The sequence below is a fragment of the Sceloporus occidentalis genome, unplaced genomic scaffold (assembly GCF_023333645.1).
Source record: "Sceloporus occidentalis isolate IW3139 unplaced genomic scaffold, rSceOcc1.0.p SCAF_3, whole genome shotgun sequence".
Classification (NCBI taxonomy): domain Eukaryota; kingdom Metazoa; phylum Chordata; class Lepidosauria; order Squamata; family Phrynosomatidae; genus Sceloporus; species Sceloporus occidentalis.
The window spans coordinates 110,286,058-110,407,953 of NW_028316983.1; the positions used below are offsets into that span (position 1 = coordinate 110,286,058).

General features: G+C 40.1%; 1 protein-coding gene across 1 annotated transcript; it reads right to left on the reverse strand.

Annotated features, from left to right (window-relative positions):
• Positions 1-83,229: 83,229 nt before the first annotated feature.
• On the reverse strand, positions 83,230-121,477 carry LOC149316557 (uncharacterized). The gene is made up of 3 exons (XM_089518315.1): positions 121,416-121,477; positions 101,751-102,665; positions 83,230-83,407 (listed from the first exon to the last, which is right to left on the reverse strand). Exons 1-3 carry the CDS (start codon positions 121,475-121,477, stop codon positions 83,230-83,232), a joined length of 1,155 nt encoding a protein of 384 aa, XP_089374441.1.
• Positions 121,478-121,896: the final 419 nt, after the last annotated feature.

The window sequence follows — 121,896 nt, forward strand, 5'->3', positions numbered from 1 at the left end:
GGTTACTAGACATTACGGTTTAGAAAGTGAGGGAGAACTGAAACCTTGTCCTGCACCAAGATATGAATAGAAATATTTGAAAATATTACAAAAATGGTAAAATCCCTTTCAGTACACAAGAAATTCGGATAAGAAGAATTCTGGATGATAGGAATCTTTAAAGTTCAGGACTTATTACACAAAGTTATTTTTCACAGATAAAGGTATTTTCGGTGCAGGAAATGGTTTATCTGAAAATAAAATTATATTTCTTTAGAAAAATATTTGATGTGCAGAAAATCTGTTTCCAGCACATACAATTGCCATGTTCTCTGCAAACCAATGATGTGTACATTTTGCACAAGATACATTTTCCCATTACAGCCTTTTTTTTTACGCAGCAAACAACTGGAAAAAATAATTGTAGGATACGGCTTTTTTGCCCAAGAAAATAATATTTTAGCACAGAAATACAGTGGGCCCCCAAAACCCCCGTGGATACCAAAACCCATGGATGTTGAAGTCCCATTAAATACAATGGATAATAAAATAGTGCCCCTTATAATAAATGGCAAAATCATGGTTTGCTTTTCAGAATTTATACATAATTTTAAAATATTTTCAAGCTGTGGGTGCTTGAATCTGTGGACAAGGAATCTGTGGATATGGAGAGCCAACTGTATTATTTTCTATGCAGAAAAAGCTGTGTCATACACATTTGTTTTATATGAAACAACTACCTGCAAATTTTGTGCAGAATAAGTTCAAAACTGTTATTATTCTTGTCATTCCACAGTTCTTCTTGTCAGGGTTTCATGACAATTTTAAACAACATGTTTTTCAATGATTTAAAGAAAAATTATTTTGAATATTCTTTCCCTTCCTGCTCCTGAGGGCAACACCTTCTGATGCCAGGGTAAACTGACATAAAACCTTACCCCTTCCTATCCCCTTGACAGAGGCATAAGCCTACAATTGTGAAGAACAAGTAATGCAGTGTGGATCAGATGTATTCTGCTAGCCAGGGTGGGGAAGAGAGTGGATAAAGGCTTCAATTGTAAGCCTTTTTGCTGACTCCCTCAAATTCATGTAGCAGCATCCCTAGGGATTGATTGGGTAGTAGCTTTGATAAATGATAGATTTTGACTTTTTAGATACTCTACAGAAACAATGCTGAGAACAGAGGAATATTAATAAATCATCAGTAGGTGAGGATCATTATATACATCCAAAATTAATCTTTATACTAGGCCACCACAGAAACCTCAAGGTAGAAAATTAATTGTAGTTATTCAATCCAATAGTCAGTTCAATATTAGGTGTTCTTTTGACACACTGAAGGAAGTGGGAGAATTAAACTGAACAAACAAAAAGCAAGCTTTAATATTTAATGCTTATTCCTTTTTATTAATAAAACACCAGTATCAATATAGTCCAAATTGGGTGGAGAGGGGAGCAAGTATGTCTTGAACTCATATGAGCAATAGTGACTGTTTTTCCCTCATTGATTAAAATTGAGTTCAGATTAGTCAACTAAAGCTTTAGTTGATTAATCTGCCCATGAAACCTGCAGATCTAATTTAAAATTGGCACAGCTTAGCAAGAATATACTTTGAGAGTGTCTAGTCACATTGAGAAATAGGAAAATGAAAGGCCTCTCAGACTGCATAAATGGAGAGTGCTTTAAATAAGTAGTATATATGGTTGCATATGTTACTTATACTCTTGGAAAGCCAAGCGTTGTGACTAATGTGCTTAAAAAGATGAAGACATTGTGAATCTCCATAATAGCACATCTCACTTCTGTTTAGCTTGTGTAAATGACAAGGCACTTAGACCTAAGACACTGGCTTATTGAAATACGTGTAAGATCATACAGATTAAATTAAAGAAGATGTGTCATATTGGCTAATAGAGTAAGAAAACTGTTAAGCTGCAGACAAAGATATGAAGACATTTTGTGCTGCATGTAAGGCTACTTATCATGCACCAACATGCTATGGGTCTAATTTTTTTCATAAGCTTAATAAGAATATAGTGAATATCTGTGATATTTTTGTTTACAGAAAAGTGTCATCATACAGTTACTGTTGATATCCAAAGATACTGCAAAACATTGCACAGTACTGAGCAGGAAGACCATTTACAGCAGATGGGTACCAGTAATTGCCTTTAGCTCTGAGCAAGCATTTGATCTAACAGCAAACTTTGGTGGTGGTAGAGTGATTCGTGTTTTGCTAGCATAATGAGTTTGTCGAAGAATGAGATGGAGGTTTCTATATTGCTCTGTAGGTAGGTACACTGAGGAATACAAGTTTGAAGAGCAGTTGTCCATTCCTGATATAGAAATAGGAATACAAGGATTGTTCAAACTGCTTAACTTCTTTAAAGGGCTCATGGTGTGATTCATGGAGCAATGGGCAGCACTGAGGGAAAGTCTGGAAATATTGAAAACTTGTTTTTAAAAAGAAGGGGAGGGGGATAAACTGTTTTGCTTTTCCAGTCTCGAGAATATTCACCCTCCAAAACACAGTATAGGATTAGAATCAGCTCTAAGGTTTGATCTCCTAAGGGAGTCAGTAAGCATTGCAACATTTTGTTGCCATTCCTACCTGTACAATATCATGATAGGCTTCAAGATATTGTGAAACAATTTGGAGAAGCCTACCCTTGAAAAACTGTGCAACTATTTTATATCTAAGAATCCCAAAGGGGTAGTTTTGAAAAAAAAGGAGGACAAAAAAAAAAAAAAAACAGCTGAGAGGGAAGAAAGGAGAGGTAGTGACCAAATGGGTAAATACACATGGGATTTGCACAAAAACAGTGATTAAGGGTGAAGAGTAAAGAAGGAGAAACACTTTTGTTCGAAAGTAGAACTGGCTATAATTCCAGGTGTCCCAATGACTCTATTTGATACCAAAAACGGATACAAATCCATGCTATGAAATCATCTTAATTGGTGGTAAATCAATGTTGGCAACAGAAGATCAACAGCAGAAAAAGAATTACACTCCTTTAGCTGAGGTGTTCACCCTCCAAAACACAGTATATCCAATATCCTTTCAGACTAGGAGTACATCTAAACTGTAGAATTAATATAGTTTGACACCACTTTAACTGCCAGGACAGTGACATCATCATCATCATCATCATCATCATTCTTTGCTGTCATGGCTCTTCCTCTAAGGAGGAAGCCAAGGCAGTGGAAGAGAAGGAAGAACAAGCATACCCCTCTTGGCTTTGCTGCAGCCCAGCTCCCTTCTCCCAGAGAAGCCACACAGATGACTTTTTCATATGATGAAATTTGGAAGGTTATCTCAGAGTAAATCTGAGGCCATCCCTGCTGTTTTGCATAATTTCGCATGAGAAAATCAAACGACATCAGAGGCAACATGAGAGGAATCCAAACGGAATCCTAGTACATCCCAGGAATAGTTAAATTAGGTGAAAAAGCAAATTTATAAATCTTTTTGCACTGTGAATTAGCAGTCAATTCGCATTTGGCTTGCTACAGAATGCTTCTCCAGAATCAGCCATGGATTGCCTTCATTACAAACAAACTACAATTCCCATGATCCTTTGTTTCAATTTTCCCCCTTGTATTCCTTCTTCTTCTAAAAGGGGGGTGCACGCGCGCGCGCGCGCGCACACACACACACACCTCCTTCTCTCCTGGTGTTGCTCTCTTTCCTTCTGCTGCTGGGAGAAGACAGAGGGAAAGTACATTTTGGCAGGAAGAAAGGGAGGGCATGTCCTGGAAAAAGAGGGCATCATCACTGAAATCTTTCTCTCTAGTGTTTGTGATTTTACAGAGTTTGCATCAGCCTTCCTTCCTGTGAAACAGATTCTGGGGCGAAGAGGATTTTCTTGCCCGTTTCTCTTCCCTCTGGAGTATTGGAGGGGGGGGGGGACTTGTGACTTGTGAAATGGACAGTTTGGAGCATGCACAAAAAAGGTATTTCTCAAGCTAGCAACAGGAATTTGTCCTCCTCTATTTGATACCCAAATTCTCATTGGATCCACTTTAACGTGCCTTTAATCCCTAGTTGAGCTCTGTGTGTGATAACCATTAGCAAATTGGCTTGCTTTTCCTGGATGCCAGCACTTTAACCATTTTCGGGATGAAACCACATAGGTCCCTGTGTGAAAAAGTCCACAGTCAAAAGAGAGGCAAGCCTGACCTCTTGACTTCACCCAGCTCCATTCTCATGAGGAAGCCACACAGAGACAAAAGAGGGCAATTCCTTGTTAGGAGGGAGCCGCGTGGAGGTGAAGGAAGGGTGAGCCCAGTCCTCCTGATTTATGTATTTTCAGACATAAGTTGGATTCTTTTACATGCTGCAGTTTGATGGGAGAAGGTGAAAAACAAGAATGAGAAGCTGTTGTGAAGAGCTCTTGCTACAATGTTATAGGATGGGTATGAATGGAAGAATTCAAGTCCCTGCCCTATCAGTAGGAGGAATCAATCAAAAATTATTTTCAGATTTGTGCTTTTGTGTTTATGTATGGCGGAGCCACACAGAGGTGAAGGAATGGTGAGCCCAGCCTTCCTGGTTTTGCCTCCATCAAGCTCTAGCCTCCTGAGACAGCTGTGCGGAATGAAGGGGGTCAAGCCTAGCCCTCTTGTTTTCACCACCACTTGGATTCCTCATGAGGAGGGAGCAAGCCTGGCCCTCCTGGCTTTGCTTCTGCTTGGCATCCTTACAAGGAATGAGCCACATGAAGATGAAGGAGGAGTAAGCCTCCCTCCCTTTCTGACTTGCTCCACTGCCCACCCCCCCCATAGAAGCCTTGGGCAGGCAGGCAGTCCAGGGAGTGAGTGGGGGAGGCTGAGACACCCCTGTGACAGTCCCCTCTGCACCAGGTGACAACAAGCCCAGAGAGGCCACTGTGCCAGGGCTCCATCCTACAGAATCCTGGTACTAGGAGTTTTATGAGGCACCATCACTCTTTGGGGAAAAAGGATAAAGAACTTGTAAAACTGAACCCTCCCCTTTTGGATATATAAAATTATTTTAGCTTTCCTCAAAATGTTTGCAGCATATTATCCTTCATTAGCAACTTTTTCAAAGATTCCTTTAGGCAAAATTCAGTATTAATGCTACAAGTTCATAATTTACTCCTTAAAATTCTGAGCAAACATTGTTACCACATTGCACTACAAAGCTATTTCAACCACACACAGAAACTCACTCTCTCACTCTTTTTTTAAAAATGTCATTATTTCCCACTTAGGTTATGATTTTTTTTCTTATCCAAATACCCATAAATCTCCTTGATGAACTTACAGACTTTCATTTCCTCATATGGACTATAAACTCATGCATTTAATATATTACATTATGTGAAAACCAAGTATCTAGCCAGCATGTTCTCTGATAACTGACAGGTAGCAAATGTTTAATGACTTCATTATTTTACTGTTACAGAACACAATATGTCACATCAGCTATAAAATATGCTGTATACATCATTAATGATCATATCCTGATTTGGTTAAGAAGCATGCCGAGGATGTAAGTACCATAAACATGCACAGTCATATAAAACAGAAGAGCTAATGAAATTGCAGTAGACGCACACTTTGCCTCTTGATGCTCTTCCCTTCACAGGCATTCTATGCAGGATGAAAACATCAAATGAGCAACACATTCCACAGATAGAGATCTGGTTTTTGTTTTGTAATTACTGCCCAACTCCACCATTTTTGCATTGGCTGCTTTCTCACTGCAGAATTAAAGTAGTTTGACACTTTAACTATTATTGCTCCATCCTATGGAATCCTGGGATTTGTAGCTTCTTGTGGCACCAGAGCTTTCTGACAGAGAAGGCTAGATACCTCACAAAACTACAAATCCCAGAATTCCCCAGCATTGAGTTAGCATAGCATTCCATAGCAGCCTTGCTCACTGGTGGGAAGGGATTGGGAATGTCATTGTCCTTGCAATGTGAAATTCTACATGACTGCTAGTCCAGAAAATCAGGCTTCAAAGGTTAAACTCGGGGGGGGGGGGACCCAACACTTTATTTGGTAATTATAGATCCATTCTAGTGACATTCATTATCAGCACTGACTAGAGAAAATATTCAAACTGTCTAATTAAACTACACACTGTCTTCAAGTTCAGGTGGGCTTAATTCTTTTTCATTAATATTAATAAAAACACTTATCTCTTTCTCATACTGCCCCCTTCTTTCTTGTTATAACCAGATCCTTTCACAGAAATGACCTTGAACAGGCTTGGCTCATAGCTTCCCTTCGTACTAGCCTTATCTCAGCACCTGTGTCTGAGTTCACTAAGCCTGAACAATGCAATTTCTACTGTACAATCCATCATACCTAATTCCCAACCTGTTATGGCATGCAAGTTGTTTATGCAACTCGTGACATCTCCCTTCATCTGATCCAGCTGCTGGTTGTAAGCCGGTTGCAGTGGGGATTGTGCCAAGAGATATTACTTAGGGTCAAAACAGAACAGCAGTAAGTTCAGATGATGCATGCTCTCATGCTGCCCCAAGCTGGCGTCATACCACCCATCTGCCCAGACAGAAGGCAGCATTGTGGTGCTCTGGTGGCATGGCATTCCGATGCCACATGCCACAGAAGTGCTGAAGAGCCACTGCTGCACTGGAAAGGGTAGCTTTTTTCCACCCTAAAAAGGAGGGGCATTTTGCCATTTCTTTTTGGGCCAGAAAAATGCCAAATCAGGGCTGCAGTGTGCGGTTGCTGCAGTCCTGATCCAGAGCTCAAAGGAGCGGCACCAAGCCATCTTTTTAGAACCACCTGTACTGGCCCTTAGTTATATTTATGTAAATATGAAACCATTGTAGAATATGGGCAATTACGGTTTTTCTCAGATAATGCAGGTAGGTCTGGCTCTACCATTAGATAAAAACAGACAACTGCCACAAGCAGAAAATCCATGAGAATAGCAGTGGGAGACACCCACCCACCCACCCAACTTCTCATTTTGAGCTCTCTTGATTTCTCCTTCTGTTGTTGGACAGACCTGTCTGTCTGACACAGACTGGCCTGATCCCCTAATTTGACTTGCTGCCCTCAGGTATAGTGGAGAACTTTATTCCATAGTGAATGCTGAAGTAAAATCTAGCCATCTTCTATATATGGAATGAAAGATGAGACACCATCTTATTGTTCTTGTAAGACCATCTTAGGCATACCCGTACTGGTGTTGATTTATGGCACCCCATATACCAAATGTTGCAAAACAGAATGACAATAATTCATGCCTTCAGTTGTAACACATTCACCTAAAGAATAGTCTATGCAAGTAGTGGCATGGATTGTTCTCTATTTGTAGGAAAAGACATCCATTTAGCTATACACATATAGTATAGGCTGTGCCTGCTAACCCCAGAAAATTCATAAGATCAGCAGGGGAGGGGGGAAAACTGTGTGTGCATACTCACACGTGAATAAGCTTTTGTTAAGAGCAGTGCACTGGGTTTAATGGGTTGGGAGGGCAGGGAGCAGCTCCATGCTCTAACTCTCTGCAGGACTTTACCAGCTGAAAGTTTTAAAAATGGGCAAGGAAAGAAATTAGCTTGAAGGCAAGATGATTTTCCAGCAGAAGGAAGTATATTAAAAAGTCAGAAAAAGATAACAGAAGAAACCAACAGAATAGTCTACATTAAATGCAAGCAGTGTCTCAAAGTAAAAGAGGAGGAAATGGCATGGAAGGTTAAAAAAAAAAACATACTCCTAATCAATCTAAGTGGGGGGGGGGGAGGCTAGAGGGTTGAAGCAAAGCTTAAGATACTACAGACTAAAACGAACACATGAGTTTTATCATCCTTCTACATGAAGAAGTGTCTAGGATGGCTAGAAATCAGAGCAACAGAAGGCAGGTTTCAGAGAGCGAGAGAGTCTTAGGTCCAAAACACACTGCAGAAATCATCCAGTTTGAGACCTCTTTGACTGCCCTGGCTCAGTGCTAGGGCATCCTGGGAATTGTAGTTTATTGTGGCATCAGAGCTATCTGACAGAGAAGGCTAAATGTCTCACAAAACTACAGTTTCCAGAATTCCCTAGCATTGAGCCAGGACAGTTAAAGTGGTCTCAGTCTGAATTATTTCTGCAGTGTGTTTTAGACCTCTCTATCTGTATCTCTCTGCATTTAACTTCTTCCTAACTTGGGGGATGTCTCCTAAAGTGAATGGAATCCCTTTGCATGGGGCAAAACATGACCTCAATGTTGTTCTGTAGAGGGTTAAAAACAACAACAACGTGCTGAAAGTGATGAGTGCAAAGCTTGTGGCTCTGTACAAAAAGGCAAAGGTGAATATACTCTTCAGGCACTGAAATGACTCTTAGATGGTCTGGGTGGTAGAGAACCATGGAGTTACATACACAAGACAATTAAGTATAGATATTTACTCTTTTTCAGATCCAGATAGGGTTGCCCAACATCTTTGGAAGCTGCACAATAACTCGCAATGGGGGTGTACCAGTCTGCGCCAGTTGGGCAGTTCTCTGTTCATTCAAGATAAGTTAGACAACTGAGCCCTGATTGATCTAATCAATGAAACTACTTTCTTGTTGGTGTGGGGAGGGGGAGAGGGCATGAGGCTTGATATCTCCATGATAGACAGAGATCCAGGCCAGCAGCCCTGCATGTCCATTATACAGTGGTCCCTTGTTAAACGCTGGGGTTTGGTTCCAAGATCCTCCATGGATAACAAAATCCATGGATGCTCAAGTCCCATTAAATATAATGACTTAGCAAAATGGTATTCCTTATAAAAAATGGAAAATCAAGGTTTGATATTTGAAATTTATACTTTTTTTGAACATTTTCAAACTGTGGATGCTTGAATCTGTGTATAAGAAATCCGTGCATAAGAAGGGCCAACTTTACCTTCTTAATATATAGGCAGACTGACAGCTTCCTGCCTTATGCATCAAAGTCAGATTTTGATATTTATTGAGCATAACTCCTAAAACTTTGCACTCACTCAAAAACCAGAATTTGCAAGCTTCCTGCCAGGTGGAGAATCTGTAGCTGGACAGCTGTAGATAACACAGAATTTTTTCTGCTGATCCAAGAAATATGCAAGGAATCCAGGTTTGGTGGGAAAGGAGCAGTGTTGGTGTGTGCAGTCTATGTATATAGTAAGAGTGGAGAAAGGTGCAACTGAACTTACTTTACGTGTGAGATTTTTTGCCAAAAGAAGGGGAAAAGCCCAAGGGAATTTTTATTCTTCAGCGTCTGGCTAAGTTACCAAAATAAAACAAATAAATTACACATAATTGTAGACATAATTCAAAACAACTATGGCCTGGCATATATGGGCGTTTTAGGCACCCTCGTCATGTGTTAGGGATTGGCTGAGGGCAGAGCAGCCACATGCCCCACAACCCTAGAATGTGATGAGGGCGTAACAATGGTGGTGCCCTGTATACATGGGCAGCGCCATTGTTACGTAAGTGCCACGCAGCATCCTCACGGCGCCACACAGCACTTATGTAACGGGTGCGCCAGCGGCGCATTTGTTACACCGCTGCCACGGCTTCAAAAGAACTCACTTTTTGCAGGTTCTTTTTCTGCTGGTGGGAAGCCTCATGGTTTGGCAGCTGAGGCTTCCCTCCAGTGGAAAAACGGGCACCGGCAGGCCACCCTTTCAGGCAGTCTGTACCGCACCATTGATTCTAAAATGTCTGCAATGTTTGAGACCAGAGGGTTAGAGTGCTAAGTGTTACATAGAACTGGCTGGTCAGGAATTCAGATATGCAAAAGAGAGAAACCAGACATGGAAATCAGACATGCACTTGCAGATAAATAAAAATAAACAGAGGTTAAAACCAAATTTTTTTCCTCCTACTTTCAGTTATTAGTCCTAAGATCAGTGATATCTCACTGAGTGGTGTAATAAGATCACAATTCAATCTTCACAATACCAGCAGCAGTAATATGCACTATTTCTGGGTGCAGTAAGATACCCACCTATTCTTTCGGTAATTTCTCTCTTTTCTTTCCTTTTTGTACTTTCTGGACATGTCATGGAATTCAGAGATGAACCCTCAGGGACACTTTAGAGTATTTTACCAATATCATAGCCTAGCTACCTCTGATTGGAAACACAGAATTACATAGAAGATGTTGATGTAAATTTGTATTATAATGCATTTTATGTATCTGAAAAAGCCCTTGGCTGGATTGTCCAGGGTGCTATTCTTGCCAACTTTTATGAGGGTGTGCTGAAAGGTTCTTGGCCCAACCCACTTCCCAAAATCTGAGTATAATTTTGTCCACTCAGATGGTATCTGTACGGTATTTTATTCATACTTTAGATTTATTATATTTAGCTTTTTAAATTTCCATAGACCTTCTATAGAATTTTATAGTGTGTTTTATCTGCTTTGTGTTATTTTGATATGGCCTAATGGCTAATCAATAAACAATATGAGTATAATTTTGTCATTGTAGCTTGAAAGAGTGTTCTTTTGAATTGTAAACTGCCAGTGTTCAGGACTGTAGCTCTAATATCTAAAAAATGTTTTCAGATCTTTGATAGAACCATGTCAGTGAAAAGTGTAGAATTTTCAAGTGCTGAATTCCAGGCTGGAAATCCAGGGGGGGGGGGGGGAACCCAAAGGAAATCCATGAGTGTATGGTGCAAACATTGAGTGACAAGTGCCCATCATATTCAACCATGAAGAAGTGGTGTACCAACTGTCACCATGGAGATTTTGAAACTGAAGATGCAGCAAGGGCTGGGAGGCCTTCAACAGTGTCAACACCTGAAATTATTGAGTGTATTTATGGCCTCATTGTGGCAGATGGCTAGGAAGTTCTTCCTAATGTTGAGGCGGAATCTCTTTTCCTGTAGTTTGCGTCTATTGCTCCATGTTCTAGAGTCTGGAGCAGCAGAAAACAAGCTTGTTCCGTTCTCAATATGAGACCCCTTTGAATACTTAAGCAAGACTATCATATCACCTCTTAATCTTCTCTTCTCTAGGGAAAATGTACCCAGATGCCTATTTTGCTCTTCATAGGTCATAGTTACCAGACCATTCACCATTTCAGTCACCCTTCTTTGGACATGCTCCAGCTTGTCATTTTCCTTTTTGATTGTGATGAACAGAACTGGACACAGGATTCCAGTTGGGGCCTGACCAATGCAGAATAAAGATGTATTATTGCTTCCCTCATTTTAATAACTCATTTTAATATTAGAAAACTACAAAGAGATCAACCTGTTATCACTAAAGCATGTACTGACTTTATATTTGCTATTAGTAATGTTGCCAGTATTAAAACGTACTAGCTCTGCATAAATGTTCACACTAGGTAGAAATGAATATGTGGGATGAAAAGATCAATACAGCATCATTTTGATTTCCTGTGCAAACAGCACTTTGAATGTGAAGAGGTGAGGGGTGAAAAAAGTAGACATGACCTCAGTTCCCTTTCCTCTATAAAATTTGCATAGGCCAGAATCTTTCAGATATGTAAGAAAATGAAATATTCATACATGTGCCATCATAAACTTCATGGTGGAATGACAGAGAGACAGAGACCTTGCCAGAGATACTAAAAGAAGAACAAGGTGTTCTGGCTTTTTAATGAGTTGCTGAAATACAGCAGAAATCTATGAGTCAATGACAGGGAAAGTAAAATGTGTATTAATAGATCATAGGAAAAAAGATAAATTAATAGACTTGTGCACATAATTAAACTGCATGTGAGTTTGAATGCTTCAGTTGCTTTTACTTTTGATATACCTTTATAATGCTTCTCCAAAGATTTTCAAAAATCCTTAGAACTTTTTCCTGTGTCTGTGGGTACACTTTAGATTTGGACATCTGAAATAGGACTCTTCTGAATCAGAGTCAAGGCTGGTTACTCCTTATGTCTTCTTAGGAAATTGGGCTCACAATCAATATGTCTTCAAGAATTCTTCCCAAGATTTCCATTATAATGAAAACACTAGAGTTGAGAGAGGGACAAGTGTGAGAAAGAAATGTAGTTCTGTCACTGGATGCTCTAGCTTCTAATTTCATTAAATTGTTTCACTGGGACTCTCTTATCCAAGTATTTTGAGAAAGCGATGTTAAAGTATATTGCTACACTGAGCTATGTCCCTTTTTTGTACTGCTTTTCCTCAAGAGTATGTACAGTTGGACCTTTATATCCATGGGGATCTGTTCCGGATGCCCATGTGGAAATAAAATATTGGGACCTCAAGTCCCATTATCCCTACTGATGGAGTGATGGGCACAGAGCTTGCCATTCACAGATGCTCAAGTCCTGAGTATTCATTGTCTGAATATTTAATGAATATGATACTACAAGATTAGTGCTTTGTAATTTTTCTTCTCACAATGTTACATTTCTCAGGAGGGATACTCAACGTTGTGACTCCTCCCCCAGAGTGCCATTTTGGCATGCGGCATGATGCAGCACTGAAGGAAGGTCATCATGCTGCTCTGTGGCTGATGTGGCACCCTTTAGAGGACACAAGAAGGAGCTGCATTTTGTCCCTCCTTTTTGCATTCTCCAAAGGCTGGTTTGGGGCCACACTGTATGGTTGCTGCGGCCCTGATCCGGGGTGAAATCTGTATAGTCCCTCAATCCCCCCACCCACCTTTGCCCTAGTGCCATAAATAGTTGAACCTGCAGCATCATTTCAGTTTCCTTTCTTTGCCTTTCTCCATTTTTCCAAATAGAAGATCTCTTAAAAATATTTTTCTTCTACATCTACATTTAAGCACTTGATTTTTTCCAATTTTTGTCCTTGAATTTACCTCTCTTTCTTCCTCTTCCTCTTTTCTCCACAACTTCTGACTGAGCATCTTGACCTTCTCTCTCCCTCCCTCTCCCCACTCTCTCTCTCATATGTTTTATCCCTCCATTTGTCTTAGGCACAGTACAGACTGCCCCAAAGTGGTGGCCTGCAGCTGTCCCTGTTCACACCAGATTGGGGCCAGGGCAACCTCACTGATAGCCCCTTCGCCATTTTTCCAGGCCAAAGAGAAGCAGCAAAATGCCAGAACATCCTTCCCCCACAAGCACAGTTCATCGCTTTTTTAATCAGCTTTAAAACTGAGTTAAAGACAATATTTTTCAGGAAAGTGTCCCCAGACATTACCTGATTGTTATCCTATGTTTATTTTATTTTGTTGTTTGCTATATTTTATCAATTGAATGTTAATATGTATTAAAATAATAATAATAATAATAATAATAATAATAATAATAATAATCTGTTTATTTATAGCCCGCTTTTCCTTGGCAGATCAAAGCGGGTTACACAGAAGTACACAGATGTACACTTTACAAACAGTAATCACATAAAGATCCAAATCAATATATAAACTATTAAAAACAGTGTTAAAAGTACAAGATTAAAACCACACAATAACTAGCTTAAAGTGCTGGTGCAACAGGGAGAGAGCAGATATTACAGCATCTGAGGGAAAGCCTGTTGGAAGAGGAAGGTTTTTAACCTCTTCCTAAATAGGTCAAGGGAGGTAGCCGAGTGGAGCTCACCAGGAAGAGAGTTCCAAAGCTGCGGGGCCGAGATAGAAAACGCCCTCTGTGCAGTCACAGAATATTTCATGTCTGGAACCCTCAACAATTGCTTCCAGGCGGCCCTGAGAGCATGGGGCGGATTATATGGGGAGAGGCGGTCCTCCAAGTACCCTGGGCCCAAGCCATTTAGGGCTTTATAGGTAATAACCAACACCTTGTATTGTGCCCAGAAGCAAATGGGCAGCCAATGTAGATCTTGTAGGACAGGTGTTATATGGCTGGTCCTGGAGCATCCAGTGACCAACATTGCTGCCATGTTCTGCACTAATTGAAGCTTCCGGGTTTGGTACAAGGGTTGCCCCATTTGGGCGCATTACAGAAATCCAACCGAGAGGTCACCAGAGCATGTACCACCGTTTCAAGGTCCCCCCGGCCCAGGTAGAGTCGCAGCTGGCGTATCAGCCAAAGCTGAAAACAAGTGCTCCTGACTGTCGCATCCACCTGAGATGTAAGGTGGAGCAACGAGTCCAGAAGCACCCCCAGACTGCAAACTGAGTCCTTCAGGGGGAGCGTGACCCCATTCAGGACAGGTGGACAAATATCCATCCCCGGGCCCGGGGAACCTATCACGAGTACTTCCGTTTCTCTGGATTCAAGCTGAGTCTGTTTTCCCTCATCCAGCCCATTACTGACTCCAGACTGGTGTCTAGAGGAGAGATGCCATCCCTGGTCACTGCATCAGTCGGAGACATAGAGAAACATATTTGGGTGTCATCAGCATACTGGTAACACCATGCCCCATGTCTCCGGATAATCTCTCCCAGCAGTTTCATGTAAATGTTGAATAGCATGGGGGACAGAATGGCTCCTTGAGGGACACCAGATGTAAGTGCCCTCTTATCGGAGCACACGTCCCCCAGCTGCACCATCTGGAATCTACCCGAGAGGTAGGAACAGAACCACTGGAGCACAGTGCCCCCGATACCTAACTCCCTGAGGCGTTCCAGAAGGATACCATGGTCAATGGTATTGAAAGCCGCTGAGATGTCTAAGAGCACTAACAGGGACACGCTACCCCTGTCCATGCCCAGATGGAGATCATCGACCAGGGCGACCATGGTAGTCTCGACTCCATAGCCCACCCGGAAGCCAGTTTGAAATGGTTCTAGAAAATCAGTATCATCCAAGACCGATTGAAGTTGAATGGCAAGTGCCCTCTCAATCACCTTCCCCAAAAAAGGCAGCAGCGAGACAGGCCAATAATTACTTTGAATCAGGGGGTCTAGGGAGGGCTTTTTAAACAGCGGTTTTACAATGGCCAATTTCAAGCTGGATGGAAATAGCCCTTTCCTGAAAGATGAATTAATTATGCGGCACAACATAGTAGTTACGGCCGCCCCCCCCCCCCCCGAGCCGCTAGCCAAGAGGGACAGGGATCGAGAGACCATGTTGTCTTCCTAACACTTCGAAGGATCTTGTCCACTTCCTCAGTACTCACAGACTCAAAATGATCCAGTACAATTGAGTCCACGGAAGCTCTGGAGACCTCTACTCTGAATCCTGAAAAAATATTGGCGTTGAGATCAGCCCTTATCCGAGAGGTTTTCTCCGCGAAGAAGTTTTTAAACTCGTCACAACAGGCCTTAGATGGTTCCAAAATAGAGTTTAGGGAGGAGGGCAACTGAGTAAGCTCCCTCACTACCCTGAACAGCTCTGCTGGACGTGACTCCGTGGACGCAATACGTGCAGCATAGAACGAATTCTTTGCTGCACTTATTGTCACTCCATAGGCCTTCAAATGAGAGTCCAGGAGTGCCTTGTCGGCTAAGTCCTGGTGTCTTCACCAATCGCGCTCTAGTTGTATTATATGTATTATGTTTAATTGTTTTTCGTAGAATGTACACCAGAATGTAGAATGTACAGGCAGGTTTATTTTATCTATTTTTTAATTGATTGTATGTACTTTGCTGTGTAAATTTAGGGCACTTTATAAATAAAGCTTGATGATGATGATGATGATGATGATGATGATGATGATAATTTGCAATACAAGCATTTGTATGTATTTTACCTGAAAATTTTTTATTTGGAAAGCCCTTTAAGCTAAAATAAAATAAAATAAAATAAAATAGTTCACATTTTTATGTTTTAGTGATAATATGCTTTAGTGATAACAGTATGCTCTCTTTTTTTTTTTTTGAAGAATGAAATTCAAATGAAAATTGTATTTCAATCTACATATTAGTCTGGGAAGTGTGAGTCCAGCTACATAAAAAAAGGAAAAACAAGTTAAATTTTTAACAGTGCCAACTATGGACTGATTTTAAGGGTAAGACCCTTAGGTTTCACACCTGATTTTCCTATTTCTTCATTTAGATTTCAGACATGGCTGTATGACATACAGTCATCATAATTTATATATCTATATATATCTATATCTATATCTATATCTATATCTATATATATATATATATATATATATATATATCTCACATCTAAGGGTAGCCATGTTGGCCATATAGCAACCCCAATAACATCCAAACAATCATACCTTTATTGGGCCAACCAAAATTCACAATTACATGTTGCAATCTTTTGAAGTCACACTTATATATAAGTCACACACACATATATATATTGAATCAGAATAGAGATGGATAAATCTAGCAATTTCATTTTGTCCCATGTTTTACTTGTGTATTGATGTGCATGAAAATGTGTGTGCATCTGTTTAATCTCACATTATTTCTATCAAATATATAAATAAATGTTACGTTTGTGGAGAATTTAGATTAAAAAAGGATAAAACCAAACTCTCAGCTCTGTGCACCAGCCAAATTTGATAAACAGAGATGTTCCTAACACAAAAGACCATGTATTGATTAAAAACATGGAGCTTGTGAAGACAAAAAAAGAGTGGCAACCCTAATTCAGAATAAATGCATGCAAATACACAGCAAGCCCTGAACAGTGTGTCAGATTGGATCTAGTACAGAGTTGACTTAGTTGTTGCTTTTTACAGCAGAATAAAAAGGAGGGGTAACACCAAGAAAGCACCAAGAAAAAGGAGGAAGGTAAAAGCTCTTTTACCATTTGCTCTGGCTAGTTAGGCCCAGTAGGTCTTAGTAGCTCCTTTGCTATGTATTCCCCCTGATATCCATAGAATTGCTTTGTAAATGAATTGTAACATCTCTTTCTCTCTCTTAGGAATGAAAATATTCATAAATGTCTTTCTCATAGCCATCTTGAATTAGAATTCAAATTTTAAAAATACATAAATATATAACATATAATCACACTTTACCCCCATCCTCACTGCAAGGAAGTCCTCAACAACAATACAATTTTGAAGAATACTCAGATTTTGAGACATTTTTTGGCACAAAAATTGATGTTTTGTTGACAGAAATGCCATTTTTTCTGTTCAAGAAATCATGGTTTCTGTTCAGAAAAAAAACCCATTTTCTATGTAGACAGCCCATGTTAATTTTTGGTGAAGTACAAGTCCTGAACTGTGACAATTCTCATCCCATCAATAGTCTGTTTGATGGGGGTTTCTAACACTTGGGAATCCCAGTTTTTCTGTCTGGCTGTAGATGCCATAGATATCAAAGGAAGTAAAAATAAAAAACCCTAAAATAATATTAAAAAGTCACTTTAAAAAATACTATAATAGTCAAGTAGTTTTGTAGTGCTATTCTTTTACCATCTTATATCAAAAGTATGGGTGAGGGAATATACAGAAACTGTTGCAGAAAAGACCCAGTGTGTGCTATTGCATAATTTCATAAATATAGGCAATGCATTTTCAAAATTAAAATAGAAACATTAGTTTCATGTCTCAAGAGACTCTGAATATGGGGGAAGTGGGATCATTACATTTGTGGGGGTATAGGTCCATGTTACCAGTTTATACTGGGATCCTCAAAATGGCATTTGGGTCTTGACCAACAACCTTTATTGATATGTGTGTGTGGCAGGGTATTTTTAGTATAACCTAGCTGCCTTGTATTCATTCATAACCATGTTCACTATGTCTGTAATTAGAGATGCAGTTAGTTTTTTGCTCCAAAGAATTCAAATGCTAATGGATACCTTCACCAACAGATGTTGAACCTATAAACTGTACTGACTTCGGTAAAGTGTGTGTATTATAGGAAACGCTTAAAGAATCTGAAAGTAGCAATACTTTGTCAGCCAACATCTGCAATATTATTTTATTGTTTTTCTTTGAAATGCCAACCTCACAAATGTTTTTAAGACATCCCAAAGCCATATATTTCAGTTCTCTCAAAGGTTTATATATTGCTTATTCTTCCTTGTAGTTGATTCTCAGCTGCAAACAGTCTGACAGTGTCTTGCAGTTGTCAAAATAAAGAAATGTAATTTAAAATGCTGCAGAGAAATAAAGCTTATGCCTTTAAAAGTGCAGTCAGGAAGAATTCAAAGATATGGTCAGCCAAATTATGTGTGTTGTTTGCTAAGACATTCACCCACAATGACTCCAAGTGTGTGTGCTGTTTTATTAAATAAAGCTGCATTAGGCCTAAATCCATTTGCTATTCCCACCTAGACCAGATCTACTGAATCTGTGAGAACTTGTTAAGGGATAGATTCAATGAGTCTGCTCTTGTTGGGACTAATAATTGTATTTAAGGCCTTGAAAGAAACAGCAAGAACATTTGCCAAATTGATATAGGTGTCAGCCAAATATTCTGACATTTGAAAATTGCATATTTATGATGCTACTTTTCCTGGTTTATTCTACTTCTTTCTCAGTTTCTTTTGATGCACCCACACTGTAGAAATAATGCAGTTTGATACCACATTCGGTGCTGTAGCATCATCCTTTGGAACAATAGGATTTGAAATTTTAAAAGGTCTTTAGCCTTCACTGTCAAAAGTGCTTGTGCCTCACAAAACTACAAATCCCAGGATTCTGTAGGATGAAGCCATAACAATTAAAGTGGTGCTAAGCAGCATGATTTCTCCAGTGTAGATGCACTCCTACTCTTCATTGTCATCAGCTTTATTTACCCACACCACCACCATTTTATAAAGTTTGTATGGGTCACCAAAAACAACTAGATGAAAAAATCCAGTTTGATTTTGGTGATGTCAGTGAAAAATTGTATTGATATGTCACTATTGTTTTGTTTCATTATTTGATTTTATCATATATTTTGAGGTTTTAATATTGTAACACTATAAATGGCTTTGGCCCGATACAGATGGGCAGGAAGCGGCATGGTGGCACGGAACCCTAGTACGTACAGACTCTGCCATCATGGCGGCCTCCGATCCACATGGAGGCCGCCATGATCATGCCACTGCTGCGCAGCATCCAAACATCACTAACAGGGAGGGGCATCATGGCAGCATCCCTTCTTGTTTGCAACACCGCAAAAAACATGCAGCTTTAGACATCTTCTTTTTGGTGGCATGTACGTGCTTCAGCGTGTGGATGCTGCAGCACAGACGCGGGGCAAAAACAGGAGGCACAGACCCGCCTGTCTGTACTGCCCCTTTGGCAAGCAATGTTTGTTTCTTGAAAAATGTGGCAGACATGCATGTTTGCAATGGGTGCTAGACATGACTAACACATTAAACTGGTTATCCACAATCATCTCTGAAGAAAAAGTATTTAAAACAACAGCAGCAGCAGCAACGGCAACAACAACAATGAAAAACAAAAGAGTGAAAATGTTGCCTCAAAGTAGTCTTTTGTCTGCAGCCCAAAGCACACAAAAGTGGAAATCTCACTGAACATACATGCAAATTATTTTTACTGATAACGCACGATTTTGCATGATTTTGCATTCCTCAACACTTCAGATCCTTTGATACCAGTTCAGAACAAAGACAATGCAATGAACATAGCATTCGCTCTTATGCATTTCAGTGTTTCCTACAGGCTGCTGGTGGCATTGTATAAAGAATAACGATTGGAAAAACACAATGTCTGAGAGAAACCTTTCTTTAGATTCTATAATTCAAAATATCTAACGATTCTTCTAAAGATTCTTTAGATGTATTCTGAGATTCAGAGTCTTAGAAACAAATAACATAATCAATTTACTCTAGATATTTTCAAGTATCTTCCATCTAGTACAAAAATATATGTAAGTAATAATGAAAAATTTTAATTAAAAAAACTATTATCAGGTAGGGGAGGAGTATAGTCAGGTTATATTATATTATATTAGAGTGATTCTTTAGACTACCATGTTTAAGATCTTTTAAAGTTTTCACATTGTTTGACAGTGCAGGAAGAACCTGTTACAAAGAATAAATGTACATCAAAATTGAGACTTTTACAATGTACTAGAATATTTTGCTGTTTTTAAAATGTTCTTTATTCATCTTCTGGAGCTATTTTATACAGCAAGAAGCATAAGTAGTGTCTCCAAATATTTTTAAATTATTATTATTATTATTATTATTATTATTATTATTTTATTTATTTATATCCCGCCCCTTTGAGGTCAATCAGGGTGGCTAAAAGCAATAAAATACAATACATTATACATTAAAAATCTACTTCCCTCCCCCCCTTAAAATATATTTCCACAAATATGTATCTTTTGTGAGCAGAACAGAAACAGTTTTAAAAACACATATAGGGTTTCAACAGGTGTCTGAACAAAATAGTAATAAAGAATTATGTTATAGACAGAAAAAAGAAAAGAAAATATAAAACAGAAAAAGAAAAGAAGGAATTATACAGAAAGTTTCATTATGAGAAGCAAATTTTGTACTGTAAGAGAAACGTGTACTGTTTCCAAAAATATTTTAAAATATGTTTAAATAAATATGTATCTTTTGTGTGCTTATATTAAAATTATATTAAAACAAAAACAATTGTGTATGTGTGTGTGTGTATAGATGTTAAGCTGGTGGCTGATCAAAATAGTAGCAAAGAATTGTATTATAAAACATATATGGAAAGTTTCATTGTGAAAACCCAATTCCTATCCTTCAAAATAAATGCACCTTCCCAGCCTTTCTCAAATAGTGGGGAGGGCCCCCCGGGGGGGCGCGAGGCTCCGTAAAGGGAGGCGCGAGGCTCTGTTATGCAGAGGTGTACTTATAACAATTTTATAGACAAATGATACTATTTACAGTCGCGCTGGGGGCGCAAAATGTTTTCTTCTTCCTAGGGGGGGCATGACAGAAAATAATTGAGAAGCACTGAGTTAAACTGACATGTATAACCCAATATGCTAAATTTCGTTGTCTCCTTCTACCGGGATACAAGGCAAGAAACAATACATAGGCCCGGTACAAACGAGTGTTTTGTGGCACGATGGGGCCAAAACTAAAATTCGGGAGTGTGCAGCATCCACATATTCCTGAACCCTAGCATGTAACAGCAGCTCTGTCATGGTGGCCTCCTGTTCACATGGGGGCCCCATGATGGTGCACGTGTCATACAGCATCCATACAGGCAGGAAGTAGGGTCATGGCTCTAGGAAGTTTCTCTTTGGCAGCGCGTTGGTGCTCCAGTGTGCAGCTGCTGTAGCACTGACTCAGTGCAAAGACAGGTGGCATGGAGCTGCCCGTCTGTCGAACCCCATAGATTCAAAAAGAGAGTATAACTTGTTTGAATGAACATTTATGGTAAGAAGCCAATCAACTACATACTAACAATATTCACAAAGGTGGATATTGCTCTTCAAGCAATAGATGGGAAATTTATCCAACCACCGTAGACCAGAGTACTATGTAAAGCTGCTGCTTGCTCAGCATTTGTCCTGGACAACTCAAATGTATTGAAGACGCCCTGACACACATATTGTACCACAATTATATAATTTCTAGAGATGATATGAATGCCTTGGGCAAAGGAAGATGCCATTTGAAGCTACCACACTTTAGCTCTCTAGCAAAGTATTCTACATGCTTCACAAAATGACAAATCCCTGGATTCTATAGGATGAACACATGACAGATAAAATGTTACCAAATTGCTATAACTACGTAATGTAGAAACACTCTTACCATACATCTAAACTATAGAAATACTTCAGTTTGATACCACTTTAAGGGCTGCAGTGCCTTCTATGTAAACCTGGGATTTGTAGTTTAACAAGGTATTTAGCTTTCTCTGCTGAAGAACGCTGGTGCCTCACAAAACTACAGATTCCCGGATTTCATAGGAAGGAGCCATGGCAGTTAAAGTGGTGTCAAACAGCATTAGTTTCACAGTGTAGATGCAATGTAGATGTCTTTCTCTAATGTTATGGAAGACCACATATTTATCCCTAAAGAATTCATTGTAATGTTCATGATTGTGACATTAATATACGCATTTGTCTTCATAGCCAGCAGTGGTACTAAGAGGCAGTACAGACTGGCACTTTATGCTGGCATGTAGGCGAACTAGGGCTGAGCGTCCAGATGCTCCTAGCCCTAGTTTTGCCACCCTGCCACCATAATGGCATGTGCCCATCCACATGCACAGAACCCAAACGGAGCTGGATAGAAGGGGCTTCATGAGGCCACTCCACACTGTGATGTTTATGATGCCCCTTCCAGGAAGATGCTGAGAGCAGCTTCTTTTGGGGTGCAGATCGGTGCCGCAGCATGTGGCTGCTGCAACACTGGTGTAGGGCAGGAAGGGGCAGTTCCCAGCTGCCCATCTGTACCACCCCTAAGTGACAGAGATCTGTTTTTTTTTTTTTTTAATAACTGAGGTACTGCAGGATGCCCTCTATTGTCAGTGAGCTGCAATGTGATAATCAAAAGCAAGGGCACCGTTGCATCTCCTTTGTGCAGGTTACTGGGGTCTGGACATATCATTCTGCAGTGTCCCTATTGCTAATAGAAAATACTTTCACCTCTTGGTGTGGCTGCTGGCTGTTAAGGTAGAATTGGGGAGTTGGGTCAGAAGACAATATGTAGTGACACATTCATAACTATCTCTGAAGATGCCAACCACAGATGATGGTGAAATGTCAGAAACAAACTCTTCTGGCCACATAGCCTGAAAAACCCACAAAAAAAACTATTCATAACTATGTTTGTGAAGTAGGATCTCAGCCAACATTGCTGAGGTGTGTCCTGTTGAAGATGGCTTGGGGAAGGAAGAATGAACAGAATTTATTTCCTGTTTGTGGCTTTTATTTTATCCAAGAGAGGGTTCATATTGAAGAAGACGAAATACTCACAAGCTCAGCATCCAAATGGCTGCAGGGAGCTCTTCAGTTTCTCAGGGACTCAATTTCCAAATGCTCCATCAGATAATGGCCTGAATCTCAATCAGAGTAGACCCATTAAATCAATGGATTTACTGCTCTGTTGACTCAAAAGTGAAGAATTGATTCAGTGGAGCCATCCTGGGTGGATTCAGGCAAGTCAATGAGAGGAACAATCAATTTCTCAGGAGAATCACACATGCACAGCAGAAGAGGAGAAAATGTGTTTTATATATTTATATACACATTTCAGCTTGCCATTATTTTTGAATTACATTTCAGGTTATGATTTTACTTTGATATAATGCCATCTCCCCCCCCCCCCCCTTCACTTTTTTTTTAAAGATAACAGTCATTATATATGACTGAAAATTACAGTGTTCGATTTAGAATGTAAACAAGGTACGTTTTCTACTGTTTCGCTTAGAACATCAGTATGGTACACTGTCCTCTAAAAATTGCTCAGTTTCAATGGTTTAATGGCTTTTTTATTTTTCTTAAGATGAAATAGTCCAGTATTGTTTTTAGATCTTCATTGTGAAGACAGCTCCAGCAATATTAAAGACTGTTTAGCATAAGGAATCTTTCAACCAAAAGAAACTGGAGGGTATTAAAGATAAGCATTTTTTTTTTTGTATTCTTCAAGGATTAATTCAGCAAGTAGTACCCAGATGAGATGTTTGACACAAACAAACAAACAAACAAACAAAATGAAGCTTAATTCTGTCTTTAAAATGTCAACAATTTCCTTTTAGCCTTGTCTCTCCCTTCGTTAGATATCTAAAGTGAAACCTGCTTTTTAGGCGTTATTGAAATCATTCATGTGTTAAGCTTCAACACAACAAAGATAGCACTGGAAAACAAAGTGTATTCTTCCTGCCAGCAAAGATAATTGTGTTGAGTCTTATAGAGATATCTTAAAAGAAACAAGAGGGAAAGATACTTGTTTCTTTGGAGATACATGCCTGAGAAAGAAAAGGGAGGATGTGTAAAAGACAAGGAGGGACCTTAATGAAAGAGAGACCCGAGAGGGCAAAATAACTCTGCAGTCAATAAACACAGTATATGGCCTTGCTTCTGTGTAGAGAAGCAGGAGCTAGAAAGGCAGAATGTAAACATCCATGACATTACTGAAGAACATAAAATAAAGCTGAATTGAAAATGCAAACTTGGAGGCAAAATATGCCACTTATACATGTCACTAGTTTTTTGTGGTTTTTTTTTTTTTTGGAGGGGGTCATTTTTTTAAAGATACATTCGAAGAGGCCCCTAGCTTTCATGCCAATGGGGCATGGGGCACTGTGGGAGAAAAGCAAAGGCAAGCACAAGACAGAATAGAAGGAGACTTGTGTTTTCGTCCCCTTCTAGCCCACATAGAATTATGTTGGTTCCCTTTATGTTACTGGATAACTGCTGAAACATAAGGGGAAATATGACAAATGGTTTGCTTTCCTGAGTCTCAAAGTGAAGAAGAGAGTCTTTTGCTATAACTTTTATATGGGAATGACATGTTCTAGGACAGGGTTTTCTGTGGGGGAGGAGGTTGATTTTCTACCTCACAGAACCCATTCCAGGAAGCACTACTGATAAAAATGCAAATAAAATAAAATAAAAACTGAAGAATTTCAAATACAATATGCTCAGTCATCTACTTCTGGTGTTGTTTTGGGGGTGTGGGAAGCTGAGATACCTTCAGAAGAAGGAATTGCAGGTACGGTTGCCATATTACCCATTTGGTAAAATTTTGCCAACATTCTAGGCATGCCTTCTAGTGCTGACCTGGTCTAGATTCCAAGGTTTCAATTTTAAAAAGGCAAATTTTTAGATCAAGATATCAGGTGAAATGTGTAATCACTTTTCTGTCCAATTATTTTGTGACAACAAAACTGCTGCAGCTTTTCAGTGCATTTAGCCAATGAATGAAATCTCACAGCTATGATTTACATTTTCTCAGATTTGTAACAGTAGATTTCCCTTGTCATTTCCCAGTCCCACTTCTTGGTTTCTTGATCAATGGTACAATTGTGGAAGAAAGTCTAGCTTTGCTACCCTACCCCTGTAATAAAGAGACCAGACACAAGATGTATGGGTTAAAAACAGGGCCATTTATTGACCTATTTATTAAGTTCTTAACAGAACTGCAACTAGTATCATAAGCAAAACAAATGTGGGAGACAGACAACCTCTGCAGCTTATCAAGGACAATAACACTTGAGCCCTCAATGATAGTCCGTAAGTTGGGTTGCCATTGGACAGCCCGCATAAGGAAGCCCAGCAAGAAGTCCCCAATCCCAATCTGCGAAGATTAAAGTCGGGGTATACCTTCCAGCCAGACCCAAGGTCCATTCCTTTCATCCACCCCCCAGGTTGCAAGGCCTGTAGAGGTGCTTCCAGAAATTTTCCTAACACCCAGTAGGGTGTCCAAGGTGCTTGCTGAGATCAAATCCAAAGATTTGTGCAAAATGTAAATAAATACGTCCAATTAGAATCAACAAATTTCAAACCAAATCATGTATTATTGTGACACCACCTCAGCCAATCTCCCTTATGCCCTTGGAAACAGTGTGGTGTAGGTGAAAAACACCATGGAAAGGGGGGGGGGGGGAAATTCCTACACGGCCACTAGGCGACCAAGTGAAACTTCACATTATACCAGAGGTGGGTGGGTGGGTCGACGGTTAATCCAGGAATGAGACACCTAGCGGATGACAGGCAAAGCATACCCTTAAGCACACCCCCTAAAGCATCATGCCATGGCAACAAGCCATGGCATGATTTTAACTGCCCTGGTCTCCATCAGTAGGAGGGCAGCAAAAAGCCTATCCCAGCTCCACAGCCTCCGGCGTGGAGGGGGGTGGGATGACCATTTTGGAGAAAGTCTGGCTGAGCCTTGGAGAGCTCTTTTCAAGAGCAAACAGAATGCAAGGATTGCATATAAAGTTAGAATGTGTTGGTGTACTAAATCCAGTTAAAAAGCCAATGAAATAGTTGGAAAAATGCAATGGAACTAGAAACTTTATGTACAGTGGGTAGCATAGAACTGAGGGGAACCCAAGGAAATGGAACAAATTAAGAAGAAACTGAAATGTTTCACTTTTCAATATGCTATTTTAAAAATATCTTCACCCATTCTTTTGCAGGATGTATCTAATACCTTAGTGTAAAAAGAGTGATCCATTTTTCAAACTGAAAATAAGGGCAGCTTCATGCCTGCTCAACACTTTATGACAGTAAGATCAATTGATGACTTACATGGTAAACGAGCCACCAAAGATCTAAAACCCATGGTAGAACTTTCATTTCACCTCATATGTCTTCAAACACAAATGAGTCACTTTGCTCATTCTGCTGCTAAACAGCAGGTGTAAAGGAATAGCAAGTGGGAAAATCAGATGACATGCAGGCCTGCTGTCATCTTTTCTTAATGATATAGTTGAAAGTCTGGATACCTGTCTTTGTTTCCTTGGCCCTACTACTGATATATTTGGTAATGAAAGAATGACAGGGTTCTGCTGCAGGAGAACTATGTCTGTTTCTGTAAATTCAAATCTTATGAAGAGCATCTTAAGGAGAAGGGTATGCTTAGCCTGGAGAAGAGAAAACTGAGAGATGACATTATAGCCACCTTTAAATATTTGAAAATGTCATGCAGGACATGGAGTGAGCTTGTTTTCTGCTGCTCCAGAGACTAGGGGACTGTGCAGACCCAATCTGGCCTCTTTGCAGAGTGCAAAAAGGAGCTGCAAAAAGTGGCTCCTAGTTGTGCCCCGCAAAGGGCACAATAGCTGTGGTACCATGGTTTTATGGTGTTCCTTCAGCATTGCCCTGGGGATGGAGTCAGGCATGCATCATGTGGATGCTACACCTTGACTCTGCCCCCAAGCTGGCCTTTAGGGCTGGTCTGCACAGGGCCTAAAACAAGAACCAATGGATTCAAATTACAAGAAAAGAGATTCTACCTAAACATTACAAAGAGCCTCTTTACCATAATAGTGAGAAGGACTGCCTCAGTGGATGATGGGCTCTTCTTCTTAAGTCATTTTTAAGCAAGGCTTGGATGAACAACTATCTGGAGTGTTTTAGTTGTATATTCCTGCATGTTCAGTATGTGAACTGGATGGTCCTTGTGGCCCCTTGCAACTCTAGGAGTCTATGGCACTTTACAGACCGCCCAAAAGGGCAGTCTGTAAAGCACCCTCATTTGCTGTGTGGAGGAGCCTCAGCGGCCAAACCGCATGGCTCCTTTGTGCAGCAAAAACAAGCTGCAAAATGCAGCTGCTTTTTGTGGCGCATTAATGACGCTGCAAGGTGCCAATGGCACACTTGCACCATCATTAGTGCCATGCAATGTGCGGACGCTAGGCGTCCGTGACATCAAAATGGCGGTGCCCATGTAGAACCGAGTGCGCCAAGTGCGTACTAGGGTTAGGAGCATTCGGAAAGGACGCCCCTTTCTAACCCTAGTACGTGCACGGCACATACTTTTTGCCCATTTGTAACGGGCCAATGATACATCCAGACATCTATACTGTTACTCTCACAGGCCAGAAAGGTATCTAATTAACATTATGTGTAAGCAATAAATGAACCCTTCACTCTAAATTTTGCACTCCAGCTATCAAATCCCTTATTGACATTTTCATCATTTTGCTATGAAACAAAAACAATTATGGAAACAGAAGTTTTTAAATATAGCTATTCAAAAAGGGAACAGTAGTCAAGATGCTTCAATATACCTGACTTCCAGATGGGTAGCAAGTGAACCTGGAAATAGCTATAGTTCCCAACAGCTTCCCAGGCTTAGCTACGTGTCTAATCTTGCAATGAAATAGGATCCCTCAGTTCTGAAGTCTTGGTGCCATTGGTAAGTCGCTGAATTTCATTCAGGAGCCATCACTTTGCCCTTTGTGTTCTAATACAAATCACTTTCTTTGCAATATAGTGAATCACAATTACCTTCCAGTCACAGAAACCTTAAAACGAGTCTTGTTAAAAAGCTTTTCCTTTTTATATTGACGACAGCAAATTAATATTTGGTGAAAAGGGGATATTATAGATTGCTTTCATTTTACAGGTTTTACTTCTAAATAGATTCAATCTGTGGTAATGATGAGGGAAGACAAAAGGGCTGAGCAAGTTAACTTCTGTGACAGAATTTTGAATGACTCTCTTAGGGGGGAGGGATCAGAAGAATTGAACATTGGAATTGGTGAGAGTACTGATATTTCCTATGGATGAAACTTGGGTGACACATCCACACATTTCTAAGTGTCTTGGGATTGTTGAAGCTGATATTCTATTCCAATTCAATGGATGTTAATTTGGAAGTTGAGAAAAATAAGTCACAAGGAACAGATGATATTCCAATTGAACTATTGTACTACAATGCAAACAGACAGAAACAACTCTAGTGCTACATTTTTCACATCATATTATCATGATGTTTTAATGCTGTTTTAAAATTGTGCTGTTTTATTTTTGTTGTTTTTAAGCATCTTTTATGAGCTGGGTCCAAGGTGAGAGAAAGGCAGCATATAAATAAAATAAAATAAAATAAAATAAAATAAAATAATATATTAAAATAATAAATAAATACAGTTTTTTGTTTGTTTTTCTTTTTCTTTTTCTTTTTACTATTTTTGTTGATCATGATCTTTTTGCTCTCCTGCAGAAGTAAAAAGAAAAGCCGTATGGTTGGAAATGTTTTTGACTGTGTGTATATCAAAACCTTTAAAGCCAACTATAAGCAATTGTGCAAATATTCTTTACATCCATACTACATGACCATTGCCCCCAGACCTTTTCCTTCTCTCTATCTTTCCTTATATTTCTCTTCACCACCACCATCATTCTCTTCTTCATCATTGTCAACATTGTCATCATTATCATCATCATCATCATCATCATCATCATCATCATCATCATCATCTTTATTTATAGTTTACCATCTTCTTCAAAACTAGGATTCAGGATGTCTACCCTCTATTTAAGAATGTTGTGGGCCAACTATTCTAAGTCAGTCTAAATTATTGCAAGCCTCTTCTCACCCCACCAGGCCTTGCTTTTCTATATATCTTTTTTTGCAGAGCTGACTTCAAGGGTGATGTCAAGAGGCTGAGCATAGACAGCTTCCCAATATAAACTGTCTGCCTCAAATCAAGCCATCAGTTGTTCATACTGATCTCCAGTTGCATTCCACTGAGCTCCCATACAATCTGCCGCTGGTCAGCCTGGCCAAACTGTTGCCAAATTTGGTTGTCATTGTTCACTTGTTTATGGATAGCATACTTGAATACAACTAGGGCCTAAAACACATGGGCCAAAAGTGCCACCTTCAAGTTGATCTTGGGGTGCAACGAACAGATGGTGCACACCTCCAGGTTGGGCCAAAGCTAAGGTGGCCTGGGGCCACTGGCAAAATGAACACAAAAAAGTGCTCCTTGCTGGTGGTCCGTTTGGGACTGTGGTGGCTGCCAGTCTCAGGACTGTAGTATCTGGTCACCGTGGTCCTGTGCCAAATAGGGAGCGACCGGGGCTGGAGTAGTCAGGGTTGCTCCAAGCTGCCAGTCTGCTTGCCCCCTAAATTCACTAGATTGTTCATGTATGGTTAGTACAGCTGGCACTGGTGCAGGTGAAACATTTCTCCAGACTCTTATCCATGCTGTAGAAGAATACATACATTAGTTCTAGTCCAAATTGATGTTTCTCTAGCTGCATCATTCTCCTTCCTACTGATTCAAAGGCTTTTTCTCATGCTGCCATGGAGGAACTCCCATAAAATTGGGGCAAGCTAGGGGCAAATAAATAAATAAATAAATACTTAGGTAGCCCTCTCTAGGTTTTCTCCTGGCTAACATTGGGGCAGAGTATGTATCCATTTGATGCATCATGCACAAGACTTGTCCTTCTCCAGCATGCAAGCATCTGAAATATTCAGAGGAAAATTAAATAAGCTTCATATCTAAGGGGGATATACACCTCCTTATGGAATGTTTATGGAATGGAGTGGTACCAAAGTATGTAGATATTTATGATCCACACTTTCTTTAGTTTCCATGTGAGATCTGCGCACACCTCTAAGCCTTCTACTGACAGGAGTGTTAATATGGATTCAATTTAAAGCAAGATCTGAGGTAAATTTGGTCAGGTAAAGCATGACTTCCAATTTTCAGGTGAGTGAAAAGAATGTTATCAAGATTAATACTGGGTTTGGATGAGAAAAATTAATCTCTGGTAAAATTAGCAGTATGATGTGACACAAGACATTGATTCTATGCCATAGGAAAAGAAAGTATACAAGAAATGAAAAGATTTAGTAATGCAATGAGATAATTTTAGACTCTGGATGTAATAACTTTATGGAGAATGAGTATTTCAGTGGCAATACCTATTGATTCACACATTAAAAGATTGTAATCCATGTCTCTTTCTGATAACTGACACAGTAGAATGAATGGTGATTTACAGGCTGTGGCTCACTTCTCTTCATTTTTAGGATGTAAGTTTCCTAATTTAAAGAATGTTCTGCAGCATCAGAATTCCTGAAAAACATGATGAACAGGTTTGCACCAGTTTGCAAAGATATCTTATCAGAATTAATCTATGCCAAAGATTATCCAGCTCTAATTTGGAGCCTGAAATCAGAGATTTTAGCATTCCCTGAAACACTTGTGCTTAAATGTGTTGGTCTGCCCCAATTAGAGTTGACCTATTGAATAAGTTTTTGAATCTGAGTCAATATGCAGCTAAATTCTATTATTAAATGGGTCTGTTCTAGTACTAAGAATAGGATTTATTTATCTTTGCATAATATTGCTCAATACCATCATTTTTTCTTGCTGTTTTTACTTCCTTCAAATTTATCCCCCCTTTCTGTTGCTTTTTATTTTTCTTTCCTGGATTAGTGATTTTTTTAAAAAATCACTATTTCTCAATCTTTGGTCTTCTAAATGTTTCATACTTCAGCTCCAAAAAGCCCTGGTCACTATCTAAGCAGGCTGAATCTTTTGAAGTCCAAAACATCTGAAGATTTGAGAAGAAATGACATAGCTGATCCAAGGTAATCATAGATTATGGGGTGAGGAATGTAATGCAATTCCCTTTATATTTTTACAAGTGAAAGGTTGAGTTAAAGACAGTATTGTGGTGGCCTTCCCTTTAAAGTGTTCTGATTTTGTTGGTTTCTGACACAATTTTAATGGAATTTAAACTATGTGGTTCAACACCATTCACTGTAAACAGCTTTGTAAGAGATGCAATTTCCTACAAACAATCAATGTAAACTTCTTAACCGTCTCCAATTTAAGCTAGTAAAATATATCCTTTTAGCTCTGACATCCTTTATGGGATAGAGTCATAAATGGTCTTTTCCAGTAATTCCATTCAGTTTGATGCTCTCATTAATATGTGGCTGGAGCAAGATAGGTACTTTGGGAGGAGGGGGAGGAAATTGACACACACGCACACATACCCATTACAACTCCTAGCAGTGATCTTAAAGCATTGACTGTAACAATGTAATAAAATGCAACCTGCACTTCCACCAATTCTGTCAATTTGTTGTCCAAAATTCATGCCTTCTGGAAAAAAGAATACAATATCCTGTTGTTATGATCTGGGACTAACATAACAAAGGCAATAGCTACTAATATGAAAAAGTAGTTCTCTGCACCCAAACAAGCAAAAATAGAAACATTCTATACTTAAAGTAAAGAGAGATTTTCCCCTCATCATTTTACTTAAATCAGAAAAAAAGTCCTTTTCATCACCTCCCTTCCCCAGATTATAATGAGCTAATAGACCACAGGTTGAACATGAATCAACAGTGCGATGTAGCAGCTAAAAAGGCCAATGCAATTCTAGGCTGCATCAACAGAAGTATAGCGTCTAGATCAAGGGAAGTAATAGTGCCACTCTATTCTGCTTTGGTAAGGCTCCACCTGGAATACTGTGTCCAGTTCTGGGCAACACAATTCAAAAAGGATGTTGAGAAACTGTCCAAAGGAGGGTGACTAAAATGGTGAAGGGTCTGGAAACCATGCCCTGTGCGGAACAACTCAGGGAGCTTGATATGTTTAGTCTGGAGAAAAGAAGGTTAAGAGATGATATGAAAGCCATGTTTAAATATTTGAAGGGCTGTCATATTGAAGATGAGCAAGCTTGTTTTCTGCTGCTCCAGAGAATAGGACACAATAGATACAAGCTACAGGAAGAGATTCCACCTAAACATTAGGAGGAATTTTTTAGCAGTAAGAGCTGTTCAACAGTGGAACACACTTCCTCAGAGTGTGGTAGGATCTCCTTCTTTAGAAGTCTTTAAATAGAGGCTTAATGGCCATCTATCGGGAATGCTTTGATTTTGAGTTCCTGCATGGCAGGGAGTTGGCATGGATGGTCCTTGTAGTCTCTTCCAATTCTATGATTTTATGATTCTACAGGTAAGGTTGGATTAAAATAAGTTTCCAACTGAAAGACAATTATTATAATCATATTCTGTCAGTTACCAAATCACTGATGTGTGGCTGATTTAGGTTTTGTGAGTATCAATATGTAACATATTCCCACTGGCATTAGCCCTAGAGTTTCACATACCTAGGCCTAAATCCAATTGCTAGTCCACCTAGAAGGATCCCATTGAATCCAATTAGATTTACATAAACATTAGCTTATCATTTACTATTTGATTCAATGAAACTATTCTAGTTGGAGTTGGATATTAAATTTCAATTCCTTTTCTGAAGTGCAATGAGTTTTGCTTCATATTGCACTAACACGTAATTGCTACAAGAAAGATTATTTGAATTCATACCAGCGATCTAGCCAAACATTACCTTTGCAGAACAGAGTTTACTTTTGCTGTTATTTATTACGCCTACCAGATGTGCAGTAATTGCACTGAAGAACATAACATTAAAAGAACTGTTAATACAGCACCCTAAAAATCTTGCAAAAAAATAAATACAAATCCAGTGACAATTACATAATAAAGCAAATAATCTAATGCATTTAAACTAAAACGATTAGCCTTCAAAATTGCATGGTGTTAAAATCATTGTGGAGATTCAGAAATTAAAATAAATTATATTTAAAGACCTATTTTAATATTATTTTAACAGTAAATTGCCTGGCTCCAGAAAGACTTTGGAACAAGTGTCAGTTGTGGTAAACAGGAGAGGCACACATTAAAAAATAGATACACTTTTAAGTATTATGGCCATGAAGTCAGCAATGTCTTGAAGGCACACAACAACAGAAACAGTTTGGTACTATACCACTGTCAAACTGATGGGAGTATGGCATCTAGAGTCCCCAGACTACCACTGAAAGCCTTTAAGGTGAGAAAGCAATGATAGAGGTGAAGATGCTTTGAACCTCTCAGAATCCCCAGCAATATTGGGTGGGGATGATGGGAACTGTGGTCCAAAATATCAGGAGGAGCCTCTGTTCCTTACCCTTGGTATGGAAAATAGAGATTTGGACAAATCTTGTTTCATTTTTATTTCTCAATGAGATCAACAATCTTGAGGGGTTGAATTGTGTGTCAGGAGTTTGTTTTACCCCTCCAGGAGATTTCTCAACTTCAGTGAAAGAATGAGACTAAGGACATTTCTTTTCCCACTGAAGTTTCTGCACTTTTCCAACATTTATCTGCCCATCTTTTTTTGCCTTTGCAAACTAAAGCACACACACACACACACAGCAAGTGCAGATGGACTAGTCAATGATTTATGTATATACACACATACACATGTTTTCTAGCAGTTTGGAAATCCGGTCAGGAAAAATAATAAACCACTGGAAATTTTGTACACTTTTCATCTGCTATTTAACATTCCAAAATGTTGAAGAGGACTTATTCTACAGAGAAAAATATATTTATATGTGTGAAAGAAAATTCTGGATTCTGTGTGGAATATTGGTTTCCTGCCTAGCAATCCCTGTTCCCTGTGCATATAATTATTTTTACACTGTTTTCTGCACTGGAAACCTGATTTCTACACAATGGTGTGTGTGTGTGTGTGTGTGTGTGTGTGTGTAAGTAAAACATGCCCCCGCAACAGAATAAATCCTGTGTCACACTTCAGGATTGCCAAGTACAGGGAGAATACTGTAGAGGAAAATTCATTGTATGCCACATTGGAGAGAAAAATAACTATTCATCCTTGCATGCAAGAATGAAATAGCTGGAGCTTCAGATCCCTTAAAAAATGTTTTCTTGTTCTTCCAAACAAGAACAAGACAAGTAAATATTTAGATCCTGAATAATCACACCATGTCACATGTCCCTCATGTTCTTTTTTGTGCACACTGCTGGTATTGCAGGACATCTGGACACATAGGACACATTCTTATGTCAATGTCAGATAAATTAGAATTGGCTTTGTATGAGAGGACATGTGTTATTAATGAGTTCAAGGGAAATCAAGAGAGTGAAGGTAATTGCAGAAGGGCTAGATGCCATGCAAGGTACAGAAGCTGTGCCCAGAAGAGTAAAGCATTTCAAAAATCATTCCAGGAAATGCATAACATTTATTTGATTCCTATTTCAGCTAAATCCCTTTGACACAGAGTCTGGCTGACACAGACCTATTTGCTTGCTGTTTGGCATCCTTGTGACACAAAATGAATTCACTTTCTCAGCTGATAAAACAGGTGAAGGCCTGGCTCGCCTTTCAATCATTATTTTGACACTAACCTCAGAAGGAAAGTCCTTATTATGAAAATAATCCTGAACTCTAGATTCCTGCAGTTGATTTTAACTAAATTTGTTTATTTTTTTTTAAAAAATGAAGATATAAAATAGCACTGAAATCATGAAAGTATAAAAACAATGCAAAAAGTAAAGCAACCACCACCAGCAAACACACACACACACACACACACACACATCCAAACAGCAACAATTGAGCAGAAACTAACAACTGAAAAAATCAGCCTGACTATAGAACATGAGCAGGGAAAGAGCCAAAAGGCAAAGTCTGTACAACATTTGCTGGCAATATACAAGACTTGCTTTCTGTGGAAGTTAACCTAGGAGTTAATCACAAGGAGGAAATCCTATGCAAAAACAGGGGTTTTAATTGGGGGGGGAAACCCACAAAAGCAGGTTGATTTGCACCCAACATCATTGTTAAACTAATGTTAACCAAAATGGAAAGTGGAGGGAAAGTAGACAAAAGCCATTCCTTTTTACTTTCAGAAAATCCCGAAAGAAAAAAAGACTGGCTTTTTTTTACTTTCCATTCGGGTTAACACAAGTTTAACAATGACACGTGTGAAAATCAACCTGCTTTTGTGGGTTCTTTTCTACCTTTTAATTCCTGTTTTTGCGCAGGATTTCTCCCATGTAATAAACTCCCTAGCCTCTATTATGGAATTTTAACCTGGTCTCTTTAGCTGATCTCAGAGTATGAGGGAGATTGAAGTGAGACCAAATTTTCCTTGAGATAACCTGGACCCAATCTGTTTGGTCAGCACTTTGAACTGGAACCAGCACCTTGAATTGGTAACCAAAATAGCTGGTATTAGAAGATACTCATTTTGTAAAATACTCATGTACTTATAGTACAGTGGGCCCTTGGTATCTTCTGGAGTTTGGTTCCAGAACTCTCCAGGCTAGCAAAATCTGTGGATGCTCAAGTCTCATTATATACAATGGCATAGTAAAATGGTGTTTCTTAGTGTTTCTTATATAAAATGGCAAAATCAAAGTTTGCTTTTTGAAATTTATATTCCGCCCCCACCAGTATTTTAAAGTTATAGATGGTTGAATCAGTTGATTAAAGATATGTGGCTACCTTAAAGATCTGTGGATTCAGGACTAACTGTAATATCACATGTTGTTGTTGTTGTTGTTGTTATTGTTGTGTGCCTTCAAATCATTTTAGACGTATGGCAACCTTAGGGTGAACTCATCATGGGGTTTTCTTGGCAAGTTTTTTCAGAGGAAGTTTCCCATTGCCTTCCCCTGATGCTGAGAGTATGACTTGCTCAAGGTCACCATTGGCAAGGTTTACATGGCAGAGCTGGGATTTGAACCCTGTTCTTCAGAGTCATAGTCTAATGCTCAAACCATTACACCTTGCTGGATCTCTATTTATTCAGTATATCATCCTTCATCCATATAGATCCCAAATCAAATCATAGCAAACTGAAAGGGCAATAAAATTAATACGCTCATGGGGCAGCAGTGCTTTCTGTCAATTACAGTGTCAAAACACATGGGCAGTGCCATGTATAGTGCATTGCAACTGTGGGTTCTTTAGATAACTGAAGCTAAATTTCAAAGTTGAATTCTTCCACATAACTAGAATGTCTTAGAGACTCTAGAGAATATTGCAGTAGCTCTGAGTTCTATGGACTTTGTGTTCACGATCACATAGTTATTGTCAGTCCTGTTGCCTTTCAAATGTTCAATGTGTGTGGTGTTCTACTTGCATTTGTTTCCCACCTGGTCAATATATAATCATGACCCAGGTTTTAAACAAAACTTTCATGGGTAGTTCTCTCTCTCTCTGATCACTTTTCACCAGCAAGAAAATATATTCTTATTCAAATAGGCCTTTAGCCTTTAATTGGTTTATATAGAAGTATCTGCAATGGATGTGCAGTTTCTTAATATGTAATATGCTTTATTGTATTTTTAACTATTTTCATACTCACGTAAAGTTTTAATTGGTTTTTAAATCCTTTCTTTTAAAAAAGCATGTCGTTTTAGCTATTTCATTTTAAATTGCACTGTAAGCCATTTTGAGTCCCGTATTGAGACAAAAGTGGGATATGGGTTGAAGAATGAATGCATTAATGAACAAATATGAAGCCTTGGCTTCAAGGCCAAACCAATTCAGGAAAGCAAGTGAAATGACTCTAGCTCTGGGAACAGACAGAATCTCAACATGATGCCTTCCTATGCTTGCCACTGGTGCCACAAGTAAGAAGGTTATCCCTTTACACCTAATCACTTTGGGAGCAGTAACTGAACAGTTGATGAATCTGCAACTGAAAAGCCCCTTACCCATGCCAACCTTTGTTGCAAGACCAGCATGGGAGAGAGGCTCCTTGCTGCAGCTCAGCCAGCTGTTCAGTTGCTGTTTACAGTTTGACTGAGTGCAACGGAAACAGAAACTGAGCAGCCAGTCCAGCAGTGTCCTCTTGCCTGTGCCAGCCTTGAGGCAAAGGCCACCACAGGCAAGAGCTTCTTGGACATTGCTCAACCAGTTTCTTGGTCACTTGGTCACTCAGTCACTGCTCCCTTTGTGCTCAGTCACCCTCAGAGCAGCGACCATGCAGCTTGCCTGCTGGCCTTCCTTTTGCAGTAAGGCTGGTACAGGCAAGATGGACAAACAGGTCTGAGCCTCTACTGAAATTTCTGCTTTTGCTGTATTCTCACATGAGATGCTGAGGTGAAAGTGCAATGGAGCAATGGATGCAAGCTACAGCAAAAGAGATTCCACCTCAACATTACTTGACAATAAGAGCTGTTCAACAGTGGAACACACTCCCTCAGAGTGTAGTGGAATCTCCTTCCTTAGAGGTCTTTAAACAGAGGCTGGATAGCCATCTGTTGGGGATGCTTTGATTGAGAGTTCCTGCACGGCAGGGGGTTGGACTGGATGGCCCATGTAGTCTCTTCCAACTCTATGATTCTATGGCGGGATACAGACGGGCAGGGGAAGACGTCTTGGAGGTGTATTCTGCTGAATATGGAGCCTCCAGACCGCCCGCCCCAGGGGTGTGGCTCAGGTGATGGGGCTTCCACATGGGGGGCAGTGAAGACGCCTCACCTGGGGCCGTTTCTGACCCGCAGTTTCCAAACCGCCGCCTCGGAGGACGCTGCAAAGAGAGAGGCAGCTTCTGCACGGGCGGCCAAAAACGGGGCTTTTTTTTTTCTTTTGCCGGCTGGCAGATGCGCAGCTGTGCAGCTGCGGCGCTCAGCAGCGGCGGCAGAAAGCTTATGTGCACATTTAAAGCGCCCAAGCCCCTTTAAAACTTTTTCCCTCGCCCTGCCCAAGAACAATAGTGGTCTCCTGCCAGCTGGTGATCAGCTGGTGTTGGCATCCTTGTCCGCTTGCACGTTGCCAGTGTCACCAGCATCATGGATGCTTCCTCTCCTTTGGTCCCCGTGCTCTTGCTGAATCTGCAATGAACAGCCACAGCTGTCGCCGCTGCCACCGCTGTCCCCCTGCCATCCCCCATCACCTCCCTTGTACATATGTAAATATTTAAAGTTTTAGGGGTTTTTTATTGTTAGGTGAAAATGGCACAGGAATGTGTGCAGGGGTTCACTTTAAATTCCAAACTTTCCCCAATTCTAGCAGCGCATGCGTACATGTTGCTCTAGGGTTAGGGTTAGGGTTAGGGTTACGAGTCTTAAAATGCGCTGCAGCTGTGCTGCAGCTTCCACACCTGCATGGCAGCTGACGCTGCAATTAAAGCCTGACTGCAAACTGCGCATGTTCCAGGACCCCGACTCATTATGTGACGCAGCAGACACGGAGCTTTTAAATGGGCAACTTAAATTAGCAGCGTAACAATTCTGGCATACCGGTGCAGCAGCTTACAGACGAAGCTGCGCAGCTGCGCATCATACAGAAAAGAAGCGGGGAAAAGCAGCACCTTTTTAATGCCGCTTCTTTCCGCTTGGGGCGTGCGGGCGGCATGTTCATGGCAGCATTCAGGTAAGGGCCGTCTGAAGGCTCTACCTTCATGACGTCATGAACACACCCCTTTTTGCCCATCTGTATCCCGCCAATGATTCTATAAGTGGAGCTGGTGGTGAGCTTAGAATAGCTGAGATAGATGTTGCTGGCTGTTTGGCTGCTGCACAAACAGTAGAACTAATATCAAGAAATAGGCATTGTGGGGTGGAAAGGTATCAGTAGCCTGAATAAGGTTGGGGACCTGTGCTCTAAGATCAAGAGAGTGTGCATTGCCCAAAGTCACCCACAGTATTTTCCTTGGCCAAACAGGGATTTAAACCTGGGTCTCCAGAGTCCTAATCAAGGCTCAAACCATTACACCACACTGACTTCCTAATATATGTACTGGGAACCACTAAAATTGGACTTATATATTGGATGCTGCTGCTAAGGCTGATTAACTTTTTTAAAGTTTTGTTTTTCCCTCTCATGTTGCTAATGTGACCTCAGCTAGGTTTAGGTCTTAATATGTGCTGCAGTACAGATATCTTGAGAATAACATTTATATAATTTTTAGTGGCTTTTCTTAACTGACCTATTGCCATATTTTCCATTCAATTTTCACTACAATTTTTAAAGTCGCTATAAAATTAGCATTATATGATCTTCATTCTTTAAACATTTTATATGCTTTAAATGAAATATTTAGTTTTGAGCAGCCAAAATTATTATTCTACTAAGGGGGAGGGAAGGAGAGAGAGGGGGGAGGGAGGGAAGAAGGGATGGATTACTATGTAGTATTATTTTCTGTGAACCACTATGAATGCATTATAGTCATGTGAAACCTTGTACACATAAATTGGCTGGGACTGAGCAAGGAAGAGAAAGTCCACATGATAAAGATGTCTGTGTATGCTGAGAGTCTTTTGTAGTACCATGCAGAAATGAGCAGATGTCAACAGCAGAACAGACTACCAGAGGTCTCTCTCTCATAGAATGTGCAGTAGCGAATGTGATATTTGTGTTGATACAGAGGGCATGTCTACACAGGCCAATTGCACCAGTTTCCTCCAGTCCTCACTGTAACCAGTGTACATGACACAGGGATAAAGCCCTGATTTGAGTGTGGACTGTCTTCATGAGGGAAGGCCAGTTCCACACTCAATCCTCCCTTTCCTTGGCTAAATCAGATGTTAAAAACACACTCCAGATTTTGTAGGAAAATCCAAAGTACTCCCCAGTGATGCTGGGTGGCTCTTCACACACACATCCTGCTGTGCAATCTGGCACAACCACCACTGGCACAAGTAATTCCCTTTGAGGTCACAATGAGGTACCCAACCATGTGACTGATGCTGGGATGCCTAATTTTTTACCCCAGAAGGAACAAATCATGCCAGTGATGGCAGTGCTGAGTAGCAGAGCAGGATACTTGTGTAGACAGCTGCCCAACATCACTGCAGAGTGCGAAGGTAATGGGGACAATCTGGAGCAGATCCGGTGCCAGAATACTGCAAGAGCAATCCTGAGTATTCTAGCCAGTGTAGACTAGCCCAGAGAGTTCAGACACAGGGTTAAACAGGATAGCTACACCTTTTAATGCAAATATCACAAATACAAATCAGCTACATTCATAGCTAATATGTCCCTTAGGTAAACAATGTGTAGCCAACGTCAGGGTGAGGGGATATGGAGGCTAATGGATTTCAAACCAGAAATGCTCATGCAGGACAACAATTCACAGAGGCCTGTTAGGGCTTTCTGTATCAGTGGAAGGTGTCCAAACAGTCCAGGAGAGGTAAAGTCACTTGCATCTGCCCAGACTGCAGGATTTCCCCCTTTTTTTATCCACGTAGTCACCCCAAGGCTTCCCTTCTCCAAATTTATCTTGTGTTTGACGTCCCCTCTTCCCTTCCATATCCACCAGAGAAGGGAGCCAGCCCAGTTTGTTATCCCCTCTCCCCACTTTGAATGTATTGCTGTAGCTGAAGTAGAGGAGAGCCACCTATTCAGTTTAAGCTATGAATGATATCCCATTTAACATGATGCCATGCTGCACTGAGCACAGGGTTAGTATTAGTGCCCTGCCACGCCCTTCTTGGTAACATCTTTGTGCACAAGATACAAACAGCTGGGAATAGGCATTGGATGTTACAGATACCAGCAGTCAGCTGTCACCATGCCAACAAGCTGAAGCTCAGGAGTCTCAACTAGATCATTTTCACCCAAATGAAGAAGACAAATGTCATGACGGGGCTGAGTTGCAGTAAGCTTGATAAGATGGGATACTAGAGACTACCACTGCATGTCTCAACAACCACACCAATGCATACAAGCCATATGTGACATACCAAGATCCTGGACCCTACCTGAATATATTATGTTTCATTTGGCCCAGGCAACATGGCTGTGTTCAACGATCCATACTGTTATTGGAGGACCTGTTAAAAAACATAAATGGTGGAGGGGGCCTGATGCCCTACTTTCAAGGTCTACAATCAGTTGTTTTCCTGCTTTAGTCTTAACATGGGACCCAAATGCCCTGGACCTCCAGTGTTCCACCCTTGGAATAGTAGAACAGGACAGACCATAATAGGGTGCAGCTATATCAGCTCCTATACAGAAGGAATGGGTAGAAAACTGGGGATGAAAGGCAGAGCACTGAATCAACTTGCTTAGGGACAAATTGGAATTAGTACGGAGTGAGAAGAGACCTTGAAGTATGTAAACCCAACATCCCTGGGAAATATGGATATAAAGATAAGAAGTCCATCATGGACTAAACAGGGAAAATTTGTCCTGGTGAGGCTTTACTCAAGGTGATAATCTGCCCCTTGCCTTGCTGATGCTTTGGAGCATCTAAAACATATACATAAGCCCTGTTGGCTGAAATGAAGATTGGACAGTGATAGAGACTGACCAGAAGTGTGCTGTCTGGATCTAGTGAGTCATTCACTAACATGTATAGCTTCAGAGAATGACAATGTGAAAGTAGCCTTGAAAAGAATAGCCTTGTCATTAGACTCATAGACTGTTGGCAGTGACTGAAGGAGGTGAGGAAGCACCACATCAGATATGGGGAAATGAGTGTTGGGAAGTTGGGAGGTTTTCCTTGCTCATACCTCCAGCACCAGGTTTCATATATTGGCAGGTCAGGCCATGTCTGAATTGGCTACTCACACTGACATGTGTGTGTCAATGCATTGTTCTATGCTTCCTGACCTAGTGTGTTCATGTGACATTACTGCCCAGGTAAATTCAGTGGAAGGAGGGTTAGAATCCAGTAATGGTGCTGGCAAGAAAGGGTGCCTGCTTGCACTAAGGTTGCAGCTAGCTCTGCCAGGAGCCCTGGTAGCGCTGTACTGCAGCCACTCACTCAAAACCATAAGGTTGCGAGTTCAGTACCAGTGAAAGGGCTCAAGCTTGACTCAGGCTTGCATCCTTCTGAGGTCGCTAAAATGAGTACCCAGATTGTTTGGGGCAATTAGCTTACAGTTGTAAACCACTTAGACACTTAGTTCAGTATGAAGTGGTATATAAATGAAGCTGTTTTGTTTGTGCAGAGCAGGCAAAAATGCTATGATACTGCCTGCAGAGGGTGATGCTCCAGGAGAAATGGAAGTTGCTGATGCAGAGTTGGTGACTCCATCTGGGGCAGCACTTGTGTAGTAGCAGGATTAATTGCCTTACCCAAACCCTGAATGGTAGAGGTCTGCAATATTAGGTTGATCAGGGGTCGCTAGGGCTAAAGGGTCTGTTTTTTGTACAGTAATGACCACTTCGAAACCTTGAATGAGGTAGAAGAGGTCAGCCATAGTAGGGTGAGTGCACACTGGAGGATCTGCAGAAGTGGTTGGTGTGACAGAGGAGTGATGTAGAAGTGGTGAGAAGAGAAGCAGAAGTTATAGAAGTGGAGGAGCAGCAGAAATAGTGGATGGTATACATGGACATGATGCCACTTATGATGCTTAGCCTCTGCAGGGGCCTGTCTGTGTGAAGTCCACTTGCAAGTGACCATTCTACTGTCCAGTTGCATCAGCTGGGCAGGCAAAGCTTTAATCTCCTCAGAGGAAGCCATCAGGCAGACCCAGCAACATCTTGGACTGCCTGAAGGAAGAGGCCCCTCCCTCCTCAACTGTCATCTCGGCCTCAGAGGGAGCCATCAGGCAGACCCAGCAACATCTTGGACTGCCTGAAGGAAGAGGCCCCTCCCTCCTCAACTGTCATCTCGGCCTCAGAGGGAGCCATCAGGCAGACCCAGCAACATCTTGGACTGCCTGAAGGAAGAGGCCCCTCCCTCCTCAACTGTCATCTCGGCCTCAGAGGGAGCCATCAGGCAGACCCAGCAACATCTTGGACTGCCTGAAGGAAGAGGCCCCTCCCTCCTCAACTGTCATCTCGGCCTCAGAGGGAGCCATCAGGCAGACCCAGCAACATCTTGGACTGCCTGAAGGAAGAGGCCCCTCCCTCCTCAACTGTCATCTCGGCCTCAGAGGGAGACATCAGGCAGACCCAGCAACATCTTGGACTGCCTGAAGGAAGAGGCCCCTCCCTCCTCAACTGTCATCTCGGCCTCAGAGGGAGCCATCAGGCAGACCCAGCAACATCGGGGACTGCCTGAAGGATGAGACTTCTCCCTCCTTTAACTGTATTTTTATTGTATTAACGATTTTACTGTACACCGCTATGATCATCGCGGAATAGCGGTCTATAAATAAAACATATTATTATTATTATTATTATTATTATTATTATTATTATTAATCCACCCCCACCCACCCTGGTAATGTCAGCCTTGTGAGTGACTCTGATAGAGGCTATGGACAGTTTCTTGGCAACTGACAACCCATTGTTACCAGCAGCAGGCTGAGGCCTTTTTGCGTTAATCCATAGCATGATGCTAGATCTGCAGTATGTGAGTGTGACAGCTTGATTAACATGATTTGCACATTGCAGTATTGCAACAGAATGTAGAGCGAAAGGGTGAATGTTCATCCTGCAGTGTGATGAGCAACGGTTGTGCAGAGCAGCAGTGAAGGATTTGCATACAGTGCAACTGAATGTGGACAGTTCAAGGATTGTGCATAGCTGTATTTGAAGCTCTCTAGAGGACCAAAAAATTGCAGAGAAAGGAGCAGGTGGTGGTAGCAATGAATACAGTAAAGACAGTAATAACAGGAGGACAATAAAAATGATAGGAAAATATAGCAATAAAAGAGGCATAAGGATAGGAAATTAGTTCTCAAATAATAACATAATAAGATGATACCTAAATAATAACATAGCAAGATATGGAAGAAAAAAAGAAGAAGAAGAGGGAAATCATTAAATGAATAGATACAAGGAAAGATATGCAAGGAAAAATAAATGAAGAATTGAATAGTAAGGTCATAATGATAGAATGAGAAGGAAAGGTAAAGGGGAAATTAAAAATGGTGAAATAGAAGAAATGAATAGATAGAAAAATTAATTGAATAATAATAGACCTAAGTATGAAAGAAAGATGAGAGAGAAAATGTTAACAACAACATATTACAAAAAATATTAGTAATGGACAAGAGAAAAAGATGATGATGATGATGATGATGATGATGATGATGATGATGATGATGATGATGATACTAATAAGAAGAATAAAATTAATATAGCAAAAATGTAAGATGATGATGATGATGATGATGATGATGATGATGATGATGCAAAAATGAATAGTAATGGCCATAACAATATGGTGTGGAGAGGGAAAATGTTTGGGAAAGTGGTGATGGAGGGCAATGTCATGCATGGTATGGCCTCACATAAGGGAAGGGGGTCCAATGGAAGGCAGCATTGATAGCAGTGGGAAGGGTTTTCCACCCCATGGGAGGAAACAAAATGGTCATGACTGACTACGAGGGCAGATGAGGTGAAGATGAAGAGAAAGGCTTGTCATGCCGCATGAGGGACCCAAATAAAATTGGGGTGTGTGTGTGTGTCAGGGCACCACATGGCCATCATGGCAGCAACTGGCTGCAAGGAGGCAGCTGGGAGAGAGGTCCAGAACAAAGCAGAGGGGGGAAGAAAGCAAGGAGTTAAAAGAAAGGGGTAAACAGACTAGAGAGCTGCCACCCAACCCACTATGAGAAGAAAGGGAAATCCCTCCCACTCATCAGGTACACCACTAACCCACCCCACCCCCACTCCCATGGGAACTGAGGAACACTAAGAAAAACTATCCCTGGATGCACACACACACACCAAAAACCCATGCCTTGCACCACCACCCCTTCCTTTATCCCCATCACTTTCCATGTAACGAAGCCTGGAGGCCAAAGGAAAAAGATGGGAAGGGGAAGGGAAGGCAAGTGATAAGGGGAGGGGAGGCCCAATCTTCTGTCACCCTGGGTAGGCTGCATGGTAAAAGGGACAGAAAATAATATGTCTGACTGCAACATGATTTGCTCATACTGAAAGTCCTGATGATAGTGGCTGCCCACCATGCTTGCAGATATATATATATATATATGGCTGCCTGAGACCACAGGAAATCTCATGGAATTTGTAGTCCCACAAGACTTCCCCTCAGAATTGGCAGATCCTGTTTTAAAGGTTGGAATGGTGATGCCCCCATGAGACTTAGGCCTGGTAGAAACCGCCCTAAAAGGGCAGGCTGGCAGTGACCTGCATGACTGCAGAGGGACACTGCAGCAACTAAACTGCCCAGTGTCCCTCCACCCCAAAAACAATCCGGAAAAAGTGGGGTTTTTTTAGGGCAGTGCACACCCGTCATGAGTGCATCATTAGAGCGCTCGTGACATAAGCGGTGCATAGCGACATCTATACGCTGTGGGTCACTTACGTCAAGATGGCAGTTCCTGTGTGGAGAGGACGCCGCCATGATGCCGCTGCCATCACGTGCTAGGGTTCTGGAGCATACGTTTGCCATATGCTCCGGAACCCTAGTATCATCAGCAGCACACCACTTTTGGCCCGTCTGTCTCAGGCCTTAGTCCCTGCCTGCTCCAAGTGGCTGCAGGGTCTGGATGGTGTTCAATGCAACCCTGCTCCCTCCATGATGGTGCCAAGTGTAACTCATATGTCCTTTTTTATCTCTTCTGTGCAGTTACAACAACAGTCATCAATCTGTGTTTGAGGCATGTTAGTAATTCTTGCTTTCATCACACTGAATGGAACGGAAATAAAGCGTTCTAACTGGTAAACACCGCCTGTCACTCAGTCTAACAGAGCAACACATTGTCTATCTCAGAGGCTGCTGTAGTTTTTTTCGCATTTTGCTACTGGTTAAACACAGGTAATATTAGTATAGGCCATTGGTTCTCAAAGTGTGGTTCTTTGTTTTGGACTTCAGCTCCCAGCAGTCCTGACTGTTGACCAAGTCCAAAACACTGAAGGGCTAAAGTTTGAGAATCACTGAATTGGCAAACCTGTTAAAGGCACATATGGGAAGGGTGGTGGTGAAGATCTTCTAATGCTCATGCTAAAGCTGTTTTAAAAAAACTGTAGTGAAAAATCACAGAGCAGTGGAGATGGTGATTACATATCTACATATACATCATATCTAAAACCCCAGCAACTTTTAATAATTGTTAGAAACACTTGCTGTAAAAACAATGTGAAATTGTTTTATTTTATTTTCTTGTGTCATCGCCACTTTTCTCCATTATTTTTTCAGTGATTGCATGACTGTACAGCGCTCATGATGAATATTGTCTGGTAACATAGGCTGACCGATTATGGCATATGAACCTTTAAAGTCAAAACAGTCAAATGACCTTTGTGATCAATTTCTTGATTTGTGAGCTTGTTTCCTTTTGATGAATGGGGACTCATGGTGATGAATGTTTTGTCAGGTGAAAGTCCCTTATGTATAATGTGTGTGGTGATGTTGGTGATGGTGGGGAGAATGTCAACTGGAAATCTAAGGTGAAATCTTTTAAAGCCTAGATTTCCTGCTTATAAATCAAACATGTACTCCCTCCCTGAAGGACATACTAGTACAACCCAGGATAAGTTTCACCATTTGATTCTTCTTGGTTTAGACATTTGCAACAAGAAAAGTAAGGGGATCATCTATATAGGGATCTATCCACATGGCCTCTTTCTCCACTTTTCCCCAGGCCACACAGGACTCAGCTTCCCTTTCTGTATGCCTTCAAGTCTGACTTAGGGTGGCCTTAAGGCAAATCTATCACACAGTTGAGACAACGTGACTTGCTGAAGGTCACCTAGTGGATTTTCATTGCCAAGCAGGGATTGCAACCCTAGTCTCCAGAAATGTAGTCCAACACTCAAACCACTAGACATGGTGATGCTCCTTTCTCTACTGGTACCAAAGTAGATGTTAAGAGGAATCTTTCTCCTGAAGTATACCAAAAGGAAACATAACTTGCCCAGTCTTCCTTTTTTTGGAGCTGTTCCAAATAATACTACTCAGAAAAAATAGAGACCAAAGTTGCAATGCACAAAAGGGAGTTTATTCACATTTTTCTCTCATTACATTTTGCCCCTTTCCTTTGTTGTCTCTCTTCACCCTTCTTCCATTTATCTATTTTAATCATTGAACATTTCTATAATACTTTGAATGCTACTGCAGACAGTAGACAAAAACCAAGCAACCAATTCCATAATTGCTGCATTCAGATAGCTCACCGGTAAACAATGTCTCAATAGATATCTTATGTGAAATAGGAAACAGCACGACAGAAGATAAAAGCCGAAAAGAATAATAATGAGAATTTGACTAATAGAGACATTAAGCACTAACAGCAAAAAGGTAAGCATATAAAAATAGAAAGGAGGAAAAGAAAGCTGGGCAGCCATCAGCTCTGCTATGAAACCACCTCCTTTAGGCACCTTCAGACTTAAAATGTTTTGCTGCCTGAAGCAGTGCACAGTAGTATGCATTACATGTTCAGATGTGAACTGAATAGCTTAATTTTTTTCTTCTGCACACATGATGTAGCATGGTGTAGGGCTTTGAGCATAGGACTACCACTTGAGCAAGCCACTCTCTCTCAGTCTCAGATGAGCAAAAAAAAAAAAACAAAAAAAAAAACACAACCCCTCTGAACAAATCTTGCCAAGAAACACCTTTGAACTGTTTCCTTTAGGGTCACTATGAGTCAGAAAAGACTTAAAGCACACAACAACAACAACAACAACAACAACAACAACACATGATGGAATAGTACCTTTGGATAACGATTCACTTTACAACGATTTGAAATTGAAGAGGCTTAAGATCCATGCCCTACAAGGAGCGACTTAGGGCTCTGGGTATGTAATATAGAAGATAAGGTTAAGAAGTGACATTTAAATATTTGAAGGAATGTCATAATGAAGTTGGAGCAAGCTTGTTTTCTGCTGCTCCAAAGACTTGGGGGCTGTGCAGACAGGTGGCTAAATGCTGCCTGTTTTTGCCCCATAAGGAGGCCACAGCAACCATACACTGTGGTCTCCAGAGGGACCAAAAAGAACCCGCTTCTGGGTGGGTTTTTTGTGTGCCTAAAGGGGCGCCATAGGCACACTCATGCACCATGATAATGCCCCTTGTGCATAGCGCCGTTTGGGTGCTATGTACAAGGGACTTTATCATGGTGCATGCCGAGTGTACGGGTGTGCACCAAGATGGCGCCTGGGCAGTGCAGTGAGGGCTTAGAGTGTGCAGACGCTCCACCCTCCCTGCACCTACAGGCCGGCACAACATTCCGGTCTGTAGAGCCCCTTGGACATGAAACAAAGGGGCCATGGATGGGATTAACAAATGGCCACAACTGTGAAATCACCTATTTTTAACCAGTTGAAGTCAACTTCTTCTATGTAGCTTGTGTCACTTGTTAACAATATGAAAGCTAGGGATTGGAATCTGTTAGTGCACTTTTTTCTTTTTTCCCTTTTTTCCCCTTTAATCTTTATTGAATTATTACATTAAAACCAAAACATAATAAAGAAATGTACCAGCTTAGGTATCTTCTACATTTCAACATTTAACTCCAAATTCTTTCCTCACAAATTTGAGAGAAACAACAAAATTACTAGTTTGTTTGTTTGTTTATTTATTTATTTATTTATTTATTTTAACTCCTACTATAAGCAACTGGCCATTGCATTTTGCTTGTCACTTCTCACATGCTTCGGGATATACTCTCAATATTGCCAACCACACAGTCTTTAAGTTGTGGTGAAGGTTTTCATGTTCCAAGAGAGTTCCCTATCCCAGGATTTCTCAGGCCAAGAAAACAAGGCATAGGAAACTGGTTCATGTCTATCTCCAGTCACCATTACTTATGCACTGCATGCTGCTCACCATAAAGATAAAAATAATATTAAAAATATTACATAATATTCAAAAATATTAAAACAATAGTGGAAAAAATGGTTGCCTAACTGTCAGGAAGCCCTAGCGAAGAGAATCCAGGGCAAACAAGACTCTTTGCAGTTCAGGAAATATTATGCAAAAATGATTTCTTTGTGCAGAAAAAAACATTGCCATTTTATATAGAAGAAAATGCCCACATGTGGATCTTTTGCACAACAAATCCCAAACTGCAAATGTTCTCCCCAAATTCTATGGTTTTTGAGGATTTTCTTCTAGCCAGCAGAAAAAAAAAAGGGGGGAAACAATTCATTCTTGCCTTTGAGAATGAAGTTTGCTGGGAAGGGGAAGGCGCTCAATGAAACATAAACATAGCAGTTAGAGGTAAAGGCCACAACTTTATTAGCACAGTGCAAAGGTAGGGTTGGCCCAAAGCATAAGGTCCAGATCTGGAGCATCAAACAACACCTTGGTTGATTCATGCTAGTTTGCATGGCCCTCCAAGCATCGGGATGACATAGGGGCAAAGGAAACGCTCTTACGCAATTCTGCAATTGCACAATCCAGCGGTGGTATCTGTTAATGCCCCCACAATGGCCATGTCACATGCATTCAGTGCTCCTGGATCCAAAGGACTCCCGATCCAGTGCTGTAGAGCCCAGAAAACACTCGACAGATCCAGAACCTATGCTGCTGTCCACAAAAGTTGTGACAAAACACCCAAGCCCAGGGAGGGAGGGTGGGAGAGCTGAGCAAAATAGCTCTGAGACACATGTGCTAAGGCCTTAAAAAAGCCTGTCTGCCAATAGGGAGCCTGGGATGACGGACGCACCGCCCCCCAGGTTCCCTGCACCAATGGGCTGTAACCCAGCCATCTGGGCCAGCCAATCAGCAGCCACCGCAAGCAGCAAAGCAGGCTGGGAGATGTGGTTCCAGCTGCCAGCGAAAGGGCCACCCCTTCCACCCAGACAGCCAATAGCAGTCCATCCCACCAGCGAATGGGCTGCTGGGGTGGAAGGCCCTCACCCGTGGCAAAGTCATTGGGGCCATCCCGCCCCAGCAACAGCACTGGCCCGATGATTTGGATGGCACCATTTGTGACAGTTTGCATTTCTAGCTCACCACTAATTTTAACAATGCTTATTATTAGCACTTGATAATTATTATCTTTGTGAGCATATGGGGAGCAGGGAAAACTGCTCTTGCTCTGTTTTCTCACTATTCTATCTTATTTCATTATGTTAGCACATGAGCACTTTTAATATATTATCTCACCCTGACACTTCCAAATTGGAATTTTTGGCACTAGTCTTATCATAAACACTAGACATTCAAGCCATCCACACCCTTTGTAAGGAAACACTCCTGTGAGTAAAATAAGATTGTGAAAGATTATATAGGCAATTGCTTTTTTAAAAAAAATTGAAAGAAAAAAAAATCAAGACTGACCCAAATATAGAAGCTTCTCATCAAAGGCTGTTGAGTCAAGTGGTCTTTCACAGCAATCAGCCAGAGTTTTATTGAGAGTAAGAAGTGAACATTGAACGACTTTCTATTTCAACAAAGTACTTGGTTTTGCAGTTGACACAGTTTCTCAGCAATCAAGGACAATTTGAGAAAGAGTAAAAGTTTAACATTAAATGGGTTTTTGTTTGTGTGTCAACAAAGCTGCAGGCTTTGAGCTCCTGGTTTTCTCAACCCTGGGCGATAAATAATATGGCTGATCAGTAAGAGATGAACAAATTTGCATCCTACCAGGTAATTGGGAACTTCAGCAACATCACCACTGCTTACATGTTTTCCATTTTCTGAAGGCTTGAAACATCTGCAGTGTGAATATCAAAGCAATGGCTTCCTTTTCGAGTCAAAATGTATTTTCATTAGCAGAGACTATATTTCTTATCACCTTTGTTACTGAAGTGCCTTATATTTTGTTTCTTTTTTTTCCCCTCATCTTGGAATAATTTGGGTAATTTTTTTGCTTTATCTGGGTATAATAAAAACTTCTGAAATTATGCAATTAGCTTTGTAGGTTAAACAGGAGAAAAATTTAGTTGCTCATTATATTGTAATGTGAAATAAACTGAAATGAACACAATCATACTTTTAGGTAGAGGGCTTTCAGGTCTTACCTCTTAAAAATCAGGCTCTCGGTCCTTTAGCCATGTTTCTGTGGCTATCACATATTGTTTTTTCTAAAGGGCACCTAAATGTTTAAAACTACATGTGTGTGCAGGTATTTTCAAGTCACCTGTTGACTTATGGCAACACCATAAATTTCATAAGGTTTTCTTAGACAAGGAATATTTAGAGATGGTTTTGTCAGCTCCTCAAGGTTACAGTGACAAGCCAATACAACATGATCCTCTGCACACCAGCAATACCTGTACTTATTGATTTGCATCAGTGCGGATGGCTTAAATGATTCATTTTGATCTTTTTTTTAAAAGAAAACTCTCAAAAATCTGCAAGTTTTTGAATAAATTGAACAAAAAGAAGCTGAAGATCTTTCAAAAGAAAATCAAAGAAGAAATTGACATCAGCATATTCATGCATCTCTATCTTGGTATTACCAACATCCCATCTGATGAGACTTAGAGCTCTGAAGACATTTCCCAGTTATCAGCATCTTGCCATGTAAAAAATAAATCTTCATATTTTCCTCAGCAGCCCACTTTCATCTGCCATAACATGATGACTTCATTATTTCCTTATTATCCAAAACCTCCAAAAGAAACCAGGGAGAGAACAGGGCTCATTGCTAATGATGAAATGGCTTTTCAGATTTCAAACAATTGCCACTATTAATTACAAAGAAATTGAAACTGTGAGTCCTTTTATCTTATTCTCATTTCACTTGCTTCCCTCCCACCAACTTTCAATGAGAGGTTTGTGTGACTTCCTGATGGATTATTTTTTAAAAAGAAAGATTTATATTATATTTCTTCATAGTTTGTCATATGTAATTTATATGCCCATACAAAGACATCGTACTTTCCATATTGTCTGTGCAAAGGATTTGATAATAACACATGCTTATTAACATCTTAAAAAAAGAGAACAACTTTACATCTGAAATAGAATGTGATCCTCCTTTTCAAATGTACAGAGTTTAAAAGGAATTTTAGAATATGTGCCAGACAGGTAAAATTTAAGGCTATCATTCAAAATAAATCTAAGTGAGATTAAGAAGACCACTAATTTCAGTTGGTTTAAACATACTTACATTGTGTTGGATTGTGACCTTGATAAATGGTGTTGAGTTACTTCACCATTTCATTTTGTCTCACATTTAATAGTTTTGCTTGATACATAAAATATGAGATGCTGTGTTTCCCATATAGCAGAAATTTCTGCTTTGTGCTTGTCAATGTATTGGTTCATGGACCAGTGCCTGTTCATGAGCTATTGACTCATGATCCATAGCAAGTTTCCAGGATGGTTATTGATCCCTTGCACATTTCTAGTTCTTCACATCAGATGGCTTGAACAGCACTGTTCTGCCCTTTGGAAGCAGAGAGATGGTGTTTATATTGCTGGGAAAGAGTTACACATTATCGCCTCTACCAACAAATTTCTCAGGGCTAGAGGAATATAACTAGCCTGATGGTCATCTCCAAAAGGACGTGTACATACTTACAGGGAACCTTTGAGAAGGTATTTGAAAATTCAAAAGGAATTTTAATGTGTTCATATAATGAGGCAGAATATGGCATAGGACATAGCTGTATGCATTGATTTTGAACAACTAGGGCTGAACTTTGTTACAGTTTGTTTTTGAAGAATTTGCCAAAATTTGCAAATCATATCTTTGGGGCAGAAAAAAATACCTATTTTTTTTTTTTAAATCCAATGCATTCTAAAATGTATTATGAATTCTTAAAATAGTAGTAATTGATTTCCATTTTTTCTGGGCATTATAACCACCTCCACCACCAGTACATTCTGTGATGCCATAGCAATGGCCTGGCCACAATATTTTTTCAACAATAAACCTACAATTTGCCAGTTAATTTCAACATCTCTCCATCCACCACAAGAGATGATTGTGTGACTGATCCATGATCATAATAAAGTTGATTGATTGTCATATAAATGACTGATCCTTTTCCAGTATGTGATGTCCAAGAAGCCATTTACATTTCAGGAATTTGTTATTATATGTAAATTTATATTATATATCAACAATTAAAGTAATTAATAGTCAACTGTTTTTCCCCCCTGCAAATTGAACCCAATTTAATCGAGATCTTTTTAAAGTCTATTATGTTCAAAGTTAACAGTTCAAATTTTTTTAGTATAACGCAAATCTAAATCTCAGATATTTGGGCCTACCACTCCCAACAGCCGCAGATAGCACACTCAATGGCAAAGAACAGCAGGAATTATAGACCATCAACATCTGGAAGGCCAGGGGTTTCCAGAGCTGGTGTTAAAAAAGAAACAGTGCAGGGTCAAAAGTGTAGAGAAGGAAGGGATTGTATTTCTGAAACAACCCTTGCATTTTTATATATATATATATATATATATATATATATATATATATATATAATTGGAAAAGAAATAGGGCAAGTGTACAACTTTGTTTTATTCCTTTGGCTCACTAAAAACTTAAATAACTCTTTTTGGATTAATTGACAAAATGAAAGACTTCCAGTCTAAAGCTAATATGAACATCTCAGAAGAGGTCATATCCTCTCCTGGGATCCTTTCTTTGCAGCCATGTCATGAAGACAAAGACAAGACTCTAGAACTGGACTAGGACAAATATAACCATGGCTACATTTATTGGATCATGCAAAACATCTCCAGCACAGTTGTGGCTCTGTGGGCACCCCTCTCCAATCATCTGGATGAACCAGGTTTTCCTCAGACTGCAGCCAAGGAATAACATGCCTCCAACCCTGCTGGCTACACCTACTCCAGTCACTATATGCAGATCACAGTAGTTTGGTGTTTGCCCTGGTTTAAGCCTCAAAGGGAGCCTTTCCTGACCTCTATGACCTCAAAGCCAAAAGGAGCCAGTTTATGGAATAAAGTTGCTCTAGATGTTCCCCATAGTTTCTATCCTATTCTGTGCAAATGTGCCATCCTTATTTAATGCATCACCACCTAGATAATGTTGCTTTCCCTCATGTTTCAGTAAAGAGTCCTCAGAAAAGTCCCAGTGCTGAAGGCTAATCAGGTCACTACACCACTAGGCAAAAAACTCAGATTTAAGGCAACAAGCACAGGGCAGAAGAGTGGGCAGCACAACAGAAGGCCTATGTCCACTACACAGCTATTTCAGTTTCATGTCATTTTAACTGTCCTGGCTTCCTCCTACAGAATCCTGTGATTTCTAGTGTGATAAAGTAATAGAGGTTCTCTGTCGACAGATGATTTTATATATTGCACCTAACTAAAATCCCTCTTCCCCAGTCCAAAAAAGAGACATAGGGCTGGAACAGACCAGCTTGAAGCCTTGGGACCATGCCAAACACATGCCATGGTTCCAAAGGCACCCTCTACTGCTGACCCAAATAGGGGGCACCTCAGGGGAATGTGGTGTCAAAACTCTGCATCCCGAAACTGCCCAGAAGCCGCTTTTACCAGCCAGTCTGTTCCACCCCATAGTTTCATCTGCATGTGGGGCATCCCTCCTTGCTTGCAGGGTAATAAAAAGATTCTCACATAACCATATTACTCTTATTGGTCAAGAGTGTTTGTGGAACACATATCTGTAAGCATGATATCAGGCCCTTGATTTGAAACTCAAAAAGTGGTGGACCTTGGAGAAAATTAACAGGCAAAGCTAATACATACCTTGACCTATGTTTAAAAAAATATTAAAACTGAAGAACCATTCTCCAGCCATTATGAGGACTCCATGTCCCATCCTTGTTACCCAGTATAGGTTCCTCTAGCAATTGGATTTGTTGTTGTTGTTGTTGTTGTGTTCAATAAGTGTCAAACACAATTTTCTAATTATTAGCCTGAAACTGTCTTTTATATATCCACCCTTTATATTCTCTGTGAAACAGTTAGAGGTCAAAAGTTGCTTAATTTGCTGAAAAGGTCTTAGCCTTCCTCAGTTTAAAGAGCTGCTACATCAGGATGTTTATCTGTCTTCCTGTACTCTGATGCAGCATGGCACAGAAAGGTTAGCAGAATTTGCCCAGTTGCATAAGTAATTTGTGTCTTGTTTTCTGAAGCTAAGGTAAAAAGAAAACAAGGGAGGGAAACTGTGTGATCATCACAAGTGTAAACAGCCACAGAAGAAACAGAACTTTTAGAAAAATGGAGGCAGGGATGAAGGAGCTATTTCACATTCCCTTAACATCTGATTTCTCTCTCTCTCTCTCTCTCTCTGTACTCCCCCCCACCACACACACACACATACATTTTGATCCCTGAAATTCTTTACTTCAGTTTTAGTAAATCAAAACTTGTTTGATGCTTGAGGTCATCTCATCATTTCTGGTGGTGGGGAAAAACTAACATATTTGTATATGGTGGCATTGACCTTTCTGATGAATGCCATAAAGCCTACCCTTATTCAGACATCTGCTAATTTAGGGAGTGCATATGGAGCTAAGCTGGGGAGACAGGCTAAACTAAACTGGGTATGGGGGCATGAGTGTCACTCAAGCAAATACTGTTGCATGTTTCAAAGTAAGTTAGGCATTAAGAAAGTGAATGGGAAGGTCCAAAAAAGAGTTTACAACCAAAGTTACAGAGCTCTTGTGTTTGAGATGCCTAAGCAGATTATGTTACTCCTCTCAGGAGCTCTGTAACTGCATTCATCTGAATGTGATTACAGAATTCTTCTCGTACCTTTGCACAACACTCAAAGGTCTACCTTACTTCTTGGGTGCTTGTTTTTGGTTTATTTTATTTGTTTGCCAGGAAGCAAAATACAATATAATACTTCATTCATTCATTCATTCATTCATTCATTCATTCATTCATTCACACAACCATTTGGCTATTAAGCAATTTTGCTGAACTGGATTTTAACCAGGGAGAGGGGGAAGGAGGGCTTTTTATTTCTTATTCCTTTTGTTATTGGTGTGTTTTAAATACGTTTTAACTGACATGTTTTAATTGACAGTGTTATGCAATCACTATGTTATATGTTATTGAATGTTATTATTTGCTGTCTTGAGAATGATTTAAAGTGGGAAAGTAGTGTTCAGATTATGACAGTGCTACAGGAGGAGGAGAACACAACAACAACAACAACAACAACAACAACAGGTGCTCTGGGAACAATTCTAAGACACTGGAAAAAGGTCTAAATGATATCACCACACACAGGATCACAATGGTATAATTACAAAAAGGAGGAGGGGGAGGCAGTGGCGGTGTCAGTGGCACTGCTTGAAATGCACTTTATTTGGATAAAATCTGATTTAGTCATGATCTAAAACTACAGACTATAATACCTGGTAAATAGACTGTTAAACCAAGACACTAACAATAATATTTTTGTCATAAAAAGCACACTGTCTCTATCTATTAAGGAAGTGATTAGCACTGCTCCACGTGGGCCACTGTAGTCACCTCTGTAGGATCCACCCTTCTCTCCCACTTCTAGTATCTTCCCAGACTTTTCATTCCACACCGACTGCCTTTTGTCTGGGGTCCTTTTCATGCCAGTGTCCTATGTGTCTCTGTGTTTCCACTGCCTGTATTATTTTCACATGACAGTGGTCAGGGATGAATCTTCAACTTTCCCCTTGACCACCAGGGAATAGAAAGGGTGAAGTCTCACATCATCAGCATCCACAAATGGAGACTACATTTAACCAACATTTGTACATATGCCCAAAGAAACTTTGTATGGCCTAAGTTCACCTTATTGTTTCTTTTTAATGGAAAGGTTTTGCAAAACTGAAGGTTATAAACAGTAATTAGCCAGCCTCAAAGAACTTGTGTATTAAACGATGCACCTCTTTTCTATAAATCATAATGCCTTTCTTTTTTCCCCTTTTGTCAAGCACAACCTTGATTTTAATTGTACATTATAACCGCACATCTTTCCTCTTGAAATTGCTAAATTATTCTTGTAAATCTCTTTGTATTTCCCCCTTCATTCTAAGCAAAAGCATTCTTCAGAAACTCATTATCAACGCCACCATTTCAAGACTCTCCCCCAGTCACGCACACGTTGTCTTCTAAATAGCTTATATTCAGTTCAGTTTGCTCTTTCTCTCTCTTAATTATTTGCTCTTTTTAAAGACTGTTCGATATAAGCCCCATTCAAATGGCATTTCAAGCTGGATGCATTGATACTATTTTAAATAGAGAGTGGATGAGAGGCAGGGGGGTGGGGGGAGTGCTCCGCAGTGACAATGCACCTTATACTAAAGCCAGTGATTCAGCTGAAGGTTAATGGCTAGCATTGCAGGAATGTCAGTATACAAGCTGTAATTAGGAATGCCTGATGGAAGCTCACACTATAATATAAACAGAAAACATCTGCATGTTTGTGGTAATGGCTGTCTCCATCCCTCTCCATATTATTTCTATTTTGTGCTTTAATAGCATGTTTACACTTTTCAGCTTGGTCGCATGAACCATTGTGCTGGCAAGGAAACCTTCAGAACAGGAAACAAAGTCCATACTTCCAACACAGCATTGATATCTGATATTCTCCTGGCTTTGTGAGATGACTCATGGGCTATTGTTTATGTCTTACCTATGTAGGATGGATAAGAATATAATTTCCTTCCTTCCTTCCTTCCTTCCTTCCTTCCTTTTGTTATTTGAGGGGGGGGGTGTTAAAAATTTAGCAAATTGTGCACATTTCTTCATATTCAAGTGGCAGAGTATGACCTTCATTGCACTATGGTGGTGTGTCTGTTTCCTGTATCAAGATGCTATCCACAGTGCTAAATTTGCTTTTTGGAAATACTATGTGAATTCTATGAACAATTAAGGCTGATTTCTTTCTTTCTTTCTTTCTTTCTTTCTTTCTTTCTAGATTTCTAGATCTGAGAACTGGTGATTCCTACATCAAACTGAGTCCTGTGAATCTCAGTCCCATTTTCCAAGACTGTGGAGTTTATCGCACAGCCCCTAAAATGGGCCCAGTGCGTTCTAAACGTGAATGCATGTGGGTGTGTGCGGAACGGGATGGGGCCCAGAACCCCAATTTATCGCATGCTGGAACGCCGCCTTTGCTGCCAGGGGTTCCAGTTGCATCCCATTCTGTCCCAGAGAGCTCCATTTCTGGGGACGCTTAGAAACAGTTCCCAGAAATGGCGCCCTCTGGGAGGAATGGGGATGCAACTGGAATGCCTGGCGGCAAAAGCGGTGTTCCAGTGTGTGATAAAATGGGGTTCTGGGCCCCATCCCATTCCACGCGTGCTCGTGCGCGTTCACATTTAGAACGCACTGGGCCCGTTTTAGGGGCCATGTGATAAACTCCATTGTGTTAGCTCCGTTTATGCAAAAGGAAGGATTTCAGATACTTTGAAGGCAAGAGAATGACCAAGGAGATAGTAGATCTGTAGGAACAATAGGAAACATGGCAAGAGAAAAATTGCAGGGGTGGGCAGCATGGGGCAGATGTTTTCCCATCCTTGTTGTATTGTCCTTAATTTTGCTGTTAATCTTATTGAGATTTTACATTAGTGTCACTTTGGGTCATACTAATGAATCTTCATTTGACAAAGTTGTGAAAGAAGGTACTGAAGAAGTGAATTCTGGAGAATACCTGGACATAGATCTGCTCCCATCCAAAATGGCCATGGGGATGAGTCAGCTTTCTTATGCAGCAGTTGGGTTTACCACCTCCTTTTCCTTCCTGACAGTAGGGATGCATATCTTTATAAATTGCATTCTTGCAACCCAGAATTAATAATATTAACATTGTGAGAAAGTAACTGAAGGCTGTTCAGTTTTGGAAGATTATTTCCTGTTTGAGAACTGTGTGTGTATAGGTGCCTTTAAGTTGTCTGTTGATTTTTGGTGACCTCCATGAATTACCTAGGGTTTTCTTAGACAATTAATATTCAGTGGTGGTTTTCCCAGTTCCTTCTTCTAAAACAGAGCCAACAGCACTTTTTATTCATTGGCAGCCTCCGATCCAAGTACTAACTAGGGCTGATCCTGCTTAACTTCCAAGATCTGTTGGGTTGTGATGCCTTTAGGGTATTAAGGCCTTTGAGAGTTATACTGTGCACAAATAAATGAACAAAAATTGCATTTCCATTTTTGAAAACAAGCTTCCTGTATAAAATAAGCTTCCTGTTCAGAAATGTCATTTCTGTCCAAAGAACAAGCTTTCTGCACAGAAAACAGTATTTTCTTTCCTTCTGGACATAGTCTGCTATCTGTGTTAATATGATGTGATAGAACACAATGTTCCATCAGCTTCATCCAGAATGTCACCTGATTGGTATAATATGGAATGACTGATCTCTAAACATTTTAATATTCTTTCTTTCTTTCTTTGAAAAAAGGAGGTGTCTAGAAATAATTCAGTTAAAAATGGAAGTTTGAAAAAATGCAAGTACAAAATAAGTTGAGCAGAAGGAAGAGAGATAGGAATAGAAGCGGAGGTGGATAGGCATTAAGGTAAGTAATGTAAGGAAGTTCCCTAGGCAATTCTCTGGAAATGCTTTAGGAGCAAACACTGATTTAATTAATTGCATTTTAGATTAGAACACCTATATTCAATTAATAATATAACTAGGGATTTCTCCATTCCTGAAGAAATTATCCAGGCATAGCAATCTTTCTTCAAAAAAACCAAAGGAATGCTGGAGTTATTTGGCTAACCCAGCAAAATGACTGCAAAGCACTGAATATTATTTATGAGCAAACCTGACCCTGGGTAACAGCGCAGTCAGTGAACCATGTAATGCAATATTTTTCCTACTTACAATGGCAAAGTTTATTGTACAGGCTATAACCAAGAAGGGGCAGGAAATCTTCTCAAATGAAATGTAGCCAACTAACTGAATCATTACATCTTCTAGCAGGGTACTCAAGTCTATAGAAAGAGGAGGTGAAAGCTACTTGCTGAATAGGCTTCAAGTGCAGGAACAGAAATGTCATCCTCCAGAAATAAGAGGTAAGAATTCAAATGCTTTGTTTTAGAAAGTGCATCAATACCTGCAACTACCCACATCCATTTCAAATAAGAAATTAAAACAAGAGCAGATGTCTTGATTCTTTGATTTTTTTTAAAATATATGCATGGAATTTCCAAATGTGCCTTAATCCTGCATAACGTTGATAAAGTTAGCCAAAAGTAGAACTTTTCCCATGAGAACTCAAATCAGAATTTTATGTCGAAGAACAGACATCGTCCCTATGTCTGCCTTGTCTGTCTTTCTGTGCACTGAATATATCCACAGCTCTTATTGACTCTAGACTAGGTATAAATTAAGAATTTGTTCTTTGTTAATTCTGATATGAAGCAACTAGATCTGTTGCATGTACAGTCAGCCCTCCAAATCTACAGATTTGTTATCCATGGATTCAATCATCCATGGTTTGAAAATACTATGTACACACACACACACACACACACACATTCCAAAATGCAAACCTTGATTTTGCCATTTTATATAAGGAACATTATAATGACTATGGGTTGAAACAGACTGCAGAAATAATCCATCTTGAAACTGCTTGAACTGCCCCAGTTCAATACTATGTAATTGTAGGAACTGTAGTTTTGTAAGTCATTTAGCCTTCTCTCTTAGAGAGCTCTGGTGCCACAACAAACTAAAGTTCCCAAAATTCCCTAGCACTGAGCCAGGGCTGTTAAAGCGGTTTAATCTGGATTATTTCTGCAGTCTGTTTCAGCCCATAGTCATTATATTTAATAGGACTTGAGCATATATGGATTCTGGTATCCAAGAGGGGGAATGCAGTTTGGAATGTTAAGGTAATGAATCTTGCCTATGACTAAAGAAAAGAAAAATCAGTAAACCTTAATCCCCTACATGCTGCTTTCTAAAAATTTACACATGGTGAAATTCATCTCTCTGTATTGATTAAATTATCTTTTAATTCTTTTTCCTTTAAATAACCAGAGGTGCTTGAATATCTTAAAGATCCCCTGCATGAGATTTGATATTACCCGGTAGGTACAAAGACAAGCTGCTGTGTGTATCATACTGATTAAAATTCATTATCCTGGACCACTACCTGTCCACTTCTCAGCATTCAATGTTCATAATATAGGAAAGAAACATAAACCATATTATTAGTTGCCCTGGCTGCAGAAATCTGTGAAGCATGAAAAAACATCCATATGCTTTCAGTTGTTCTCTTCTAAATTTCAGTGAGAACATTATTTGGTATATCTGGCATCTTTTAAAAATTATATTTTAATTTCTTCTTCTTCGTTTTGAAGGTCAAGTTTCTGTCCATGGACTTAACTTTGAAGGTAACTATACCAAAAGGCAACTTCAGTTTCTTGATCCCATTTAGGAATATACATTTTTGCTTACTTCATTTTAGCATGGTAGAATGAGGAGAGACCATTTCTCTGTCTCTGTCTTTCTTTCTGTGTGTGTTTCTGTGTGTGTCCTGAGTGAGAGTATGAGAATTTTTCCATTTTGGAACTTTATTGTGAAAACTTTGTTTACACAACATTGTTTTGTGTGCAAAAGTATATTTTATTGCAAAACCTGATTTTCTGTGCAAAATATTGTTGCTGTATGAGATGGTACTGAAAAGTTCTTGAACAATCCTGCTTCCCAAAATCTGAGCATAACATTGTTACTGTAGCCTGTAAGAGTGTTCTTATGTATTCTAAATTGCTAATTTTCAGGCTTGTAGCTTTAATTTCTGATTATTATTATTATTATTATTATTATTATTATTATTATTTTCAGATTATTTATAAACCATGTCAATGAAATTTTCAAGTGCCGAACTCTGGGCCATCATGAAGTTTCTGTTCCTGCAGAAGAAAATAACAAAGGAAATCCATGATGCAAACATTGAGAGACAAGTGCCTGTCATACTCTACTCAACTGTGAAGAAGTGGTGTGCCAACATTCAGCATGGAGATTTTGAGATGGAAGATGCAGCAATATCCATGAGGCCTTCAATGGTATCAACTACTGAAAATGTTGAACTCATTCATGATCTGATTTTGGCAGATGGCAAATCTCAGCTAAAACTATAACTGAGACACTAGACACATCCCATGAATGCACTGGGTGTATAATTCATGAGCAATTGGGTTAGGACTTGTTAGGGTTGTTAGCCAAGTGGGTCCCGAAGTGTTTGAATGCTGACCAGAAGCAAAATCTGGTTTTGTAGATTTTGCAACATTTTGGGCAATCTAGTGATAAATGTCTTGGAATGACTCATCACTATGATTTGGAGGCCAAACATTAGTCCTTACAGTGGCAGCACTCAGGCTTTCTACATCCAAAGAACTCAAGACTCAAATGTCAGCAGGAGATGTCATGGGAACAGGTATTCGGTTATAAGGAAGGGATTTTTACGATTGACTATTTTCAGAAGTGCCAAACAGTTAATGCAGAATAATACTCTAACTTGCTGTGATGATTCAAGGAGACAATGAAGGAAAAATGGTGAGGAATGCTGTGGAAAAGTCTTGCTCATAAGATTGGCAAGAAGATGGATGTTTTGAAGAATTTGGGATTTGAGTGCATAAGCCATCCATCTTACTCACCAGATCTTGTTTCATCTCACTATTTCTTGTTTCCAAACCTTAAAAAGGAAGATAATTTTTGAATTATTCAGAGGTGATAGCAGCAGTAGAGCAGCATGTTAGTGACCAGATACAAGAGGGTTTCTTTTTCTTTTAAGAACAGTTAAACAAATTTGAGAAACCATCTTCCAAGTATGTTGAATTTAGGGATGAATATATGGAATAGAATGTAAATTTTAGAATTCTAGCTATTCCCTTCTTGTTTAGACGAGAACTTTTTGGCATTCCTTCATCCATGGTGGGACAATACACAGGTGTCACATACTTCCACCATTGCAAAGAAATGAAGAGATGCCGCAGCTGCAGCCAACTGGGTAAGGCAAGGAGTTAGTAATGCCAAATGTGCAATGTAAATGACATTTGATTGGGCAAGAGGGAAGACAGGAATAGCAGACAATGAAGATGGGTTCAGAAATAAGTGGCAATACAGACAAACACAGAGGGTTGAGAGGGAGCCACCAGCCCCTACACTCCAGATATCAGGGATGATGAAGACCTTGCCTACTCTCCAGTGAATAGTGAGGAAAGTGAGTTAGTCAAGTCTCATTATACTGTTTGAGCTGGAACCAAATTCCAGCATAATTCACTCAACTGAACACTCTCACTTATCAGTAACCACTGCTCTTATATCATTGCTGTTAAACAATATAGCTCCATCTGAGCTGGGATAAAGAGTGAGGTGGACTTGCCAAAGAAGTCAAATTACAGCAGGTAGAAAAGAGCATTTCTCATGGTATATGAATGAACACCCTCAAGGCAGACCTAGCACCTCATGCTGCTTATGCTTAAGTAGACTTAGCATAGCATATAAGAGCTAAGCGGTAAATCAATAAATGTATCATAATATAAGGTAGTTGCTGTTGTTGCTAGGAACGTTCACAGACATAAGGTGTTTTGATGCACTTTCTTCAAGACAGAATGCTTCAAAATCTAATTGAATGACACACACTACCCTTCCTCTTGTATGATTAAAGTTCATTCATGAACCAAATGTTCTAGCAGTATTCTTGATCATGCTAAACATCCCCCCCCCCCCCGCCCCGGTAGTAGCTTGGTGGCTCAGTTTCGTTCTTTCTTTCCTTCCTTCCTTCCTTCCTTCCTTCCTTCCTTCCTTCCTTCCTTTCCATCTTTTCTCCCTCCTTTCCTTCCTCCCTCCTTCTTTCCTTTTAAAACAAAACAATTCTACCAAACACATTTCACATGCATGGAGAGAAACATCTATGACCTTCACAGTTTTCTTTTTCTCCCCAGTGACCACTCTCTCACTAAACACCCCAGGTAATTCTCACTTAAGCTGAATCTATACATAGTGCAAAATAAGGAAGCAGATTCCCAAGATAGTAGAATATATTATATTACTACACAGTAAAGTAGGGTGAGTTGTTTTTCAGTTACCAGATAAGTTTTTTTAGGCTAAAAGTTTTAGGCTAAAATACAAATTTGTTTGTCAAAGAGGCTCTTGCATTATATGATTGCATGCTTTTAATAACCCCAAATGCAGAAATAAAACACACATGTGTTTTATAGATATTCAGGGCAATTCCCATTCGCTCAGGTTCAATTAATTCTATACTGAGGGCTTCAAAATGCAAATGAAACAAAAATATTGACAATAGTAAAAGTAGTGTTTTTTGCTGAGTGAAGAGGACTGACAGGTTCAATCAGAGTCATTCTTTATTAAAGTTATATTTTCCTTTTTAAAAAACCTCTACTGTTGAATATCCTTTCTGTCTCAATACATCCGTGAGGAATTGAAAAAAATCTGTCATTCTTCAAACTTAATTAAACATGTTCAAGGGCAAATAAATCTACATGAATGTAAACTTTAACAGTTTCTCTAATAACTCAGTAAAACCTATGCCTACAGGGATGTAATAAGAATTAATTAAAACTATTCTTTACAAATAATTTACTAAGAGTATCTCACCAGGAGAATTTGTAATAATTTATAGCTAGGACGAAAATTAAATATTTTTCCCCAAGAAGTCCCCATTAATTTTAATAGCCGAATGATATTACCATTCCTATCAATTCTTTTCTTTCCCCATTGCAATTTTTTCTTAGCGTAACTGACTTAGAAACTGTCTGAAATCTCCGTGTTTATGGCTTTGGATGGATCACTCTTGAGAATGCTGTTTTCAGTATTGTCTGGTACAGTGTAGATTCAGTATTTCGGTATCTTTAAAGCACTGGGTTTTGACTGACAGACTTCAAAGCGCAAATAAGTCACATCTGATCCTATCTTAAGTTATGATGTATCAGGAATGTAAAAATCATCTATTTTCTTCCTTCATTTGGTTTTAATGTTAACATTGAAAAAATGACTAAAATTATAAAGGTTTTTTTTTTGTTGTTGTTGATGATACTTGATACCAAATCCAAGTACAATGCCTCAAACACACAGGTTCATCAGGAGAGTCACAAACCTTCTGGGTGGCTGTCTTCCTGAGAATGAAAAACCAAAGGGCTGCAAGAATATGACAGACCATAATACGTAGATGATTATCTTGTCCATTTTTCCTGCATCTGCTGATCAGGGACCCACTCACACTGCACAATTATAGCCCTATATTCCACTTTACCTGCCATGACAACATACTTAGGAATCATGGGTTTCTAGTTTGATGAAGAATGAGAGACTTGATGAGGTTCAGAATTCAAAAAGCCTCCTTCCCCAAAGTCCAAAACTATGGTGGGTTACAGACCGCCGAAAAGCAGCGGTCTGCTGCCACCGCCGGTTGCTGCGTCTGGGAACCGCAGCAGCCAAACGGCACGGTTCCCAGATGCAGCAAAGAAGGAGCGCGAAAATTGCGCTCCTTCCTGGGCCCTAGATGTGACGCCACGAGGCGCCATTTTGTACAGACTCAGTCCGTGCTAGGGTTAGGGGCGTCTGGAAGAGACACCCCTTTCTACCCCTAGCACGGACTGAGTCTGTCCTAGGGTACCCGTCTGTAATGGGCCAAAGGATCCCATAGGACATGGCAATCCAAGTGCAGTCATTGACCTATAACTGAATAGTGTACAAAGGCCACTGTTAAATATTAATAAATTGAGAGCTGGGATTAAAGGCAGATCTCATATCTAAAAATGGAAAATGCTGTTCTAAATCCAAGGAGGAATTTGAACCAATATCACTATATAAATGGTTTGTTGGGTAACAAATGATGTAGACTAGGGATGGAGAAATGTGGAAGGGGACGAGGACACACATGCACCGGAACCCACCCAGTGAACCACACCAGAGCATTTAAGTGCACCGGAGTGACATTACATCATGTCCAGATGCCATATTGGTTTATTTTGGGCTGGTTTTATTGTTGGTTTCATGGATTCTGAAAGGATTAGGAAAGGAAAACTGCTGCATTTATGGATGGTTGGAGGGCTGAAATATTTTGCAGGCACTTTGATGGGGCTGGGTGTCTTGAAAGGCTTTGTTTCAAGAGCTGCACACAAGGGTCCTCATGCACGGTCGATATACAGTTATTTACTTCATGTCAGTTTTTTACTTCTAGTTTTCTTTGCTGAGGTCCAATTCACACTCAAGTAATAATCCAATGTGAGACAGCTTCAAGTCCTTGGCTCAATGCTAGGGTATTCTGGGAACTGTAGTTCTGTGAGACATTTAGCCTTCTCTGTCAGACAGCTCTGGTGCCACAATAAACTACATTTCACAGGATTCCCTTGTACTGAATCAGGGCAGTTAAACCAGTCTCAAAATGGATTATTTTTACAGTGTGTTTTGGACCTTAGAAACTGAGTTTGACAGCAACACACATACACTAACAATGTCAGTGGAATGAGTGAGACAAAGGCATGTTACAGACTGCCCCTTAGGGGTGGCCTGTAGACGCACCTTTCCCCGCCGGATCGGGGCCTCAGTGGCCAGAGCGGCAGCTGCTGAGGCCCCGATCCACCGCTTTCCTGGCTTTGGGGAAGTGGCAAAAGGCCCCTTCCCCGCAGCCTGGAAAGGACACCCCGCGGTGGCGGGGAGAAGGAGAAAGGGGCCGTTTGGCCCCTTTCTCCTTTGGTCTGCTGGGCGCAGCCATCTAAAGGCTGCGCCCAGCAGACCAAACCAGGAAGGAGCTCCGAAACGGCATTGTGGGATGACGTGTCCCTCTGGACATGGCATTGCCAAGGTTTTGATTTTTATCAAATAGGAATTGGGATGTTGAGATGAATCCAGAGAATCTAAACTAAACTAAGAAATTGGTAAAATTAATAATGTTCCACAATATATTCTTTTTTGGAGAGTTTCACAATCAGAGACAAGAAATGAATCTTACATGTGTCAAGTAGCACAGGATGTTAAGTTCAAAAATCCAGGCTTCAGGGGTTAAAATTCAGAAACCCTTTATTAAGAAACTATAGATCCAGTCCAGTGAAGTTCATGTCAGAAATGTACACATTTCAAATTCCTAGTGGACTTAATTCTTATAATTCTTGTTATAATTAATAGACTCATTTCCCCTTCTCATTCCCATGTGACTCCTTCTATCTTATTACAGTCCAATTCTTTTCACAGACACAACCTTGAACAGGCTTGACTGATGCTAGCCACTCTCCCATTATCTCACTAACTGTGCCTGAGATTACCATGTCTCAACAACAGCCTTTTGTACTGCATAATCCATCACACTAACCTTCCAACATTTTATGCCAGGCAAGGTGTATATGCAACTTCTGACAACATGAAACAATGTTATATGTGACAAATTGCTATTTGGGATAATGAAACAACCAACCAAATTCTCTCCTCCTCCTTTTTCTTACTCTAGTTTATGAAGTAGCTAGGCAGGGGGGGTATATTTTTCTAGGACCACATGCCATTCAGAATTGTGTCTAATCCTTCCAATCTGATTGAAATTCGCTGTTTTTCAACAATGTGAGGCAATCTTTCTCACTATGCATCATAGTGTGGCCATATTTGGAGGTACAGAATGCTTATAACCACTCAGTAAATGTGACTTGTAGCTACACTGGTGTTAATATTTAATTTTTCCTTCCCTTGCTTTAACACAGCTAGTTACACAATGGCAAAACTGAGGATTTACCTCCAGAGTAACAAATGTCAATAGACAGCAATCCCCATATATATATATATATATATATATATATATATATATGCGCATGCTACTATGGCAAGTCACTGGGCAGAATGTTTTTTCTCAACAGTTAATTAGGTTTAGCCTGGCTGCAAAGGTGGCGGCTGCTGAAGAAGTGTCTATAAAAAGGGAAGAGCAAGGAAGGATTGTGTATGACTGTGTCAGTGTTGTTAGAAGTGAAGAAAATTCAGTGACAAGAGTGTTTGTCAGTTTAGAGTTGAAGGCATTGGTTAACAAGTCAGTTCATAGCAGTCCATAGCTGCTTTGTTCTGTGGGTTGTCAGTTCAAATTCAGACCAGACTTTGACAGAATTCATACTTCTGTAAAAGGGGATATATAATAGAGAAAATAGTTTAAAAGAAGCATGAACTAGTTTAGAATTGAATAAGATTCAGTAAAGGAACTAAGGAATAATTTGTAACCAATGAAGTGCTGTAAATATTGCAACCATATGATCTGTGTACCAACCTTGAAAAGAAAGAAATGTAACATCTGCTTGTATATAAAGGTCCAAAACACACTGCAGAAATAATCCAGTTTGGGACTGCATTAACTGTTCCTACTCAGTGCTAGGGAATCATGGGAATTGTAGTTTATTGTGACACCAGAGCTCTCTGACAGAGAAGACTAAATGTCTCTCAACACTACAGTACCCAGAAGTTCCTAGCATTGAGCCAGGGCAGTTAAAGCCGTGTCAAACTGGATTGTATCTGCAGTTTCTTTTGGGCCAAAGTGTATTTTTATTCTTGTTTCCAAAAGAGATGAGGCTTGAATGAACTTATAATAATACTTTTCGCAAATAATGTACTGCCAAGAATAACACACATATAGGAGACAGAAACTCAAAAATGTATTGGGGGTAAAAGTGAGGTAAGTGTCAGGACCAAGGGATTAAGGGATATATCTAAGGTAGAAGAGCCTCAGAGCATTGGCAGGAAGACACCTGTGGTCACACCTACTTTATATGTACAGGTGAAAATTTGTAAATTGCTATGAATTAAATGGAAATGCAAGAAAAGAGAAGAATATGCCCAGGTAACTTGTGTGCCTTCTCAGCTTTTTTGTGGATCAGCAATTTCAAGGCTCCTACTTTCCCTTCTTCAGGCTCATTATGTTTGTATTGTATTGGGATCAGATAGCCCTTCAGATATAGCATAGTTTGCGATCAAGGACTGTGTTCCTCTTCAAACAAGTCTGTCCTCTGTAAAGCAGGGCATGTGTCTACCCTTCCCATAATACTTAGATGCCACTTTGTATCATCAAACTAAGCATGGGCAACATTTTGGACTTCAACTCCCATAATCACTGACCAGTAGACATATGATTGAGATGTAAGGGATTTGCAGTTCAAAACTACTAGATAGCATTAGAATACCTTTTCCTGTACTAGATAAATATGAGGGGGGAAATACCCCATTTTCCCCCCAACAGTAGCCCTGTGTCTGGTTCTGTGATCATATCTACTCTAACCTAAAAAATTGGTAAAGTTTTTTAAAGTCAAGCTTCTCATCCTTACTGAGTGGAGAAAAGAAATTATACTTAAATCAGTAAGGGATCTTTTACAAGACATACTGCCTAGACTCTGACATTCAATGCTGAAAGAAAGAAAATAATTCCTTGCACTATTTGAAACAGGATATGCCACTACTGTTCTATGCATTGATTAGACAAAATCATACTAACTGGAAGTTGAAGCACTCCATCAGGAAAGAACAACTTCCACCCAAACAGAATTCAAAGCATTCACCTGCACTGCTGCTAATAATAAAACAGAAGCCAGACACTTCCACTGTGAGAAGAATAATAAATGGCAAATGAAGCTATCCTGCAAATTCTGACTCACGGGAAACAGTCTGGTTGCCATTAGGAAGAAAAAAGTGACTGTAAACACCCAGTTCAGCAAAGAATGACTACAATGTAAAGGATTTCAAAAGTTCCTCCCTGCTGGGCAAGATTATGAGAGGCTTTCTAGACATTTTTTAAATTATTTTTCATCAGAATCAGAACTTTTGCTAGAAATGTGTCTGTGTACAACATTTTTGCAACAAACATTTGACAAAAAATGTGACATTGAGAAAAACAATGTTTTATGCAGAAAAGCTTGGCTTTATACAAATCTTTTCTGTGCAAAAATAAGATTATTGTCCAAATGAATTTCAAAACAAACATCTCTCTCTCTCTCTCTCTCTCTCTCTCTCTGTGTGTGTGTGTGTGTGTGTATACACACACAGTTGGTTCTTCTTATACACGGATTCAAGCATACATGGTTTGAAAATGTTCAAGAAAGATATAAATTTCAAATATCAAACCTTGATTTTCCATTTTTTATAAGGGACTTGAGCATACACGGATTTTGTTATACATGGGGGATCTTGGAACCAAACCCCAGTGTATAACAAGGCTCCACTCTGTGTGTGTGTGTGTATGATGTTTATCACACTATGCTCTTAAAGAGCTACTATTCCAGTGTGACTCCTCTAGCAGCCTCCTATTGCATGCTGGGATTGGCAGTTTTAAGGAGCTGAACTTCTCTGCCTGAGAATTCTAAATACCCCTCCTTAAAACTGCCAATCCCAGCATGCAACAGGAGGCAGCTAGAGGAGTCACACTGGAATAGTACCTCTTTAAGAGCATAGTGTGATAAACATCCCTGTGTGTGTGTGTGTGTATCACCACTTGCAAAAGCTGACCATTCTTTTGATAGGGCATTTCAATGTATACACACAATCTTTCTCATCAAGGGCAAGAAAATTCATGATAATTTTTTGAAAAGTATTTATTGAGGTACTTTTGTAAAAGAGAGAATTGAGTATTAAAACATTTGACAAACCAGGTAAGTGATACCATTCCAAATAGGTCTATGAACATCATTCTACCCCAGCCAAGTAATAGATAGATAACTCTACTATTTCATCAGATTCATTCTTAAATATAATTTTACAAGCTCTGTTTCAACTCAAATTTTAATATGATTTCAAACCCCATATGAGCATGCCCTAAGTGTAACATGTTTTTAATGTATGTGCCACCTCCAAGACTGGATAAATCAATAGAAATATGGAACAGCACCTTCTCTGCATCAATAATCAAATCTTCATTATAAGGACGTTAGATTGGCACCTTCTTAGTTTAATATTAAGCAGTATAGTATAACATTTTTGTTCCATTGGGCTTTGAAATGATTTTAAGTGTAGTCTCTATTTAAGAAATACTTCCTCTTTCTCTCTCGTGTTGTTGTGATTTTTAAACTTTCTAAATTGTTGTAAAGATTTTAATTTTTCTCTATAACCCTTTTCAAAAAAACTAATAGATATGGCCTGTTACAGACTGCCAAAATAAAGCTGCTTGGGGTCTCTTTGGAGGTATGCTATTTAAATGATGCATGGGTCCTAAGAGTCCGGAGGTCAAGCCAAAGCCACACTCCAGTCCTAAGCACTGGAGTGCAGCTTTGGTGCAGCTTCCAGATTCTTAGGATGCATGCATCATTTAAACAGCATACCTTCAAAGAGACCCGAAGCAGCTTTATTTTGGCAGTCTGTAACAGGCAATAGATAGATAGATAGATAGATAGATAGATAGATAGATAGATAGATACACACACACACACACACACACACATACAGATATACACACAGTAAAAATTTTAATGCAGGGTTTTCTAGAAATACATGTTGCATATTATTGACATCCATGGCAACATAGTTGAGAGCCATTTTCAGATATGTACCCAGTTATAAGGTACACTATAATAACAGTTGGTATATAAATCATTTTTGGCCCTTTGGGGAAAGAAAGTACATGTACAGATATATTCAATACTATTTTAGATTAAAGGGAGAACACTGGGTGGTACCATTTGGAAGGTGGAGCAATGATGATTAATACAAGATCAGCTGGCAAGCTGATGGCTGAGTTGGGATTTGAAACATTATCATACAGGAGTAATGCCCAAATCTTGGTCCCACAATAGTTATGGACTACAGCTCCCAAAATCTGTATTCATTGGCCATGCTGGCTGTGGCTTTGAAGGGTTGAAGTGCAACAGCATTTGGGCACTCAAGAATGAGAACCATTACCATACACCATCAGTTGAGATGGTGATGAGATAGTGAAAATTGGATATAGCCCTTAGAATTTCTTTACTGTACTTTGGCCTGCACTATTCTAATTTAAATAAGGTGCATAACATTATAATAATCAGATTTTGACACTGATGCAGCAATTGTCTAGTTGTTTGTAGAGCCTGAATTGATACAATAATATTATGTTCACAATCATGGTATGATGTAATCTGACTTTGAAATTTACCACTTACATTGCATTCTGGATGAAACTGATATCACATTTAGCATGTTACGTGGCTTATCATCTCTCAGATACTGGCAACTACTGCGACCAATTGCTATTGATTGTCACGTGACACATCTTGTCAACAGTTCACTGTGCGATGTCAGCTGTTGTCAAAAGCTGGCTGCTACTGCAAGCCAGCTCAGTGATCCTTTCAGCTGTTGACTGCAATACATCAGATTTTTTTTCAGGTGACTGACAGTGACTGCTATGCCAGCTACAATATATTATTATACTATTAAATGTTGCAAACTCTTCAGGTGACAACTGTAAATGGAAAACACGATGGATCCATTATGTATGCACACACTCAGAGTATAGTCTAAGAACACTCATAACTGATGCTGGCAGAGGGAATCTGCAGAGAAGTAAGACTGGTTTGAGACATTTTGCTTCCTGAAGGAAAAGGAAATACAACCCTGTCAACAGAAGCTAACTGGAGTGGGAATTGAGACTTCCTTCAACCATGGTGACTGGATTGCGTGCTCTGTGGCACCTGGGGATAGAAGACTAGCTAATGGGACAAAGGCACTCAAGATGGATCATACATGAGCTCACTCCATCATCCTTTGACTGAGGTGACAGCCTCTCTCTGCCTAATAGTGACATTTGCCAACAAAGAATAATTTTTAGAAGGATCGATTTTGAGAATATGTTTTAGGGCAAATTTCTTACTGACATAAGAAGTTAGTGCCTCCTACTAAATACATATGCTTTTGTATAATGGAACAAACAATATTTTAACAAACAAAAATGTTCTGATCTTGCCCAGTTACACTCCTTGCCTGATGCTGAGCAAAAAGATGAGGCTCATTTTGAAACATGATGCCCTCTTGTGGAAGATTTCCCTTAAATTTCAAAGAAATTAGAAAGGGGAAATCAAAACCTATTTTTGTATGATACGATATATGATTTGACGAAATGAGCATGAAATCTTTCTTCAAAACTTACAGCATCTTATTTAGCATCGTGTCCATTAAATGAGGTTCAGCTGAGCAGTTGGAGAGCTTAAACATATGCTCACTTTCCATCGCTCATCAAATTTTTGCTAAATAGAACACTTTCAAACAGAAAACATGAATAACCAGAGTGATCCAATTGAATAAATGCAACATAGATTCCTAATTACTTTTACTGTAGGAGTCTATTGGAATTATTTTCTCCTTGCAGTCAAGCTTGTAATATGATATGCACTCTTTCTCTTTTAAAGCCTAGTGCATCACCCCAAAGATACTGGGTGGCTGGGGGGGGGGGGGTGTTCTTTGACTTTGAATGGGCCTGAAAAATAAATGCAGAGTCATGCTGTTAGATTGCTAGAAGGAATTTTATAGCCAGAAAATCCCAAACCCTGCCAGTAATAACAACAGGAGATCAAAACAAAAGGGATGAAGTCTGTTCTCATTTGGGGCAGTGATGGGGAATGTATGGCCTTACTAGCAAATGATGGGAGCTGAAGTAATTAATGAACTGAGGAGCCACAGCTCCCACCTTCTCTGACTATAATTGCCAGAATAGATTAAAGTATCTCATTTGGGATTAGAACTGAAGTGTATCTATGGATCTGTACAGATGGACGACATGCAGCTGCCTCTTTACTGGCCATATTGGGGTTGCTGCTACCTCACGCCATGGCCCTGATCCAGCATCCAGAGAGCACCATATGATGCCCCTTTTTGTGCCATATGATGCCCCTTCAGTGCTGCATCATGACTGGTGTACACCAAAATGGCACCCTGGGGGCAGGCCTAGGGCATACAGCATGTGGATGCTATGCCCTGGTTCTGCCCACAGGATGGCACAAAGTGCCAGTCTGTATAGACTCTATAACTACCACTGCTGGTTCAGATTCAGAACATAGAAGTGATACATACTGCCATAAAGCAGCATACCAGCGCCAGTTCAACAGTTAGGGACCGTGCGGCAACTGCATGGTCCCTAACCCTAAAATATATGAACAGCATAACAATGATGTCACCCTGTGTACATGGGCTCTGCCAGTGTTACATAAGCACCACGTGGCATCTGCACGTTGCTGCGTGACACTTACATAACGAGTGTACCAGTGGCGCACTTGTTACACTGCCCCTGCGGCTTAAAAAGAACCTGCTTTTCTTGGATTCTTTTTCCTCAGAGAGGTTTGTTTTCCAATAAAGATATTAAGGCTGCATCAACAGTGCAGTAATAATTCAGGCTAACACCACTTTAGCTGCCATGGCTCAATGCTATGGGATTCTGGAAACTGTAGTTTCCTCTGTCAGAGAGCTCTGGTGCTACAACAAACTACAGATCCCAGAACCCCATAGCACTGAGCCATGGCAGTCAAAATGGGGTCAACCTGGATTATTTCTGCAGTGCTGATACAATCTAATGCCTCTTCTAAGGAGACATTAACCACAATGCTCACCTACTGCACACAGATTTATTTGAATTCCTTACTCAACTAAACTGAAAAGGTCATAATATTGTACTATCAAGGATCTTATCCACATTTCCAGTCCTCAATAACTGGATAAGAAGATGTAAAAGGTATATTGGTAGCAACAGATATAAGTATGGCATATAAGTCAGAACAAATGCAATCAACTTTATCCACAGAATGCCTAGCTAAATTGTCATAGAAGGCAATTCCTTTCTCAGTTCTAAGTGATCCTTGATAGAATAAGTCTTTCACCATTCAAAATAACCTCACCAGAGAATTCATTAAATATGCTGTGGAAGCAAATGTATACAGAGTGCAGGATTTAATACAGGCCCAAGCATGTGTTCAGTTAGATTCATCTTGAAATTTCCTTCATACTCATTCAAGTAATTGATTCTGCTGCTTCATCAGACTGGAGAAATAGATGACGTGTTTGACTCAATCAGCAGATAAGATACTCAAGAATCATTCTATAATCCAACTACATCATGTGCCTAGCCTAAATACTACTCAACAGCTTGATAATACGAACAATTGAGACAACTTTCCTATGGCATTAATGAAACCATTTAAATCCATTTTGTTTGGGGAGCACTCCTACAAAGATAAGTCTAATATTAACTGTTAGCCATCTGCTTGTGACTAGGAATGCAATTCTTCACAAATAATGTAACTCCTTTGTTCCTGTGACTTGCCCAAGGCCATCCACTGTGTTTTCATGGTTGAGTTGGGATTTGAACCCTGGTTTGCCAGAATTTTTGACCACACCCAAATCACTACAACACAGAATCTTCATAATATGGTATAGAATGATTGCAAAAATATATATTAAACAAGATCAAGCTAATTATTTCATGACCCAGGACTTGGAGGGAAAATGGTGCTTTAGGGGAAAGGTCTTTGATAGTTTCCATGGCTAGAGACCAGAGGTTACTGCAGCTGGAACAAGGCATCAAGACACTATGCACATGGGGGGCAGAGCTGGAGCTATATAAGACTAGGCCACCCCTTCACATACTTGACTGATCTTTTGCTTCAAAGATATTAGATGGGTAAGCAACTGAACAGTGAGGAGATCAAGCATGACTGTAAAATTGTTTAGTGTATCCAGTTTGACTACTAGGAGTGTGAGGTTGGCAGAGGCAGAAGAGAAGGCTTTGTTTTCTGCTCTATCCCCATCGGTCTCTGTTTCTTGGAAGAGAAGGACAAGTATTCATACTCCAGTAGCTCAATGAATACCATCTGTCCTGAGTTTTATCTTCTGGTGCCAACTCTTGTTTCATATTGGATTGTATCATCATAATGTTGTCAGAGTTTTAGGAGTGGTTTTCTATTGCCTTCCTCTGCAAGTGGTAGCTAAAGTTCTACTGCTGTTCTCTCTGAGAGATCCCCCACCAGTGATTTAATATGTGTAGTCTAGTTGGAAGTGTGGGGCTAACAATAAGGTTCACACTTTACTCTTCTGATGATGATGTTTTACTGTCTTTGCTGTTTCCTTGCATTCCTGTTGTCATGGAATGCCTTGGAAAATAAAAGAGGTAAAAGGTGATAATATCTTAGGCTTCATCTGCAATGTAGAAAGAATACAGTTTGACACCACTTTAACTGTCATGGTTCAATGCTGTGGAATTTTAGGATTTGTAGTTTTGTGAGACATTTAGCCTTTTCTGTCACAGAGCTCTGATGCCACAACAAACTACATTTCCCAAAACTCCATAGCACTAATCCATGACAGATAAAGTGGTGTCAAACTGGGTTATTTCTGCTGTGCGGATGCAGACAGAGTGGCCTTTTCTCAAATTACATGCAAGAGTTAGTCTACATATTAATTTATCACAGAATACTGCTACTCAGCAGTCAGCTATCTGACGGTATTTCATCAGTTTGTGTCAAAGGGAGAGCTGAGATCATTAGTGGGAATATAATGATCATTATCCAGTGCATTTAGAATGATTTTCTGCAATATTATATTCAAGATCTAAAACTATGAAGCACAGGAGGTACCTTGGCCAAATCTTAACAGTTTGTATGAAGAGCTGCTATGGACTCCTTGACCACAAGGTAAAATGGCACACAATAACAGCCATTTTTGATGATGATGATGATGATGATGATGATGATGATGATGATGATTTTATTTTCTTATATCCTGCCTTTCTTCCAACATATGGACTCAAGGGGCCTAACAGCAAAAACAATACAATTTAAAAACAATATAATTTAAAACAGTACACCATTAAAATGTATAAATATAAAACTTTAAAAACAATTAAACAATTTTAAAAGTTAAAACAGTTATGAATTCAAATGTAACCAAATGAGGCTGAGGAGGTGGTAGGACAGAGGGAAGGGCCTCCCGGATTATCTCAACTTTATTCAATTATATCTCGATTTTATTCTATCCTTAGGTTCAGACAATGGGATTTTCCATTTTTACCAACAATAAATTGAGTAGGAGGGCATTTAAAAAGTGGGGTCTTTTCCCCCCAGGGTAGATTTCAGGTTTGTTATTCTTATTTGCCTTACAGTTGACTTATCATGATCCCTTCATAGGGATTTCTAGACAAGATTTATTAATCAGTTTGACATTACTTTCCTCTGAGGCTAAGCGAGTATGACTTGCCAAAGTTCACTTAATGAATTTCTGTGGTTGTACATGGATTTGAACCCAGGTCTCCTGGCATCTTAGCCCAACACTCAAAGTACTATGTCACAGTGATTCAGACTTTTCAGATATACAGGGACCAATCTAGATCAGCTTCACTGCATGGCATTCTGTAACCAGAGCCTTTGACCCCGGAACAGCATTCAGGGATGCTAGAAACCTTTTGAAATTTAGCTTCTGCTTTTCCATTCATCTTTGGATGCTGCAATGTTGCATTCTCAGTCTCTATCACAGTAGTCCATGGAATAACTGAATTAATACAACCAGAACTGGGTGGTTTGTCCATCACTTTTTTAATGCAAACAGTAGCAGTGAAGAGTAACTTGATATGAGTCACTGATTACGTTGGATCCAATATATCTGCAAGTTAACCCTCACTAAATGGAGCTCACATGGATTACCCTGCCCCATATTAGTCAATGGAAGCATGTGCCCAGGGGTGCACTAACAGAGTCATGCACACATTGCTGCCCATTGACTTCAGCATCTACATTTTTTATCATCTGCATTTGATAATTACTTGCATAAGTTGGGAAACTAGAATACACAATCCAAAAATATCTGGTACATTCAGTTCCAGTTCTTCAGAAGAAAAAAGGGTGGAGGAAAATAGAAATAAAACTGGCCCAATAAATGCTGTACTCCCAGCCCACTGGTTTCAGGGGATTGAAGAAATGTAACAAAGCCTGTCTGTGCTTGCTAAGAAAAAGTGAATGACCGTTATCTCAACAGGAACACATCAGAATGAAAGAAGAGACATATTAGCAGAGGTTGTTTAGGCTTCTTCATTACTTGCCCAGCAGTAGCCCCAGGCAAGGCAATTAACATCTTTGCCTGTCAATTTATATAACTATAAAAGAAAGATAATGCTTCCCACCTCATCACAAGGTTGTTATAAAAACTAATTAGTTAATGCTTGTAAAATGTTTTGAAACTGTAAAGAGGTATGTAAGTACTAAGTACTATCATTATTATATCTTAATAGAATTGTATGCGTGCACCAACATAAACTCACTTAGTGGAACCCATTAATTTCTAAAATGCAGACTAGTTTACATTCACATCATTCTCTTCTGAGTTGATTAGTTCCAATAAGTTGTCTCTTTTCTCAGGCTTGTGGAATCTGCTAGACAAATCATACAAGAGAATATAACCTGAGCTGTGAATCTTAGGGCTAGTTTACACAGTGGGAGTTCTCTACAGGTGGTAAGGAAATAGGCCAATTTGTGCTTTTTGCTTATTATGCAAGTAAGCAAAAGGGGGGGAAAACAAGGAAAGAGATACATATGGAGACATATGTGTACTATTCTCATAGGCTGAGGAAGAAAAAGATAGGGGAAGCTGGTCTACTGCTTCCATTGAAAACTCACCTTCAACAAGATCTTATTTTCCCTTGAACTGTTCCCATTCTGACTGGTCACTAAATTAATTTCAAATTGACATCTGTATTCTTTGGTTTGATTCTTCCAGTTTTTCCTATCATACATACATATAATTGTAGACTGGCAAAAGTCCCAAAGGGTCCTTCCTCACAACACTAAGGAAACTTTATTTTGTATCTTTTAGATTATGGAGTGGGATGGAGTCCTTCTCTTGCTCCTTTCTTATGTAAGATGTTCTCAAAGCCTTTTCAGATGACGTTCTGAGCAAAACTGCTTGAAATGAAAATAGTCTGATTCAGCTGAACTCTTAACATTTATATGTTAATTGTTCATAAAATTATAAAAGTTAGGGAGAAATGAATGCAAAGGAGCTCATCTCACTCTCTCACAACACGAGAAACTGGGGAACATCCTATGCATCTGACTGGCAGCAGATTCATGATAGCTATAAAGAAATACTACATGTATCAATGCTTAGTTGACTGATGGAATTCAGTTTCATAAAATGTGTTAATGGCCATCAACAGCTTTTAAAGGGTGGTTAACAAAATTATGAAGAATTTGGCTATCAGTGATTACTATTACCACTTGTGGCTCTATGGCTCCATCAGATACATAGGTAGAAAGCTTCTGGCTACCAGTGTTGAGGGAATGATGCCACTGGAGGATAATTGTTCCTATTTCCTAGTGCTTCTCAAGAGACAATGCAGTAAACAGGTTGCTGGATTAAACAGGCTTTTGCTGTCACACAGCAGGGCTTCTCTTATGTTTAGCTGATCATAAAAGCAGGGCTTTGTTTTAGTTACGTTTTTAACTTTTTTGTGTGTTTATGTTATTTTTATACTGTTTTAACTAGATGATTTTAATTGTTTTTAAATATTTATTATAAAGTTTTAAAAATGTTTTTGTCTTGTGAGCTGCCCTGGGTTCCTTTCTGGGGAGAAGGGAAATAAAATAAAATAAAATAAAAACAAATAGTCACTGCATAGGTTGTTCTTCTCTGCATTGACAAAAGTCCCCTTGTGGATGTACTCTAGAGCTCTAAAGCTCATTGCCCATGGCCATTGTGTGCCTGAGGGAGAGCTGCAGATCACAAAAGCATCTGACATAGTCAGACCAAAAAACAAAATAATTATTATCCCAGCTGCTGAGAGAAGATAATGCAGTGGACCTCAGCAGATAATGAAATTATTTAGTGTCTGGCTATGAGGACTGAGCCAGATGCTTCTATGATCCCTCCCACCCTCCACCAGACACAAATGCTCATGGATGGTGACCTTCAGTGACTCTGTGATAAGTCCAGAGGTAGAGTAAATTTCTCTTTTAGTATAGCATACATAACTACTTCACTACTCTGTATGATGCCAGATTTCAGACACTGTCAGATTATAATAAAAATTTAGAAGCTAATGTCCACTCTACAGTAGTCAGTTTGTATTGCAAGTGTGGACAAATTGCAGCCTTAAGGTCACATGTGACCCCAAGGCTCTTTTTGGTGGCTCTTGAATAATACAGAAACCCTGCACTGCCCCTTTTCTGACCCTCCTTGATAGGTGAATTGCTTCTTCTGGTAGCAACAGGCTGCAAGTGCTCTTTGCCCTGTTTAAACATAAAACAAAACAAAACTGTTTTTCAAAACTGGAAGTTGACTTTTGAATACTTCCATTATTCTTGGGATTTGAAGGGTATATTTGGCCATCCGTGTCATCCTTGGATACACCATAGTTGCCCACTCTGATGGGTAGGATGTGAACAAGGCAAACACCCATTCGCCCAGCAGCTTATTGAGACAACTGATTCACTTACTTAACTCTTTTATATTCTGCCTTTCTCTCAATAATGAAACTCAAAGCCACTAACAAAATATTTTTAAAAAATACAAATTGAAATTATAAAAATGCTTCAGTAAAAATATAAATATCAAAGTTATTGGGGGAAAAACAATTGAACAACACATAAAGTTAGAAACACAAAACATTAAAAACTTTAGATATCATTAAAAGTTTATACAAACCTTAAAAGCAGCACCGCTCAACATTATGATCCTATCCCGATCAGTTTTTAGAAGTTTGACATCATAAAAATATTTTAACTTGCTGATATCAAGGACATGACCATCTTAGTCTCCCTAGGGAGGGAGTTCCAAATTCTGGGTGACAAACTTAAAGTTATCAAGAAGACCCTCTCCTTTATTTCCATCAAACAAGGGTGAGGAGGTGATAAGGCAGAGAGAAGGGCCTACTTGGAAGATTTTGTAGTGCTAATGAGCTCATAATGGGAGACACAGTCCTTCAAATAGCCTGAATCCCAGTGACATAGGTCTTTGTGACCTTCTGTGACTAGATACTTACTGGCACCATGAGCCAATTGCACTGAGCATTATAGTGCTTCAGGTCCATTTTAACTGCCACGATTCTATTTTATGGAACCATGGCCTTTGTAGTTTGATGAGGCACTAGAAAAACTATCTGGCTGAAAATTCTAAATGCTTCTCTGTAAACTGATAAAACAAAAATTCCTTATGACAAAATAAATATGCTAATAATAGTAATGGAATAAATCAAGAAAAGAAGATATTACAATTGAACTGCTGGAATTCACATGAATAAAATAAACTCTAGTGTTAACTAAGATATGCCAACAACTATGGAAAACAAAATCTGGTCAACAGACTGAAAACATTCAATATGCATCCCCATTCACAAATAAAGAGACACAGAATATTGCAGCAACTATATGAGCATAGCATTAATTTCTCTTGCAAGCACAATTATGCCAGAAATTCTGCAACACAGACTCCAATCACATATGGAAAGAGAAATCTCAGAAGTGCAAGCAAGGTTCAAGAAAGGCAGAGGGACTAGGGACTACACTGCAAACATATAATGGCTAATGAAGTGCACTAAGGGAATTCAAAAGAAAATCAGCATGTGCTTTATATACTATAGTAATGCCTTTGATTTTCCTTGCTCCATCCTTTAGATCCTTTGTTACATGCCTATAAGTTTTCCCCTCAATTGTGGCTTCAAAACCTGCCCTCGACTTATACATGAGGTCAACTTATAGTTGAGTATATAAGGTAGTAATAATGGGTGAGTTCGTTGAATCTTTGTGATCAATCACCTGCCCTTCTATGCCTCTGTGTACTTTTGTGCTTAGCCTGATAAAGCACATATAAAGAAAACACTAATTTGTAAAAACAAGTGTTTAACACATTTTTTGTATGAGTTGCAGAAACCAAACCAAGACATCTCAGTCTTGCACTAAAGTTGAATTCTCTCAATGTGTCTGCAGAATCCTTCAGATACTGTCTTGTTATGCTAAGACAACCATTCTGGACTAAAATCTCTTCACATTCTTACAAGTAGGAGAGAAAAGTATAGCTAGCATTTTTACTGATAAAAAAGGACTAGGAATGGATGCTGAAGAAAGTTATTTCACCTGCCCTTTAATGTAAACCTATTTAGACCACATATCCTGAACCAATATGTAATAATGTATTTGGCAATCTCAGCTCAAGTAATTAGTAATACATGACATGAGACAGAAATATTATTTTTAGAAGAAGGTGCATTAAACTAATAGGAGGACTTAGTTAAATACAGCTGGTTTTTAAATGGATCATTTAGTAAATGTCCTCCTGAAGTGTTTTACTACTAAAATGGTTGTAATGTAAGAAATTACATCAAAGCATGAAATGACATTAGGATCAGATTTAACCGACATCTCCACTTCACTGATAGTTAGGTTCAATAATTAGCAACAAATGACTGAGCAGATAGTGTTTAGCCAAGTCAAAAACTAAAAGAGGAACCTCTGTCTTTTCATGGATAGGCAACTGGTAAACCTGACACAGTGAAAGTTTGGAAATTACTCACATATCATGTTTTAAATCTTGCCACTTAGAAACCTACTTAAAGAAGGCAGAGAGAGTTGATAACATTGAGTAACATTTGATAAAGACAGCAGGCAGATCAACCAGCTACAGTGTAATTGAACACCACTGCTATTTGCTCTTGGTTCTGTATATCATCATCATCATCATCATCATCATCATCATCATCATCATCATCATCATCATATAGATTGCTGTAAAGTTTGCACAGCACTTTACATAGTAAATGGTCAAATAAAATAAGCAAAAGAATAAAAACCTGCCATGTGGCATACAATCTAAAACAACAACATTACATGATTAAAACATCTCTAAAATAATACTAACTTGTATAAGAAGAAGACAAAGTAAGCAGCAGGTTAACAACCAGTAATTTGGAATGCCTCCCTGAACAAGTGTCTTAAACTTGGCCTTAAAATTAGCCAAGGAAGTAATAGTTCTTAATTGTGTGGGGAGGAGATTGCAGGCATGAGGAGCAGCACAGAAGAAGGGGCAGATTGGAGCAGGGGAACCTTGACTGGGTCAGGAGACCAGTGTCATAAGATCTCAATGCACGAGGAGGGTGAAAAGGAGAGATGAGCACTTACAAATAAGAGGGAGCAAGCCATGAAGGGATTTAAAGGGCAGGAGAAGAATTTTATGTCAGATTCTGAAAGAAATGGGGAGCCAGTGGAGGGATAACAACAAGGGGGGTAACATGATCAAAGTGACAGGCAGAGAAGATGATCCTGGCCACTTAGTGTTGCACAGAGATTAGGGGCTAAGGTGGGAAATAGGAAGACCCACTAGCAATGAGTTGCAATAATCCAGGTGTGATATCATCAATGAATGCGCCAAAGTCTTCACCAAGAAGCCATTAAATTAGCTCAATAGAAGGTCAACATGAGTAACCAAGTTGCCTTCAAGTCTGTCATAATCACCAATATGAATGATGTTAATAATCAATAAGATACAATATAATAACAAGTTACTTGGAAATTGTGAAACCAATCAATCAATCCACTATAATCAGTCTTGTTGTCTGAAATAAACTAGGGTGGTTGCAAAAGAGAAGAAAAGAAAGTTAGTGCTCCTCATTTGCTATAATGGTAAATTTGGTTGTTAGGCTGTTGGAGAGCCAGGTGGGGTGGTTTTAAAGCTGCTGGCACTGCCAAATACTCCTCTTAACTGCTGGGCTAATGGAAAGCTGGCTGAGGGCGGTTTTAAAGTTGCCTCCGCTGCCATGCACTCCTCCTGACTGCTGGGCTTATTCTCCCATAAGACTGCTGAACTTATTCCCCTATAAGTTCCCATAAACAAAGATACACATAAAATGGCTAACAACTTTCCCTATAGTAAAATTCAAAGGCAAATTTGGACATATGTGTTTGTGTGAGACATCCAAGGGGTTTCTAGGGAAGAAAAAAATATATTGTTGAACAAGTTCAGCCAAATTTCAGGGCTTGGGTTAAAAGCACTTCAGAAGGCTTCATTAACATTTGTAAGGGGGGTGATTTGCTTTAAAAATAATCTTCTATTAACATTCAATGTATCCAGGTGTCATCCTCCCTTCCTTCTTTTCCTTTCTTTCTTTTCACAACATTGAAAACCTTGTTCCCCTTTTAAACAATAGTTCAGAAATTTTGCCATGGTCATGACCAGAACAAACACCTTCTCCAATTTATGGATTGAAATGTAAGGAATGATTTGCCCACAGTGTCAATATAGAATTGGAAGATTATCCTTGACATTATTTTATAGAAGGTATAGAGTTCTATGCATGGGGGGAGTCCCTATTGGTGCAGGAAACACCCTTGCACATGTGCACATTTGGCCACTCATCACATGCGCCAAATGTGCCATTGGCAGTAAACATCACCAGTGTGCATTATCAGACAAGGCGCTGGCCATTGAGTAAAACCTCACACTTCTCTGTGTATTCTCTGAAGACCTGGAGATTGGTCCAAAACCACCTTTGGCTTCCTCTGAAGGGCAAATAAAGTCTTCCCGTATACTGAGACAGCTCAACAGCATGCACAGCATACAATGACCTTTTTCATATAGGTTACAAGTGTCCACTGAGAACAAATCTATCCTGTGTCATTTTTTATACAAAACCAAGCTCTGCAAAACTCAGCTGCTTTCACAAGCACTAACCAGTCCATTAAAGTGTACTTTATATTATATTAGTGTTGTTAAATGGAACTTCTTTCTAGAAGGAGAGACTGTAATCAATTTAATGTATAATGCTTTACTAAGAATTACTTATGTCAAATCCCTGGCGATTTCTAAGATGACAGAAAAAAACAGATAGATACCCTTGGAGATGTTAGCAAAATAAAAAAGATGCTTCCTGACCTTGACTGACTTTGTCTCATGGCAAACTTGCAGCCAAATGGATTCCATCAACACAATCCAAGACAGGAAATGTGTGCAAAATCCATTATAGGGGTGGGGGGAGAGTTTGCTAGGCACATCAGTGTTTAAAAACAGACAGTTTCAAAACTGTAAAAGTCACCATTTCCAAATGTCACTGCCTGTCTTTGCAGAAATATCATCCCTTCATTTTTGACCTTACAGCCAACAGCCAGAGTTGTTAAAATTTATGTCTGTTTAAAACATTTACATATGTGGTTTGCACAAGAAATGTAATATTGATGATTGCTGGAAGCATGAGTGGATCTCCCTTCCTCCAAAGGTATGACTGAATTCTACTGTCAGATCTTCTAGGACTCTGCAGTGGAGCAGTAAGAGTTCTTGAGTCACCACTGTTTAACAAGATCAACAGCAAGAAGGGTCCTCTCCCAGGAGACTGGTAAAATGAAGAAAATGCTTTGTGTGAAAGAATTCTGCTACAAGAAAGAGAAAGATTTCCTGTTCCTCATTTCCTAGTGTATAATATCCTTTCCCCTTCAGGTGCACACTATTTCCACCTGATTGTCATTCAGGTGAAAAATAAATAAATGAAAAGAAATCCTGAAACACTAAAGTGTGTCCTCCCCTTTTCTGCTTCTGCACCTGAATACAGAATCTATTGCCCACCCTGACTAGATATAGAAATTGCTGTTTGTCAGATGAGTTGATGTACAGTGAGCCCTTGGTATCTGCGGGGGTTTGGTTCCAGGACCTTTCATGGGTATTTTAGGTGCATTACAGACCGCCGAAAAGCGGCGGCCTGCACCCACCCCTTTCCCCTCTGGATCGGGGCCTCAGCGGCCAGAGCGGCAGCCGCTGAGGCCCCGATCCGCCGCTTTCCAGGCTGCGGGGAAGCGGCAAAAGGCCACTTCCCCGAGGCCTGGAAAGGGGTGTCCTTGGGTGTCATGCCCAGCCTGGAGGACAGTTTGGAGGACTCAGAGGATGAGCTAGAGCCCCTGGGACCTGAACCTGTAATGGAGGAGCCAGAGCCCCTGGGGCTTGAACCTGTAATGGAGGAGCCAGAGGCTGGCCCTAGTTCTGCTGGAGCAGGGGCCATAGACTCCTCCAGGGGTTCAGCAGTCAAGTTTGCCTGGTGCCAAGGCTGTGGACATGGAGGAGGATCTGGGCAGTGTGCCTACCTTCAATGAGCATCGAGCAGAAAGAGAGGGCCTTCGAAGATCTTGGAGGCTTTATCAGAAGCGTCTTCGTAATCAGACACAGCTGAAGGCCGGCTCCTTGCCTTCTTAAGCACCTGGAGCATGTGTGGTTCTTTGCCAGTGGATATCTGACTCTTTTAGAGGAAAGACTCTGTCTCCGGCTCCTTTGGCTTCTTGTCTTGACTACCCGGAAACCTTGACCTTGGACTGCTTTATCGACCTGCCTATCTGTTGCCCTGAACCTTGGACCGTCTGATAATTCTCTTGGTAATCCCTTTTGGTAGAACTACTGTGAATCTCCAGGACTGTGTAGCTTACACTGACTTTGCTGTGCTGGGAGGGGGTTTGTTTGTTTGAGAACTAGCTGCCTTATCAGCCCTTTGGCTGCTTTCCCGGACATTGGGGTTTCAAGACCCAAGGACACCCTGAGGCGGCGGCGGGGAGGAAGAGAAAGGGGCCAAGCGCCCCTTTCTCCTCTGCGTCGCTGGGCGCAGCCATCTAAAGGCTGTGCCAGCGACGCAAGACCAGGAAGGAGCTCTGTTTTGGAGCTCCTGCCTGCGCCGACAAAAAGGTGCACTAAGCATCCGCGCTGCCTCGTTTGGAGGCGGCACGTTCGTGACACCATCATGGTGGCCCCATGTAGATGGGGCACCACCATCTTGTACGTCCTCAGGACGTATTAGGCTTGGGGGTATCAAGTAGTGACGCCCGTTTTTAAACCTAGGACGTCCTGAGGACATCCTTTATGGCGGTCTGTAACCCGCCAAAGTCTGGGAAAACTCAAGTTCCATTAAGTGCAATGGCATAGTAAAATTAATAATAATAATAATAATAATAATAATAATAATAATAATTTGTTTTATTTATATACCGCTATTCCAAAGATCATAGCAGTGAACAGCAAGTAAGCTAATTAGCAAGTAAGCTAATTTGCCCCCAACAGTCTGGGTACTCATTTTAGCGACCTCGGAAGGATGCAAGCCTGAGTCGAGCTTGGGCCCTTTTGCTGGTCTTGAACTCGCAACCTTGTGGTTTTGAGTGAATGGCTGCAGTACAGGCATTGTGTTCCTTTCATAAAATGATAAAATCAAGGCTTGCTTATTGGTATGTATACATTTTAAAAATATTTTCAAATATGGTTGAATCTCTGAGTAAAAAATTGGTTGATATGGAGGGCTCTACTTTGGGAGTTTGACATTAGGGTTGGGTTTTTTAAAAAAACAATAAAAATGGTTGGGCAGCTACTAGAGTTTGCAGAGCTACATTGCCCCACCAGAACCCCTAGTGGGTTGCAATCTTCCCCTCGTGCTGAAAACCTTCTATCACTACTGAACATCTCACAGATGGCAATGAATTTCTAGCACTTCTGCTGGGAAACATGGCACATGGACAGTGCAAGGCTTGTTTCACAGGGGGAAAAACAACTCCTAGCAACCATTTATGAACACATTTCTGCTGAAAGACTGGTCATCCACTTCCTGCACATGAGACTATGTATTTTTTAAAAGATTTTAAACTGGTAAATTGTAATGTAATTGTTTCTATGTGCTGTTTTTTCTTTTCTTGATTCGTTGACTGAACAAATGGATGATGCTCTTCAAGCTGATTTCAGATTTTTTTAAAAAAAATATGGCTGGGTTTTCTTAATTTTTTTAAAGTAAGGAAGTGCCACATTGTGTGTGTGTGTGTGTGTGTAATCAATATAGCTCCCATTCCAAAAGAAGTTTGGGATATTGTTCATATAGTCCCTCGTATGGAGCATTTGCATTACAAATATCATTGCCTGAACTGGCCAAATGACTTTTCCTTACTTGGTTAGAGAAACTCAATAATCTACATAAAAGAAACTGCTATTACAGATAAAAAGAAAAGAAAGGTATGCATGCTATGACTGGGAATACAATATCAAACATTTAGCCTACAAAATTAGCAATAAAAACATGTTTGATCAAAGAAGTAAAAGTAGAGGTTTGAATGGTTGCCACAGATATAGATGATGCTGTAATCTTTCAATTTCAGTTTTGATTTGAATTCCATTTTTGATATTTGAATGACTTGGAACCATGTTACTAGATGAAGCATCTTCTCCCAAAACTTTATTCTGGATCCTATGTTCAGCATTCAGTGCCAAAAGAGAGCAAGACTTTTTGTTTTGAGAGATCAGAGGAACTCTGGTAGTGGCACTTCCTTCCCAGAACTTGCAAAATCCTTTCAAGAACTTGTGACCTGCATTATGTTTAACACCCCCACCCCCACATGCTAAGTAAGATTCTTTGGCTTTATGAAATAACATTTCCACCCCTCTCTGTCATAGAGTATGCAGTATGCTGAGACAGATAGTTGGAACAGGATCCCTACAGCACAGGAGAACAGGATCCCACAGGGGCACTGCAAGTCTCAGCACACCCCATCCCAATGATCAAGAGAAGGGTGGACATGACATTACTCATTGCCCTGCTGTCTAGTGTCTTAGAAAGTGCTGGGGAGAATTGCTAGACTTCAAAGGTATGTAAGACTCTGACAGCTATGACAGGGAGATATCTGCCAACGTTTTAAAAAGCCAGTCTTGGGACAGAGCCTGTTCCTGAAAAGTTTGAATACAATAGGAGTAGGACCAGGAGATTAGCTGAATAATTTGGATGTCTTTCTCTACTTTTGTTGATATGTACTGGTGAACTAGGAATGCAAGCCAAGAATGAGATGAACATTATCTGGACACCCTGGTAACCATAGATTAAAGAGGTAAATCATGTGTTGCTTCAGATGCTGCTGCAGTACAACTCTTAGCAATTCTAGCCACCATCAACAATGATAAGAAATGCTGTGAGTTGTAGTTCAGCAACATCTGCAGGGATGAACGACAGATAAATGAGAAAGTTAAAAAAATCTACACAGGAATGAGGGATGAAACTGTAAAACAATAGAGTAAAAATAGATTTAGACAAAGGGAACCATGAACATTTGTAGATCAAAGCCAAGCATCTGCCTCTTTTGATGAGTATGTGAATTGGAATGCACACCCCTGAGAAATCTAATTTGATGGCAGTAGCTTTGATGTCATTGGTTTCATTTTATTCAGTGTTAACTGAAATTTAAACAGAAATAATCAGGCTTTTCCCACCAATAGATGGGATGCTGGCTTCCATTCACAATGGCTTCTTTAGAATAAAAGAAAGCGCAGGCATTGACTTTCAATAAGGTTTAACCTGCTTGAGTGCAATAATCATCATTCTTGCCTTAAGTTCTGTTTCTAGCTGTAGAGGCTGCATGGGGATCATTGGTACCAATTCCTGTGCTATGATTCTCCTGATAATACACTTTTCATAACTGAGAGAATGCAGGAGAAGCGGAAATATGCTTTGTCAGCAATTATTGTATTGATTAGTGTACATAAAGGTAACTGGTTACAAAATATTGATCAGTATCTATGACATTTCTGCTTCTTTTTGTTACAGCACCCATCTCTATTATTCCTACTGAGTCAAGTCATATTTGGAGTTAGTAAGATCATCATTCCCAAAAACATATTGAGCTCTGTATCAGCTAACTAATTTGGCACCTCTTTTTTCACTTTTTAAAATCAAAACAGAATGGACTATAAAGTAAGTTTGCATACATACAAACACCTTTTTTGCATATGCTCAGTTGCTGATTGCAGCAAACAAAGCACATGTGATAACATCCGGTCACAGAGAGGTATGTTGTAATGGATTATGTCATGGTACAAACATAGAAAAGGACACTATATTAAACATGCCTGATTCTCAGGACAAGAAAAGGAAATAATACAAACTTTACAATAAGATTTAACTTTTATCATAACTTTGTAAAACTAGTTTCTTAACATGAGAGGATGTTACTAACTGTAATTGAAGGCAGTTTACCCATCTCTATGGTCAATTTCTTTCTTTCTTTCTTTTTTTAAGGCAACCTTTAAAAAAACCTACAAGTGATTTAAGAAACCATGCTGAACTACAGTACTGAACAGCTGCTAGTCTATGATAGTGCATAGCAAAAGCAGGGAACCCTTGGCTGTCCACATATTGTTGGACTACTACTTCTATCATCCCAATACAGCATAGCCAATAGTGAGGCATGGTTATATTTACAGCCTAATAATATCTGGGAAGTCACATATCTTCCCCTACACATGCACACAGACTTCCTTCACACAACACCATTTAAGACTATACAGTTAGAGCTTTATGATTTCATGTTAATTGCCATGGTTCCATCTGATGGAGTCTTGGAATTGGTATTTTAAGGAAGGGCATTTAGAATTCTTGACCAGAGAACTCCTCTACTGGTCATCAGATTAGAAACCCCAGGATCCTATAGTCTATAGCCTTGGCAGTTAAAGTGAAATAGAATGATATAACTATGTAGTGTGGAAAAGGATGAAAACAAACATTGCAAATATTCAGAAAATGGTCAAAACATATTTACAGTCGCCCCTTCAAGTCTGTGGAGGGGTGACCGCCATTAACAGCAATGGGGCACGTGCCCCATTCAAGCCTATGGAGCTTGAATACACATGATATTTGGACCTTGTGGTGGTTCCAGAATGGATCCCCCATGAGTTCCAAAGGCCAACTGTATTTGTTTTTAGTACTGAGAGAAATCCAGATAAGAAGAATGTTGCAGTGATAAGATTTTTGCAGTTCAGGAATTATTCCATGTAAAATTTGCATGTGATTATTTTGCACATGAAACAGCATTTTCTGAGCAGGAAATGGTATTTCCTGCATGGAAAATAATATTTCAATGCAGAAATATTAATCTCTGCAGAGAAAATGCTGGTCTTTTCTATACAAATCAACCATGTGTAAATTTTATGTAGAATAAATCCCCAAGTATAGCATTTACTATGCAAGAATTAATATTTCTACACTGAAATATTATTATCCACACAGCAAATGTGGTTTTCTTTGCAAAACAGCCACAGGCAAATTTTGCACAGGAAAAACCCTAAATTGCAAATAGCCTTTGAAAACTGTGTGATTTTTTTCCAAAGACTTTCCTTCATCACAAAGAAAATTGCTGAAATTACTCCTTTCTACCTTCAAGGATTAATTTAGTGAAGAATTACATCCCTAAATGTGAATGGACCCTCAGTCATCTGAATCTGAGGTAAATGCCCCTAGTCTGCAATATTTTGTGTGTTCATAAGCCACACATGTAATGATATAGCTGCAGAGGAAATGCACACATCCATCCTCCCCATTTGATTGAATGGTATTTGATTTTATGTAAAGTATTTATATACTTTCTTTCCATTTACAAATCATCCACAAGGTAGTTCAGAAATAGAGATTAATCCCTACTAAAACATTTTTTTAAAATAAATAGATGATGTTAGGAAAAAACCCCATCATCTTTGCAATTAAAAAGACTCTATAATTAATTTGAGCTTTTAGTTCATTTGCTATAATTCAGAACATATTGCAAAAAGACTCAATGATACCTATTGTCCAGGAGGCAGATTATCTCAGCAGAAGACCCTAAGTGCATTTGCAAATGATCATTTGCAACAGCAAATGTTTAATGTTTAAATTCCCTGTTATTTCTCCCTCTAGAACTCCAATAGCTACACTTTGATGAAGGCTAAGAAGTCAAGAAATTTATTTGGCTAAGATTATTATTACATCCTTCATTCAAGTAGAGCTGTAGCTAATTATTTCTCCTATGTTTCCAGTACAGATAAGTACAGCAAAGGTATTTACCTTCCACCCCCCTCGAATACCTAATTGTGGAAGAGAGACTCTGTTTATCTGTAACTACAAAATTCTAATTCTATCTAATTATCTAAGAAGATTTCATGTGAGAATGATTTCCCTGGTATTCCTTCTCAACATTTAAAAGCTTTGTACTGCCTGCCAAACTGGTGTTTGGTGTGCCGTTGAAAGCACAATTCTCTTTAGGAACACAGCATGTAAGGAGACCCACTGTAGTACGCCATCTTACCAATATAAACTGTTGTCCAGACAAGGGGCTGGCAGGAGAGCCATCCCAGTACATATAGTCCATTCGATTTAAATTATGTTCCTGAACTGCCTGATGTTTGGAACACAGCTGAGCAAGATATGTCCCAGGATAACTCCCATGTGCTACATCTTATACTGCAAAAGCAATTTTATGGTAAAGATGGTGACAGTGGCTTGGATGTTTCAGCTGGCTTTCCTCAGGCCCCACTGCAGCCATGATTAAATTGAGTTAGCATCCTATGCCCAAGATGCTTGTCATATGCCTTCCAGAACAGATAAGGCCTTTCATACCCCTACTGTCCTTCTGTATAGCAATTAAACATTCTTTGCATTGGTTGGTAGAGGTCCTGCTGTTATGATGTCTTCAGGTAGCATGGAGACTACATTCTGTGACAAGACAACTAGACATAATAATTTTTTTCCTGTCGTACCCAAATGCATTTGGTGCAAATGTGCTCAGTATTATTTATTTTTTAACATATTTATATCTTGTGCTTTATCATGGGATCTTAGGGTAGTGAACAAAGAAGTTGCAAAGGAAGACTAAAAATGCCAACAACTGAAGCCAATTTCACTCACAAATTCCAGTCCATTAACAGAAGCATGAACAAAGGCAATGGCTCCATGACATACCTGTTGTGTGTCTTCAAGTCATTTCTGATTTATGGCGACTCTAAGGCAAACCTATCATGGAACAAGTTTGTTCAGAGGGGGTTTGCCTTTGCTTTCCTCTGAGGCTGAGAGAGTGTGACTTGTGGACAGTCACCAAAGAGGCTGAGTGAAGAGTCTACCCCTGGTCTCCAAATCATAGTGCAACATTCAAATCATTACACAGTGCTGACTCTCACTGCATGCAATATTAATACACATGATGACATGCTATATGTATTAATACAAGAGTCCTTACTAATGCACACTTAACAAAAGGAATCTCCTCAGAGAATGTTTTAAACCTGAACAAAGTGACTAAGCAGATTTATTATTTTCACATATCAACACTAACTGACTACTGTTAAGCTCTGAAAGAACTATATCACCTTATGTGTTCCCTTGAAAATTTAAGGCAAGGATCATGATTTACATCTTTTTGGGATGCTATTATGTTCCATCCTACTCATGCTCCCACAAGTGTGTAAATATCTTTTTTATCCTGAGACCTGGGTATCACTCAGTACTTCATCTGAAGAAGTGGGTTTATATCCATGAAAGCTCATGTTAAAATAAAAACCAGTTACACTTAAAAGTGCTGCTACATTTCCCCCCTCTCCCCAGCATTTCCTCCTTTTTATGTAAAACAATATAAACAATTTAAAATAGTTCCCGATTAAAAGCATTAAAATAAACAACTTGGCAAACATATTAAACAAGATGCAGATTAATATAGTTGTTAAAACAGAACTGTGTACATGCACATTTGAAAATAAATTAAGTCCCAGTGGTTTTAATCAAAAAGCCATGTTTTGACTTCATTACAGAAAGAAACCAATATTAGCAACAACAAGAACTACTTTGGGATGGCATTCCATTAATGGGATGCTGCAAGAGGGAAGGCCCTCTCCTATGGCCATCTGCAGTGTATTACTCCCACTAACATAATAAAAAGGAGCCCTCTGCAGTAGATGCCAGTCTTTGGGCAGCTTATACAGGAAAAGGCATTCCTTCAGGTATTGTGACCCTTTTATTTTTAAATGTCACCACCAGCACTTTGGATTCAGACTAGAAATATATTGGCCGACATGCAGCTCCATTAAGACTGGAGTTGCATGTGTGTGTTGTCTATACAGTATACCAATCAAAAATCTTTCTATTGCATTTTGCACTATCTGTAGTTTCCAGCTCATCCTCGATGGCAGCCTCGGGTAAAGTACATTTTAGTAGTCTCATTGGTAGTTTACTAGTGCATTTGGAGTTTCCCTCTTTTGAGGTCTTTAAACAGAGGCTGGATGGCCATCTGTCAGGTATGCTTTGATTGAGAGTTGCTGCATGGCAGAGGGCTGGACTGGATGGCCCTTGTGTTCTCTTCCAACTCTATGATTCTGTGATTCTGGAAGAGATATTGTGGTTCTATCCAGGAAAGACTATAGCTGTCGCAAGAGATGAGCCTGATGCCAAGAATGTCAGATACAGAGTCCAGCTAGGCCTCTAGTGGCAAAAATTAATCTAGGAGTTCTTGCAAGCTATGCCTCTATTCTTTCAGGACAAATGCACTCCCTTCCAAGACAGGCTGTTAACCCAGTTTCCAGACCTGAGAGGCACTAATCCTTGGAGACTGAAATAGGTCCAGATACATTGTTTCCTTAACCTCTTAGCCTGGAAGTAACATATTAAAACACATTACCCTAATATGTTATTTTTCTTACTAAAAGGGGCTTAATCTTGTTGCATTTTTGTGATTAAATTGAGCTGGCTTTCTATGACCTGAATAGTGCATGAAGTCACCAAAATATGAAGCAGACCTTCTTTCTTATCCTTATTGCACCCCTGAACCATATGTTCCCCTCTGTCTTTGGTTCATGGCCTTGTTGGATCGCTAATGTAAAAAATGTTTGCAAAAGAAAGAAGGTGAGAATCTTTTACTCAGTCCAAGAATCCCAATAGGACTGCAATGCAGAGAAATGTTAAGCAACTACATGATGGGGTATCTAAATAATAGTTTAAATTATATTTCCTAGTTTATGGAATGCTGCTCTGAAACCATCACTACTGAGTTTAAAAATGAAAATAAAATGACATTCCCTAAAGCTATGAACTACATTTTCATAATTATATTAATGAATCTGGATTTTTTAATGCCTCCCATCACCAAATCAGATCCAAAATACTAGTTGCTTTTAAATGGGAAAAAAAACATATTTTTTAACAGAGCTAAAGGGCAACTCAATCAAAAATACTAAATATTGTAAATGTTGGCTAAAGTCTAAATTAAATATGAAACTACATAAAGCTTTCATATTCCCTAAACTTTATATCCAAATTCATATTTCATTTTGCAAGGATGCTAAGGGAATAATGTGGGTACCAGTTTAATAGCAGCTATGATCCAGCAATTTGAAACAGTCTTAAAATCTTGAGAAACAAGATTTTATCCTTATCATGATAACTTTTTCCCAGTGTCAATAATCTGTTGATAAAATCCTCTTCAGGGAGATGAGACATCTTGGGCCCAGCAGATGCTTTAGGTATCCATTGCCCATCCCCACTCTTTTTTGTTCTTTTGTGCCACTCTGGATTGAGCTGTTGAGAGTTGAAATCCAAAACATCCAAAGAACCAAAGATTATTTATTGCTGATCACCACCTGAATGTATCCAAGGTAAAGTCTATTTCCCTATGATACACATCCTCTGGAACAATCTGATAAGGGAAGTCTGCTTGGTCACTCAGGCTGCATCCAGACTGCAAAAATAATCCAGTGTGATACCACTTTAACTGCCATGGATTTCTGGGAACTATAGTTTTGTGAAATCTTTAGCTTTCTCTGTTAGAGAGCCACAACAAACTACAGTTCCAGGAATTCCATAGCATTGAGCCATGACAGTTAAACTGGTGTGAAACTGGATTAATTTTGCAGTCTGGATGCATCTTAAACAGAAAAAAGGGATATCGGCTGGCTTTACAGAGGGAAGCTAAGGAACCTTTCCAACAGTCAGAAGTTGTTGTTGTTGTTGCTATTTTCCACTTTTGTCCTAGTCCAGGTCTCAAGGCGACTGACAAAAGCTACACATTCACACCATACAAAACTTAAAAGTATAATTAAGATACAAATCAAATTAAAACCAGCTTAAAAATCTTAATGCAGTGGTTTAGTGGTTAAGATGCCAGTTCTAATGATCAGAAGATTGGATGGTTGGAAGTTCGACGCCCGAGTGCTGCATGATGGGGTGGGCTCCTGTCACTAGTCCCAGCTTCTGCCAACCTAGCAGTTCAAAAGCATGCAAATGCAAGTAGATTCCACTTCAGTGGGAAGGTAACAGTGTTCAGTGCAGTCATGCTGGCCACATGACCACCAGAGTAGTCCTCGAACAACGCTGGGTCTTCAGCTTAGAAACGGAGATAAGCACCACCCACTACAGCTGGTTACAAAAACAAACAGACAAGCTTCATACCACCTAAGCAGTGTCTAAGCGATTTACAACTGTAAGCTAATTTGCCCCCAACAATCTGGGTTCTCATTTTAGCGACCTCGGAAGGATGGAAGCCTGATTCGAGCTTGAGCCCTTTTACTGGTCTTGAACTCGCAACCTTGTGGTTTTGAGTGAGTGGCTGCAGTACAGGCATTTAAGCACTGTGCCAGCAGGGCTCCTGGCAGAGCTAGCTTCAACCTTAGTGCAACCAGGCACCCTTTCTTGCCAGCACCATTACTGGATTCTAACCCTCCTTCCACTGAAATTACCTGGGCAGTAATGTCACATGAACACACTAGCTCAGGAAGCATAGAACAAACATGTCAAGGGATTTCCTTTACCTTTACCCTTTTTAAATATCTTGCTATTCAAATGATGGCAACAAATAAGACAATACGGTGTGTTATGCAAGGTCTTCTCCCCCTGAGTAATCAGTCTTCAAAAGCCACCTGAAACAAACAAAATCTTCAACTGCCTATGGAAGGATAGCAAGCAGATCCATCTAGTTTAGTCTAGGACCAGCTACTGAACAAGGTCTTACGGTACCTGTGACATTCCAGACAGGACTATGACAATAATGAGATCAAGCGAAAGCTCTTATCTGTATTTAGTAAGACTCAAGTCTTTGTGACTCAAATCACAAAGCAAGAAACTGTATTACAGATAGGTGGCACAAGCCAAGTGGGGGAAAGACTCAATCAGCCAAAGATGACCAAGGGACAATCCTTTATCTTTAAGCATTAATAATTAAAACTCATCCCATAGAATTAGACCTGACAGTCTTCTGAACACATACACTGCCAGAATTGTAGCAACAATTCAAGAAAATCTCACTGAAAGTTACAATGACAATGGGGGGAAAAGATCCTTCTTTGCTATCCCCACCAAAGAAGTGTGATAATGAGTTCTAACATGGGTTCAGTTTTTACCCACCTGGATTCATATCCCTAAAATCAAATATATACCAAGAAACTGAAAATTTTGAAGTAAGAGTTCAAAATTCGGAGAAGGACTAAATCTGAAATCAGAACTGGATTCCAATATGCACATCTTTGGGAAAGTGAGGATTAGTTCATTTTGATTTGAAATGTAGGTAAGATTAAATTCATGAGTATACCTAATCCCAACTGTCTGAAGATTCCCCTCTAAGGAAGGAGCATATACATGGGTATACTTATAGGAACTTTTCTCACGTGTGTCAAGTGTGGTGCTGGTGACAGACAGGGCTCTGAGTTCACCAATGATCCCTCAAAAGTATGGATGGTGTTCTCCTTCATACTCAAAAATGTTGAGCTGTTTTGAGACCACAGTTAGTTCTTATGGCTACTCATTCTAAAAGTAATCTGTTTGGGGTATGAGAGTGAAACATGCCTCCAATTTTAATTCAAGGAATAACTGTGTCTCACAAATTTCTGGTACAAATCATACTGATAATCTCACATGCAAGTCTCTGATTGGAACTCTTGGAGCTCTATAAGCCACCATGAGAAATAAATTGTAATGAAATAACATCCTTGCATTTAATTATCTTACTCATCTTGTTTTTATTATAGTGTCTGGCACATGCCATGGGCTATCTTTTGACAAACTATTTCTCCCATTTCAAGACACATGTGGTCTTTAATACAATCCAATTTAAATTCCATGTATCTCTTAAAAGCTGCCTTACTGTTTATTAATAATTTAAAGCAAACTAAACAACAACAAAACTTTCTGAAATACTAACAACATTCAATTGATTTGACATGCTGAGTGGAATTCATCCTTTTAATTGGGTACACAGTTACTAGACTCTATTCATTTTCACTTCAGTTTATGGACATCCTCAGGGTCTGTGTAGACCATCACATACTGTTGGGAGATGGAACAAGTGCCCTTTTTTTTTGTCCTGAGGGTTGAATTAATCATTACTTTAATTGCTGCTTAGCACTAACTTTTAAAACAACACAGGTTGACCTCTATAACTCTGGAACCAATATCTAAACTTTCAGATATCTGTGGCTGGAAAAGCAGGGACACGTAACATAGAGTCATGCAGTAAAATGCCTAGAGAGGTGTCCCCCCTGGGAATCCCTAGGTCCTCCAACTTCACCCTAGGTCCTCCAACTTTGTACCACAAGTCTTTTATTTTAATAGGGATTTCTGTTATCTACAATTTTCAATATCCATGGTAAGTTCTGGAAGTGAACCCTCATAGATACAGGGGTGCATTTATACTAGATAGGTGTGCTCTTCATTTTCATGAAGTCCATTTAACTACCAAAAAACTAAAATCATGACATTTGCTAAAAGGCCCATGAACCAAAACTGGATTATAGATGGTCACACAATTGAACAGATCTTCTTCAAATATCTGGTGGTAATCCTTCATGCTACTAGAAATAGAAAAGTGCATGAGGACTATGCTGCCAGGGAGCTCAACAGCCATCCACAAGTTTTTTATGACAAGAGGAGGCCATTATATTCCAGTAGCACTCAAACTCTTTGAAGCCAAATCAGTTGCACAAGTGCTTTATGGATGCCAACTGGAACCCCTTCCTAACTCTGCACCATTACAACTTGTGCAATCCAAATTTCTAAGATCAGCATTCCAAGCTCCAAAGTGTGTCTGTAATGCAATTCTGAGACTGGAGTCAGGCTTGATGAAAATGGAGACCAAAGGGTGGGTAACTATACTCAGCTACTGGCTCAGACTATCCTTCTTTCCCATTGGCCTTGCTGTACTTACTCTGACTGATGAATTCCAGTTTATGTGGAAACAGATGGTGACAATTAAAATTTATTTACTGGATTTCTATCTAGATCTTTTGCTCAGCATTGGATATGAAAAGGCTAAAGCAACCATCAAACAATGGTTGGTAGAAATAGAGCAACAGCTAGTCCTAACTAGTGCCCCAACTTTTATTGTTAGTAACTCCAACAGGTACTTGGCATCACCTATGGCGTATTTACCAAAACTTGAAGTGCCTAAACACTGAAGTGCCTTTACTTTAGCATGATGCAATGCTCTCCCTTCATCTGTTCTTGAAAGCCGATGTAAGAAGATCCCTTTCTCAGACAGACTATGTTCCTGTGACTTTGGCCAAAAAGAGGCAACAGTGCATGTACTACTCCAGTGCTCATACTACAGGGACATCCACCTCAGCCTTATTTCATCTCTGTTGTATAAACATCAAGAACACACCAGCCAGTTTTACACTTGTTTTCTGCTTTCGGAGATCAATAACATATAATGTTGCCAGATTCTGTGCAGATGCTCTTAAAATCAGACAGACAATGACCTCCACAGTAGGCTAGTATTAATCTTGCCACACTAGATTTTAATAGGATACTTTAAATAATGTTCTTAACATGCTTTTTTTTAACCTTGTTTTTACTATTACCTTTTTTTGTTATGTATCTCCTTTTTACTCTGCTGGTTTATGTCCGTAATAAAAATTAACTGAACATGAAGTCCACGATGCAAATGGACTGGAGATTTAGCATTTCCCTCCCTAACCATGATCACAATGGAAATCACCCCCTGCTCTCCCAGTATATGTAGCAATTAGATAGAAACCTCTGTGTAGCCCCCCACCCCCATACTAGTTGCCAAAAAATGGTTTCATCATGATTGCACCTAGAGAGGGGTTTACAACATCCCTGTCCATGTCCCGTAGTGGAGTAAATCCTTTTAGGTTGCAGATATTGTCACATGCCTTAGCAAAGTCCTTGCTTGTATGTGAACATTTTAATAATAATAATAATAATAATAATAATAATAATAATAATAATAATTTCTATACCGCCCAGTGGCAAAGCCAATCTGGGTGGTGAACAACATAAAAATTTACAGAATAAAATATACATAAATATTTATACTCCCTTCCCCCCCTTAAAAAAATATTAAACACTTAAATGTATTAAAATGGGACTATAACAATGTATAGTTATACTATCCTAAACTAAACCCCAAAACCCTCAGTAATCCTCACCATCAGGTGATGGGGCCACGAGAGGAATAAGGGAAATCGGGGAGCCAGGGCCGGGAAAGAAATTTAATCTGGAAAGGCCTGCCGGAAGAGATCCGTCTTGACAGCTTTTTAAAAGCTGTCTAAAGCTGTTAACTGACGGATCTCATCCGGCAGGTCGTTCCAGAGCTTAGGGGCGACAACAGAGAATGCCCTCTGAGAGGTAGCCGCAAGTCTAGATTTTGAAGGCTGCAGCAAATTCCTCCCAGAGGAGTGGAGAGCGCGGGGAGGATTGTACGGGAGGAGGCGGTCTCTAAGATAGCTTGGACCCAAGCCATTTAGGGCTTTAAAGGTGATAACCAACACCTTGTACTGGGACCGGAAGCTGATAGGCAGCCAGTGGAGGGACCTCAAGACGGAGTGATGTGGTCCCTCCTAGATGTTCCTGAAACAAGCCTGGCTGCCATGTTTTGGACCAGCTGAAGTTTCCGGGTCAAGGACAAAGATAGCCCCACGTAGAGCGCATTACAGAAGTCGAGGTGTGAGGTTACTAGCGCGTGCACAACAGTCTCAAGGTCCCTTACTTCCAGAAAAGGGCGCAGCTGGCGTATCAGCCGAAGCTGATAACAGGCACTCCTGACCGTCGCATTTACCTGATTTGTCATCAGGAGTGACGAATCAAGGAGCACCCCCAGACTGTGAACACAGTCACTGGGGGAGAGTGTGACCCCGTCCAGGACTGGAGGTTGTAACCCAATTCTTGATTTTGGGGCTGCTACCCTGAGCACCTCCGTCTTGTCTGGATTCAGTTTCAATCTGTTTTTCCTCATCTAGCCCATTACTGCCTGAAGACATTCATTGAGAGGGGAGATGCCATCGGAATTCGAGACCGACGAACGAGACACGGAGAAATAGATTTGGGTGTCATCAGCGTACTGATAGCACCCAGCTCCATAACTCCATATTATCTCACCCAGCGGCTTCATATAGATGTTAAATAACATCAGGGACAAAATAGCCCCCTGAGGAACCCCACAAGTGAGGCTCCTCTTACTGGAGCTAAAGTCCCCGAGCAGTACCCTCTGAGACCTGCCCGAGAGGAAGGATCGGAACCACTGCAAAGCAGTGCCCCCGATACCTAACCCCCTCAGGCAGTCCAAGAGGATGCCGTGATCTATCGTATCGAATGCCGCTATGAGGTCTAAGAGCACCAACAGGGTAACACTCCTCCTGTCAATGCTCAGACGCAGATCGTCGGTCAAGGCAGCCATGGCAGTCTCAACCCCAAAGCCTGTCCTGAAGCCAGTCTGAAATGGGTCTAGATAATCAGTTTCATCCAAGACAGCTTGGAGCTGAAGAGCAACCGCCCTCTCGATCACCTTGCTCAAAAATGGCAGCAATGACACCGGCCTATAATTTCTCATATCCAGGGGGTCCAGGGAAGGTTTTTTTCAGGAGCGGCCTAACCGCCGCTTCCTTTAAACAAGATGGAACATGTCCTTCCCTGAAGGATGCATCGATGATATCTGTGAGGAATCTCATCAATGCATCCCCCCCCTGGACGGCCAGCCATGATGGGCAAGGGTCGAGAGGGCAAGTTGTCTTCCTCACCTTACCAAGCAGCTTGTCCACATCCTCGGTACTTACAGATTGGAGCTGATCCAGTATAACTACCTCGGCGGAGTCACTGGACACCTCGCCTATCGACTCTGTTCCCATGGTGGCGTCTAAGTCGGCTCTTATATGAGAGATTTTGTCTGCGAAGAAGTTGTTAAACGCGTCACAGCAGGCCGTCGTCAAGTAAGGCATTTGGCGCAGGCGGCACCTGCGTCATCTCCCTCACCACCTTAAACAGCTCTGCTGGACGGGACTCTGCAGACGCAATACGTGCAGAGGAGAAGGCTCTCTTTGCTGCACGTATTGCCTCCAGATAGGAACAAAGAAAGTTCCTATGGCGAGTTCTGTCAGATAGGAGTCGAGTTTTCCGCCATCTGTGCTCTAGCCGTCGTCCAAACCGCTTCATCTTCCTCAGCTCTGGCGTGAACCAGGGCCTCCGATTTGGAGCGGGATGGCAAGGGCGCTTGGGAGCGATCATGTCGATAGCCCTGGTAAGATCGGTGTTCCAAGTGTTAACCAGGGCTTCGACAGGATCACCGGCTTTCCCAACTATTAAACCCTCTAAGGCTCTCTGGAATCCTATTGGCTCCATTAGCCTTCGAGGGCGGACCATTCTAATGGGTCCACCACCCCCCGTGAGGCAGATATTGGCTCTAAGTTTCGTCTTGACCAGGAAATGATCCGTCCATGACAAATCGGAGGTACTTACCACCTCCGCCCACGGATATTCCTGTTCCGTACTGAAGACCGCATCGAGTGTATGACCCGCGCAATGTGTAGGCCCGTTGACCAATTGGGATAGGCCCATGTATGTCATGGTATCCATGAACTCCCGAGCCACACCAGTTAAGCTGGTTTCGAGTGGGATGTTGAAGTCCCCCAAAACTAAAAGTCTGGGGGTCTCCAACAGCAGCTCAGAGACCAGCTGTGTCAGCTCAGTCAGGGAGTCTGCTAGACAACGGGGTGGCCGGTAGACTAGCAAAATCCCCAATCTATCCCTGGTCTTCAGGCTGAGGTACATACACTCGAAATGGACTGTATTCCGGACAGGTATCCTGGTCAAGGTCAATGTGTTCTTATAAACCAGAGCCACTCCACCCCCCCGCACACTTCCTCTCACCTGCTCACTGACAGAGTACCCAGCTGGGAGGGCCTGCGCCCATATCGCAGCACTTTCCTCTCCCAGCCAGGTTTCTGCAAAGCAAGCCAGGTCGGCGTCTTCATCCAGGAGAAGATCCTGGATGATATGGGTCTTGTTTTTGACCGACCTGGCATTGCAGAGGAGCAGAGTGAGGTTCTGTGGCATGGTTGGTCTGCTCTCCAAGCCATTTTGAGAAACAGAGGGAACTGAAGGCGGGATAGCTTTCAAACAGCGATCCCGTCTTCTTTTGCAACATCTGTTCCCTCTATTCCAGCCATATCTCCCATTCCCCAGCACTACTCCAATGGTCACCCCTACCACATTCCTGGCCTCAGGTGGGATGGCAGGATACAAGTCCGACAGATTGGAAGAGTATTGATGTTCCCTGGGCCCTCAAGTTCTGGCGTTGGTGCTCCAGGAAGAATGGTGGTGTTCCCCTGGGCCCTAAAGGGCCTACAGCATCCGCTCTCCTCCTCCAATCACAGCCTCTACCCCCTCCAGAGGGTGAAATACCCACAACCCCCCACTCCTCCAGCCTCTGAGTCCCTGCACCGCCGCCACAAGCGCCGCCGCCGCTGTGGGAGAGAGGGTATGCTGGGGCTATTATAGCCCAGCTCTTCCAGCCTCTAGGTCCCTGCGCCGCCGCCGCAAGCACCACCGCCACGGCCCCAGACGCTGCCTCTGCCTCAACAGGTTGCTGGGGGAGATGTCCCTGGAGGGTTTTTATGCCCTCTGTGTCCTCTTCCAGCTCTGCTGCTGCTGCTGCTGAGGCTGCCTCAGGGCTGCCCAGGTGATGGTGGATGGGCTTGAGGAGTCCTCCAAACGGCCCCAGACACTGCCTCTGCCTCAACAGGTTGCTGGGGGAGATGTCCCTGGAGGGTTTTTATGCCCTCCGTGTCCTCTTCCAGCTCTGTTGCTGCTGCTGAGGCTGCCTCAGGGCTGCCCAGGTGATGGTGGTTGGGCTTGAAGAGTCCTCCAAACGGCCCCCAGACGCTGCCTCTGCCTCAACAGGTTGCTGGGGGAGATGTCCCTGGAGGGTTTTTATGCCCTCCGTGTCCTCTTCCAGCTCTGCTGCTGCTGCTGCTGCTGAGGCTGCCTCAGGGCTGCCCAGGTGATGGTGGTTGGGCTTGAGGAGTCCTCCAAACGGCCCCCAGACGCTGCCTCTGCCTCAACAGGTTGCTGGGGGAGATGTCCCTGGGGTTTTTTTTATTTAGCATGGCCAAATGTAGGGAAGGAAAGCATTTTTAAAATATTTGGGAAATGATTTTTAAAAAATGTGATTCCTGAGTGCTGGGAAACCCTGATGGTGAAAATCCTGTACTGAAAAGAATCTTTATAGTTCAGCACTTATTCTTTACAATATTTGCACACACACACACACAAACGGAACAGAAAACAGCATTTTCTGCACAGAAAATAATGTTTCTGTTCAGTAGAAAAAATGTTGTTTTCCCCCAACAGTTCTAATGTTTGCAAAGGTGGCTTATTGCTTATATTTGATCTGATCTATTGACCACAACAAATAGTACATCTGGTACTTCTGCTGAAGATTCAGCTTGACTACATAATAAAAGGGGATGACGAGTGAAATATTCTCCACAGCCACTTTCAGAAATCATCTGAGCTGCATGCTCAAGGCTGAGTTAATCCCTACAAATCCCATCTGAGAGTGTCATTCTTCCTTTTCTCTGTGAGGAAGAGGTGTAGTGAAATTCTCCCAGTCAGTGTTTCCAAAATTCATCTGAGTATATATGTTAAGATTTAGCCAGCACTTCACTGGTACCAGCTGACAGCCCACAATCTCAGTATCCAGAGGTGTCACTAGAGGGTGCTAGGGTGTAGCACATACCCGGAGACACCCTACAAATAGAGTGACACCACTACTCCCCAAAGGTCCAAGGATGGGGACTCACTGGGCAGAGAAAGGAGAAGCCCAAATGCTTGCTTGCCTGTGGTGAGCAAAAGAGTGTCTATGTCTTTTGCTCACTGAGGTGTACCTCAGTCCATCCCTTTGGGCAGGTTCAGTGAGCAGAGAAAGATCAGCCAAGTTTGGAGACTGGTGGTGGCAGCAACACCTTTACCAGCCTGGGAGTTTGCCAGGTGGTGCAGCTGTTCTGCAAGCCTGTGTCTGACAAGGCCACTCCTTTGAGCAGGGTCAATGGATACTGGAGAAAGGAGACACTGGCTTGCTCATCTTTCTCTGGCGGCACAGTGGTTAAATGCACAAACCATAAGGTGGTGAGTTCAATACCAGACAAGGCTTAGGCTCAAATCAGGCTTGCATCCTTCCAAGGTTGTTAAAATTAGTACCCAGCTTGTTGGGGAAAATTAGCATACAGTTGTAAACTGCTTAGATACTGCTTAGGTGGTATGAAGTGGGATATAAATAAAAATGCTACTTTATTTGCCCCCAGGTTAATGCTTTGCAGTGGCACAGCAGTGATGATACCTGTCTCCCTTCAGTCAATGGAGCAGCCACCTGGCAAGCACAGAGACCAGTAAAGTTGCCCCCACTGCTATGCTGCCATTGCCGAGCTCTGATCCTTGGGCGGAGAAAGATCCTCCAGGCTCAGACAGAGCTCATCTCATGACAAACTAGCTGCCAGGTGCTGGCAGAGGTGCTGCTATCATTCTGCCACTACCGCCAACCTTTGAACCATGGACAGAGAAAAGTCCTACAGGCTCAGAACTTGGTGGCAGGGCACAATGGCAGAAGCACCTTTGTCAGCCCCTACACTTGCCCAGCAGCAGGGAGACAGCTGTTGCAGCTGCCACCATGCTACAGAGCTCTGAGCATGGAGGATCTTTCTATGCTCATGGTTCAAAGCTTAGTGGAGGCAGCAGGGTGGCGACAGTTTCTGAATCTGCCCATTGGCTGTTCCATTGGCAGAAGAAGATAGTGGAGGGAGGGAAAAGGGATGGGACATTCCACACCATTGTCAGAATCTCCAGTGACTAGTGACAGTGGAATGTCCTTTTCCACCAACCTAGAAGGAGGAGGGACCTGAAAAAGGCACATCTACAGGGAGATTCCTTGGACCCTATGGGGACCTTCCACAGGTCAGATTAGGCTTAGAGGGAATAAGTAGCTTTTAGGGATGTTTGTGCCTTTAATATCTATATCCAAACTATTCTTCAGAGGTCAATAATATAACATAAAGTCTTTGGATTGTCTAGAGTTGTGCCATTCAGTGTTGAGAACTGATTTTTACCTTGATATGCATTGGGGGGGAGGGATCATGGGGAAATGCTCCAGCTGGACTGGAAATGTTATGAAGTCAATATTGTCATCAACAGGAGATGAGCAAGAAAGTTATTTCCAGTCTATTTGCTCAGATAAGATTTCTCCCTGCAGTGTATTGTAAAGGCCATAACATTGTTTTCAATAGCCTTGCTATTGAAGTCCTTAGGTTTATTTTGATGGCTTATAGTGATAGCAGAAAGTGTTGACCCTGAGGTTTTTATTTTAAAAAATAATAATAATAAAGAGTGCTATAAATAAAAAGAAAAAGGAAACTCTCCTTCTTTCACTGACTTCTTTATTATTGTCTTCTTCCTGTTCTTAATTGGTTCAGCCTATCATCCAAGGAGGGTTCTGACATTTCTTCTTAAAACAAAATTCCACAAAAGAGATTGGATTTTATATGTCCTTCTCTGGAACTTTTATTTCAAATGGTTATGGTGCTGGCTCACATTTGACATCACTGCTAACCTAAAAAAATTCTGTTTGTTATAAGCAGGTAGGGTGCAAGGGCATTGAACAATAAAAATCAGAACTGCAGGCTGACGTCTTTTTTTTTTAATGCAGCCAGGATGGGTGAATATTTTGCTTTTTGAACATTTTTAAAGTGCTTGTGATGCCTGTGTTAAAAGCTGTATAGTGCATAGAATTGTAGGTTTACAAATGTAATGGGAATGAGGTGTTTTGTAGTTTCAGAACAACTGTAACTCTAAAAGAATTGCTCTTGTAAAGCATATTTGCACACTTCCATAAACTCCCACAATGCAACATGGATTTGTTCATCCTAGAATACCATTTTCTGAAGATGGCATAACATGTTACAAAGAACAGAAACTTGCAGTCCAAAACAGAATTCTCATGCTAGTTTCATTTCTTTCATCCCTCTCACATCCTGTGTGATTCATTGAAGGAAATGGGCAAATGTAATCTCAGAGCCATTGGCAATAATTTTTGAGAACTCCTGGAGAACAGAAGAAGTCCCAGCAAACATTGTCCCCTTCTTCAAAGGGGGGGGGGGGGGGGAGATCTCAACAATTATCATCTAGATAGTCTGACATCAATACTAGGAAAGATTCTAGAGCAGATCATTAAACGAAGGGTCTGTGAACATTTAGAAAGCCATGCCATTATCACAAAAAGTCAACATTAGTTTCTGAGACACAAGTCATCTGATCTCCTTTTTTGATATAATTACCAGCTTGGTAGACAAAGGGAATGCTATAGATATAGCATATCTCGATTTCAGTAAGGCCTTTGACAAAGTTCCCCATGAGATTCTTGCAAACAAGTTTGTAAAATGTGGGATAGACAAGACAACTGTTAAAAGAATTCATAATTGGTTGACTGGTCAAATCCAAAGGAATGGCTCCTCTTCATCATGATAACCAGTGAGGTACCATAGGGCTCTGTCCTGGGACCAGTGCTATTCAATATCTTTATCAATAACTTGAATGTAGGAATAGAAGGCATGCTTATTAAATTTGCATATGATATCAAATTAGGGGGAGTAGCTAATACTCCAGAATCAAAATTCAAGAAGACCCAAATAGATTAGAAAACTGGGCCAAAGTTAACAAAGTGAATATCAACACAGAGAAATGTAAGGTATTGCACTTAGGGCAGAAAAACAAAATGCATAGATATAGGATGGGGGTGCACCTGGCTGAACAAGGCTACATTTGAAAGGGATCTGGGAGTCCAAGTAGATCACAAATTGAACATGAGTCAACAGTGAGATGTGGCAGCTAAAAAGGTCAATGCAATATTATGCTACATCAATAGAAATATAGTGTCTAGATCAAGGGAAGTAACAGAGCCACGCCATTCTGCTTTGGTCAGGCCTTGCCTGGAATATTGTGTCCGGTTCTGGGTACCACAATTCAAACCTGGAATACTGTGTCCAGTTCTGGGCACCACAATGGTTGACAAACTGGAACGTGTTCAGAGGAGGGTGACTAAAATGGTGAAGAGTCTGGTGAAGAGTCCATGCCTTATGAGAAGAGTTTTTGGGAGCTGTGTATGTGATATAATAGCCCTGTTTAAGTATTTGAATGGGTGTCACTTTGAGGATGGAGCAAGCCTGTTTTCTGATGCTCCAGAGACTAGAACACGGAACAATGGATGCAAGCTAAAGGAAAAGAGATTCCTCTTCAACTTTAAGAGGAATTTCTTGACAGTAAAAGCTGTTCAGCAGTGGAACACACTCCCTCAGAATGTAGTGGAGTCTTATTCCTTGGCGGTCTTTAAACAGAGGCTGGATGGCCATCTGTCAGGGATGCTTTGACTGTGATTTCCTTCATGGCAGGGGTTGGACTGGATGCCCCTTGTGGTCTCTTTCCACTCTGTGATTCTTTGAAGGTCCTGAGATCAGTATAATATGTGCTTCCCTACCACTCTGAACAGCAGCAGCCAATAATATGGAGTGAAAAGGGGAAATTAATCAGTACACTGATGTCAGGTTACTGTGGTACACATCTCATTAAACATTAATACTAGAAGGAAGCACCAACCAAGATTGGATTAATCCCCCCACCATCTCCTGCCCAACACACATTTTTGTTGATTAAAAAAAAATTGGACAATTTCCCTTTTTATCTTGAGCCAATTCAGGTATCATTCAATTTCACCTGAGTCAGCAGCAATAGTCTGTCAGCATAAGATGGTTTCTTAAAATTTCATAATATTTTTTATTCTGTTAAAATTTTATAACGATTTCATGCATTTATAATGATTTTATACTTCTAAATTTTATTATTTTTCTTTTTATTATAATTTTAAAAGTGAAATCTCAACCATTACCTACTTTTACATTTTGATGGTTTATTGTGATTGATTGATTGACTGAGGTTTGTTGACTAATGTTTGTTGATGTTTGATCAGTTGATCTTAATAAATAATTATATAAATATAATACACCTGAATCAGAAACAGAAATTCAGAAGATTTTCTGAAGATCGCATTACATGTTACAAAGAACACAAAGAACACCTCACATAACACTCTGATAACTAACTAGATGAACAGGATACCATCCCTGTGGCTATTGCGTCTACTGCTGTTACAGTTCAAAACTCAGTTCCCAGACCAAAATGCCCATCAGATATGTTTTACAGCATTTTAACACTTGTAAGAGCAGTTTAGTTATTTATATCATAAAGTGAAAGTGCTTAAAGGTTTATGCAGGAAAAATTACTAGATCCCTCAAGAAACACATAGTGATACACTTTTGCAATATATATACATATTTATTTAAAATGTCCCCTTAGTGAGTAATTTCTTGGAATGTCATTCTGCAACAGACCTCCAATTTTGGGCTATAGAAAATGTTAAGAGGATCCTGTTTAAAATGGAGGTGGAATAGATTTTAAACTTAAAGTATCAGGTCCCCAAAGACCTGTTTGAGGATCTTGACTTTCTCCTACTCCTGTCAAATATTTTTGATGGTTTTCTGATTGTCCATTTCTCTTCAGTCGAGATCTATCTATGTGTTCTTTGAATGCTGTCATTTTTTAATTTTAATTTTGTTTTATTTTTTCACCATCTGCTTACAATACACAATAAGCCTTCAGCCTTCATCCACATTTTCTTTTCTCCTGCAAAATTTCTAAGAGTTCCTAGTTCAGAAATCTTTCAATCTGCATTTTAAATAGGTATGTCTACATACCTATTTAACAGTGTACAAATCTTATAATGATTTTATGAAATGTCTCATTGTATAAGACCCAAAAAGGTCTTAAGAGTTTATATAGTTCAAAACATGTTGGGTTCCCCCCCCCCCCGCCCCCACAAACAGAACAACTATCTTCTGTGTATTCCTCATGTTTTTTCAAGGGAAGAAAATATTATTCATCAAAGGCTGATCCCTTTGTATGCTTTGTGTTGTACCACACAACATAAAGATGATCTCACTTAAATCAAATAAACAAACCTATGAAGGCTGAGTGTGACGTCTTCCTTCCTTCCTTCCTTCCTTCCTTCCTTCCTTCCTTCCTTTTGGGTGGAACTGATCCACATCTTCTTCCTACATTCTTCATGAGGTTTTGACAATCTGTATAGGAAACTGTATGTTGTGTGTTATAGAAGTGTTCCTAGGCAACAAACTAGCAAAGTTTCAGGAATAAGTCCAAGGTAAAGGAATTATAATGACTGAAATCCAGTTTAAGACTTTTCTGCATCAAGACATCAATGGATGATGGATGTGGAAAAGACAGTGATGACAAGTCAACATTTTTCAACAAGCACCAAACACTACACCTCCCACTCCATATCCTAAGACTCAACAGCAGTAACAACAAAAAGGATTTCACCTTCTTGCATCAGTCAGAAAAAACTAGGTGACAGTAATGGTTACTGAAATCTTTCAACACTACATTATTTCAACAGCTTTTCACCAAAACTCTGGATTGGAGATCTGTGTCTATTGATTAGCTGCTGCAGTCAGAAAACTATGTTATCCACTGCCTCTCAATCTATTCTAGTCTAAGGGAAAATGAAGTTTACCTTGAAAGCTAAGGTGAATTAGCTGCTGGTAGAGACTCTGTGGAAGATGGCCCTATCCCACTGGGCTTTTCCTCCTTCTCTCTGTTGTCAGTTCTTTCTGAACTTTCTAAAGTAAGAATGGCACTGTCAGGTTTGCTTCTCTGGTAGTATTTTTATTCAGCTGGGATTATGAGAATTGTACTATCGCTGAGAAAATTGTTATTAAGAAAAGAAATGGTGGCCAGGTTCATGCGTCAAAGGAGCTACCATTTGCTACACCATCTTTGTCCCTTTTTCTCTTGGAGACTACGGACTTTATCACATGAATTTAATTCTCTCCGCCATCACATTAGTGAAAGGAAATGAATACTAACCAGTTTGAGAGGTTTCCATAGCACATGTCCCTTCACTAGCATAACAGGGGCTGTTATTGCCATTGATGGTCCCTCACATTCTCATCCATACTCCTCCCCTGCCTCCCTGCCCTCTTCTCTACCCAACATGCCTTTCTTTACTTTTCTTTCTTTTTTCCATACGTGTGTGTTTGTGTGTGTAGTTAGAAGCTGGGTTTTTCCATGAAGACACATGTACATGCATGCATATATGGACATTTAGATAAATAGATATAGATATAGATCATCCTAAATGTGACCATTCTCATGGCTGTCTGACATTTTCTAGATAGGCCCTTCTCACTGAGGAGAAATGCTTCCCAACCTTTTCTAAATGAGAGTTACTTCCTCAGATGAAAATTAGCATGATATAGATGTGACACACAAAACACAATGATTACTTGAGGAGTGTCGGTAACTTTTGTATATTGGTTGAAGAATGCAACAGTGATTGGGCAAGAATTAAGTTCGTGTGATAAAGTCCAAATGACTTTTTCCAAATGGTATTTTTTTACCACTTTAGATATTTATTCTCCATATTAATAAATGGTTGAACAGAGAACCTTTTGAAAAGACCTATGGTTCTTTTTTATTTGATCTTTTTAATCTCTGTGACTGGCTATATATCTTTCCTCTTACATGCCTGTAATATAAATGACTGATCTTTACTGAAATCCAGCTAAGCATATCTGTGACAAGAATATAAATTTGCCTGTTGACTTTTAATATTGAAGCATAATAACATTTATGTCTTCCCTCCTTTATTGATTTCGGCCCTACTTCTTCGAGCTTAAGCCCCAGTGAACTCAGCAGGACTCGCATCTCAGTAGACAAGCATAGTGGATTGAACTGCCAAGGGCTTTCTAAATCATTTCACATTTATACCTTTTCATGTTTTTCCTTACTAAACTACATATGAAAATACTAAAGACAACATTATCATTGCATTCATTGCATTATTGTGGTAATTATCCCAAGACTGAACTATAAAGAAAATTATAGCAGTGTGTTTGAATACATGGTTCATGCATTCAGCTATGTGTGGGTAGGCTTGGGGGTGCGGGTGGGAGATTGCTACACTTCTAAGCTGCCTTTTCTCTGATAGCTTCAAAGCAGAATAGATAGGCTCCTAGCAGTGCCATACGGTCACTGAACAGTCTCAGGCACGTATAGTTTCAACAAGAGCATGTATGAGAGGAATTGGACAGCTTTGTTTACAATGACTGGGAGTTTTGCACAGAAAGAAATGCAGCCTGGGTAATACATTATTTTATTTTGATTTGTTTTTGAGGAGGAGGAGGAGGAAGAGGAGGAGGAGGAGGAGGAGGAGGAGGAGGAGGAAATTATTCAGGCAAGCTACATAATCAGAACTTGGATCTGACTACCCCAATACAATCTATATTCAGTGCAGTCCAAAGTATGAAGCAGGAGTCTTTCCCAGAATTGGAAGAGCAAGGCAAGATCTTGGGAAGCTGTACTAAGTTTGGACAGCCTTGTCTCCAAACTAAACAAAGTTCTATTTTGTAGAGAACCTTTGTTTGAAAGACTGAGTAAACAACACTTCTTAAAGCACTATTGTGCATTCTTCCAATACAACCAGGCATGACAGCACCTAATCATTCTGGAAAAAAGATAAAACAACATTTTTTTCCAGTTTAGGTATTCCTTTGGTTTTGCTTCCATGTGATGGAATCTTTCCAGGTAACAAACTAAAGGTTGTGGGCTTTGCTTCTGTTGGTCTCTTGGGTTCACTTCTAATGACTTGTCACCTGCCCCACCCGATCTAGTGGGCAACCACTGATGTTCATTAAGCCACACCTTCTAAAAATTTGAAGAAGAGCACTGCATTTGTAATTACTTATACTCAAAAACAATGAAATCAAAATGGACTAATGGATGTGTAATCTGATATTGATGAACTTGAACTGAATCTAAAGAACTTCCCCTATGCCTGCTTTTCACTGCAGGGGCAATACATCTTAAAACTTCTATTGATGCAAAAATTTTGCTGCATTCCTTCCTTCCTGTGTAAACTTTATTTTATGTATATTATATCAGCACTAGAAACAGCCTCCCATCCAGGAGGAATCCCTAAAAACATGACATTTACATGTTTTCTTGAATGTATTGCCAATTGTGTCACTGATGACATATAGATGACATGCATTTTGAAGCGGCACAACCTAATGGGAACAACAACCATGCCAAAAAAGAAATGAATACACCTGAATAATGAACAGACACCTCAACTGGAATCGATTCACCAACCCGGAGAGAAAATGAATAGCAAACCAGTTTAAATGTAAGTGAGCATGAAACCATAAATTGTTTTCCCTGCTGAAAATGCTTTCAGTCATCATCCTATGTGTCTTCTTTTATTTTCCAGGTTTTTCCCCCTATTAGCAAAGCAAGAAATGCTCCTGTCTAAATTATGCTTTATCTTTACTGTCAGATAAAGAATGAAAGTGTACCTTACTTCTTTAGATGTGTTTCTTTCGTCTCTCTTTTAAGGATTTGACCTGCATAAATCCAGTTAGATTTTCATTTTCATTGTTGTATCTAATCCAACCACTTTGTTATCTTTGAATAGGTTTTTCCTCCTCCTTTTATTTTGTTCCCCATAGAATTCCATTGATCTTGTTGACAGTATTTTACATTTTATCCTACGCAAACTGCTCAGTACATTCAGTCATTCATCTCATGTCTATATTTTTCCTTTTCAGCATGACAGGAGGTTCTAGCCTCCTTTCATGGCAGCTTACTTTCCCCCCCTATTTGATCACCTTGTTTCCCCCCCACACACACACACACTTTTATGCACTTTTATGCACCTGAAACTGGTAATAGCTGTTATGTGATAATAAGATACATTACAAAAAAAATACAACTTGTGGATATCTTCATAAATATAACAGAGGGAAACTAAGTTTTAAAGTCTTCTAACAGAGGAGAAAGTAAAACTTACTGATTCTTCCACTAAACCAGAGGCTTCTGAATGCTTACCAGGAGTGGGCAATTTCAGAGAGGGTAAGGGGGCACATACACCACTGGTGCTCTGGATTGGAACAGAACTAATGTGGAGTTATTTACAATTTTGTATTATTATTATTATTATTATTATTATTATTATTATTATTATTATTACATTTATTTGTATAGCACCATACGCTTTACATAGTGCTTTACAGATGAGAAAAAATAACAATCCAAAATAGAAACAAAAATATTATATTTGAGATGATTTTTGGATGGGGTGGTGGAGTGGCATAAGCATTCTATGAACTGGCAGCAAAATGACCACATTTGGTGGCAGTTCTGAACTGTTTGGGGATTGCTGTCTAACTTAAAATGATGAGATCAGACACAGATGTGGGTTGAAATTGGTCCACTTTATTTAAGGAATTAAACTATTTAACTGTTTCTTGAAAACTTGCAAATTTGAAGGGAGCAACCTGATGCGGGAGCCATTGTGGCAGGTGGTCTATTCCTCAGACCACTTCCTCAGCTTCCCTTGGGTGAAACACCTGTGCTCTGAAGATAAGCTATGACTGGGTTGCTCCCCGGCCAGCTCGCATGTGGAACGCCAACCTGAGATTTCCACAGCCAACTCACCAGACTTGACTGAAGATTATATCCCAGGCCAGCCCTAAGAAAGGTCTCTTTTCCTCTCCCCTTACTCACAAGACCTAAGAATAAAGTTTAAGAGGCCTAACCTTCACCCCAAGTGGGTGCCATAGGTGTTCATGTGACTCCTAATTCTCCCCCACAACCGAAAGTGACTGCCTATTTAAGTCCACACCTGAGCTGATTTCCAAGTCCCCGAACAACAGGGTGAGGTAGACGAAAGACCCTTGGAAAGGGGGAAAAAATTCCTACCCAGCCTAAAAGAGAGCCTTTAGGGCTGAAGGGTGGGGTATAAATACTGTAAATAAATAGATAGATAGATAGATAGATAGATAGATAGATAGATAGATAGATAGATAAATGGTGACCAATATAGCCACACTGAAGTTGAGGCAGGAGAGTGGGACAACAAAATCTCACAAGAAGGAGAAGGGAGGGTGGCGCAGGTTTAAATAGCCTATGCCCCACCCTCTAATCTTCTCCAGATGTGGCACAATGTGCCACGTCCAATCATTTACTGGTCTCTATTTAAGAAGCCAGCAAACTCCCATCTTCCAGCATGCAGCCCTGTGGATGTAGATAACATTAATAAAATGGTGACAGAAGTGATCCCCAAGAACTGCTAGTAGCCCAAAGAACACAATTTGCCTGTTTCTGCTTATACTGTGTATCTGAGATTGACTCTGTGTATTCAGCCATATTTCTGATGCTGAATTAGGGCTGTCATGTAATTCTTTTCATGTGTTCTTCAACTTTAGCACTATTACAGTGAGCATATATATTTTTATCTTCTCTATAGTGCAAAAATGTTTAATCTGACCAGCCCAAATGAGGAAAAAATTGGTTCATTTTTAAAGAAAACCTAACTCCTGAATGTTATGTTTTTATCCTGCCTTTATTCAACCCGTGATGAGTTCATGTGTCTCATCCTTTCACTATTCACATCTAGCACAACCTAGTGCTCTATGAGAGGCTAAGACAAACTATGTAGCATGGTTGCAGTGATTCTAGGGTTAGGGAGTGCGCACCATTCACACGCTCCCTAAGCCTAGTACGTCCTCCGTATGTCAAAATGGCTTTGCCCTGTCTACATGGGCACCACCATTTTGACGTGACAGCTGTGCTGCATCCAAACAGTGCAGCATGGCCATGATGGTGCTTGGGGCGCCCTTTCAGCGGTGGTGAAAGGAGCTCCAAAATGGAGCTCCTTTCACTGCGTGTATTGCTGGCGCAGCCTTTACACAGCCACTCCAGCAATACAGAAGAGAAAGGGGCCAAGTGGTCCGTTTCTCTCTTTCCCCGCCGCTGTCAGGGTGTCCTTGGGGCATGAAGCCCCAAGGACACCCCTTTCCAGGCTGCAGGGAAGCGGCATTTTGCCGCTTCCCCGAGGCCTGGAAAAGCGGTAGATTGGGGCCTCCGGGGTGCCACTGTGGCCGCTCAGGCCCTGATCTGTCAGGGAAAGGAGTGGGTGCAGGCTGCCCCAAAGGGACAGTGTGTAGCCTGCCTATATTTACATGTTGCATTCAATAAATGTACAGTAGATTGGTTTAATTGGTTGCTTCTTATTTGCTATAAATGAGTAACACTTCTTGTTAGTAGGGTGCCACTGTTGGTGTAGGGTAATGGTTTGAGTATTGGATCAGAATTCCAGAGGCCAGGATTTTAATCACTGGTCAGCCATGGAATCCTACTGTGTGACTTTGGAAAATGTATACTCTCTCAGCCTTCAAGGAAGATAATGGGAAATCTCCTCTGAACACATCTCATCAATAAAACCCTATAATAGGTTCAGTTGGAAGTCAGAGTTAGTTTAAAGGTATACACCAATGAAAACAACAACAAGTGTGTCACTGATGTGTTAGATTTTTAAAAGTGATCATGTTCATTTAATTTTAAAAAAATAAAAATAACACCCTCAAATTAAATATCACCTACAAAATAAGGCTTTGAAGTAACAAATGATCATTACCCATCACACACAAGTAATAAGTAACATTAGTAATCAGCAGTTGGGATCCTGTTGCTATCCACTTCCTTTTATTTGTGTGTGTATGTGTTTTTAGGTAATTGTATAAGGAACAATTCAATACCTCCTTGTACCATTCCCTTACCCAATACAACCAATCTTTTCTATGCTGAGTAGGCCAAAAAATGTATCATTTCTTTAAAAAAATATTAAAAAAAAAAAAAAAAAAACTTGAGAAGTTAAAACAGAACCATAGTTCAGCAGACATAATATGAAACCATTGATTGATGTTTTTGAAGGTCATTAATTTATTCAGGAAAGTTTAAAATTCATGACTACCCTATAAGTCTTGGTGTGGATGGCTCAGATCAGGAAACAACATTATTCCATAAATTCAGTTGTTGAGACAATAGCAGAGGAGTATATTCTAATCTAAAGAATTAACAAATTTAAAAAAGGAAACAATTTCTCCTCAAAAGAAGTATGACACAAAGTAGAGCTGTTAACCCTGTCTGTTATACACCCTTTACCACCAGTTCTCCATGAGCAATCCAGTTCTGTGCTATCTCCAAACAAGTAATGGAAAGAAGGAAACAAATTATATCATTATGTGTTAACTTCTTATTGTTGCCAAGAAATACAGACAAAAGTAATAACCTAGAGCAAGAGGTTAGATTTGTGATACCCAAGATAACTGAAAGTACAGAGAGCCAAAACTGTTAGCTCTTGTCACAGTGTAACCACATGTATATAAATGTACCTGTGCAATCACAATCCCTCCAACATTAGGAGACATATTGTTTGTAATTCCCACTAACTTAATTGGAGTAAGTTGCCATTTGTGTATCAGTTTCAGCCAAGAAGATATCATATTATTCTCCTTCTCATTATTTTACTCAAAAATAAGGCTCATTCAGTCCAATATGGGTCCCTCCTAAGTATGTGCATTGGTAGCAGACATATACTGTATTGTTTTTTGTGGGGTTTTTGGGTTTTGTGGCCATGTTCTAGAACAGTTTTCTTCCTGACATTTCACCAGCATCTATGGCTGGCATCTTCAGAGAAATTCTAGCACATGGCCACATAGCCCGAAAACCCCACAAAAAACTATGGATGCCAGCCATGAAAGCCTTCGACTCCACATATATTGTATTATTTATCCAGGAAAATTCATTATGTTAAAGGTTTGCTGGCTGACTGCTCAGTTATTTATCAAGTTTTAAAAAGCAAGATGGCAATGGAATACTTTATTAAAACCATCATATCATCATAGGTACCCAGTCATGTGGCTGCTGATTGGTGTTAATTATAGAGTTAGAAAACAGATTATCTAGGCTTTATATTCATTATAATCTCTTAATAATCCACATAGAAATCTTTGTTGCCAAAATAAATATAAACACAAGGAATACATTAGGTAAAGAAACATCTCACAATGAGTTGGACCTACACCTTACAATATACCCATCCCAACATTTCTACTAGACTACTTCATTTATTCAAAGCAAATACCTTCCTTTTCAGACTTGAAAAACTCTACTACTCATCTTGCAAAAAAAAAAAAAAAAAATCGTCATATTCAAGCAAAAGGCAGGACAGGGTGAGATATCCCCAGACATCTATTCTCCTCCTATCCCCAATATGTGGTATTGACTAAATAAAAATAGATACAGTCTCTCCCACCCCAACCCACAAATGTCATATTGCCTTAACAAAGCATATGAACAAACTTGTTTCACAGTACCTTAAAGAAGGCATCTCAGTTTTACACTTGCACACACAAAATTTCACAATCTGTTGAGTTTTTTTAAATATAAAAATTCAGATTTTTGCTGACATACTGCAAATTCCGAAATCACTATTTAAATTCCAGAGCTGAATGCTTCATTAAAAAGATTCTATCTATCTATCTAGCTAGCTATCTAGCTAGCTAGCTAGCTATATGCAGGAGAGCCAGTGTAGTGTAGCAGTTTGAGCATTGGACTATGGAAAACAGGGTTTGAATCCCCACTTGTCCATGGAAACCCCACTGGATGACCTTGGTCAAGCCAAAATCTCTCAGCCTCAGAGGATGGCAATGGCAACACCCCTGGCCCTTTTTAAGCAACTTGCCAAGAAAATCCCATGATAGATTTGCCTTAGGGTCACCAGAAGTAGGAAACAACTTGAAGGCACAAAACAACAAACAAAATGCCACTTTGATCAGCATGTTCAAAATGTTGCACATACATAACTTGCAAAATAAGTCAGTATTATCAGCCCCATATTGCAGGCTGGAACACTTAGAGAATGGCTACTTAAAGAATATTTGTGAGCTGAAGACAGAGATAAGATTAAAGTAGAGATTTTCTGATTCATCATTCAGTCTCTGCCATTATGTTACATTCTCTGTTCATCTGTTTAGATTATTTAATGGAATGAATGAACTTAATTTAACATTTACTAAATATTGTTGCTAGTAATCTATCATATACTGTCACATATTGATCGTTATTGCATGCCAAATATCTGATACTGTAAAAGAACTGAACTCTGCTCCAGAATCATTGAATGCAAATTGCTTCTACAGAATATCAAGAATGCTATTAAGCCAAAACTGAGTGCTTTCAAGTCCCATTGATTCTAGAAGAAAATAGTTTATTTCCTCTTTGAAATGAGAATCCAAAGTGGTTCATTTCAGATTGGATCATGCCCATAGCATTTGGCAAATGTCCAATGAATATCCAATGAACATTTGGAGAGCATTCACCATTTAAATTCTCAGAGGAGACCTCTGAGGAGCATTTTTAAAGCAAATTCATATTGATATTGCAATGCTTCCTGGTTGTTAGAAGGAATACTTTCCTCCATCACAGAGAATGGAGACATATGAGGTGAGTGTTCCCACAAGCCAGACATCTAAAAGCAAACTTCCAGCTGTTGGAGGTGAATCTAAGTACACCTTAAGGCATCCCTTGCCATAATGTGGACTTTTTGAATATCAACTGTCAGTTGCCTAGGGTTGCTAGGTGAAATACATGAAAGAGTTGTGGAAAACAGGGTTCTTCATAATTATCAAAGGTATGGGAGTCCTGCCCTGCCCTGCCTTTCATCCCTATAGTTGTCTCTCAGAGGGATAGGTAGGAATTTTGGAGATAATTTTACAATTGGCTTCAAGATTCACTTATATCCACATCTTTGTGCATCCAGTGGCCAATGTCCTGGTAGTGACATAAGTAGGTGTAAGTTTGACATAGGTTTGTGTATGTCACCACCACGCCCATTGCTAAAGCTAGGGTTTTCCCCCCTCCACAATGACCAAAGTCTCCCTCAACTCATCACCAAGTTGCTGTAGATCACTGGTAGCACTTGACACTTCTCTGCCCCACCCTCCCTTCACCAGGGAGCCAAGAACCATGTTGGGAGAGAATATCTGCAGCTGAAAGTTTGAGTCTGAAATGTAAGGGAAGACCTTTGTCCTTCTCAACAAAGTACTGTGGTACCTGGTCTTACTTCTCAAACTACTTATAATTAAAATTACAAGAGACCTGTCCAGTATCCAACTGAGCACCAATATCCAAATTGTACAGTACCTTAGAAACTTGGTGTAATCCTTCTTACTTTAGAATAAAGTCTTCTTTCTCTCTGTTAAAAATTTTGTTCTTTCTTTTACTCAGTACACAGAGCATTTCTGTTCAGCAAGAGAGATTGCTTGCTCATCACTCTGTCCTCCACCTGGAAAAGAGGGAGAAGATAGCACTGAGATATATGTTGGTACCGGGTAGGAGCTGGGAGCTCCTGGTTGGGCCAGCCCTCATTTCTTTGCTAGGACAGAATTATCCAAGATGTTGAATTTATTTGGAGAATAGACTTCGGTCCAAGACATACTGTGGAAATAATCCAGTTTGAGACCCCTTTAACTGCCCTGGCAGTTCTGGAAACTATAGTTTTGTGAGACATTCAGCCTTTTCTATCAGAGAGCTCTGGTGCCACAATAAGCTAGAGTTCCCCGGATTCCCTAGCACTGAGCCAAGGCAGTTAAAGGGGACTCAAACTGGATTATTTCTGCAGTGTGTTTTGGACCTTTTTTTATGATAAGTAAAATTGTCTTTATGTGTTGCAGAACCCTTTGTTGCTTTCACCTTGTGTTGCAAAGTAATGACAACTCAAAAAGCAAAATCAGATATACTCTAATAAAACAAGGTTATGGGGATTATCTTTCTGGAAGGTTATTTATATGAATAGTAAAGGTGATCAAAAACCAAACCACATCAGAATAATCAATCCTCAAAGACCCTAACAGGGAGAGAATTATCTTGTTAATGGAAATTGCTACCAGGAATGCTGCCACCACATAGCTTCAGAAGCAACATTAAAAGCTTCTAGAGAATATCAGACGACACATTCTATGTTCATTAAAAGAGTTTTACTTCCTCTAAATCACTGTTACAGATGCCATTTAAATTTTCTCTCCAAGCTGTTGCTACCAAACTCCTCTATCTTAAACCTTTTCTTAGAAGACTATGCAATTATTTCTCTTTTATAATTCATTAGTGTATCCCAGTGGTTGGACTGCTTCCAGGTCTCTATTTTGCTTTCACATTATTGGCAAAAGAAATAAAAAAAGAGGATAAAATTATACCAGAACAGTGCCAGTTGTAACCCATTTAATCAAAATCATTTCTTGGTGCCTAGGCTATTACCAAGTCAAAGTCCTACACTGACTAAATAATTAACTGGTAATTAAGAAATCAAAAATTATGAGAACATCCTTGAATTATTCACAGAAATTGATTAATCTGTCCACCTGCTTCTGTCTGTGAATGTGTGTGTATTTTGTGTATGAAAGAAAGGGAGGAGTTGAGAAGGAGAGAATATCTATACATATTATGGACCTACTGCATCATATGGATAACACTTTCAAGGTTGCTATTGCTAACATCCAATGTACACATATTACAAAGTATTGCATTAATTCTCCAACTCACATTTATTCCAAAGATCATTTTTCATCATATGTAATGAGCATCAATCATGACATAACATAGAAGCACGGATCTGTTGAGAAAATAAGTATCTGCTGCCAGGAATCAAAATGAATTTGCATAGGGTCAGTGCAAAGGTGAATTATAAGGATAGAAGCTTCTGAAGCCAAAGAGTTACATCAGGGCCTTGTTTGCACTGACCAGAGTACTCCAAGAGTATCCTTGCCCTACAACTCTACTGATCTGCCTCCATTACCTCATCCTCATTGTTTGTGCTGCAGCAGTTGTCTGAACTAAGCCATCTGGCACATCCACCATCACTGCAAGTCACTTGCTTCTGAGGAAAGAACAAGGTGCTCAGTGATGGCAACATGATGGGTGCCTCATTCTTTTTTTTTTTTTAATTTTTATTAATAAACTACAAATATACAAATACAAGTTCACATACATTATCACGTATCGAACATCTATGTGATGGCAACATGATGGGTGCCTCATTCTGACCTCAGAAGGAGTGGTCCATGGTGGCAGTGGACATGCCTTGTGGTCCAGATACTCATGTTGACAGCTGCCACAGTTCAGGAACGAAGGGCTCTAGATCTTCCCAGAAGAGCTGGGGCAACAAGTAAGGTTTTTTTAAATCCATGCTAACATTATTATATACTGTTTCTGGTAACATATAAGGGTAGCTGTTTTGGTCATTTAACAAATCCAACAGAAATCCATCAGTGATACCT

What these genes read in the sequence shown, in the direction of transcription:
- LOC149316557 (XM_089518315.1), bottom strand. Translation starts at nt 121,477, where the DNA reads ATGGTGGATGTGCCAGATGGCTTAGTTCAGACAACTGCTGCAGCACAA. An exon ending in GCACAAACAATGAGGATGAG is followed by an intron (nt 102,666 to 121,415) that starts GTAATGGAGGCA and finishes CTTGGAGAGCAG; the next exon opens with ACCAACCATGCCACAGAACC. An exon ending in GAGCTGAGGAAGATGAAGCG is followed by an intron (nt 83,408 to 101,750) that starts GTTTGGACGACG and finishes GGGAACTTATAG; the next exon opens with GGGAATAAGTTCAGCAGTCT.